Source organism: Perissodus microlepis, chromosome 22 (genome assembly GCF_051167445.1).
Source record: "Perissodus microlepis isolate ML-2025 ecotype Zambia chromosome 22, ASM5116744v1, whole genome shotgun sequence".
NCBI classification, from domain to species: domain Eukaryota; kingdom Metazoa; phylum Chordata; class Actinopteri; order Cichliformes; family Cichlidae; genus Perissodus; species Perissodus microlepis.
Window position 1 is genome coordinate 31,105,821 of NC_140481.1, and position 144,179 is coordinate 31,249,999.

The window sequence follows — 144,179 nt, forward strand, 5'->3', positions numbered from 1 at the left end:
GAGAGCCGTGTCTCTCTACAGTCAGAGGTTTTTGTATGGCGGCTCAATGAGTTTGTATCACTGTGGTGGACTTTTGGTGGAGGAACCAGACTGGATGTTGGAAGTAAGTTAAATAAACTGCTTTTATTATGAAATTTGATAAAGGTGGATCTTAAAATTAGTCTTAGAGAGCTTGAAAGATTAATTTTTAATTTTTTATGACAATTTTAATATTTGTTATTCTGCTGTTATATGATGGAAGGTGACTCAGAGCAGATGGTTTTTTTGTCTACATTTCTGTCACAGAGAAAGGAAATTTTTATCTGGAACCAATATTAAACTTCATTATCCATCGATTAGTTTCTAAACTTTCCAAATAATAACTCTTATTTGAAAAGGGGATTAGAAAATGTGTAAAATCCAAAGTGTTATTGTGTCAGATGGGCCTTTGAATCGAAAATGCTTAATGATTGATATCTAATCGTCTATGATTCAGACTTTACATGTGTAACATAGTTAAATAGAGTTGAAGTTAAATCCCGCTAAATGGGACATTGGCGCCACCTACTGTTGAAAAAGTCACCCTGCAACATTCACAAAGGGCAAGGGATTTTGGGTAATCCTCAGAATAATGGAGGATTCCTGCGAGGTAAGGAATGCGCAAATGTCGTGGGGAAGAAAAATCATATCGCAGGTTGTTAAAGTAATACAATCTGACCCGATTATTTTTGTTGTTTATACATCATTTGTTGCGGGTCAGTTCTCCAGACTTTATGTTGAACTGAGTGCACGTTTATGTGAGACTTCTTTATTGGGAGGAGAGGAAACAAAATGGGAGCATAGTTAGCTAACTCTGTTGTTGCTTTCCCGTTTAGATTTTGTGCCGATTGCCCACGACATTAAAAAGAGAGCATTCTAACCATTGCCTTTTTGTTGTGAATGCAGGTATGTGACTGTGCCACACTGTTTAGAGAATTTACATTGTTTCATGTACAGCTTTAAAATATATTTCTATATTCCTTTCATTTGGGAAATTTAACATGCAATGTTAATGGTGTTGAAGTTTTTCTATTTTGGTTGTATAAATTTACCACTATACGATCACACTGCAAGTGGAAATGTAATGCTCAGAATAATGGAGGATTCCTGCGAGATTTTGTGCCGATTGCCCACGACATTAAAAAGAGAGCATTCTAACCATTGCCTTTTTGTTGTGAATGCAGACCAGAGAAGACACTACACAGAGGTCACATTGGTGCCGTGACTCGTTCGTGACGCTGCTGAATCGGGCTGGTGTCTTCTCGTCGCAGCATCGTCGTGGAGCATCAGCTTCCTTATTGTTTAGCCTGTTGGGTAACGGAATCGAACTTTGGGGACTGTTGGACATACTTTTATATTGGCTTTGTATATTGCCATATTGTATTAAGCCCACCTTAGCTCTATTAATATCCTGCTAGATATGGATCTAAGTGACTCTGATGACACCCCAAATGTGACCCCCCTTGTTTTGGGTAGGGGTAGAGGGTTCACAACTGTTCCTTTTTCACTGGGTGACTGTCGGGTGGGGCATAGAGCAGCAGATAGTTCTTGTGAGCTTGTGGCTGAGTCGCAGTCAGTACAGTGCACTACGTCATCTGCCTCAGACCCCCCGATACCTGATGTGAGTCTAGTCGACCAAATGAGCGACATTGTGCAGCAAATTGGGCAACGCCTGGCTGATAGCATTCTGTCACACCTGACCACGCCACACACTTCGAGCCCTGCATCTGCTACATATACATGTCCTGAGGTGGCGCATGAAACAACAGATCTCCCCTCCAGCCGCTCACTAGATCTCTCTCAAGTCCAGCTGGTGGCTCCACGACAGGTTAAAGACCCACCTGTGTTTCGGGGGGAGAGTTCAGACTCATTGTCTGTTGATGAGTGGCAGGAAGCCATGCAGAATTACATAAAGAAGAGTGGCATTCTCCCAGAAAACCAAGCTGAGGAGATTTTGATGCATCTGAGAGGCAGGGCAAAAGATGTTGTGAAAATTGGTGTGAGGAATGGTGGAATTGATGTCCAGCATAATCCACAAGCTATCTACAGACTTCTGCACAAACATTTTAGTTCCACCCAGTGCTCGTCTGTGCCCCTGGCTGACTTTTATTCCACCCTGCCGAAGGACCGAGAGGATCCATATGAGTATTGGCTGAGGCTGAACAAGGCTGCTGATGTTGTTGGCAACTGTCTTAAGGAGCAGGGGAAATCTTTTGAGAACTCTGGTGTGGAGGTTGCACGCATGTTCATCAGACACTGCCCCTGCAGAGACTTGGCTCTTATTTTTAGAACCAAAACATGTGATAAATGGTCAGCTCGTGAAGTTCAGGAGGTACTGGATGAGTATCACCTGGGTAGGGGGTTCCAGTCTCTTCCACAGAAGGGTAACTGTGTCTATGTGAATAAGGCAGAGGTTAGCACAAATGCTATTCCTTGCTTGGCTGACCATGAGCAGAGGCCAGCTGTGAGTCGGGATGGCTCTGCTATTGAGAGGTTGATCAGCATGTTAGAGAAGGTGCTGCTTCAAGGCCCAGGCTATGCTCGAGCTAATGCCAAGCGACAGAGTGCCCGACTGCCGAGAATACCGGGCTTAGATGACACACCATGTTCCATCTGCAGAGATAGCTCCCACTCCACACTCACACACTGTCGGGAAAACAGATTGTGCTTCCTGTGTCACCTACCTGGTCATTCGAGACGTAACTGCCCGGAGGGCAAGTGTACTCCTTCCAGTGGTCATCAGGGAAACTGAACGATCTGCGTGGAGGGGAGGACAGCGCAGATCCAGCAAGTAAGCCTCCCATCTTGGACATGACTGATATTAATGATTATGACACTTTGTATTCCACTTACAGTGGCATTGTCCCGCCAAATAAAACACTGATTGCACAGGGCTTGCATAGGCTCTCAAACACTGATAGCTTATTCTACTCTGCAGTGACTACTAGTAGTGGACAAGTTCTTAAAGCATTAGTGGACAGTGGATCTATGGCGTGCACCATAAGTGAGACAGTTGATGAGAAACTTTCACAATCGATACCTGATATTGAGAGACGTTCAGCTGAAGACGTTGTCATTGTTGGTTGTGGGGGTCATCTCGTTACGCCTTCTGCTATGTATGATCTTACAGTATCAATATATGGCTTTAAGGTGGTGATTCCTGTTCTGGTGGTTCCAGGCCAGGCTGATGACATGATTCTGGGCAGCAATGCGATAAAGTGGCTTATTTCACAGTTAAAAATGACTGTTGGTACCCAGGATGATGCTTTTCCTCATTTGGCAACTTTGCTGTCCTATTCTAATGACTGTGATGGCAGAGCAATGCCTCCAAGTTTTGGCACTGCAAAGCTTAAGAGACGTGTCACCTTGCAGCCCTTGTCTGAACATTTAGTGTGGGCTAAGCTCCCTGCTCCTGATGCCTCAGCGGTGGGAAGTGCTGTCATTATTGAACCCACTCAGTCTCGATCCAAACCTGCACAGATCCTAGTGGGGCGAGTTGTCACTTCCTTGTTTGGGGATGGTTGGGTCCCTGTTAAAGTGGTGAATCCCTCCGACAAGCCCCTCACTCTCAGGAGAAATGCTAGGGTTGCTGATGTGTCCCCCTGTCTTTCTGTGCAGGACTTACCTGAACCTGTTCAAATTCAATCCAGTACACAATACACACAGAACTCGTCGCCCGCACCGAGATCAGAAGCGGAAATGTCTCAGCGCTTGTGTGATTTGGGCCTGCAGGACCTGGATCTCTTGTCCTGTGAAGTTTCCCCAGAATGGAGAGATAGGCTGCTGCGACTCATTGAGCAGTATGAGTCCATCTTCTCAAGGCACAAAATGGACTGCGGTGAGGCTGCTGACTTTGTCCACAGAATCCACCTGGTGGATGACAAGCCCTTCAGACTGCCATACAGACGGGTCCCACCATGCCATTACGAGAAGCTTCGCACTGCCCTAGATGAGATGGAGGAGTCAGGGATAATCCGTAAGTCCCAGAGTGAATTCTCATCCCCCCTTGTCTTAGTTGTTAAGCCAAATGGTGACCTGCGCATATGCAATGACTTTAGATGGTTAAATGCAAGAACAGTTAAAGATGCACATCCATTGCCTCATCAGTCAGACGCCCTCGCAGCACTTGGTGGGAATGTTTTTTTTTCTACAATGGATCTCACATCGGGGTTTTACAATGTCAGACTCCACGACGACGACAAAAAATACACGGCATTCTCCTCCCCATTTGGCCTTCATGAATATAACAGGATGCCTCAAGGCCTGACAAATAGTCCTGCTACTTTTATGCGAATGATGATGTCCATTTTTGGTGATGAGAACTTCACAAGTTTGTTGTGTTACCTGGATGACCTTATGGTCTATGCCCCATCTGAACAGGTGGCTCTCGAACGTCTGCAGATGGTTTTCTCACGACTTTCTGCCAACAACCTGAAGCTCGCACCTAAGAAATGCCACTTTCTTCAGCGGTCTGTGAAGTTCCTGGGACACATCATATGTGGTGAGGGTGTGAAAACAGACCCAAGTAAAGTGCAGGCTATAGATAATGTGCAGGAAGCAGACCTGATGGAGTCTGACGGGGTGACACCATGTGCAAGGAAAATCAGATCCTTCCTGGGGATGGTTCTCTACTACCATCATTTTATCGAGCGGTGCTCTGCAAAAGCTAAGCCACTGTTTGATCTTGTGGCTGAACCAGCTGCGCTACGCAAGAGAGGCAGAGGCCGTAAGCCTAAATTTAAAAGGGGCCACGTGAAGCTGTCTCCAGCTGACTGGACTGATGAGTGCAGGGAAGCATTCAAGGCCCTAAAACATGACCTTGTGCATAGTGTCACATTAGCCCATCCAGATTTTACTGCGCCCTTTCTCCTTGCAGTTGATGCTTCCTTTGACGGCCTTGGAGCCGTCCTCTCACAGTTGCCCCCTGATGGTAGCATCGCCAGACCAGTGGCATTCGCCAGTAAGACCCTGTCACACTCTCAGCTAAACTATCCAGCGCATCGTTTGGAGTTTCTTGCTCTGAAGTGGGCAGTCAGTGACAAGTTTAGCCATTGGCTGAAAGGGAGCCACTTCACAGTGTGGACGGACAATAACCCACTGACATACATCTTAACCAAGCCTAGGTTAGATGCATGTGAGCAACGATGGGTTTCAAAGCTTGCAGCATACAGTTTTGAACTGAAGTATGTCCCTGGCACCAAAAATGTTGTCGCGGATGCATTGAGTAGAGAGCCATTTGTCCAGTCGTGCATAGGCCACAGGCTAGTCACTGAACCTTATGCTGCCCTATTGAACCAAATGCACGGTCTGGTGGATGGGACTGTGCAAGATATGTTTCGGTGTGCTGCAAACTGCCAGTTGATTGTGGATCAGTCTGAGGAGGGAGCTACCACTATCCTAGCTAACCCTCAAGGTTCTCTCTCGTCACAGGATGTTTCTGCTGTGTTGGCTGCACATGACACTGGTGGTATCAGCCATGTGAGAGGTGTGGGATCTGATATCCCTCAGGTCCCAACTATTGCCCGTCCGGCCTGTACGCCGAGAAGTGAACTCGCTAACCTGCAGGAACAAGATGAGGTTTTGGGCAGAGTTTTCTTTTATGTCCGGCGTCACAAGAGGCCCACCAGGCATGAACGTGCTGGCGAGTCCCGTGGTGTAATGAAATTACTCAGACATTGGTCCAGACTCTTGATTAAAGATGGTATGTTGTATAAGGTGAAGAAAGACAGAAACATGAACGTGACGATTTACCAGTTTGTTGTCCCAGACACTCTGAAGACTGAAGTTCTCCGAGGCATCCATGATACGGCGGGTCATCAGGGCCAAGTCCGCACCCTGTCTCTTGCAAGGCAGAGATTCTTTTGGACAGGGATGGAGCGTGACATCATCAATCATGTGAAAAGCTGTTTTCGTTGTGTGGTTGGGAAAACCCCGGAGCCGAATGACCGTGCCACACTGGAGAGCATTTGTACTACTGAACCGATGGAGTTAGTCTGCATTGACTTCTGGACTGCTGAACAGACTGACAAGAAGTGCGTTGATGTTTTGGTTGTCACAGACCATTTTTCCAAATTGGCGCATGCATTCCCTTGTAAGAATCAGTCTGCCAAGCAGGTTGCTCGCCGCCTGTGGAATGACTTTTTCTGTGTGTACGGCTTTCCCAGACGTATACACTCTGATCAAGGAGCCAACTTTGAGAGTCAACTCATTAAGGAGCTCCTGGACATGGCTGGCATCCAGAAATCACACACCACTCCTTACCATCCAATGGGGAATGGTATTGTCGAGCGATACAACAGGACCTTGGGGAACATGATACGGGCTTTGCCCCCTCAATCCAAAGCCAGGTGGCCGCAAATGCTTCAGATGTTGACGTTCTGCTACAATTGCACTGAACATGAAACAACAGGTTTCGCACCTTTTTTTCTCATATTTGGGAGAATTCCTCGTCTGCCTGTTGATGTTGTTTTCCAGCATGTTCTCCCTGATGGTGCCGTTATTGACCACGGTGAATTTGTCGCCCATTTGAAGCGTGACCTGTCTGAGGCTGCCCGCATTGCCAGACAGAACAGCCGTATTGCCCAGGCTCGCCAGGCGAAGAATTATGACCGCAAGGCTAAGGGTGCGCCCCTCTCAGTCGGTGACAGAGTCTTGCTTGCTAATCGTGGTGAGAGAGGAAAGAGGAAGATCGCTGACAAATGGGAATCCACAGTTTTTGAGGTGGCATCTGTGAAACCTGACATCAATGTGTACCACATCAGAGACCCTGTGACACTCAGGGAAAAAGTTGTTCACCGAAACCTACTACTTCCTGTGAGTTTTATTCCTGCAGGAAACGAGTGCATACCAGTGTCAACCTGCCCCTCGGTTGCAGATAGTGGACAAGGTGAACCAGAACTTCCAGGTGATGTGCAGGATGGTGAGACGAAGACGGTTCGCTGGCTCATGCAGATGGACCAAGCAAGTGACGGGGACTCTGCGGTTGGTCAACCTGGTTGTTCTCTTGGTGTGGCTTTGAGCGTCCCAACCTCTGAAGCGGAATCGACTGTGGCCCCGCCTGCTGTGTGTGACCCGTTGGTTTCCCGGTTGCCCTCCCCTGCCCCCTCTATTGAATCTGTTGTGTCCCGGAGTGCCTCCTCGCAGCTTCTGGCGGGAGATGCTCAACATGTCCTTTCCCCTGATCTTGTGACTGACACACACCTGAGTACGGAGGCCCATGTAGTGCGTACACAGCCACCACCTCTTTGTACTAGATCAGGTAGACCTGTGCAACCTCCAACACGTCTCATTTGTGAGATCAATGAACAACAGGTTGATGATTCAGTGTCGACAGTTGACTCCTTGTTTTCATTTGTGCGAAATATGTTTTCAGGATAGATTACTAGCCGTTTTGCATGTGCTGTTACTCAGAACGTTTTGGGTAATACCTGCTTGGAGCAATGTTCACATCATGGGAGGTGTATACGGCATCTTTCATATCTGGGTTGGCAGGGGAATTGGCCGCTCTCTTGCTCGCCTTATTCCATATGGAAAGTTTTTTTTAACTGACTTGAACTATATTGTGCTCCCACGATCACACTGTTATGTTTTATGCATTGGAAGTTCCTGTTTTTCTGTTGTCATGCCCCAATTTCGCAGGATTTAAGGGGGGTGTGTGTAACATAGTTAAATAGAGTTGAAGTTAAATCCCGCTAAATGGGACATTGGCGCCACCTACTGTTGAAAAAGTCACCCTGCAACATTCACAAAGGGCAAGGGATTTTGGGTAATCCTCAGAATAATGGAGGATTCCTGCGAGGTAAGGAATGCGCAAATGTCGTGGGGAAGAAAAATCATATCGCAGGTTGTTAAAGTAATACAATCTGACCCGATTATTTTTGTTGTTTATACATCATTTGTTGCGGGTCAGTTCTCCAGACTTTATGTTGAACTGAGTGCACGTTTATGTGAGACTTCTTTATTGGGAGGAGAGGAAACAAAATGGGAGCATAGTTAGCTAACTCTGTTGTTGCTTTCCCGTTTAGATTTTGTGCCGATTGCCCACGACATTAAAAAGAGAGCATTCTAACCATTGCCTTTTTGTTGTGAATGCAGGTATGTGACTGTGCCACACTGTTTAGAGAATTTACATTGTTTCATGTACAGCTTTAAAATATATTTCTATATTCCTTTCATTTGGGAAATTTAACATGCAATGTTAATGGTGTTGAAGTTTTTCTATTTTGGTTGTATAAATTTACCACTATACGATCACACTGCAAGTGGAAATGTAATGCTCAGAATAATGGAGGATTCCTGCGAGATTTTGTGCCGATTGCCCACGACATTAAAAAGAGAGCATTCTAACCATTGCCTTTTTGTTGTGAATGCAGACCAGAGAAGACACTACACAGAGGTCACACATGGTTTTAAAGAAAAACTTGTTTCCACGTCTGCTTTTATTTCCAGTGTAGTTTGAAAACATTTCAGCTCAAACTGTGTGATGATTCTCTCTGTGCTGATATGCATGAGAGGTTTCTTAAAGGGAAGTGAAACAATGTGTGAGTGAGTGACTGGTGGAGCAGAAAAAACACCTGACAGAAACTTCTTAAAGGAGACAAACAACTTGTGGTTCCTGTCCTCTAATCTAATTGGTGTTTCCTAGATGACACCCGTCCCACCCTGACAGTGCTGCCCCCCTCCGTTAAGGAGCTGGAGCAGGGGAAGGCCACATTAACATGTCTGGCCAACAAGGGCTTCCCCTCAGACTGGACTCTGTCCTGGAAGGTGGATGGAAGAAGCAGCAGTGACGGGGAGGAGAGCAGGAGCCCTGGTGTGCTGCAGAATGACAGCCTGTATAGTTGGAGCAGCACCCTGAAGCTCTCTACATACCAGTGGATGAAGGTGGGCTCTGTGACCTGTGAGGCCACCCAGGGCTCCCAGACTCTGGTCTCAAAGATACTGAGCAGAGATCAGTGTTCACATTTGTGACCTGACTCACTGAGACTCTGCTGCTGCCCTCAGTCTGTTCTCTCTCTGTCTCTGTTTCACTCAGATTTCAAATCTAATGTTTTACTGCTTGTAGTATTGCTAATGATTTTTAAAAAAATAACAATAAAAAAATCTTCAAATGGTGATTTTCATGTGTTTCAATTTAACTGTTGTTCTGTCTGAAAACCATCCTGAGGTTTCAGTAAGGACGTTTCCACAGATCAGCACATCTGTCTCTGACACACATTTATGACACTCACATGTGCTGTTTCACTTTACATCAAATTCTTGTTAATTCGGTTATTTATAAAAAGTGACGAATAACAGAGAACAATGAATTGCATCCACCAGCTTCACCCAGGTATGAGTAGTTTCTTTGTTGTAGTTTCTTTCCATCATGTATGACTGTGACGGCTTCCTCTGTTGGGTTTAACGGAAACAGTAAAAGATCAGAATGAGTTTCTGTAACCTGTATTTGACTAATGATGACACACTTCCTCGCTTTCTTCAGTCAAATCAAGACTTTGGAAAAGATGAAATAAAACAGGAGATATAAACAGACTCTCACTAACTTATACAGTCACCAGTGAGTGGCTCTGAAAGGCCTGGACAGCCACTGATCAACACTGGCCTCTTAACAGCTGTGAGCAGAGAGGCAGGACACATATGCAAACACACAGAGTCAGTCAGCTGCAGCTGTTTACAGCTCAGTGCTGACAGCATCACAATATTTACATTATTTACAACTTGATATTTTGATTAGATTAACCAATGAGCTCAAGGATTAAGATGAGAGATAAAGATAAAGTGGACTAATTCATCTAATTGTATTTTCATGTGATTGACCTTTGACCTTTGAATTTGTGCATTTATTTTAAACAATGTCAAACCTGATGTCAGTGTTTGTGTTTTCATCTTTAGTACTGAAACCTTCTGTTGCCATGGTTCAGCAGTGATGCCTGTCTGTTGCCATAGTTACTGAGCTCAGAGTGGGAAATGAAAGATCAGAAGAGTTGAAACTTCTACTGAAATCCACAGCTGGCAGTCCTTCTCTGAGCAGTGGTTGGAGCTGCAGCAGGTGAAGGTCATGCTCGTGTCTGACCAACAAGGTCTTCTCCTCAGACTGGAGTCTGTCCTGGAAGATAATCGTAGCATCAATGCTAACTTCTAAAGTGTTTCTGTTTGAGTGCAGCTGTTGGTCAAGTCAGTCTCACACTGATTCCCACTGAAATGATCAGAAACTCCAGACTGTTTGTTTGATACATGAAGAGATTAATATATTAATAATAAAAAAAACTACTTCCACTGTAACCTCGTGTGGTCTAAGTCATCACTGAAGACTAAAGCTAACCCTAACTCTTCATCTTAACCCTAATACTTTATCAGAATCTGTGATTTTTAGCAGTCAGTGAACAAAAAGAATGAACACAAATGACAAACATTAAAATATAATCCTGAGACCATCAAACATCAACTCACATCTATAAATCATTTATATAAAGGTTATGAACAGAATTGGTGAAAAGGTTCAGCCTATCAGGAATGAGTCTGCAGTAATGTGAGGAAAACTCTGAACAGCCCATCAACAGGTCTGATAGCTCATACTTCCAGCTTCTTCCCCACAGGACACTCCAGGGGACGCAGTCAAATATCTGCAACTCCACTGAAACGAACTGCTGGGCAAACTTTCCATTCACCCTCGAGTGTCTTCAAAAGTGTAAAGAGCTGATCCTGTGATCCACAAACAGGACAAAGCACCTATTCTTCCTCATGAATCCAAACTTTGACTAACTTTGTGAGAACCCTGGTGTAGATGTTTCTAGAGAGACTGAAGAGTCTGACCACCTTAAAAGATCCTTTGTCTGTATTTATTTGTTTTTATATTTTATTAAAGGAGAAATATCACTGATTCTAAGAAATTCTATTAATGAAGTCAAACTTACTAATGACCAGATGTTAGTAGTTTAATTTAAACCTTGTGTGTCTGTGTGTGTGTGTGTGTGTGTCCTCAGTGAACTGTATCAGTCTCTGCAGTATCTTCCAGCTGCAGCAGTCAGTTCAGTTTCTGTTCAGTCTGACTGAGGGAGGTTTTTGTACGACTGTTTTTCACTGTGTGAACACACGCTCACTGCCAGGCCAGTGAAAACTCTGACAGTATTAAAATGCTGCATCTGCAGCCTGGACTCCACTGATGGTCAGAGTGAAGTCAGAGTTTGATCCACTGCCTGTAAAACGATCTGGAATCCCTGATTCTAGAGTGTCAGCACCATAAATGAGCAGTTTAGGAACTTCTCCATCTTTCTGTTGGTACCAGGCTAAAGCGATGGAATCAAAAACATCCTGACTGGTCCTACACTTGATGCTCACAGTTCCTCCCACAGCAGAGCTCACTGCTCCAGGCTGAGTCACTGTGATCTGTCCTCTGGACTCTGAGGATACAGAGACAAAAACATAAAGCAGCTTCATGGTTTTGTGGGCTTCATTTCAGAGGGACAGATGTTGATAGAGGAGAGGAGTTTGATTCTCTGGACTTTACCTGAGAAGCAGCAGCAGAGGAGAGTCCAGATGAGGACGCAGATCAAAGTCATGTTTTTGATGAGGAGGATTTCTGTGGCTTCTGTTGTGATGAAGGACAGCTGTCAGTCATCCAGTGTTCAACTCTCAGGACTATAAACTCTCCCAGAGCACTGGAGCATGGTGCTGCTGATGCAAAGTGCCTCTCTATGGAAATGATCTGAACGACTCCAATAGGGACATGGATCCATCTGATGATTTCTATCAGTGGATCAATCACTTCATGATAATATTGACCAAGTGTCCAATTAGACGTTTTTGTGTGGAAAATTGTTCCTTTTTGAATGTATGTTATTCAAACTTTTAAATTTTCCTACGTCATTATTGTTGCAATACCATTTTAAAGCTCTTTAAAGAAGTGATCATTTTCCACCTTATCACTTTACTAAATGATAGAGAAAACTCAAAAAAAAAAACTTTTTCAACAAATATAATATAAATATAATATGGATAAAATTAATATTGTATCATTATTTAATGGATCACTTAATCCATGATCATTAGATCATCAGGGGTCCAGCAATTATTTTTAAATTCATGATTCACCGTGTTCCTTACTTCTGATTGAACACAAGTTTAACATTTTAGCTTGTTATCCATTTGATCAAAGTTGCAGTTATAGAATCTGTGCACACTAAAAAATGCTGGGTTAAAAATAACCCAATTTGTAACCCAAAGCTGGGTCAAATATGGACCGAGCCAATGCTGGGTTGTTTCAACTTAACAGGGTTGGGTTACTGGTTTGACCCAGCACACTGGGTTAGGATAACTATCCAAAATTTGAGTTAAACTGACCACTGTTTAAAGTTGAGGTTACCAAAAATTGGGTCAAAACTCAGAACCCAGAACAAGGGTTATATTACCATTAGCATTTCGGTTAAAATTTCTACTTACTATAAAATTCAGCATATAAAAACTAGATTCAAAACTGGAGCATGGTGCTGCTGATGCAAAGTGGCCGTGATGAATTAGATATTGATTTGTTGGTGAAGTGTTATGTAAACTGCACAAACAATGAAAACTTCAGCAACAAAAAATAAACACAAGAGAACATATGACCAGTGTTGGGCAAGTTACTTTGAAAAAGTAATTAACTATAGTTACTTCTGTAAAAAAAGTAACTTAGTTAGTAACTGAGTTACAAGATTCTAAAAGTAATTAATTACTTGAAAAGTAACTATAAAAAACATGTTAAACCCTCTGGGGTCCAGGTTATATTTGGCCATTTTTGACTATTAATTTTACCTCTACATTTCACCTTTAAAAACTATTTACTTTGCCTAAATTCAGACAACCTCACTTGTCTGAATTTACAGTTATATTTTCATTTTGACATACTGTATTAGCACAACTGATCTAAACATGAACAAACAAAAAACATAAACTCTGAGTAGAGTTACATTTTCAACCACAAACTACACACTCCAAACACACAAAACGTCACAAATCTCTCACATCTCAAAACTCGCTCTCTCTCTTTTTCTGCTGTCTTTCTTTCTCTCTCTCTCTCTCTCTCTCTCTTGCCGTCACTCCTAAAACTTCCCCCTCTCCCTAAACAACCAAATGTCATGTTGCCATATCATTTTTTGATTTGTCGAAATGGTAAATTTTTCCACCAATACCAAAGGGGTGGGTTTTTTTTGGTCATAAGCAGAGAGTGTTTGCTAGCGCTGTCCTTACACTGTAAACGTGACAAAACTATTCAGGAAAAAAAACACAGCGTATATATTGTTTATCATGACTCTGGTTTTATATGGCCTCTCAACACAATTTAAAAACTGGTATATATCACCTTGTTGCTTTGTTGCTTGAAGTGGTCATGTGATTGGCTTACCATGACTACTTTATTCTTCCTCAGCCAAACAGCAGCACTCATGCAATTGTTTTGCCCCCTTAGCTCCAGGTGTTGCGCCAAAAAGTGATCGTCGGCCAGAAAGTTATTGCTGCAGCTGCTTAAAGCTGGGCTTATAGCGGGGCTGGCTATACACTGGGGCAAGAGGGAGCAATGCCCTCTTAAACAAACGTCCTGCCCACTTAAATCAAAATTTTGGAAGTTGAGACAGAAAATAATAGATTCCCCACAAACTGAATATGTACATTTACTACAGTAGCTGAAAAATCCACCGGAAAAGGCACAAATGACATGATAAGTTTCACATTACGTTTGCTCTTTCCCTCCGTGCTCTCTTTGTGCACAGGCTCACACAGCACTCGGCAGTGAACACCCACTCACCCTTCCCCCAGCTACACATCTAATCACTGTTAGTATGCAAATAACAAATGTCAGGTTTTTCAGTAGGCAGGGCAGAGCAAAATTAAGCAGCTAATCTCTGTCGTCAAAATCATAGTGGCTATACCTGACAGTGAATTATTTTAATTTTCTTCATTGTATTTGTTAGAAACACTTTTCCTTTAATTGCGGAATTTTCTTTTGAAAACTGAAGTAATGCTCAGCACGAACTTTTTTGTGACACAAAGCAAGTAAAGCATGCACCGTGAGTTTTGCCATATCTTGCCGTATCTTTCAAGCTAGACTCAAGTTCATAAAAAATGTATTGTGGTTAAGTTAAATCCAATTTATTAACCTATCTTTTTGAGATGAAGTGCAGCTGTGAAGAAGAGTCTTTTGTGTTGTGGAATTGGCTCTGTATCTTTTGTGCATGTGCACGCTTTGCTTGTCGGATGGTGCGTGAGAGGTTGGCTCTGGCTGTTCTGAGAACTGTTTTATCTCCAGACCAGAAAGGTCTGGCACCACACGTGGGCCAGCTGCAGACACACTGGTGGTCCTGTGCTGGCCCATGTGTGGATTACCTCTGGCAAACCTGATGAAACTCTGTTCAGACAGTGAATGGACTGAGTGCTTTATAGCACTTTTCTATTCTCCCGGATTATTCAAAGTGCTCTATACAACATGCCATATTCACCTAATCTCTAAACTGAGTGGTTCCTCACTACATTTATACATATTCACACTTTTGAGATGCAGACAGGAGAAGCCAGGGATCGAACCACTAATCTTGCGATCAGTAGGTGACCTGCTCTACCACCTGAGCTACAGCCACCCGCTGGCACAGATGAGTAAACCGTCAGTAGATTTTGGATAACAAACCTGTCAAATCTGCATTTTGAATGCATTGAAACGTTGGCTACTATTACAACATGGCATTTGGGTCTTCTAACTAAAATAGGAAAATAGAAACATAAATAGTGCCATCATTGCCAGACCTGGCGCACATCTGGTTGACATACACCCTCCCATAACACCAGTCAGTCAGAAGTGCCAGCTTAATGCCAGATCCGGGCCAGACATGCTTGCTATGTCGATTAAATGTATCAAATATGTTCTTTGACTTAAGATTGGTGAACACTTTAAAATGTAAACATTTGTTGATCCTGTTACAAACCCTAAATTTATGGCTCAGAGAATGAGATGAGTTTCTCGTTTGGCTCTAGGCGAAGGTGGTCGCACTTTTTCTCCTCTCCCTTATCTTCCCTGCTTAGCTTCTTATGTCCTTGTCTTGTCTGGTGTTTTTACTTTTCCCTGGAACACTCTCTCACAGTCTGTTTCTAAACCTAAAAGAGAATTATGGATTTGATCAACTGGTCTCTGAATGCTATTGACATTTTACTCCTCACCCTCCACCCGACCCTGTGGCTTGTCACGTGTTTCATAATGTTATGCTGTGGACATTTATGTGCTTTTTTGTGCAGAGGAGTTTTTTTGTTTCCTGTTCTCATGCTGTCCTCCCACAGGGGCCCAGCATGAGTAGAGGTCTCTTTTTTTTCTCTTGTACTTTCCCATTGTAGTGTATATTTCAGTGTTTTTTCTGTAACGCTACCGATCTCCGACCTGTATCCCCATGTGATGTCTGTTGTGTGTGTAAGGTCGGGGGGGGGGGTCTCATTTCACTGCAGGGCAACCTGCACGTGGCGAATAAAGCATTTATTGATTGATTGATTGATTGAGATGAGATGCCACACGGCTGCTGCCGTTCTTTTAATAAAGCTTTTAATAAAGGGAATGCAGTTCCTCCCAAAAGGACAGACAAAAGTAAAAGGAGGAAGAAAACAATGAAAAGTTCCAACAGGGCAGATTGTTAAACATCAGGTGTAGTAAAAAGGTTGAATGTGTTCTTATGTCCACATCTAATGTGAGTCGAGCTGTTTGGGTCACGTCAGTGGTCGATTAACCAGCTGCTCTTCATAATTTGTCATCCTGAAGCAGTTCTTTGCCCTGCATTTGATTCTGATAAAAATATATCAATAAAGAGATTCAGTGACATAATTAAAGTACACGGTATCATTTGCATGTAGAACTTTACCAAAAATCGGAGCAGAGAGAATACAGTCTGTATCTTACGGAAGAGGATTAGGGCCACTGGAAAAAAAAAAAAAAAAAAAAAAAGAATTCTGAGATTAAAGTTAGAATTCTGACTTTAATCTCAGAATTCTTTTTTATTCCAGTGGTCCTAATCCTCTTCCATAGTTGTGTGTATAAAGGTAGCATGTATAGCTTGTAATTTATGTAAGTTTAGCTACTTGTTTTGTTACGCTTAGTGGAGGTGTACAGTGCTATGTTCAAAATAAATAAAGACACTGTTAGAAACAAAATAATACAATACTAAAAATGTTTCTTATTGGCTACATTTATGATCCTTACCCATGTGTTTCTGTCATCTCAGCAGCAAGTATGTTTATCATCTGTCTTCTGGTTGCATCTGTCAGAGATTTGGTTTTTGCAAACTCTTGTATGATGTTTTCACCACCTGGCTTTGTTGTTAGGATTTTTTCAATCAACTTAAATAGACATAAAATATAAAGTCAGAAATTTCTAAAACCTTAAGAAAGATGATGATGATAGCGATGCACCTGTGCATTAAGGAACATGGCCAAAGCAGAAGCATTGCATGTAACCATTAATCAGAGGTGGAAAGAGTACTAAAATATTTTACTCAAGTAAAAGTACTATTACTTTGCTGAAATTTTACTCAAGTACAAGTAAAATTACCTGTCTAAAAATGTACTCAAGTAAAAGTAAAAAGTAGCTCATTTAAAATGTACTCAGAGTAAAAGTTACATAGTTACTTTTCTGTCAGCAGGAGGACAGCCGCTTCTGAGTAGTGCAAAAAAAGACAGTGGGATATAAATCTCAAAGTAGTTCTTTTTTAGTGAAAAGAAAAACTTTACAAATTAAAGTGCAGTGGCAGTTAAACTGCAAGTCTATACATGAAAATGGATAATGGTCACCAAACCAATCAACCAAACTGTCAGGTATCACAGTGTTTTCAATACAAAACCATATCAAAGGAGCTTGCAAAGAAAAGCTCCCACTAGGTTTATATCTGGGACTCTCCACCATTTGACCTTAGAACTGAAGAAGCTTCTCGGATGAGAGGTGAAACGTCTTCAAGTAAACTTAAAGAAGTCCAGACGCTTTTCTTTGCAAGCTCCTTTGACTACGATGACCTGGATGACTGAGAACCTTCACAGACACAAAACCATATCATTCTTTCACATGAGAATGTGTTCTAAACTGTCAAATAAGAGAACAAGTACTGAACTGAACGGCAGCTGCTTTAAAAATGTTTTTTAATTTTTTAAACTTGGCCCTGCCCTACTGTACCTCTAGATTAAAGTTCCTTTGTATCCATCCTAGAGTGTTACTCTCTGAACTTCCTGTTAATTTTGAGGAGCAGTTGATTTTCAAAGTTAGTAGAGTTCATCCTTGCTCACTTTGCAGTGAACAGTAGTCCAGCACAGCTAAAGAGACGCTCGAAGGCAGCTGAGGCAGGCAGGCCAGTGTTAAGTTTGAGACAAAGTTTTTTGACGTCCCTAATAAGACATCAATGCATTACATATCTACCGCTGGTAAATTATACCAATATACCTCGTGTTTGTTTTATTGGACAGTAACAGGCTAGTTAACGGGAGGTTGCAAGTGCTAATTAACAAGTAACAGAAGTCAGCTGTCTTTGACTAATCTAAGGTAAGTGAGCGCTCTGTTATTCTTTTGCCTGCAGTGTGAACATATGTGGGTTAAGTAAGAAAGTAGCCGCTTCTGTCTTTAATTTAACTATTTTTAAAAATAAATTATTATTATTAACAAACAGGAAAAACGTAGGTAAACACATTTTCTTTTGGCAATTTACCAACCCAGTAAAAAAAATGTAAGTTGCGTGGACAACAACGTGCCCGATTACAGCAAGTTGCTAGTACCAACCAACGTTATCTGTGTTCTTCACAAATGTCTTAACTTAATGTGATTAATTTGAACACAGCCTTTTTGCTACCATAACGGTACGAGTTGTATTTAACTTACCTCTACATGCTTGCGCAGGTTTGATGTGGAATTTTTAAAAGCTGCTAACTCGGTCTCTCTGGGCAAACACAGCTTACACTGCATAATAAAGCTGTTGCCTTTCTTGCACTTGAAGCCCAAATGGTCCCTTAAATACGGCCAGGGGTTCACATCCGTTTCTTCGAGTTCAGGGTCAGCAGAATTCGACGGGGCTTCTTTTTTCGCTGGATCCGTAACACCGATGTCAGACTCCATCTTTAACGTGACCTTAGCGCCAATTTGTTCTACTACCCATTGTTCCCTGCAGTATTTCCGAAGCGCAATGTTCCAGGTAGGTTCCAGGTAACCCCTTCACTATTTCTTCAAATACCTCTGCATCTACTTCTGTATCAGACTGGTCAAACATCTTCATATTTAGCTGTCTGCCTTCTGGTATGTTAAATTTTAGGCACACTGAAGTAAGGTAACAGAAAAGAAAAGAGATGTTACTATTAGAAACAGCTTAGTAGAAACAATTATCAACTTAGATAGTTGAGTAAGAATATGGTTTTATAATGAAGTTGGTGTACTGACCAAGTAAAAATTGTAATATTGTTGTATCCTGACATTCTAACCTTCTTTCATGAAAGCATCAAATGTTAGGTCAGACGGCCTAACATACTTCTGCTCCTTAACAAACAAAACATGCTGCAGCATATTCTGTTCACAAAACAAAGAGAAAAAATAATAACCAACAGTTGAACAAAGTGTTAACAATGGATGTACTTTAGATCTTTAGTTTTAATATAAAATAGAAAAATTACTTAAAAGTTAATATTACTTAGCAGCTGCAGTATGAATAAGTAACAAGGTAACATCTAACAGAGATGCTTTATGAACCAGAGTTACTGCAAATGGGCCAAGTGTGACTGACATCTACTATTGTTTAATAACTTTAGCCTACTTATCAATTATTGGTCCGCTCTTACTGCACTTTGCTTTATTTCTGTGAACAAGTCATACTTGATATACATTAACATATCATTAACATTGCTATCAGTTAATTTATACGAAATACATATTACTTGCTAGATAGTAAGCAAAATTGTGAATTAGTGTATGGCATTGGCATTTGCTTAAAACAATATAAACCAGTAGAGTTAACTTTATGGTAATGTTACCCAATTTTTCTGAAAGTTCGTTCGCTTATGGAAGCTAATTAGACATTATCATCTTACTAATAAGGAGTAATGTAGTTGTTAAAACTATTCCAATATACACGTGACAATGATATTTTCTCAGCAGCATTTAGAAGAAATAAATAGTTAGCATGTTTTAGGTTAATCTTAACTCAGTGAGAGGATAATGAACATCTGAACTGTTAGCAACTGTTAGCAACTGTTAGCAACTGTTAGCATGTAACTAACTCTTTTTGTTGCTGTTGATGGGTTCAATAAACCCCCACCCCAACTTTGCTTTGCTAAAAAAAAATTTTTTTTGTTAATAGTTTCTTTTTTTAGATAGATCAGCTTAGAAGACCTTTTTAAAAGTTTGTTCTAGTTATATAAGTGTATTTCACAGTTAATCTGGCAATAATATAAGAACAGTAGGTCATTTTGGTGAACTTGTTTGCTTCAGAGTCAGAGAACCGTGTCTGTGGAGGGAGGTTTTTGTACGACTGTTTTTCACTGTGTGAATGAATACTGACTGTTAATGTTGTGTCTGCCCTTACAGTAATAAACTGCTGCATCTTCAGCCTGGACTCCACTGATGGTCAGAGTGAAGTCTTTGTTTGATCCACTGCCTGTAAAATGACTTGAAATACCTGATACTCGCCGGTTTGACCAGTAAATGAGTAGTTTAGGAGGTTCCCCTTGTTTATGTTGATACCATTCAACAGAGTCAGAATTAATGACAGTATGACTGATTTTACAATCCATGCTCACAGATCCTCCCACAGCAGAGCTCACTGCTCCAGGCTGAGTCACTGTGATCTGTCCTCTGGACTCTGAGGAGACAGAGACAAAAACATAAAGCAGCTTCATGGTTTTGTGGGCTTCATTTCAGAGGGACAGATGTTGATAGAGGAGAGGAGTTTGATTCTCTGGACTTTACCTGTGAAGCAGCAGCAGAGGAGAGTCCAGATGAGGACGCAGATCAAAGTCATGTTTTTGATGAGGAGGATTTCTGTGGCTTCTGTTGTGATGAAGGACAGCTGTCAGTCATCCAGTGTTCAACTCTCAGGACTATAAACTCTCCCAGAGCACTGGAGCATGGTGCTGCTGATGCAAAGTGCCTCTCTATGGAAATGATCTGACTTTAGCTGTTTATCAATGGATCAAATGGTATGTTTGGAATTTATGCTGTGTACAATGACTATAAGCAGCATTATTTATTTAATTTTTGTAGTTTTCAAAAACTAAAAACAATATTGTAAAATCTATTGCATTTTATTTTACTAATTTAAATACAAATGAATATCTCGTATTGTAAACGTTTAATATTTATGGTTTCTCTTTCTCATATCAGGCAGGATGAGATCAGCTTTGCTGGAAATTTTATCTTAATCTTTACCTCTTTACAACTAGAAATGGACACTCATCCTTTTCATAACTCCGTGTATAATTTTGAGTTTTTCCTTACCTTTATTATAGATTCCTGCGTTTTAACTTGAGGGTATATTGTATTTATGATTAGGGGGGATTGTTTTACACTTTATGGTGGAAATACCTGATGGCAGTGTAAGATCTATTAAAGGTTTTTTGATACTGTACATTGTATATGTACGTTTTAATACTTTGTACACTACAGACAGTATATAGGATGTGTTGTGGTTGACTAGGTGAGTGGGTTGGTGAACTGTCTTGTTTTTATTTTTCTGTGTGGTTTGTTTTTCATTTCTATTTTTCTTGTGGCTTGTGTGCATTTTTTCTATTTTTTTTTCTATTTTTTATTTATTTGTTTATTTATTTCTTCTTTATCTACAGTCATTTGTTTCCAGGAAACATGCACAGTTTTTCTGGTCATGTTACTGAAAAATGTTACTGGTCATGTGACCATTCACAGGTCATTTAAGAAGGCACTGCTTGGTGTTTCATTGTGTGATAAAGAGCAGGTGTGCTTGAAACATCAATAGGTGTGATAAATAATGAATTTGGAGTTCTGCAGTGTGGGAATCCTGTATTCGTTTTTCTTTGTCTCATGTTTCTGGTTGTTTCGGGTTGGCTACTGGAAAATTCCACTGGGTCCATGTTCTCCTGTTCCTCTCCCAGGGCGGAGCTGTCATCACGTCACCTGGAGCTAATCATACTGTATTGCAACACACAGTCTACCACTGGGACTTCAAATTTATTTGTAAAATTTAAAGCCATTGAAGCGACGTTAAGGATAAAGATGATTTTTTTATGGGTTTTTTTTTAGTTCTTATTTGTTTTTCACTGGCAGGAGAAAGCACTCCCTGGAGAACAGAAACAACATCCAAGGCCTCCCTGAGTTTGAAGCTCAGATGTAACCAGAGGTGGCAAAAGTACAGATACTACTGTTAAAAAATACTTTAATAGAAGCTGACGTACTCATTCAACTTCTTTACTCAAGCAGAAGTAAAAAAGTACAGTCTCTGAAATGTACTCAAAGTAAGGAAATAAAATAAGCTCGTTGGAGAACATTTTTATTTTTGTGGAGAGCTAAATGAACTTTGTGCTATATTAACACAATAATAAAATAAAATCAGTAGATGGGAATGCAAACTTTAATCTATTTTTTAAAATTATAATTATACCTGAAAATATGCTTGAATCAGAAGGAAAAGAATGGAAAAATAGCTCTATTTTCTGGTTCCTATATTGTAGATGGTGATTTTTTTGGAAAACCTGTACAATCAGGGGTTAAAGTGGATTCAGCAGGTGGGGAAACTGCACACAAATAGTTTGTGTGTTGTCTTATGTTTGTTAAGCTGATAGAAACGCTGGATTTGAAATGACCTGACACATTAAAAACTCCCTTTGTGCTCGCTTGTCTTCAGTACGGTTAGCTAGATGCTGAAGTACAACAACCACAACTAAAAAAGTAAATCAATTAAAAAACACTGTCCTACTTTTAATCCCTGACTTTGGCACAAGTCATCTCTTTTTCTGTGACATCCCCTTGCGATTAATACATGAACAGGATCGCCTTTCATGTGTTACTGATTAGGCATAATTGGTTTGATGTGTGTGTGTGAAGGTAGTAGTTTTATTTGTTGTAGCTTCCATCATGTATGACTGTGACGGCTTCCTCTGTTGGCTGTAACAGAAACAGTAAAAGATCAGAATGAGTTTCTGTAACCTTTATTTGACTAATGATGACACAGTTCCCTGATTTCTTTTGTGAAAGACAGATTTTAGAAAAAAATGAAACAAAACAGGAGATATAAACAGACTCTCACTAACTTGCAGAGTCACCAGCAAGTGGCTCTGAAAGGCCTGGACAGCCACTGATCAACACTGGCCTCTTAACAGCTGTGAGCAGAGAGGCAGGACACATATGCAAACACACAGTCAGCTGCATCACAATATATATTTATATTATTTACAAAATAATATTTTGATTAGATTAACCAATGAGCTCAAGGATTAAGATGAGGGATAAAGATAAAGTGGACTAATTCATCTAATTGTATTTTTATGTGATTGACCTTTGACCTTTGAATTTGTGCATTTATTTTAAACAATGTCAAACGTGAAGTCAGTGTTTGTGTTTTTATCTTTAGTACTGAAACCTTCTGTTGCCATGGTTCAGCAGTGATGCCTTTCTGTTGCCATAGTTACTGAGCTCAGAGTGGAAATGAAAGATCAGCAGAGTTGAAACTTCTTCTACTGAAATCCACAGCTGGCAGTCCTTCTCTGAGCAGTGGTTGGAGCTACAGCAGGTGAAGGTCATGCTCGTGTCTGACCAACAAGGTCTTCTCCTCAGACTGGAGCAGTAATAAACTGCTGCATCTTCAGCCTGGACTCCACTGATGGTCAGAGTGAAGTCAGAGTTTGATCCACTGCCTGTAAAACGATCTGGAATCCCTGATTGTCGAGTGGAACACCTCCATCTTTCTGCTGGTACCAGCAGAGGCGGAGCCAGACATTTGAAACACCCGGGGCTTAGCCCGAAAGGGTAGTATGCATGTGGGATTTATTTATTTATTTATTTTTTGGGGGGGGTGTTAGAAATGACTGAAAGATTAATAGGCTCTGTTTTGAGATTTGTTCAAAAAACAATGACTTCATATAGGGAAAAATATATATCACATGTGCAGGACACCTTAAACTAGTTTTTTAATTAAGCAGCAAGGCAGAACAAAGTCGGGGCTGTATCAAGACACAGGGACTAAACCCCAATTCAACCAGACCCAGAACTGATCCGGAATTAAAACAGGACTACAACAGTTCAAAATCAGGACTACTTAGGACTAGGGATGGGTATCATTTAGGTTTTATCCGATACCGGTGCCAAACCGGTACTTTTGAAACGGTGCCGGTGCTTAAACGGTGCTCGAACCGGTGCCTAAAGAATGGAGAACACAAAATTGATCCTAAAACCTCTCATGTTCAGCTGTTTTTTTTGTAAAAAGATAACAATGTTAGCCTTTTCTGCAGCTATAGGGCATATATGGTATCACTCTTGGCTGGAAGCAGTGCTTAAACAATGGAAAAAAACACAAACTTTGTCCAAAAACCTCTCATGTTTAGCTGTTTTCCACTTTTTCTTTGGTCATTTTAGCCTTTTTGGCCAGGGTGAAGGGAGCATCTGCCAACAAACAAGAAGACAGCTGCATGTAGCTACGACTGTGTTTGCTAGTTCACCTCACATGCATTAATGTAATAACGTGGTTAGCTTACTCAACGTAAATTACACACGAACAACATTAAGCTACTCACGCAGAGAAGAACGACTGCTGCTGCATCATCATCATCATCATTTCTGCTACACTGGCAGGGCTAGGGGCCAGGACTCTCCTCTTCGGGTTCTTGGGGGATGTTGCTAACTCCGGGTCCGATAACAGGCACCACACCCGCAGTAGATGTGCTCGGTGTGAGGTCTCGCAGCAAGCTATCGACTATGGCGCATTTCTCGGCTTTTAAAAACAAACGCTAAGCGTCGCCAGGTGTTTCATCGGATTCGAGGTGTTACCTCCTTTGACAGTATCACAGTATCACCTTAAAGCACTTGTTGCAGGCTGCTGAGTTTGCATATTTTGCTGTGAAGTACAGCCAGACTTTTCACCGCTTCGCTTTGGGCGTTTTTAATCTGTAGCTCTGCTCTAAAAGAACGGACGTACCTGGACCCGCCTACTATCCTCGGAAACGTAAAATGATTGGCTAGAATTCAAAGTGTATCACAGCTCAGGAAAAAAAAGCACCGAAATAAAGCACCGAAATGTGCGCTGCTTTTCGGTCTGGTTACTACCGTTTATGTCAGAACCGGTGCCATCATGGCACCGGATACCGGTACCCATCCCTACTTAGGACTTAACCAAGACAGAACCAGAATCAGAACTAGATGATAGTAGCACTAAAAATCATCATATACCTGCACTACATTTGTTTTTTTAATTCTACCAAAGTCCACTATTTAGATTGAGAAAAGTTTATATAATTATTTAGCCTTGTTGTGCAAACAAGCCTGCATAACTTAATAAATGTAGAATTTGAAAAATAGCAAACCTAAAAAGAAACACTAGGTACAAGATACATGAGGACCTATGATACGGTGATACTTTTGGTAAACAACCATTTGACTAACATGTGTGTCTCACCTGCTCTTGTTCATCTCTGTTCTGTCCTCATTCTCCTCTCTCTCCCTCTCTGTTCCTCTCTCTCCCTCTTTGTGCTGACAATCATCAAATATACAGTTGAAACCAGATATTTATACACTCTTCAGATAAAAACACTTTTTTAATTGTAACATCAAATCAGACTAAATGTTTATTTTTTTAGATTGATAAATATAAAAACATATTTGTTAACTTTAAGAGTAAAGAGAGAAACTATCTGTATTTCTTAATTGCAAATGGCACCAAATTGTATTCAAACTTGAGCCACACTTACGGAGCTCCACAGTTCTTTTTCTGGTGTTTTGGTTGACATCTCTTGATTTTCCCATTTCAAAGAAACAGGCTCTGTGTTTTGCCTTATATGCATCCACAGCTGTGCCACTAATTTACTCACATGGACTCTACTAACCTATCAGAAGCTTCTTCAGCTCAGAATGGAATCGTCTGGAGTTTTCTTATTAATTAACAATAAACTTAGTGTATATGTGCTCCTAAATTTGATCAAAGTGATAAAAAATAGACAGCTCTCTCTCTCTTTATTCTGACATTTAACTAATTCAAAAGATATTTCAATATTTATCTAAAACAAAAGTTTACTCTAAATTGATGTTGTACAGTAAAAATGTTTTATGTTTTCTCCCTAAAGTGTATGTAAATATCTGGTTACAAATGTGAATATCCTGCTGCGTACTGAAATCCCTCTTGTTTTGCATAGAAATATACTGAACAACATACAAAGCATAATATATAAAATAACATTTACCTGAGTTTTTTCTTTGAAAGAAGCCTCTAATGTCCATTCTTATATTTCAGTACATAACTGAAACCTATTTAGTCGGGGAGGGTAAGAACTGAAAATATGAAATAAACACACGTAAGCTAAGACTCTCTAAAAAAATTGCATTTGTTCGGCTTTTCATTTCGCCATTTGTTGATTCACTTGAAGAGCAAGTAACGTAATATTGGTCAAGTGATCAGTTTGATATCAATCTTTCGTGATGCACCGTCATATTTACATTATTTGTACGGTACGAATGATTTGCTTTGGTACCTGGTCAAACTTAAGCTCTCCTTAGTATGGCTGGCTCCGTTTCTCCAACAGCGCACTCACAGGCAGCAGCTGCCCCGCCCTCTCGCTCAGCCGCTTAGTGCCTGAGCTCGGATCATACCAATATCAGGGGGGATTCACGCACAGTCGTAAATTCCCACAGTGTGCACTATGTGCTTCGAATATTGTGTGTACTTTTTGTTTTATACAGTTGTCAGCCAGGCATCTAACTATGAAAAAATTACACTCCAAAAGACCCCGGGCTTCTGACAAAACAACCCGGGCTTAAGCCCAGTAAGCCACCCCCACGCTCCGCCCCTGGGTACCAGAACATCTAGTTGTTGTTAAGAACATCCTGACTGGTCCTACACTTGGTGGTAACAGATCCTCCCACAGCAGAGCTCACTGCTCCAGGCTGAGTCACTGTGATCTGTCCTCTGACTCACACAGAGATGTATTAGTTATATTTATTTTCCTCTTTGAAATATGTTGATTTCAGCATTTTTGACAAAATTCTAAAACTGCTGATATTTGAAGATTTTTTGCAGTTAAATCACAAATTTTTACCTTGAGAAAAATATCAAATATTCTGCAGTTTTTTCTTCCAGATTATAGATTTGAAAATTTGTTATATTGCTTCTGTTTTAATTTTCTTACATATCATACAAAAACAATATGAACAGTCAGTTATTTAGTTGAGTTTGTTTGTTTCAGAGTCAGAGAGCCGTGTCTCTCTACAGTCAGAGGTTTTTGTATGACGGCTGAGTTTGTATCACTGTGGTTCACGTTTGGTGGAGGAACCAGAATGTAAAACTTACATCCAACATCCAGAGTAAAAGCTGCTTTATATATTTTTACTGTTAATTTATTTTCACTTCAGAAAAAAAAGACCCAAATATTTAAACTGACATATCTAATCTCTGTAAGCCGCCCACAGCCCTACAACATGTAACTACAACAGTTACATGTGCTGGCATTATAAATTACCAGTATACAGTGCTGAGGTCACACAAACACATTTTCTGAAATATTGTTTTTCCTTCTTCCAGCTGCTACCTGAGCCTTGTTGATGGTTCCAAGCTTTGAGCACAAAAATCAGTCCACTCCATAATGCTTTGTGTTGATCACATTGAATGTGGACAAAGCCACGGAGATGATCGTCGACTTCACGAAGACTCGCACCACCCACACACCACTCAGCATCCACGGTTCCACGGTAGAGATTGTCAACAGCACCAAGTTCCTGGGAGTTCACATCTCAGACGACCTCACCTGGACCACTAACACCACCCCATCACCAAAAAGGCCCAGCAGCACCTCCACTTCCTGAGACGCATGAAGTGGGCCAACCTCCCTCCTCCCACCCTCACCATTTTCTACAGGAGCACCATAGAGAGCGTTCTCACCAGCTGCATCCCCGTGTGGTTCGGTAACTGCAAAGTCGGCGACCTCAGTCAGCTACACCGGATCTTCAAAGCAGCTGTCAAGATCATTGGAACGTCTCTCCCTCTGCTACAGGACATCTTTCACAAACGCTGCATCAGTAAGGCCTCCTGCATCGTGCGTGACCCCTCACACCCCTCATATGGACTCTTTTCCCTCCTCCCATCCGTCAGCTGTATCGCAGCATTGGGGCCCGATCCTCCAGACTGCAGGATAGCTTTTCCCCCCAAGCCATTAGACTCCTGAACTCACTACCAGCCCCCCCACTCCCCCCACCACACACACCCACACAAACCACTAACGAACTCTATTGGACCCCACATACCACTGCCTTTGTAAATACAGATGCTGCTCTATGGACAATCCTAATCTCAGGAATCCTGCTCATGTTGATCACTTTATTTCACATTATAAACTGTAAAGCTGCTGCTGCTGCTATGCTGGTCATTCTAAACCACTTCAAAGTCACTTTAAATCTCAATTGTTAATTGTAAATTTTAGACTGCTATTAAACCCTCTACCTCAAAGTGTATATTTACTCCCCTTACTTCAGTCTCAAGTGTATATATATTTATTCTTCTTATTCTTATTCTTTCTATATTTATTGTTGTTCTTTTGCACTATATGGAGCTGGAGCCTCGTCGTCTTATCTCTCTATATACTAAACTGTATACAGCAGAGATGACAATAAAGTTTACTTTGACTTTGACTCATGGTGAGATGGTTTCATCTGAGAGTCTGAAGTGCAGGATGAACTTTAAATCTCAGAGTAAGGGTTGTATATATGTGACAAATATGTCACTGCATATGGTTTGGATGTTATGTATATGTAGTTATGGACACATATGATTTAATCATGAAAGCAGCTCATGACTTCTGATTTTTAGTCATGTTTGTTTTTGAACTTTTTATTTTCATATTATTTTAAACTTTTTATTTTCATATTATTTAAAATAGGCGCTCTATGAGAAGTATTGCATTTATTTTAAAATATGTCAGCATCAAATTAACATATTTGATGCTGTGTAGTATGAAACTGAGGTCAAATGTCATGATGAAGAGTTTTTTTAATAACAGTTCCACTTTTGCCTCCTCTGGACTTTCTATTTCTACTAATTTTTATTAGCAGAGAAATATATCTGTGTGTGTGTGTGTGTGTGTGTGTGTGTGTGTGTGTGTGTGTGTGTGTGTGTGTCCTCAGTGAACTGTATCAGTCTCTGCAGTATCTTCCAGCTGCAGCAGTCACTTCAGTTTCTGTTCAGTCTGACTGAGGGAGGTTTTTGTACGACTGTTTTTCACTGTGTGATCACATACTGACTGTTGATATAGTGCCAACTCTTACAGTAATAAACTGCTGCATCTTCAGCCTGGACTCCACTGATGGTCAGAGTGAAGTCTTTGTGTGATCCACTGCCTGTAAAACGAGCTGGAATCCCTGAATATCGATTGATAGACCAATAAACGAGCAGTTTAGGAACTCCTCCATCTTTCTGTTGGTACCAGTGCAAATAGTGGTTGTTGTTCCAAACATTAACATTCTGACTGGTCCTACACTTGATGCTCACAGATCCTCCCACAGCAGAGCTCACTGCTCCAGGCTGAGTCACTGTGATCTGTCCTCTGGACTCTGAGGACACAGAGACAAAAACATAAAGCAGCTTCATGGTTTTGTGGGCTTCATTTCAGAGGGACAGATGTTGATAGAGGAGAGGAGTTTGATTCTCTGGACTTTACCTGTGAAGCAGCAGCAGAGGAGAGTCCAGATGAGGACGCAGATCAAAGTCATGTTTTTGATGAGGAGGATTTCTGTGGCTTCTGTTGTGATGAAGGACAGCTGTCAGTCATCCAGTGTTCAACTCTCAGGACTATAAACTCTCCCAGAGCACTGGAGCATGGTGCTGCTGATGCAAAGTGCCTCTCTATGGAAATGATCTGACTGACTCCAGCAGGGATGTTGTTTGTCAATGAATCAACCACTTCATGATATTGACAAAAACAAAGGTGCTCATTTCAGTATCCAGTTAGACTTATTTAAGTGGAAATTATTTTTCTGAATGTCTCTTTCTATTTAACCTTTGTGCCCTCATCAAATTTTCCACCATGTCGACACCTTCATATACAAAAATGTACATGCAAAAAATTTTCCATAAAGTCCTCATATGGCAATATTTTTTCTCCTTTTTTTTCAAAATTAAATTGAGCCCTTTTCCAACTTAAATAATTTTCACAGTTTTAACCCTTTAAATGCCACTTTAAACAGTTTAATCTTTATTAAAAAAAACTCTCAAAAACTAAATATTTTCCATATAATAAACAGGATGGGGATGGGTCATTGGTGTTTATTAGTGTCTTGGACATGTCAAAGTTGAGCAACAAAACTGATTTGATTGCATAATTATTAAGTTATTTATGAAAAACAAAAAAGCTGAAAAAATATTGTTGTATGAGGATTTAATGCCAGATTCTGTTCTTGTACATTTTTGTCCACGAAGGTGTCGACAGGGTGCAAAATGCATCAACAGAGTACGGATGACATGTAAAACTAAAACACACCAGATTTCAAAAAACTTGACCAAAAAGAAGATTTCCTGCAAAAATCCATGTCACAAGTTATAACACAGCCAAAATGATCACAAAATTTAAAAAAGTATAAAAAATGCTTTAAAATGTGAACATCTGCTGATCCTGTTCCAGTCCTTAAATTTATGGCTCAAAGAATGAGAGGATGAGATGAGATGCCACAAGGCTGCTGCTGGTCTTTTAATAAAGCTTTTAATAAACAGGATGTAGCTCCTCCCAAAAGGACAGACGGAAGCAAAAGGAGGAAGAAAACCATGAAAAGTTCCAACAGGGCAGATTGTTAAACATCAGGTGTAGTAAAAAGGTTGAATGTGTTCTTATGTCCACATCTAATGTGAGTCGAGCTGTTTGGGTCACGTCAGCGGTCGATGAACCAGCTGCTCTTCATAATTCCTCATCCTGAAGCAGTTCTTTGTCCTGCATTTGATTCTGATCATCACATTAAAACTATATTAATAAAGAGATTCAGTGACATAATTAAAGTACATGGTATCATTTGCATGGAGAACTTTACCAAAAACAGGAGCAGAGAGAAAAGTCTGTATCTCTTGTTGTCTAACAGTGAATTACTATGATCCCATTTTAATAGCTGACAGTAATGCTAACAATAATTTAAAATAGAACATAAATACTCTCAAATCAGCTGTGTTAGTGGAAATATTTATAACTGTAAATATGTATTGCAAAATTAAATTAAAATGTAGTCATGTCAGAGACACGTTGCCTGAAGTTTTTGCTTTAAAGATGATTACATGATAATCAGAAATATTTGTATTTCTGTAGAACTTAAAGCAGGATGAATTAGTCATTAGTCTTTTGAGTTTCTAGCTTTCATAATTGAAAGATCAAATATTTAAATGATTGTTTTCAATCGTTGCTCGTATCGATATTCTCTGTTTTACAGATAATTAATTGCAGCAATAACATTTTATTTTGAGCATGAGGAACTGATGAGATTAACATTTATAAAATGTTATTATAACAAAATTTAAAAACTATTTTTAAAATTATCAAAATATTTTATCAATGTAAAATAATGTGTGTTTCTGAGCAGCTGTCAGTTCAGATGATCTTTTTTCTCAGTTCCTCTCCAGCTGTGTGAGGTTTTTGTACAGCGTTGTATCACTGTGTGAACGGCCACGTGTTACACTGCTGACAGTAATAAACTCCTGCATCTTCAGCCTGAACTCTGCTGATAGTCAGAGTGAAGTCAGTCCCAGATCCACTTCCACTGAAACGATCAGAAACTCCAGACTGACGGTTTGTAGCATAATAAATTAAGAGTTTGGGAGATTCTCCGTCCTTTTGAAGGTACCAGTTGAGGCATGAGCCAACACTTGAACTGGCTTTACATCTGACAGAGACAGTCTGTGCTGGAACAACAGACTGAGCTTCAGGAGTCTGAGTCAAGACTTTTTCTCCTGATGAACCTGAAAACATGAAAAAGTGGAGAAAAGTTATTGAGATGATGAACATCCAAACATTCGAGGATCATTTCTCTAACATGGAGAACAGATGGAAGAAGGTCAGTGCTGCTGGTTTCAGAGTTTCTCCATCATAGCAGAACATCATTGTGGTGAACCTGGCTGCATGCTGAAGTTTTCACAGAGAGTCTCACCCTGAACAAGGAGCCCCAGGGTGGCCAGCAGTAGAGTCAGTGACATCATCATTGTGCTGCTGGTGTGTGAGTGGCTCTGAAAGGCCTGGACAGCCACTGATCAACACTGGCCTCTTAACAGCTGTGAGCAGAGAGGCAGGACACATATGCAAACACACAGAGTCAGTCAGCTGCAGCTGTCCTCTGCTGAATAATTAAATCATTCATGACATCTAGTGGAGAGATAAATTTGAATTAAAAAAAAAAATCAAATGGAAAATGTGAAATAATTCAAATATGAATTGTAATACAAATAAATATAGACATGCATGGATTTAAGACGGGCCTTAAGTTTGAACAAAGACAGAGACTCAACAATGTTAAATCAAAAGCTGTAAGATGGACTGGAAGAGTTCATGGAGTCAGGGGCAATCTTTTGAGACAGACTCAGATTTCTGAACATTTTGCCTTGAACATCCTGTTTTTGCTGGTTTAAATTTCTGCAACAAAAAGGCAGTTTGCTTGTGTTTGAGATTTAGATCCTACCACATTTCTTTGCCATGTTTATGTCTCTTCAGGTTGAATCCTTTTCCCCCAATAGGGCTTTGGAGCGTGATGTCACAGGAGATGGGCCACGCCCCCTTCCGCCATGACAGTAGGCCAGACAAACGATACCATTTCAGCTATGGATCGTACGTGTTGTGTTGTCGGTTGCAACGTTAGATCACACGATCGTGAAGGCAAGAAGCTGGATAATGGGCTCTCTTTTAATCGTTTTCCATCCTGGAGGCAACATGAGGGATCCCATGTATCCGATATTACTAAACAAAGACGTCAGGCTTGGATTGCAGCGGTGAGACGAGCGGATATCGAGTTCTCTGCAATCCCCAGCTTTTTTTGGTTTGCTCGCGGCATTTTCTTTCCGGTGAGTTCTAAATTAATTCATATCACTCTTGAAAGGCTTTTAGTGTTATTTTCAATGTGCTGAGGTCATAGATAATGAGATAAAACATGCTAATGTGTGATGCTGCAGAACCACGTCATGTCGACTGAGTAGCTTATGATTTGGCATTATTGCAGGCAAACCAGCATATGAAATGGATGTAACAAATCCAGACTGGGCACCAGTAGAGCAGAGCTACAGATTAAAAATGCCCAAGGCGAAGTGGTCAAAGTCTGGCTGTACTTCACAGCAAAATATGCAAACTCAGCAGCCTGCAACAAGTGCTTTAAGCTGATACTGTGATACTGTCAAAGGAGGCAACACCTCAAATCTGATGAAACACCTGGCGACGCATAGCGTTTTTTTTAAAGCCGAGAAATGCGCCGTATTTGATATCTTGCTGCGAGACCTCACACCGTGCACATCTACTGCGGGTGTGGTGCCTGTTATCGGACCCGGAGTTAGCAACATCCCCCAAAAACCCGAAGAGGAGAGTCCTGGCCCCTAGCCCTGCCAGTGTAGCAGAAATGATGATGATGATGATGGCAGCAGCAGCCGTTCTTCTCTGCGTGAGTAGCTTAATGTTGTCCGTGTGTAATTTACGTTGAGTAGGCTAACCACGTTATTACATTAATGCATGTAAGGTGAACTAGCAAACACCGTCGTAGTTACATGCGGCTGTCTTCTTGTTTGATGGCAGATGCTCCCTTCACCCTGGCCAAAAAGGCTAAAATGACCAAAGAAAAAGTGGAAAACAGCTAAACATGAGAGGTTTTTGGACAAAGTTTGTTTTTTTTCCATTGTTTAAGCACTGCTTCCAGCCCAGAGTGATACCATATATGCCCTATAGCTGCAGAAAAGGCTAACATTGTTATCTTTTTACAAAAAAACAGCTGAACATGAGAGGTTTTTGGACCAATTTTGTGTTTTCCATTCTTTAAGCACCGGTTTGAGCACCGTTTAAGCACCGGCACCGTTTCAAAAGTACCGGTTTGGCACCGGTATCGGATAAAACCTAAACGATACCCATCCCTAGTCCCGAGTATGGCCTGGAAGTCCTGAGGTCAAAATGGGAGACGCCCCCAAGGGTGATGAGAATCGTTGAGTGCGAGAGGAACTGACCTGAAAGATAGGATCATGGCCAAGCTTGAAACCTGGACCCCCCGTAGCCGGTTACCAAGATTACGTGAAGTACCCTCAGAAGGTCTGCTAGATGATGTTAATGCAGCACTACGGACAATACCTACAACCACGATTACCGACACTAACATTAAATTACTAAATTACCGACCAACCTGTGCACTGCCTGGATTGATTACAAGAAGGCCTATGACACTAGAGGCCAACTCCAAGCCCATAGCACAAGTCGCCATCAAGTGCGGGATCTACCAAGGAGATGCTCTGTCCCCACAGCAGTGGGGACAGCAGTGCTGTTCTGCATAGGCCTGAACCCCCTCAGTGAGATCATTGACAAGACTGGCTACGGATACTGGCTACGGAACGGAGCAGTTGTCAGCCACCTCCTGTACATGGATGACATCAAGCTGTATGCCAAGAGTGAACGAGACATCGATTCACTGATCCACACCACCAGGCTATACAGCAATGACATTGGAATGTCGTTCGGACTGGAGAAGTGTAGTCGGATGGTAACGAAGAGAGGGAAGGTAGCCAGAACTGAGGGGATTGAACTACCAGAAGGCAACATTGCAGACATAGAGGACAGTTACAAGTACCTGGGGATCCCGCAGGCGAATGGGAACCATGAAGAGGCCGCTAGAAAAGCTGCAACCACCACCAGCAACATCAAAAAGAAGAAATATGAGAAGCTTGAGACGAGGGCTCAGAGAAGAGTTTGGGAAGTTGTGGAGGGTGAAGGTAACGGTGGTCCCCGTGGTAATCGGAGCACTAGGTGTGGTGACTTCCGAACTAGGCGAGTGGCTCCAGCAGATCCCGGGAACAACATCGGAGATCTCTGTCCAGAAGAGCGCAGTCCTGGGAACAGCTAAGATACTGTGCAGGACCCTCAAGCTCCCAGGCCTCTGGTACCAGGACCCGAGCTTGAAGGATAAACCGCCCGCAGGGGCGAGATGGGTGTTTAGTTTTTTTTTTTTATATATATGTATGTATGTATGTATATATCATCCATAACTCAGACTTGTAGTCATTTTAAAGCTACTGTAAATGTTTCCACTTCTGCTTCTTTTATTTCCAGTGTAGTTTGAACATATTTCAGCTCAAACTGTGTGATGATTCTCTCTGTGCTGATATGCATGAGAGGTTTCTTAAAGGGAAGTAAAACAATGTGTGAGTTAATGACTGGTGGAGCAGAAAAAACACCTGACAGAAACTTCTTAACGGAGAAAATCAAATGGTGGTTCCTGTCCTCTAAGCTGATTGGTGTTTCCTAGGTGATACCCGCCCCGCCCTGAAGGTGCTGGGTCCTTCTAGTGAGGAGCTGATGCAGGGAATGGCCACACTCACATGTCTGGCCAACAAGGGCTTCCCCTCAGACTGGAGTCTGTCCTGGAAGGTGGATGGCAGTGGCAGCATCAGCTGGGAGGAGAGCAGGAGCCCCGTGGTGCAGGAGAACGACGGCCTCTACAGCTGGAGCAGCACCCTGAGGCTCCCTGCAGACCACTGGATGAAGGTGGGCTCTGTGACCTGTGAGGCCACCCAGGGCTCCCAGACTCTGGTCTCAGAGATACTGAGGAGAGACCAGTGTTCCCAGTCCTGATGTCATTTACTGAGTCGTTGTTGCTGTTTTTCTTGTGGTACAGCTCTTTGCTTATGTGCTGTAACATCCTTTGTTTCCTTGTTACTTCTACTTCTCATATTAAAAAAACAAAACAATAAAAATTGTTCCATCTCATAAATACCAAAATCATAACAAATGCCTCTACATTCATCCCTTTGTGTGTATGATCTGTTCTAAAAAGAATAAAATTAGTAACCATGGTCTTTGAGCACTCGAGTTTAACAAATACACCTTAAAATAGAAACATTTAATAAGCCCAACCAAAATAAAAAAAAACAAGAGTTATATGATTTGAAAAGATTGACTATATTGTTATTTCCACATTTAATATACTTTTAAAGAAATAGGAGCCAAGTTGATGGTATATATTTCCTCTTCATAATTTCTAGTCTTGATACAGTTATTTCACCTGTTTTTTATTACACACACTCACACAGATGACATGACATCTTATATGTCATCTCCACTTAAGTATTTCATGAGCTGTGTGCAGGCAGGATTGGTGGACCCAATGTGCAGATACACAGAGGCAAAAACATGAACTCAAAACAGCTTTGGTATCTCCAGATTTCTGTAGATACCAGCAATGTCATCACTAACACTTGAACTGGCTTTACATCTGATAGAGACAGTCTGTCCTGGAACAACAGACTGAGCTTTAGGAGTCTGAGTCAGGATGATTTCTGCTGATGAAGCTGGAAATACAAAAAAGAACAATTAATGAGATAAATCCGTCTTTCATTTCATTTCATTTTTAATTTTGTTTCAAATGTAGTATAGTAGTAATAGTAGTAATTCAATTCCTATACACATGTATTAATAGACCTCTCTGCATTGAATCATATCTGTTATTAACCTCTGTCTCTCTTCCACAGCATGTCTTTTATCCTGTCTTCCTTCTCTCACCCCAACCAATCACAGCAGATGGCCCCGCCCCTCCCTGAGCCTGGTTCTGCCGGAGGTTTCTTCCTGTTAAAAGGGAGTTTTTCCTTCCCACTGTCGTCAAAGTGCTTGCTCATAGGGGGTCATATGATTGTTGGGTTTTTCTCTGTATCTATGAAGCGCCTTGAGGCGACTTTTGTTGTGATTTGGCGCTATATAAATAAAATTGAATTGAATTGAAATTGAAACCTTCCTCTCAAAAGTCACACTGTTTCCATGCATGAAAAGGAGCAGGAAGAAGAATAAATTCTTATGAACACCTGCCCCCTATCTATAATAGTACAAGTAGGCACTTACAACCACAATACACTCTGGAATTATTGTGTACATAGCAAAACAAAACAATATACTCAACAATGTGCAATACCACTAAATATCAAACTAAAAGGATAATTCTTTCTACAGTTACCTTCTGTTATTTTCAGCTTTTTCATATTCATTTATCATTTTATTCTTGTAGCACATTTTAAATTGAAAAACATTTGTGCAACCCTTAAGATGATCATGGAGAGAATTCCACATTCTTATATCTTTGACTGTTGGACATATTTGCCTTTGTGTGGTCCGAGCAAACTGATGCTTAAAATAAAACTTCCTTCTGCTATCCCCATTTTTTGAACACAATACAAATAATCTTTGTAACTTAAGAGCTAATGTTTTATTTTTTCCTCTAAACATAATAATTAATGTCTGTAATATCACTATAAATTCAAGTTTTAATAATTTCGATTTTATAAACAAACTATTAGTTTGTTCTCTATATTTAACGTTATGCATAATTCGAAGCGTTCTCTTCTGTAATAAGTATAGTGCTGTTAAATTAGTCACATATGTATCCCCCCATACTTCAACACAATAACTCAAATAGGGTAAAAAATATGAAAAATATAATATTCGCATTGTCTTGTAATCTAATATATATCTGACATTACCCAGGATATAAATATTTTTGGCCATATTTTTTTAATATGTTCAACATGAAATTTCCATGTTAACTTGTCATCCACTATTACACCCAGAAAACGCAATTCTGTAACTCTTTCAGTGAATACTCCATCTATGGATAATACTATCTCTTCTTCCTTTACACGGTTTCCGAATATCATAAACTTTTTTCCAAATTCGGCGATAACTTATTTACATCAAACCATTTTTTTTAGTTTTTTTCATTTCAATAACCATAATTTTAGCCAATTCTTTCAAGTTTTCTCTGGAGCACAAAAAATTTGTGTCGTCTGCAAACAAAACAAAATTTAACATTTTCGACACATCACAAATGTTGTTTATATATAAATTAAAAGGTTTTGGTCCTAAAACAGAACCTCGAGGGACCCCACATTCTATTTTCATTCTTTCAGATGAATTAACTAAACACTGCACATACTGAAACCTATTATCTAAGTAACTGCTTAACCATTTCATTACAATTCCTCTCACACCATAAGTACTTAACTTGGAAATGAAGATGGAGTGTTGCATCTTTAAAATGTACATTAATCAAATTTTATAGGTTTTGTCTTTTATATACTGCATGTTCATGTTGGTATAGTAGGGTTAGTTGGTCACTAGCCTGTTTTGTCTTGCTGTCTTTGGACTTTCCATTAGAAAGACTGTCTTTCATTTTGTCGAGATTCATTCATTCATGGATATTGTAACAGAGTTTAAAATATTGAAATCATTTCATGGTCGCTTTAAAGAACATGGAGAATATGGTAAAGCGTGTGTGTGTGTGTGTGTGTGTGTGTGTGTGTGTGTGTGTGTGTGTGTGTCCTCAGTGAACTGTATCAGTCTCTGCAGTATCTTCCAGCTGCAGCAGTCACTTCAGTTTCTGTTCAGTCTGACTGAGGGAGGTTTTTGTACGACTGTTTTTCACTGTGTGACAACCCACTGACTGTTAGGATAGTGCCAGCTTTTACAGTAATAAACTGCTGCATCTTCAGCCTGGACTCCACTGATGGTCAGAGTGAAGTCAGAGTTTGATCCACTGCCTGTAAAACGAGCTGGAATCCCTGATAATAGCTGATTGACATATTTTATTAAAGGTTTAGGAACTCCTCCATCCTTCTGTTGGTACCAAAACATATGGTTATTGCCATGAACATTCTGACTGGTCCTACACTTGATGTTCACAGTTCCTCCCACAGCAGAGCTCACTGCTCCAGGCTGAGTCACTGTATATTGTCCTCTGGACTCTGAGGATACAGAGACAAAAACATAAAGCAGCTTCATGGTTTTGTGGGCTTCATTTCAGAGGGACAGATGTTGATAGAGGAGAGGAGTTTGATTCTCTGGACTTTACCTGTGAAGCAGCAGCAGAGGAGAGTCCAGATGAGGACGCAGATCAAAGTCATGTTTTTGATGAGGAGGATTTCTGTGGCTTCTGTTGTGATGAAGGACAGCTGTCAGTCATCCAGTGTTCAACTCTCAGGACTATAAACTCTCCCAGAGCACTGGAGCATGGTGCTGCTGATGCAAAGTGCCTCTCTATGGAAATCATCTGACTGACTTCAACAGGATTACATCACAAGCAGTCATCACATTGTGAATTCACAGGTGTCATTTCGATCAGTCAACATGGTTTGAGGGACATTTGTAAAAACATCTAAATGATATGATTCACATTTATTCAGAAAAGTATATTTTAACATCCCCTGGTCTAGTTTTGTTTTGGTTGCTGTGGCTCTAAGTCAGCACAGACTTGGATCAGTCTAATAATGCTGTTTCGTAATGGATCAATCAAATTAACATTTTACTGAAATTCAAAGTAAGTTCTCTAAATTTGGTCCTGTATTGGAGCAGATAACATGTGGACGTCTTTGCCACAAGGATACTCCTTTTTTTATTTATTTTTTTCAGAGGCTCAAAAATGGATGGATGCATTGGATGGATGCTTCTGAGCTACAGTAGCCCCAGGTGGCTGTATCATAGTCAAAGTCTACCACCAAGAGATCAAGAGTCATCTTCATGAAAGGAAACTCTTGCCAGTTACAAACTGCTGGTTACACTCAAGAACTGGAAGACTGGATTAGACTTTGCCAGAAAAACACAGAAAAATCAGGAACAGTTCCAAGATGAAGTTTTATCAGCATAATTGGAAAAGAAAATGATGAAGAAGGAAAACTGATCTGAAGCATATCACATCATCTGTCAAAGATGTTGGAGCCAATGTTACTCATTGGAGCAGTTGGAAAGTCATTGGACAGCACTTCACAGTGCAAATAGATAATGACCCAAAGAACACTGACAACCCAAGACTTTCTCAGGTGAAGAAATGGTCAAGTCACCTTTTTTTTGGTCTCCTATTATTAAATAGCCACAAGGCTCAAAATGTGGGTTTAGTGTCAGGGATACAGTTCATTTAAGATTTAAGCTAGGTGTTAGAGTTCAGGATTCATTTTTAAGGTTAGGGTAAGAGGCTGGGGAAAGCATTATGTCAACTAGATGTCCTCACTAAGGTATAAAAAGCATTTATTTGTGTGTGTGTGTGTGTGTGTGTGTGTGTGTGTGTGTGTGTGTGTGTGTGTGTGTGTGTGTCCTCAGTGAACTGTATCAGTCTCTGCAGTATCTTCCAGCTGCAGCAGTCACTTCAGTTTCTGTTCAGTCTGACTGAGGGAGGTTTTTGTACGACTGTTTTTCACTGTGTGACAACCCACTGACTGTTAGGATAGTGCCAGCTTTTACAGTAATAAACTGCTGCATCTTCAGCCTGGACTCCACTGATGGTCAGAGTGAAGTCAGAGTTTGATCCACTGCCTGCAAAATGAGCTGGAATCCCTGATACTCGAGTGCTAGCATACTTAATGAGCAGTTTAGGAACTCCTCCATCTTTCTGTTTGTACCAGTGTAAATAATTGCTATAAACATCCTGACTGGTCCTACACTTGATGCTCACAGTTCCTCCCACAGCAGAGCTCACTGCTCCAGGCTGAGTCACTGTGATCTGTCCTCTGGACTCTGAGGATACAGAGACAAAAACATAAAGCAGCTTCATGGTTTTGTGGGCTTCATTTCAGAGGGACAGATGTTGATAGAGGAGAGGAGTTTGCTTCTCTGGACTTTACCTGTGAAGCAGCAGCAGAGGAGAGTCCAGATGAGGACGCAGATCAAAGTCATGTTTTTGATGAGGAGGATTTCTGTGGCTTCTGTTGTGATGAAGGACAGCTGTCAGTCATCCAGTGTTCAACTCTCAGGACTATAAACTCTCCCAGAGCACTGGAGCATGGTGCTGCTGATGCAAAGTGCCTCTCTATGGAAATGAACTGACTGAAAACAACAAGTAGTTGGATCAAATAGTCGATGCTGTTTATCAATTAATCAGTCAGTTTTTCACAATGTTCACTGTAAATTATTTCAAAAAGACTGATTATTTGGAAATGATATTTCCTTTTTCTTCTTTGAATAGTTAAGTTGTCTTTATCTTGATCAGGTCATGAATCAATTAAAAAAATAATTGGTTTGAAATGTTGTTTATATTTTGTATAAAAATACTTTTGAGTGTATGAAAATGTTTTCTTTCTTGTGTTTTAGGACACATCCACACATTGATGGATGTGTGGGATTTTTAAATTTGGGTAATTTCTGAAATCTTTTACAAAAACATGTCCATTGACTGAGAAAGGCAAGAAAATGTTTCATGATCAAACCAGAGCAGTACTTTGTGATATAACCCCAAGTGTTGCCAAATGCCAACAAAACATGCAAACAATGTCTGAAGATAAAGGCACAGACATTCGTCCATGTAAGACAAAATCTGATTTCCTCTTGTTCACTTAAAAAAGAAGAAGAAAAGAAATGTTGTACTTGTCTACTCAAACACATGAACAGAGTTTCAGAGAATCTTCACCCTGAAAGAAGTTTTAGAAACTTACCTGTCAGCAAATCAAAGAACCGCTTACATGTAAGCAACAGGACAGAAAAGCTTCCCCCAAAAAAGAACCTGCACATTTGAACATGGCATCAAAAATGAAAGACATTAAAAAAAAATCAGAGGAAAGTTACAATTTGCAAAACCTATTTTAGAGTTTTGTAAAACTCAGTACAAAAATCTTGCAGTGATTCACATTGATGCATGATGCTGACCACAGGATGCAAAAGTTAAACATGACCACAGCTCAGAATCATTCATCTCTGTTTTAATTTGATATTTTTATAACAGGACAACCTGTGAGACTGGAAAGACTTCGGTTTCATGCCCTGAACAGGTCACTTTCTGTTTTGTGATGTAGTGTCTGCAGTGTTGGGAAGGTTACTTTTAAAATTTATTCCACTACAGATTACAGATTACATGCCCCAAAATGTATTTTGTAACGTATTCTGAATACTTTGGATTACTTAATATATGATCATGCTTTTTACAACTACGTGAATGTGATTTATTACTGTTACTGAAGGCTACTCGCCGTACCAATAACAACTCGATTTTTACATCTTAATATAAATGAGTAACAGTAGGTGGACATTAGGTAAGGCTGCACTTTTTGCAGTGATCTGCAAACGCGTATATAAAACAGGTCCGCGGCTCCGAACTGTAGTAAAGGGACCTCTGGCTAATACGTCGGGTTCGTGTCGGGCTCGTAGCCAAAAACTAGCTTTACTTTGTTGTGTGGGTCAACTTTGTAAGAGACAGAGAGAGGCGTTGAAAGGCTGCTCCAGCAGAACTTATTGTTTCGGAGGAAAACACAAACACAGCGTACAGTCGAGTCTTAATAGCTTACTTACAACTGGGCTCGTCAGGCACTCTTCTTGGCTGCAGTGGTTATTATTATATTTACATGCTTCCAGCTCCCGTTTCTGCTCCGTGACAGCTCGTACTTTTCCTTTTTCTCCCTCCCTCGCTCACAGACACATAACGGGTATGACGGTCCATTCTCCCTGCAGCACGGACTACACTGCCCATGAGGCTACATTCTTTAGGGCGATGCCTGTAACACTCTGCCTGTTGCCTTCATATTAAATAATTTTTTGAATAATAATTTTAAAATATTTTTAAATATTTCTTCACGTCATAATGCTGGCAGCAAGCAGAGATGACATGGGCCGCAAGATTGAGACACAGACATTAGAGCCTCTTAATGCGTGTTTTCTTTGGGTTTCAGCCAGCGTGGAATTACCATAGAGAGGGCACAGCCTAACATATGAAACAGGAAAAGACCGACGTGTAATTGTATTCTGAATACCACCTTTTTAAACCGTAACTATAACAGAATACAGTTACTTATATTTTGTATTTTAAATACATAATGCTGGTACATGAATTCTGTTACTCCCCAACACTGAGTGTGCAATAAGTGCTCAGCAGTATTATGATTTTAACTGGTTCTGTGCATGATCTGAATGCACTGCAGGTTTGTGAGCATACATAAAACAGAGAGTTGTGTGTGTGTGTGTGTGTGTGTGTGTGTGTGTGGGGGGGGGGGGGGGGGTATAAAAGAGGAGCTGAGACGTCCCAAGGGCAGGGCTGACATGACTGTGAACTGTTATGTTCGATGTGTGTGTTGGCTCTCCTGCGCGAAGTAATAAATAGCTTGACCACAGCTCTTTCTGTGTTGCAGAATTTATTTACATTTCAAATAAAACTATTGCTTATATCTTGTTGGTCTTCAATTTTACTGCAGCTCTCAGATCAGTTCCTCTCCAGCTGTGTGAGGGTTTTATATGAACAGCAAACTTAAACACTGCTAACAGTAACAAACCACTGCATCTTAATTCTGAACTCTGAACTGATGATCAGAGTGACGTCAGTCCCAGACCAGCTACCAGTAAAATGATCAGAAACACCAGAGTGATGGAGATTAGCTTTATGAATTAGCAGTTTAGAAGCTTCTCCGGGTTTCTGAAGATACCAGTGAATATTTTTGCTAATGGATCATCTGATTTAACATCTGATAGAAACAGTTTGTCCATCTTCATCAGGATGATTATTCATGATGAAAGTAAAAACATCAGAAGTCATCATCATTTATAATTCAAAATATGTCATGCACCAAAATAACCAGGTCAGCTGTAAAAGTAATTGGGTGAATGTTTTCATTTGAGAAAACAAGCAGAAGAAAAGGAGAGCAACATAATAAACAACATCACGATGATCTATGGCAGCGGTCCCCAACCCCCGGGTCCGAGGCCCGGGGGTTGGGGACCGTTTTATCATGTTCACAAGTGACGTGATGGGATGTTCAGTTGATTGATTCTGATTCTGTCTCCAGTCCAGGTCGGCCGTAATCAACACTAGGTTTTTTTTTTAAAGTCAAAACACAATTATAGTATCACTGAAACAAGACTAGAAAAGTGAAAATTTAATTAATTTACTGGTTTGAACACAATATTTTAGTTGGAAGCTGAGAAAGCTACTGTCATAGGGATTTATTGTACTGAGTCACTGACAATGCTGTGTGCGTGTGTGTGTGTGTGTCTGTGCGTGTGTGTGTGTGTGCGTGTGTGTGTGTGTGTGTGTGTCTGTGCGTGTGTGTGTGTGTGTGTGTGTGTGTGTGTGTCCTCAGTGAACTGTATCAGTCTCTGCAGCTCAGACTCTAGAGCAGTGTAGACGTGTTCTCTAGAGTGATGAGTCTTCTGCTCTGGATAACTGTGTTTGTCATGTAATTGATTGCACTTTTAGTTTCCCCCCCTGAGGAATTGCCACCTTAACGTCATCAGGGGGTTTGCGTGCCTTCAAAACGGAAAATTAAAACAGCAAAAAGTAAAATAAAATATTGCTAATCAGATTCTAACAACTAAAAACATGACATTTACCTGAGTTGGATGGCCTATTTTAAAAATACTCAAACCCAACAATAGCACTTCTCACTACTGCCAATATTACCAAAACTAAAAAGGGTAGGCCAAGTTATTAAAAAAAACAGTTCACCATGTCTTTTCCTACAATTCTCAAATTAATTTGTAGAACACAACAGATTTCGTCTTGTTTTAAGCTTATTTGTTTTGTAAGGAACTCAACTCCGTTTGCAGCTGCACAGCTCAACTCTCCTTTCTCCTTAATTCAACAGTCTCCTGTTTCCCTTTCCAAAAACTCTTACAGATTTATCCATATCCAAGTTATTTGTTATGGATTTCTCGTGGGCCAAGATCAGCAAATTCCTCTTTCTATTATGTAACAAAAGTAAATAATCTTTACTAAAATCACTCTGATTACATCTTTGTATGAAACGAGGAAACTGTTGAGTGCAGAGTTGAAAACTGGGCGGGGCTTTGTGTTGGGTCTTACTGACACAGGTCCTCGAGTCGGCTCTGAGCAGCAGACAGGCTCACAGTGGTGCTTGTGGGATTGAGAAAGAAACACGTCTCTACCAGACTGAAACTGTAAGAAGAACAATGGCCTAGTCCCCCACTCACTGTACAAATATAGATATTTTTCAGTTGTTAATAATCTCACGAGTCACTGTTACTCCCATCAGCCACCACGTGGACAAGTTGTTTGTTTAGATGATTTATTCCAAGTTTCCCAACAGGATCGCTCAGCATCGTCCTCATGAGAGCTAATTTAAATAAAGGCAGTTACATGTAGAAACATCACAGCAAAACCCGCGGTGCACCTGTGCTTTACTTGCTTTGTGTCACTAAAAAACGAGTCTATTCTCAACATTACTTCCGCTCCACCAAGTTTCACAAAAAAGTCCTTCAATTAAAGGAAAATCAAATATATATATATTTCTAACAAATACAATAAAGAACATTAAAATAATTCACTATCAGCTACAGTCATTATAATTTTGACAACAGAAATTAGCTGGTCACATTTGCTCTGCCCTGCCTACTGAAAAACCTGACACAGGTTATTTACATACTAACAGTGATTAGATGTTTAGCTGGGGGGAGGGTGAGTGGGTGTTCTCTGCCGAGTGCTGTGTGAGCCTGCGCACAAACAGGACACAGAGTGAAAGAGCGAACGAGACGTGAAACCTATCATCTCATTTGTGCCTTTTTCAGGGAAATTTACTGTAGTAACTCTTGTCGATATTCAATTTGTGGGCAATCTATTCTTTTCTTTCTCAACTTCTAAAAGCTTGGCTTAAAGGGGTGTGGCCCCCTCTTGCCCCAGCGTACAGCCGGCCCTGCTCCTAAACCTGGTGGCAAGGCTTCCCAGGAGAGTTGAAGCTGTTATAGTTGCAAAGGGTGGGCTGACATCACCCTCTGGATTAAGAAGGGGATTTCACTCAAGGTCATATGTGTGTGAAGGCAGATGAGCAATGATCACTGACAAGCCTGACAAAACACAGACACACTTTTTCATCTCCTGTAAAATAACAAGAGTCATAATATAGTCAAGTCACCATGAAGTGAAGAGTCTGTAAAACAAAGTCTGTAATCTTATTCATTCTTACACTAAATAATTGAAACTGCAATACAGATCACTGTAAATATATATCATTTGTAAAATGATTAGAAAAGTCACACCAAGTTCAGTGAACTTTATAGGTTATCAAAAAACTTATCTGAGCATGAAGGTACCGCCTGTAGAGTTTTTAATTCCTGTACATGAATTGTTAGTCACACAAATCATGGAAAAATCATAAAATAATTTTCTTTAATCTCAGTTTCAAGTCAGTCAAAACTTGTCTACATCATTAGTCTGTCACTGTCCAGTCAGTCCCCTCACATGTATCATTGCTGATAGTGGAGCCTGTCGCGCAACATACTTATGTCTCAAAACAAAAAGAAAGAAAAAAGAGATTTTTATGATTTTGAAATGGATTGAATGGCTGCAGTGCTTTTAGACACAGGGACTTATCATCTGGTGTGATTACGTGTCCTAGATAGATGAATTTGTCCGAAACCCATTTTAATTTGGAGAAGCACGCCTTGTATTAGATATTTTATAATGTTTTTAGTTTCAGTCTTGCAGGCCTGCTTAAATTAATGCTGATTATTATATCACAACCCTGGAGGGATGACACCAGACAGGGTAGAAAGAGAAAACAAACCAAAACTAAATGGCAGGATCAACCTGGTACTGAAAAATACATCAGACAGATAAATCACAGAAAAGTTTTTGCATTCTGGTGGAACTATGTGGTGCAGGGATTGAGAAACTCAGGTGCCATGACATGCAGTGCTGCATTTACTGCTTCTGACCTTACTTTTTTTGAAATCAGACTAAGGAGTCACTACGCTCGTTCATTTCCCCCGAATCATAATTACTGGTTGTCCACAAGTGCTCTGAGATATCACACAATTCTGGAGAGTCTGGGGTCAACTGGCATGGTTCCACCTGCTGAATCCACAGACAGCTTCTTTTTAGCAGCCACACAGTTCACACAACACTCATGTTTGCCGTTAGACATTTCTTAAAGTCCCCATTGCAACGTTTTATCCCTGAATGTAAATTTCTCTCCAAGGTTTGCACTGTTGCACTAATTTTTGTTACATGCCCAATTATTTTATTTAGCTTTTTATTCCAAAATGAAAAAACATATGAAATGCTGTCATGCATTTTACAAAGTGAGTTTGTTCACATGTAATCAGGTGTGTGTGCGTGTCTAGGAGCAAATTTCACCCGTACATCAGAAACAGGAAACTCAGTCTAGACTCATTTAACCCTCTGCAACATTCTGTTCACTTCTGTTATAATCAAGTCATCTTTCCCTCATATAATGACAACCAACTTATTTACATGTCAATTGTTGACCCACTAAGTTGACAGGATAACATGGGCTGAATAATTACGCACACCCCACTTTTCAGTTATTTATTTGTAACAAATGTTTGGAATCATGTATGATTTTCGTTCCACTTCTCATGTTTACACCACTTTGTGTTGGTCTTTCATGTGGAATTCCAATAAAATTGATTCATGTTTGTGGCTGTAATGTGACAAAATGTGGAAAAGTTTGAATACTTTTGCAAGCCATTGTATGTCAAATAAAAATGACATTTAGCTTCTTTTGTGCGACAATTCACTTTAAAGTCATGACATGACAGTTAAAATAAAATAAAAAGTGAGCTTTTATAGCAGCAAATCAATTTGTATATTTTTATTTTTTATTATTATTTTTATTTTTAGGCTGTTGCATTTACTAATTGGTGGTTAAACTAAATAAATTTAAAATTTAAATTTCACGGTGCAAGTTGAATCTGTCCAGGTGTATGTTTGTGTGTGTTTGTGTGTGTGTGTGTGTGTGTGTGTGTGTGTGTGTGTGTGTGTGTGTGTCCTCAGTGAACTGTATCAGTCTCTGCAGTATCTTCCAGCTGCAGCAGTCAGTTCAGTTTCTGTTCAGTCTGACTGAGGGAGGTTTTTGTACGACTGTTTTTCACTGTGTGAACACAAGCTGACTGCCAGGCCAGTGAAAACTCTGACAGTAATAAACTGCTGCATCTTCAGCCTGGACTCCACTGATGGTCAGAGTGAAGTCAGAGTTTGATCCACTGCCTGTAAAACGATCTGGAATCCCTGATTGTCGAGTGCTAGCATAGTAAATGAGACGTTTAGGAACTCCTTCATCTTTCTGTTGGTACCAGGCTAAACGGTCGTTGCCATAAACATTCTGACTGGTCCTACACTTGATGCTCACAGTTCCTCCCACAGCAGAGCTCACTGCTCCAGGCTGAGTCACTGTATATTGTCCTCTGGACTCTGAGGATACAGAGACAAAAACATAAAGCAGCTTCATGGTTTTGTGGGCTTCATTTCAGAGGGACAGATGTTGATAGAGGAGAGGAGTTTGATTCTCTGGACTTTACCTGTGAAGCAGCAGCAGAGGAGAGTCCAGATGAGGACGCAGATCAAAGTCATGTTTTTGATGAGGAGGATTTCTGTGGCTTCTGTTGTGATGAAGGACAGCTGTCAGTCATCCAGTGTTCAACTCTCAGGACTATAAACTCTCCCAGAGCACTGGAGCATGGTGCTGCTGATGCAAAGTGCCTCTCTATGGAAATCATCTGACCAAGTTTAGAGGCACAATGTGAAAAAGTAAAGGTCTGGACTTCACCATTTGTTTTTACAACATTCTGTACCCCATGCAGATCCTGATGGGTTTGAAGAACTACTAATTGATTATATTTAAAATAAGTTCAATGTCAATGTTAAGATTTTGCTGTAGGACACCATTCAGATGGGTGTGATCCTAAATTAAATATGGTTCGAACAGCATGATACAACATGATTTCCTCCAGTACCATCCACCTCCAACATATATTACAGTTTCTCTCAGTCGCTTTGGTGCAGTTTCAAATCAGTGATGCTTTTTCCCCAATCAAATTAGCCTTTCTCATTGTTTTCTGTTGTTTCTACACTAATAAAGGGATTTGTTACTTTGTTGATCCACAACTCACAGCTCACAACTGTCATGATCGGCTGTGTCCAGGCAGGAATTGGACCCAAACGCAAACTCACTGGAAACAGGACTGAACTCAAAATGGCAGCTTTTATTGCTGAACAGAAAACTCCACAAAACCTAAACTGGGAAGAATCTAACAAAACACACACATCATGAGGAAGATCACGGCACTGTAGTAATCAATCAATCAATCAATCAATCAATCAATCAATCAATCTTTATTTATAAAGCACTTTTCATACAGAAATGTAGCACAAAGTGCTTTACATGGTTAAAAGCAGCACACCCCACCCTCCAACTCACTCCCCACACTCTCATTAACATAAACGATCATGGATACATACATACCCCCCCCCCCACACACACACGCACACTTAAAGCGTAAAATTGGGCTGGGCACACATGAGCCAGGTGAGGAAACACTATCACAGGGAGCCGTCTGCACCGGGAGCCGGTCACAGACCGCAGCCTCCAGGCTGGGCACACAGCAGGAGGGAGGCAAAGAAGCCCCCCAGCCAGGCTGAGGATGTGTCGATAATGTGAACAGAACACACATATAGTTTAATGAGTATTATTTTGCTTTTCTCCATTTCACCAGTTTTGTAAGGTTAAACAAATACAAAAAAACATCAGATTTGATTTTTGTTTCTGAAAACAGTTTTAAACTTCTCATTAGCTGTCACAGTCCGGGTGAGCTGCTGGTAAATTTCCACTAAGTCCATGTTCTCCTGTGTCTGCCCCTGGGCAGAGCCGTCATCTCCTCACATGGAGCCAATCTGCTCAAGATATTTAAGACCAGCGTTGCCGTCTCTTCACTGCTAGTTTGCCAACTTACCCTCGGTGGTAACAGGCTACCATGCTTCATGCTCCTTGCCCAAGTCTATGCACTCGGCCATACTCACTGCAGTTTCATGCTCCGTCTCCTGGGAAGGATTTCAATATCACACCTGCTGCCCTCTTGCCACTGCTTCTCACAGGATCACTTGGAGCTCAGGTCAGCCCATCTTAAATCTATTCAGCTCACCTGGACCTTCACCTACTCTCCTCAAAGTACCACCAACTCCACCTGCAACATAAGCCATACTCCTCTTTAAAATTCAGTCACACCTGGAGAAGTCTGTGAACCCACTAACCCCCTTTTCCTCTCCCTCTTGATCACCACGCCACCTTAGGCCACCACGCTACGTTTTCTTGTCATGAATCCCACGTCAAGTATAACTCTGTGTTTTTGTGCCAAATACAGATTTGTGTAAAGCAAACTCAACCGTCTCCACAGGTGGTCCAGCACTTGAGTCCAGTTTCGTACAGGCCTTTGGCCCCTTGTGACATTAGGCCTACATTTTTTGCAGTACTCTTTCCAAAGTAGGTAAGGTTTTGAGAAAAATAACAAAACAAAAAAAACCTAAAGTGTCTTTTGCATAGATGAGTCTGTGTGGTGAAAAAGGCCTTACATATTTTGAGAGCTGCATTAAGAGTGGTGAGAATGACGTTCCTGATGTAAGACTTTCACCAAAGCAACTGAGAAAAGCAGTGATGGGGAAACATTTACTGAAGTTCATTTAACTGTTCACGAATAGATGTAAGTGAAGTCGTTTGAAAACGTGTGTGTGTGAGGAACATGTCAAAAGTAAACCAAAGCAACACATGGTGATAAAACCCGAATTGAATCGTAATGTTTACCAGTTAGAAGCCTTCACAGTTAGAACAGCACAGAGCACAGTCTTCTCTACCTGGAAGGAATTTTCAAAACTTCCTAAAACACCATTATTTGTAGACAGAAGTCCAAAATAGAAATAAAAACTCATTTAAAAAAAACCCTGTATGTGTAGGCAGGGTCTTAACAATGGACATATTCCTTCGGAAATTAAAAAAAAAAAAAAATTATAGAAAAAAATGCTGGTACACTTTCCAGAACTTAATATTTTTGTGAAATTCAAAACATAACTACATGAATCTGAAGTGTTTTTGAAGTGTTTTAGGCTGAGAATTAGTTTCAGTGTTTAGAGTTGTGAAAAAATAAGTGCCAGGTTTCAAGAGATGTTTTCACATGTGGAAAGCTGTAAAATCTACATTTTGAAATCATATTCTTTAAATATTGTTGTAATGGGCTTTATTTGTTTTAATTACACTATTATAATATTATTAAATTATACAAACAGTGAATGATTTTGTTGAGTTTGTTTGTTTCAGAGTCAGAGAGCCGTGTCTCTCTACAGTCAGAGGTTTTTGTACGGCGGCTCAATGAGTTTGTATCACTGTGGTACACGTTCGGTGGAGGAACCAGACTGGATGTTGGAAGTAAGTCAGTCTTAGAGCTTTTTATTTTTAATGTAATTTTCTTTTCTTTTCTTTGATTTAATATGAAAGGCTAGGAAACTTTTTGTGTAACTGATTAATTATTTTATTCATAAATTTTGTCCTAAGAAACAAAGTCAGCTTTGGAAATGAATATTCAGACACTCAGGACAATTTCCAATGAAAATCTGGGATGTTTCATAGTATTAATTATTATTTGTGGTTCTGATGATAAAGTTGTATTTTGAGGGCTTGTAGGTTTAGTTCAGTCTGACAGAGTCAGAGAGCCGTGTCTCTCTACAGTCAGAGGTTTTTGTACGGCGGCTCAATGAGTTTGTATCACTGTGGTTGACTTTTGGTGGAGGAACCAGGCTGGATGTTGGAAGTAAGTTAATTAAACTGTGTTTGTTATTAAATATTGTATCATTTTATTTAATAATTATTTGTTAGACTGCTTAGATGAGACAAAAGTATTTTTTTTATTTAAAATAATTTTGTTTTTGATGTTTGTCCTTTTTACTGGACTAATTCAGATGAGCTCTGCGAGTTTCTCTTGTTTAATCTACATTTCTGTCACAGTAAAATATATGTAGACAAGAGTAAACTTCATCATCTTATGATTAGTTTGTAAATTCCCACCACATCAGCTGCTGTTTGGATGAGTTAAAGTTTGCTTTCTGATGTTTTTATCGTGTCAGATGTTTCAGATTTAGTTTGAAATCATGTGAGCTGTTCAAGAACATTTCAAATCTATATGAATGAGTAGCTGCTCTGTGCTTGTGTCCACTCATTTCTTCAGTCGTCCATGATTCAGACTTCTAATCATTTTAAAGCCAAACTTCTGCTGTAAATGTTTCCACATCTGCTTCTTTTATTTCCAGTGTAGTTTGAACATATTTCAGCTCAAACTGTGTGATGATTCTCTCTGTGCTGATATGCATGAGAGGTTTCTTAAAGGGAAGTGAAACAATGTGTGAGTGAATGACTGGTGGAGCAGAAAAAACACCTGACAGAAACTTCTTAACGGAGAAATTCAAATTGTGGTTCCTGTCCTCTAAGCTGATTGGTGTTTCCTAGGTGATACCCGCCCCGCCCTGAAGGTGCTGGGTCCCTCCAGTGCAGAGCTGGAGCAGGGGAAGGCCACGCTCATGTGTGTGGCCAACAAGGGCTTCCCCTCAGACTGGAGTCTGTCCTGGAAGACGAGCGACAGCAGTGGCAGCAGCAGCATCAGAGGGGAGGAGAGCAGGACTCCTGGAGTGCTGCAGAATGACGGCCTCTACAGCTGGAGCAGCACCCTGACGCTCACTGCAGACCAGTGGGGGAAGGTGGGCTCTGTGACCTGTGAGGCCACCCAGGGCTCCCAGACTCTGGTCTCAGAGATACTGAGGAGAGACCAGTGTTCCCAGTCCTGATGTCAATCACTGAGTCTTTCATGTTGATTTTCTTCTGTCTCTTTGTTTCTTTGTGTTTGCAGATTTAAAAAATAAACTCATTAAATAGTCATATTTTCATCTCATAATGACAACAATCATAGCAACAATCTCCTCTAGTTTCATCCTTTTGTGTCTGTTGTAAAGCTGATATTTCAAACTCTTAAAAGAATAAAAATGTAACGAGAAAACATGTTCTTTCACTCTGAGTTTAATAAATGCACATTAAAAAATTAAGATTTTGTAATATTTGTAAAACCAGACCAAAATAAAAATGTAAACAGACACATCGAGTGTAATGTGCAGTGAAAATGGTTAAATATATTTTTTAATCCACATATTAAATATTTCTCTATAAGATGTTGAGGTCATATCAACCATAGATTATCTGCGTGCTCTTCATAATTTCTAGTCTCAAAGCTGTTTTATGATCTACATTTTAATCTGATCTAAAACCTAATAAGTAAAATTAAAGAGCAAGATGTCATCTGTATGTTTAAACAGAAATCATTTAAATCAAGTTTAAGTGAAGATTTACTGACGTTTGATTAATAAACTATTTGGCAGTGAAACTGTGATGAAGCACCAAAGCAGAGAAGAGTCTAGAAGCTGGTGGTGGCAGAGATGAAGCAGGTGGAGACTTAGTTGAGGATCCCTAATTGTCAGGATGAGGTGGAGATCAGGAGTCTGAGATTTAAAGCACACAAAACAGAGGCTGAGTAACTCACAGAAGGCAGCGAGACAATAACTGGACTCAAATAATGAGGACAGAATTGAGCTTGACAGTGGTCATAAGACTTTGTTGTTATACCATCTCTTACCGTATATTACTAATCTCCATTTGCACTATTTGCTTATTTGCACTACTCTGCCTGGTTTACACTCATGGTCATTTATCCTTACTTGAATATTGTATATTGTATATTGCATAGCTTTCTTGTTATATGTAAAATTGTATTGTATTTATTTAAATTTTTATTTTTAATTATTTTATTTGCATTTTTTAATCTAGGGTTTGAGAGTAACGAAATTTCTATTCTCTGTATGTCCTGTACATGTGGCAGAATTGACAAATAAAGTTGCATGACTGACTCACTTAAGAACAGACTAACAGAACAAACACAGGAATGCAGGCAGATGAGAGACTACAGGTCTGCTTCAATCAACTTATATAGAAGTTAATCTCTTCTAGTCTTTACAGCAAAATGAGAGAAACTCACTTCACTAAACCTCTTTAAAAAAGACAAAGTCCACAGTCTGTCAGGATGATCACATCTTATTTTCATTGGTTTCAGATTTTGGTGGGACTTTATATTAATGTCACACTTTTAAGCATTAGTAAGATATTATTTTAAAGAGAAACCTTAAAATTATTTGTTCTGTCTACATTAATACTTTGGAAACTGACTAAATAACTTTAGGTTTTTACAACAGTAACAGTGATTCGTTTATGCTGGAAATGTCCAAATGAGGCTAAATCTTCACTGAACACATTCCCTACAAACACTGTTATAACAGCCTGCTTGATTTGTTAATCAGCAGAATATTAGAATATTATAGACACTAGTTGTGATGTGACTACAATGATTTTTTGGATTTGTGTGATGAAGGACTGCAGCTGAGCTCCACAGAAGGATCAGTTAAATATTTAACAGCTTACAAATAGAAAAGAGCTGCTCATCAGTGCAGAAACACTGACAACAGCATTTGTATTGTTAATAACAGCTTGTTATATTTTACCTTCCAGTTACGTCTTTTTATCTGAACTCTCAGTTTCTCTAAAGTCTATTTTCTCTCTCTGTAGTAGGTCGAGCCTCTTTCTGGACAGACTGTCCATTGTTATAAATGTAGAAACTAAGAATGAGTCAGACTGGTGGACTACAGAGAACAATAGTCATCTAAAAATAATGTTCACATGTTAAAAATCTGGAGCCAGTGTTGTGTCCGTATTCTGTGACTCATTAAACATTTATGTTTTTATTCGGGGACATCACTTTTTTTTTCATGTTACTAACAACGTATTCAATAAATTTATGAACGTTAAACTGTGAGTGCACACAAATGAAATTCCACAGTAAATATTAAAGTAATCGTTCCTCCCAGTCTTTTAGTTTGTTCTGCAGCTGTTGCTTCAGATCAGTTCCTCTTCAGCTGAGAAGTTTTTGTACAACAGATTTTCACTGTGTGAACGGGCGGCTGTAACCCTGCTGACCATAATAAACTCCTGCATCTTCAGCCTGAACTCCACTGATGGTCAAAGTGAAGTCAGTCCCAGATCCACTTCCACTGAAACGATCAGAAACTCCAGACTGACGGCTTGTTGCATAATAAACAAGCAGTTTAGGAGCTTCAGGGGGTTTCTGAAGATACCAGTGGAGGTAGTTACTCATACTTGAACTGGCTTTACATCTGATAGAGACAGTCTGTCCTAGAACAACAGACTGAACTTTGGGAGTCTGAGTCAGGATGACATCTCCAAATGAACCTGAAAACATGAAAATGAGAAGAAGAGTTATTGAGAAAAACCCAGTTTAAACAAAGATGATGAATATCCAAACATTAGAGGATCATTTCTCCAAAATGGAGAACAGATGGAAGAAGGTCAGTGCTGCTGGTTTCAGAGTTTCTCCATCATAGCAGAACATCATTGTGGTGAACCTGGCTGCATGCTGAAGTTTTCACAGAGAGTCTCACCCTGAACAAGGAGCCCCAGGGTGGCCAGCAGTAGAGTCAGTGACATCATCATTGTGCTGCTGGTGTGTGAGTGGCTCTGAAAGGCCTGGACAGCCACTGACACATATGCAAACACACAGAGTCAGTCAGCTGCAGCTGTCCTCTGCTGAATAATTAAATCATTCATGACATCTAGTGGAGAGAAAAATTTGAATTAAAAAAAAAATCAAATGGAAAATGTGAAATAATTCAAATATGAATTGTAATACAAATAAATATAGACATGCATGGATTTAAGACGGGCCTTAAGTTTGAACAAAGACAGAGACTCAACAATGTTAAATCAAAAGCTGTAAGATGGACTGGAAGAGTTCATGGAGTCAGGGGCAATCTTTTGAGACAGACTCAGATTTCTGAACATTTTGCCTTGAACATCCTGTTTTTGCTGGTTTAAATTTCTGCAACAAAAAGGCAGTTTGCTTGTGTTTGAGATTTAGATCCTACCACATTTCTTTGCCATGTTTATGTCTCTTCAGGTTGAATCCTTTTCCCCCTATTGCTATTTTCTATCAATGATTGCAACTTCTTCTGTTTAACAGTCATATATATAAATCATATCCTCGATTGAGTGGAGGCCTGTGTGCCAAAATAAATACTATGCTTTTCAGTTCTTCAACGGGGCTTACCACTTTTACCACGTTCGGCTGGACTCCAAACGTGATATTAAAGTGAAAAATGGGAGTGATCTGTTTACTGTTCATGTTCTGTCACAGCACATAGAAGATTCATTTCTTGCCATTTCACAGTGTGACCTGTGAGGCCACCCAGGGCTCCCACACCTCATTATTCAGCTCCACTTTTGCTTTTTGTTTGTTTCATGCTTTAAGACCATTAAATTTTCCTATTTTTAAACACTTTGTACTTTAAAAAAAAGATATCTCTCTCTCTCTCTCTCTCTCTCTCTCTCTCTATACATATATATATATGGGAACAAACATCCACGGATACATCAGTAAGATGGCCCCAACCGACCCCGTGCTCAGCAGTGAATAACTCAGGCAGCAGAAACCGAAGAAAGAAGAGGAAGAGGAGGCACCATCGTGGAAGGACAGGCCCCTGCACAGTATGTACCACCGGCAGAGAGAGGAAGTGGCTGATATCCAGAAATCCTACCAGTGGCTGGACAAAGCTGGACTGAAAGACAGCACAGAGGCACTAATCATGGCAGCACAAGAACAAGCTCTGAGCATAAGATCCGTAGAGGCTGGGGTCTATCACACCAGGCAAGACCCCAGGTGGAGGCTGTGTAAAGATGCCCCAGAGACAATCCAGCACATAACAGCAGGGTGCAAGATGCTAGCAGGCAGGGCATACATGGAACGCCATAACCAAGTGGCCGGCATAGTATACAGAAACACCTGTCCCAAGTATGGCCTGGAAGTCCTGAGGTCAAAATGGGAGACGCCACCAAGGGTGGTGAGAATCGTTGAGTGCGAGAGGAACTGACCTGAAAGATAGGATCATGGCCAAGCTTGAAACCTGGACCCCCCGTAGCCGGTTACCAAGATTACGTGAAGTACCCTCAGAAGGTCTGCTAGATGATGTTAATGCAGCACTACGGACAATACCTACAACCACGATTACCGACACTAACATTAAATTACTAAATTACCGACCAACCTGTGCACTGCCTGGATTGATTACAAGAAGGCCTATGACACTAGAGGCCAACTCCAAGCCCATAGCACAAGTCGCCATCAAGTGCGGGATCTACCAAGGAGATGCTCTGTCCCCACAGCAGTGGGGACAGCAGTGCTGTTCTGCATAGGCCTGAACCCCCTCAGTGAGATCATTGACAAGATACCGACTACGGAACGGAGCAGTTGTCAGCCACCTCCTGTACATGGATGACATCAAGCTGTATGCCAAGAGTGAACGAGACATGGATTCACTGATCCACACCACCAGGCTATACAGCAATGACATTGGAATGTCGTTCGGACTGGAGAAGTGTAGTCGGATGGTAACAAAGAGAGGGAAGGTAGCCAGAACTGAGGGGATTGAACTACCAGGAGGCAACATTGCAGACAGTACTTAACTTGGAAATGAAGATGGAGGCTTGCATCTTTAAAATGTACATTAATCAGATTTTATAGGTTATGTCTTTTATATACTGCATGTTCATGTTGGTATAGTAGGGTTAGTTGGTCACTCATGTTTTGTCTTGCTGTCTTTGGACTTTCCATTAGAAAGACTGTCTTTCATTTTGTCGAGATTCATTCATTCATGGATATTGTAACAGGGTTTAAAATATTGAAATCATTTCATGGTCGCTTTAAAGAACATGGAGAATATGGTAAAGTGTGTGTGTGTGTGTGTGTGTGTGTGTGTGTGTGTGTGTGTGTGTGTGTGTGTGTGTGTGTGTGTGTGTGTGTGTATGTGTGTGTGTGTGTGTGTGTGTCCTCAGTGAACTGTATCAGTCTCTGCAGTATCTTCCAGCTGCAGCAGTCACTTCAGTTTCTGTTCAGTCTGACTGAGGGAGGTTTTTGTACGACTGTTTTTCACTGTGTGAACACCCACTGACTGTTAGGATAGTGAAGACTCTGACAGTAATAAACTGCTGCATCTTCAGCCTGGACTCCACTGATGGTCAGAGTGAAGTCAGAGTTTGATCCACTGCCTGTAAAACGAGCTGGAATCCCTGATTGTCGACTGCTAGCAGCATAAATGAGCAGTTTAGGAACTCCTCCATCTTTCTGTTGGTACCAGGCTAAATAGTTGTTGTTATAAACATTCTGACTGGTCCGACACTTGATGCTCACAGTTCCTCCCACAGCAGAGCTCACTGCTCCAGGCTGAGTCACTGTGATCTGTCCTCTGGACTCTGAGGAGACAGAGACAAAAACATAAAGCAGCTTCATGGTTTTGTGGGCTTCATTTCAGAGGGACAGATGTTGATAGAGGAGAGGAGTTTGATTCTCTGGACTTTACCTGTGAAGCAGCAGCAGAGGAGAGTCCAGATGAGGACGCAGATCAAAGTCATGTTTTTGATGAGGAGGATTTCTGTGGCTTCTGTTGTGATGAAGGACAGCTGTCAGTCATCCAGTGTTCAACTCTCAGGACTATAAACTCTCCCAGAGCACTGGAGCATGGTGCTGCTGATGCAAAGTGCCTCTCTATGGAAATCATCTGACCAAGTTTAAAGGCACAATGTGAAAAAGTAAAGGTCTGGACTTCACTACATGTTTTTACAACATTCTGTACGCCACGTAGATCCTGATGGGTTCTGAAGAACTACTAACTGATTATATTTAAAATAAGTTCATTTAACAGTTGCTCTTTGCCAAGATGTAGAGAAGTAAGAAATTCATATTTTTTCTGAATTCCTTCGTTCATGTTTGTAGCATTAAATATTTCATGCAAAGCATTTAGTCAGTGACTTTATGATGGTGTACAGTGGTGGGTCACACTTACATTTATACAGTTACATTGAATCAAGTAACGTTTTGAGTAAATTCTACTTGCTGGTGAAGATCATGTGACAGAACTGAAAGCTTCACAGTGGGAATACAATAGACTTTGTGGAGAAAGTGTTTTCTAAACCACTTGTGCCACTGTGCTGGTATTTGGAAAGAATGTAATATCCATCCATATTATTTGTATGAATGCAGTTATACTCACTGTATGTAAAGTACTATTGAGTGAGACATGCTGTTGGACTTATTGGAAACACATTTTTAAATTAAGCATAACATTTTATTGGTTTTGTTTGCGATGTTGTTGATTATTAAAGTTTCTGATGACAATGTAAATTTTAAAATGTTGCTATAGGAGACCATTCAGATAGCTGTGATCCAAAATTAAATATGGTTCAAACAACATGATTTCCTCCAATACCATCCACCTCAAACACATATTACAGTTTCTGTCAGTTTGCTGCAGTTTCAAATCAGTGATGCTTTTCCCCAATCAAATTGGTTATGGACAAATCAAGTGTGTGATCATGTATGAGTTGTATAGTTTTAATGTTTTATTTGGGAACAGAATGGTGTGTATGTGTAAGTTTGGTGATGGAGTTTTTATTATGAATGAATGATGAATTATTATGTCTATTTTTTTGTTTAAGGACAACAGATGGAAATTAGCCTTTGGCTATAATCTGGCATGTTTACATTCATGTAATTTTTTTTTTTACATTTATGTTCATTAACATGCACTGTCCTAAATAAATAAATAAATAAATATAAATTAGCCTTTCTCATTGTTTTTATACACACGTACACACTGCTGTTGTTTCTACACTAATAAAGGGATTTGTTACTTTGTTGATCCACTTGAATCTCACAAGTCTTTGAAACAGTTTTGTCAGACAGAACTCCAGATCTGTCACTTTGCTGAATACTGTCCAACACTGCATTAGTGTTTCCACTCAAATTACTTCAAAGCAGTGAAATTGCTCTTCAATTATAATCACATATGGACACATGTTCTCAGAAGACGTTTAAGTTGAAACATTTAGAAATGCATAATCTCAGTCTTGTGTCACACGTCCATGCCATGGCACTGCTACTGTAATTACACAAAAACATATACTATATGCACTCACAGACCACTTTATTAGGTACACCTCGCTAGTACCGGGCTGGACCCCCTTTTGCCTTCTGAGCTGCCTGAATGCTTTTTAGCATAGATTCAACAAGTATAACATATAGTTGCTGTAGATTTGCCAGCTGGACACCCCTTTCAACCACATCCCAAAAATGCTGTCTTTAACTGAGATCTGGTGACTGTGGAGGCCATTGGAGCACCGTGTTTTTGTTTTTGTTCTTTCAATTTTGGTCACTCCATGTGAATTATAACCTGTTTCCTGTTCTTAGGTGACAGGCCCTGCAGTGCAGTCTTCTACTGCTGTAGCCCATCTGCTTCAAGGTCACATGTTGTGCTTGCAGAGATGCTCTTCTGCGTCTTGTTTGTATCGAGTGGTTGATTGAGTTACTGTTGCCTTCCTATAAACTCAAAACTTTCAGACCATTCTCCTCTGGCCTTTGACATCAACATTTCTCAGACCGTTCCCCATCAACCCTACAAATGGCTGTGTAAAGAAATCCCAGCAGATCAGCCTGTCTGGCATCAACAACCATGACACTTTTAATTATCTTTCTTAATGATGCTTGAATTAATCCTCAGCAGGCTGTGTCCAACATGTCTACATGTGTAAATGCTATGAGCTGCTGACATGTGATTGGCTGATATTTGGATTAACAAGCAGTTTAACAGGTGTACTTAATAACCTAATAAACACATGCAGTATGACTTCACTGGACTATACAGTAGTTGGTGCTGTGGTCTCAGATTGTATACATTTTCTTTTCCTGACACATATAGTTTAATGAGTATTATTTTGCTTTTCTCCATTTCACCAGTTTTGTAAGGTTAAAAAAATACAAAAAAAACATCAGGTAAATTTGTGGTAAATTTCCACTAAGTCCATGTTCTCCTGTGTCTGCCCCTGTGCAGAGCCGTCATCTCCTCACATGGAGCCAATCTGCTCAAGATATTTAAGACCAGCGTTGCCGTCTCTTCACTGCTACTTTGCCAACTTACCCTCGGTGGTAACAGGCTACCATGCTTCATGCTCCTTGCCCAAGTCTATGCACTCGGGCATACTCACTGCAGTTTCATGCTCCGTCTCCTGGGAAGGATTTCAATATCACACCTGCTGCCCTCTTCCCACTGCTTCTCACAGGATCCCTTGGAGCTCAGGTCAGCCCATCTTAAATCTATTCAGCTCACCTGGACCTTCACCTACTCCCCTCAAAGTACCACCAACTCCACCTGCAACATAAGCCATACTCCTCTTTAAAATTCAGTCACACCTGGAGAAGTCTGTGAACCCACTAACCCCCTTTTCCTCTCTCCCTCTTGATCACCACGCCACCTTAGGCCACCACGCTACGTTTTCTTGTCATGAATCCCACGTCAAGTATAACTCTGTGTTTTTGTGCCAAATAAAGATTTGTGTAAAGCAAACTCAACCGTCTCCACAGGTGGTCCAGCATTTGAGTCCAGTTTCGTACAGGCCTTTGGCCCCTTGTGACATTAGGCCTACATTTATTGCAGTACTCTTTCCAAAGTAGGTAAGGTTTTGAGAAAAATAACAAAACAAAAAAACCCTGTTTTGATGTCTTAAAACGACGGTGAAAGTGTTTTATGAAGTGTCTTTTGCATAGATGAGTCTGTGTGGTGAAAAAGGCCTTACATATTTTGAGAGCTGCATTAAGAGTGGTGAGAATGACGTTCCTGGTGTAAGACTTTCACCAAAGCAACTGAGAAAAGCAGTGATGGGGAAACATTTACTGAAGTTCATTTAAGTGTTCACGAATAAATGTCAGTGAAGTCGTTTGAAAACGTGTGTGTGTGAGAAACATGTCAAAAGTAAACCAAAGCAACACATGGTGATAAAACCTGAATTGAATCGCAATATTTGCCAGTTAGAAGGCTTAAACCAACAGCACTGAGCACAGTCTTCTCTAGAGAGAAGAGAAGACTGAAATTCCTAAAACACCATTATTTGTAGACAGAATTCCAAAATAGAAATAAAAACTCATTTTTTAAAAAATGTGTAGGCAGGGTCTTAACAATGAACATATTCCTTCGGAAATTAAAATAAAAAAATTCTGAAAAAAATACTGGTACACTTTCCAGAACTTAATATTTTTGTGAAATTAAAAACATAACTACATGAATCAGAAGTGTTTTTAAATTTTGTCATGGATCGCTGTGTGCAGGCAGGAGACGAGGACCCAAACGCAGGACTCAGTCAAAACAGCTTTAATGGTGAACTCTAAAATAACAAAACTAAAGATACAAAAATAAACTTAGGCAGGCATAACACAGCGTAAGATGAGGGTGAACCAACGTTAACGATACAACGAAAAGGGAAAGGCAAACACAGGGCTTCAATACACAGTGGAGTAATCAGGGAATAGGAGACATGAGGGAAGCACGGCTGGAAGATGTTAGAGCGAACGAGACAAGGGAAGCAAAACTAGACACACTGACCAAAGACACAGACCTTCAAAGTAAAACAGGAAATATACACTGACAGAACTCAGGGACACGATACTGACCGGGAACAGAAACCAAAACCAAAGAACTAGAACATCTTAACCCGAAAACATAATCAGAATAAACTAGAACATACGATCATAATAATGATAAACACAAAACGCTGGGTCAAAAGACCCAGGACCATGACAAGTGTAGGCTGAGAATTAGTTTCAGGGATTAGAGTTGTGAAAAAAGTCTCAGGTTTAAAGAGAACATGTGGAAAACTGTAAAATGTACATTCTGAAGTCATATTCTTTGAATATTGTTGTAATGGGTTTTATTTGTTTTAATTACACTATTATCATATTAATATAAGCCTTGAGGCGACTTTTGTTGTGATTTGGGGCTATATAAATAAAATTGAATTGAATTGAATGAAATTACACAAACAGTGAATGATTTTGTTGAGTTTGTTTGTTTCAGAGTCAGAGAGCCGTGTCTCTCTACAGTCAGAGGTTTTTGTACGGCGGCTCAATGAGTTTGTATCACTGTGGTGGACTTTTGGTGGAGGAACCAGACTGGATGTTGGACGTAAGTTAGCCTTAGAGCTTTTTTTCTCTTTTCTTTCATTTTTCTCTTTTCTTTAATTTAATTTCATATGAAAGGCTAGGAAACTTTTTCTGTAACTGAACAATTATTTTATACATAAATTTTGTCCTAAGAAACAAAGTCAGCTTTGGAAATTTTTATTCAGACATTCAAGACAATTTCTAATGAAAATCTGGGATGTTTGATAGTATTAATTATTATTTCTGGTTCTGATGATAAAGTTGTATTTTGAGGGCTTGTAGGTTTAGTTCAGTCTGACAGAGTCAGAGAGCCGTGTCTCTCTACAGTCAGAGGTTTTTGTACAGCGGCTCAATGAGTTTGTATCACTGTGGTTGACTTTTGGTGGAGGAACCAGGCTGGATGTTGGAAGTAAGTTAATTAAACTGTGTTTTTTATTAAATATTTTATCATTTTATTTAATAATTATTTGTTAGACTGCTTAGATGAGACAAAAGATTTTTTTTATTTAAAATAATTTAGTGTTTGATGTTTGTCCTTTTTACTGGACTAATTCAGATGAGCTCTGCGAGTTTCTCTTGTTTAATCTACATTTCTGTCACAGTAAAATATATGTAGATAAGAGTAAACTTCATCATCTTATGATTAGTTTGTAAATTCCCACCACATCAGCTGCTGTTTGGATGAGTTAAAGTTTGCTTTCTGATGTTTTTATCGTGTCAGATGTTTCAGATTTAGTTTGAAATCATGTGAGCTGTTCAATAACATTTCAAATCTATATGAATGAGTAGCTGCTCTGTGCTTGTGTCCACTCATTTCTTCAGTCGTCCATGATTTAGACTTCTAATCATTTTAAAGCCAAACTTCTGCTGTAAATGTTTCCACATCTGCTTCTTTTATTTCCAGTGTAGTTTGAACATATTTCAGCTCAAACTGTGTGATGATTCTCTCTGTGCTGATATGCATGAGAGGTTTCTTAAAGGGAAGTGAAACAATGTGTGAGTGAATGACTGGTGGAGCAGAAAAAACACCTGACAGAAACTTCTTAACGGAGAAATTCAAATTGTGGTTCCTGTCCTCTAAGCTGATTGGTGTTTCCTAGGTGATACCCGCCCCGCCCTGACAGTGCTGCCCCCCTCCAACAAGGAGCTGGACCAGGGGAAGGCCACGCTCATGTGTGTGGCCAACAAGGGCTTCCCCTCAGACTGGAGTCTGTCCTGGAAGACGAGCGACAGCAGTGGCAGCAGCAGCATCAGAGGGGAGGAGAGCAGGACTCCTGGAGTGCTGCAGAATGACGGCCTCTACAGCTGGAGCAGCACCCTGACGCTCACTGCAGACCAGTGGGGGAGGGTGGGCTCTGTGACCTGTGAGGCCACCCAGGGCTCCCAGACTCTGGTCTCAGAGATACTGAGGAGAGACCAGTGTTCCCAGTCCTGATGTCAATCACTGAGTCTTTCATGCTGTTTTTCTTCTGTCTCTCTGTTTCTTTGTGTTTGCAGATTTAAAAAATAAACTCATTAAATAGTCATATTTTCATCTCATAATGACAACAATCATAGCAACAATCTCCTCTAGTTTCATCCTTTTGTGTCTGTTGTAAAGCTGATATTTCAAACTCTTAAAAGAATAAAAATGTAACGAGGAAACATGTTCTTTGACTCTGTGAGTTTGATAAATGCACATTAAAAAATAAAGATTGTGGAACATTTATTAAACCAGACCAAAAGAAAAAACGTCAACAGAACACAGCGAGTGTAAAGTGCAGTGAAAATATTTAAACATATTTTTAAACCCACATTTTTGTATAAGCTGTTGAGGTCATGTCAACCATAGATTATCTGTGTGCTCTTCATAATTTCTACTCTCAAAGCTGCTTTATGATCTACATTTTAATCTGAAAATGTTGAAAAATTATTAGGATGGGATGCATGTATAGTTTCATTATTATCATTATTGTCAGATTATCAGCATGTGATAATGTGGATATAATACCAAAATAGTAAAATGCCTTCTTATTTTGCATTTATTTATTACAGTTTTTGAATTTTTGATTTCAGACAACCAAATTGTACGATTAAGAAGAAAGCTGTGTTTCTTTACAGTCAGAGGTTTTAGCTCAATCTCCATGATGATACAAACTCTTTTCTTTCAGGAACCAGACTGGATGTCTGGAAATAAATCAATTTTAAATTAGTATTTTAAACAATACTTTGTCCTTCTGTTTTTGTTTTAGCATGCTAAGTATGTAAAAAAAAGTCCTGTTTAGAAGCGGACATGTCACAGTGCTGGATCTGTGACCCAGTGTTTTATCTTTGTTGTTAATTTATATTCTTTGATTACTTTTATTCAGGGTTTTGGTTATCTTTTTTCTTAAGTTCTTAGTGATCCTAGTTCTCCCTCCCTCAGTGTCGATCTCAAGCCTGTGTATAAGCTCTTGTCTCCATGTTTATTGTTCCCTCTGTTGCACAGGCAGTCATGTCTCCATGTCTCAGTGTCTAGTGTCTGTCTCTGTTTTTGTTCCCCCAGTCACAGTGTCTTTTCTGCATCTACATATTTGTCATGCTTCCTGTTTTCTTTTGATAGTCCTTGTCCTGTGTTCAGTTTTCAGTCTTGCTTCCCCTTGGTCTCCTTATGTGTGATTATTTCCATCTGTGCTCTCCTCCTGTGTGTCATTCCCTTGTGTGTTTCCTCTGCCTGTTGTCGTGTTGTCCCATGTGCTGTAAGTTTCTCCATGTTTCTGTCCATCATTCCTAGTTCCATGCTCCTTATTTCCTAGTGTTTCTGTCTCTAGTCCCCCAGAGTCTAGTTCTTAGTTTCCATGTTCAAGTTTTGGTTTGTTTTTCGTAAATGTTTATTTTGTGCATTATTTCCCAACAAATAAAGCTGCCTCTTTAAATTTGTTTCCGTGTAAGAATCCTGAATCCAGGAAACTTCATCCTGCCTGCCATACAGCAAACATGACAGGACATTGAATAAAAAACATTAGTATACACAGAGCCAGCCAGATGTAGAAGTGTGATGTGTCTCATGTGATGGTGTTTTAACCTGAGTGAGCACTTAATTAAATTATTCACGATATCCATATCCATTTCATCTTTCCAGGATATCAGTGTATTTAAAGTTTTAGCGTCCGAGAGCCTGAAAGCTATAAATATAATGAAAATAAAATGAGAACATTTAAAAACTTGACTGGAAAAGTTTGAGGTCAGACATGAATACAGTTTATTCTAACTTTTACTTTTTACCACTTTGCTTCAGTTTAGTTAATTTTATATCTAAATGTTTACAAATTGCATTTAATTCCTGTTTGAATCATGATATTAAAATGGGAAAGCGAGACATTGTCCTGGTAATTTGATGTTTTTGTGTTTCTTTTTAAATTCTTAAATGGTTTTGTCCTGCCTTACCTCTGAGCTACTTTACTCAAACACTCCTGTACAGAAACATAATATTAATATATGTTGTTTAATCCTGTCATGTCTGGCAGTTTATGCAATCTGAATTATGATCTGAATGCATTGTGGTGCCAAAAACATGTTGCTTTTCCAAGACCAGCTCTATAAGTTCTCTATGGTTCCTCTTGTTTCCTCTGCCTGTTGTCGTGTTGTCCAACAATGTGTCACCAACTGCTGCACCTGTAAGAAAAAACAAAGGGAACAAAAACATACAGCACCTGGAACACAAAGATATGAAAATGCACAGATACATAAATTAACAATCTTTTTGTGGTGTGTGTCATTGTCACAAAAGGTAGACAATAATGAGGGCAGGGAGGTGCAATAATGCCCTCCTGGGTGTCAGAGGCAGACAGCGATAGATCCAGGAGATCCAGGAGATCCAGGAGCCCACAGCAGGAGAAGGAGGAAGGCCCCAGATGGGGCACCCAGAGCCAAAGGGTGAGAGTCTCAGAGAACCAGAGGCAACAGGCATCAGTCGGATGTCCTAGCACGAGCCGAGAACAGTGCCCAAGGACCACCTGGCACGACTTTGAAAAGTGGAATGAGAGGCAGAGTCTTCGGCTCAGAGAAGATCAGCTTCCAAGTTGAAGTCATGAATCACAATCACCCACAAATCTGTGTTTATTGATACCAAATACAGTTACAATGTATTCATTGTATACTCTGATTACATTGTATAAAGAGTGAAATGCATGTTTATTACTGCTTCTATTAATAGTGTTGTTATGAGTGGTTATGATGCTGTTTAAGGTAAATCTGGAGGAAATCCATCAGTCTCTGCAGCAGTCAGTTCAGCTCTTATTCAGTCTGAGGTAAAATAATATTAAAATGTGTAAACACATCTGTGCTGAGATAACTCTGAACTCTAAACTTATTTGTTTTCTATCATGTAGGAACGTCTGTGAGCAGTAATGTGGTTTTTCTGTAGCTCCTTATTTATTCATGTTGCTTTAAAATTTAAGACCTAAGATTCAAACTAATAAAATCATTTCACTTTGATAAGGACAAATCATGCTGAAGAACTGACCATAATTTATTGGAGCACAGAGTTTGACAAAAATAAAGATTTCAAAGTTATGCTCTGATAAAGCAATTAACAAAGTGGAGTCTAAGCAATGATGGGAAAGAGGAAACGAATGCTGGATTCAAAAGTTTACTATTTAAATTTCTACAGCAGCTAATTAATAAATACTTAATTTATCTACTGATGTTTTCTGTGTGTTCAAAGTATTTGGTGGTCTTTTAATTTACAGCAATACACTCAATGTTAATGCTGTGTGTGTGTGTGTGTGTGTGTGTGTGTGTGTGTGTGTGTGTCCTCAGTGAACTGTATCAGTCTCTGCAGTATCTTCCAGCTGCAGCAGTCACTTCAGTTTCTGTTCAGTCTGACTGAGGGAGGTTTTTGTACGACTGTTTTTCACTGTGTGCGCGGTTCCCAGTAGCTGCTATCAAATGCACCCATACAGTAATAAACTGCTGCATCTTCAGCTTGAATCTGACTGATGGTCAGAGTGAAATCTTTGTTTGATCCACTGCCTGTAAAACGAGCTGGAATCCCTGATTGTCGAGTGGTAGCAGTATAAATGAGCAGTTTGGGAACTCCTCCATCTTTCTGTTGGTACCAGGATAAAAGGTTGGAGCTATAAACATTCTGTCCAGTTGTACATTTTATGGTGGCAGATCCTCCCACAGCAGAGCTCACTGCTCCAGGCTGAGTCACTGGGACCTGAGGTTTAGACTCTGAGGATACAGAGACAAAAACACAAAGCAGCTTCATGGTTTTGTGGGCTTCATTTCAGAGGGACAGATGTTGATAGAGGAGAGGAGTTTGATTCTCTGGACTTTACCTGTGAAGCAGCAGCAGAGGAGAGTCCAGATGAGGACGCAGATCAAAGTCATGTTTTTGATGAGGAGGATTTCTGTGGCTTCTGTTGTGATGAAGGACAGCTGTCAGTCATCCAGTGTTCAACTCTCAGGACTATAAACTCTCCCAGAGCACTGGAGCATGGTGCTGCTGATGCAAAGTGCCTCTCTATGGAAATCATCTGACTGAGTCACACAGAGACTTGGGTCAGTCTGATGATGCTGTTTATCAATAAATCAATCACTTCATGATAATAATGAGAAATACATTGAAGGATGTTTTGTGGAGCATAATTAGGAAGGTGAATGGTGATTTGTTTAAATCTGACCTGATTTTAGGGGAGAAATGTTCCTTTAGATCTCAGGATAATTTCATTAGAAATGAATAAACATTTCTTTCTTGTTTCTTGTTGTCCAAATGCAGTAATTTCACGAAATTTCTCTGGAAATGTAGTACAAAGATATAGATCAATATGTAATTTAAATCATTAGTTAAACATGAAATATTACATGAAATAATTCACTTCATTGAAATCCAAAATATTTGCCTCATATTATATTTTAAAAAGAGCAATTTTGGAAAATTGTTGCACCATTTCTTCTTTCAGTTTTTATTTTTTTTTTAATTATTCAAACAGTGAATGATTTTGTTGAGTTTGTTTGTTTCAGAGTCAGAGAGCCGTGTCTCTCTACTGTCAGAGGTTTTTGTACGGCGGCTCAATGAGTTTGTATCACCGTGGTCGACTTTTAGTCGAGGAAGCAGACTGGATGTTAACTGTAAATACATTTGACTCATTTATGAAACCAAATTATATATTTTAATGTTTACTTTATAATCTTATATAATGCTTCATTTTATCTCATAACTATGCAATTTACTATCATAGTTTATATTCTGCCTTCAAACTAAAATCTTCTTGAACATTTTGTTTTCACTGAAACCCACATTTTTAAAACTTGTTTGATAATTTTATCTTCAAAAACAGTTCATAGATGGTACATTTTTGTTTCCTTGTTTTAACCTTTTCCCGAAGTATTTGCAAATAATTTGCCATCCATTTTATTTCATCTTTGTTGAAAATTTAAATTACTATTGTAATATCAACACTTCGCCGAGTTCTTTTGATTCCTCGGAGGCCTCCGATAGAAGACAAATTGATTCTGTTCATCTGGACATAGCGTTTTGTGGGAGAAACGTTTCGTCACTCATCCAAGTGACTTCTTCAGTCTCAGCTGACTGCAGGTTTCCCCAAATCTTATAAACAGTACATTTGCATAATGACTGAAACCAGCCCACTGAAGGAACAATGGACTGGGAGGTCAGTTCCTTAATCATAATTATGCAAATTCTCATGACCATTGATCAGCAACCACTGACCAAAACCCACTGATCAAAGACCACTAGTCAATGACCATTGATCAAAGGCCATGAGTACCATTCACAGAGAGTTGGGGAATGGCTGCAATCACAGCATTGTGAAAAGGGAAAGACCATCTCTGAATCGAGGAGGGGGCCTAAGGGTACATCTTTCGCCATCTTACAATGCTGTGATTGCTGTGAGGAACTGACCTCCCAGTCCATTGTTCCTTCAGTGGGCTGGTTTCAGTCATTAGTTATTTTACACTTTTCTAGCAGTCCTTCACAAACAGGGAACATTAAGGAATAGGTCTCCTCCCCCCCGGTCCTCACCATTAATGATCTAGTCCAGTATTTACTTGGGCGTGACTTAACCAATTAACCAATACCTACCTGTTATATGTCAGCTGATCCATTTATGAAGTTTTGATTGGTTAATTTGAATTTTTTTCTGTTTCCTGTCTTGTATTTAAGCAATTTTCTGCGATGTTTTACTATGACCCTGATGAAGGCCACAAGCCGAAACGCGTTGGTCAATTATTAATGTTGGTCATCTTCCCTTAAGTGTTGCTGGAGTTCCTGCATTGTGTATTCTCTCCATCTGTCAACTATTGCTGGCTCTTCCTCCTCCTCTTCCTCACACACTGCTGAGTTTGTCCTGGTGGATCATCAGGGGTGCAAAGCCTCACAGATGATGTGCAGCAGTGGGTCCTTCTAGGGCTGGGCGATATGACCCAAAATTCATATCTCGATATTTTTTTAGCTGGATGGTGATATACAACAAACAACAACAACAAACTTTATTTATATAGCACATTTAAAAACCAGTGGTGTACCAAAGTGCTTAACATGCAAGAGGGTAAGATGAAGTAACAGGGAAGGATGAGGGCTAAAAACCAAAACGTTCTAGCAGGTTGAATGGCATTAAAACACACGAAGGCAAAAGAATTGCATATAAAAGCATAAAAGAAGGCTAAGTGTAGAGGATAAAACAGTCAAAAAAAATTTTAAAATTTAAATAAAAGTAATTAAGAATAAGCCGAAGATAAGAATAAGCGTTAAGCTAACTATCAAGCAAGCGTTAACTGGTAGAAAAGGCGAGGCTAAATAAGTGGGTTTTTAACCGCGATTTGAAGGAATGGATGGAATCAGACTCGCGTATAGCGATGGGGAGGTTATTCCATAAATCGGGTGCAGCCAAGGCAAACGCGCGGTCACCTCTAGTCTTCAGCCGAGATCTCGGCAGTACCAAGAGTGACTGGGAAGATGATCTTAATGCTCTAGTAGGGGTGTATGATCTAAGTAACTCAATGAGGTAGCTTGGCGCTATATTGTTAATAATTCGGAAGGTAAGCAGCAGGATTTTGAACTGAATGCGGTACTTAACGGGAAGCCAATGCAGATCAGCAAGGACAGGGGTAATAGAGACATGCTGTCCACTACCAGTAAGGAGACGAGCATCTGTTTTCTGAACAATTTGGAGTCTGTGGAGGAGAGTAGAGTTAAGACCGAAGTAAAGTGAGTTGCAATAATCCAACCTAGATGTCACAAAGGCGTGGATAAGCTTTCCAAGGTCCCTATGTGGAACATAATGTCTGGCCTTGCTAATAAGACACAATTGATGGAAACAAGATTTAACAACAGAAGACACTTGTTTATCGAACTTAAAAGAGCTATCCAAGAATACACCCAGGTCACTAACAGTGTCGGTGAGGAAACTGTTAAAGGAACCGAGGGCGTCACGGAGTTGGCCACGGGGGACTCTACTGTCAAACACGATAATTTCCGTTTTCCTGTCGTTTAGAATAAGAGAGTTACCTGCGAGCCAATTTTTGACCTCACGCATGCACTCGCGAAAGCCGTACAAAGACATAGAGGGATCATCAGTTAGCTTGAAATACATCTGTATGTCGTTGGCATAACAATGATGTGCGATGTTATACTTCTCAAAGATTGCGCCTAAGGGGAGCATATACAGTGAGAAGAGCAGGGGGCCAAGGACAGATCCTTGAGGCACGCCGCAGGAGACAGGTGCAGCAGAGGAGAAATAAGGGCCAAAATTGATCGAGAAGGACCTATTAGAGAGGTATGACTTAAACCAATCTAGGGTGGCACCTCCAATGCCAACTGTGTGTTCAAGCCTCGCTAATAGGATGTTATGATCTACCATATCAAAGGCCGAGGATAGATCTAGTAGGACCAAGACTGAAGAGCGTCCGGAGTCAGCAATCAGAAGGAGATCATTGAGGACTCTGAGCAAGGCCGTTTCAGTACTATAACAGGGTTTGTAAGCAGACTGAAATTTATCATAAATGGCATTCGTATCCAAATACTCCTGTGATATACAATATATATCTCGATATTTTTTTAAAGCCATAAAGTAAGAACAAAAAGAGAGTTCTTAGTCAAAGCTGTGTCCCAGATGTCACACAGGCACTTTTATTAACATACAGCATAGATGTACATGAAAAAATTACTCAAAAATAAATTATGAGCATTTATTAAATAATAATGCTCCATAAATAAAAGAAAACAATGTTGTTTTTGTGCATAACAAAGAGCTCACAATTGTGCAGTCAAAATGTAAACTAACAGACGCTGAGCATAATAACAAAGAGACAGATTTCACAGCTGCTCTATTCCCAACTTCTACTGCATGACTGACACCCTTGAATTTGAAATCCTCTCTGTAACCACGTCTCTTACAGGTGCCATTTATGGTCCTTATATACACACAATACTGTAATATTACGTTGAAGCACAGTACGTATCACTCCGCGAGGCTCCTCGGTAGCCGTAATGCTCCGACAATCCATCAAGCGGTGTAGCTCCGTAGCTTACCAAAGTCGTACTAAAACATTTTTTAACAGCTTGCTGAGCGCCGTGTTCCACATAAAATTGGTTTGCGGTCATGAAGCACAACCAGAATTCATACATAAGGCGCGCTGTCAACTTTTGAGAAAATGAAAGGATTTTTGGCCGTGCAGTCCCTCTGGGCTGCATGGCGTTAGCGTGGTTAGCTCGTTAACACGTTGACGCCGTCCAGCCCCACGCACGGGGCGATGCGCAGTAACTCGTTAACGGAGATTTGCCGTGTCCATCTTGTCGCTGCCTGTAGGTGAAGCGATGGGGGAGGGGGGGGGGGGGGGGAGTTGTGTTCAGTGAAGGAGAGAGGCGAGGCGGAGTAACGTTGCGTAGAGACAAAAGTGGACGAAAGAGAGGCAAACTTGCGGCTCCACAAGTATAATTATAATGTAACATAGACTATATCGATATAAACGATATTGTCACATCTTATATCTTGTATAAAAATATATCGATATTTTTAAAAAACTCGATATATCGCCCAGCCCTAGGTCCTTCAATCTGTCCTCACTCTGGACACTTGCAGTTGTCACACATGGAAATCAAATGTGTGATAAGCTGCAGCATTCAAACACAAGTGTAACTTATAAACACATGTTCATACTTTTATTCCACAATCAGAGAGAAAGAAAAAGAGAGAGAGTGCAGGACAGACAGACAGGTGACAGTCTCAGGTGTTTACACTGCTACAAAACAGCACAAGAGAAGGAGGATTTAGTGTTTGTGTTATTACGAGTGCTAAACAAGAAGAGTTCCCAGATGGTCCAGTGGACACATGTGTGACTGCTGTGATTAAAGCATCTTTCTTTCAGCTTAACGAGTGAACCGTCAGCTCGTTCAAACACACATTAAAGTCCGTTTGGCTCGACACCACCGAACAGAGGCAGCAATATAACATAGCTAACATTAACAGTGCAGTGAATCCTGCTTGTGCCGTGATATTCAGGACTGCAAACCGAGCAGCATCACTGACTTTCAGCTTGTTGTGTTTGTGGATATATGACTGACTTTGATTATCCACAAAATCATCACATTCTCTGTGAGATTAAGGTCGACTATTGAACGTTGTATATTTTAAAGTACAGGCTTTAAAACCAAGTTAACGCTGGAAGTACAAATATCGCTAATGTCACATAACTTTGCCGACGGTAATATTTAATGTTCTTCGTTATTAAACATTTGCACATAAATAAGTGACATAATATTCAATACATACTTTTAACAGTTTACTCTTCGCCCGCTCCGCTTCAGCCATCCGCCGTTTTTTTTCAAAAAAATTATCCACACCCATCGCCGCGCTATGAATTCTGGAATAGGTTGGGCCACAAAGGCTACACCTGACCCATCCTTCAAATTCGGAGAAATGAAGGACAGTTTTCCGGCCGCATTTGGAGCAGCCTTTGAATTGGGACAGCCTTCATCATGTCGCTGTGACATAATCGGCCTTCAAATGCGGCCTTGAAGGATGCAGACGCTGAATTGGGACACACCCAACATGTCTTGAAGTTTTCCAGAGTCCTGATAATGACCTAATAATTTGATTCAGGTTGTTGACCCAGGGTGAGATCTAAAACCTGCAGGACACCGGCTCTAGAGACCTGGAGTTCCCTACCCCTGCTGTAACAGCATGCTGACTGAGTTGGGCTCAGTTTATGAGATTTAATGTGTCATTAAGTTTTATTGTTCCCAAAGAAATGAAAAAACAAGTCTATGCTTTTTTTCTGTTTTATATTCTAAATTGTTTAAATTTAGATTTTTGACAAAATTCTAACAAATTACTTTTCTGATTTTTTTATCTCTAATTATAGAACTAAGTAATAGTTCACAGATTACACACGAGGACATCAGAAGTCAAAGAAACGCTTTAATATTTTTATCTTTGGTACTGAAACTCGTCTGTTGCCATGGTTCAGCAGTGAAGCCTGTCTGTTACCATGGTTACCAAGCTCAGAGAGGGAAGTGGAAAAGCAGGAGAGCAGTTTCACCCAAACTCCCAGTTTCTCTAACATCTCTCTCTCTCTCTCTGCAGTGGGTCGAGTCCCCCCTCCCTGACCGTGCTGGCGCCCTCTAGTGAGGAGCTGCAGCAGGGGAAGGCTACAGTCATGTGTGTGGCCAACAAGGGCTTCCCCTCAGACTGGAGTCTGTCCTGGAAGGTGGATGGCAGTGGCAGCATCAGCTGGGAGGAGAGCAGGAGCCCCGGGGTGCTGCAGAATGACGGCCACTACAGCTGGAGCAGCACCCTGAGGCTCCCTGCAGACCAGTGGATGAAGGTGGGCTCTGTGACCTGTGAGGCCACCCAGGGCTCCCACACTCCACTCTCAGAGACTCTGATGACAGACCAGTGTTCCCAGTCCTGAGCTGACTCACTGGGACTCTGATACTGGCTTTAGTCTGCAGCTTCTCTCAGTCTGCTCCCTCTGTGTCTGTATTGCTTTGATAGTTTTCATGTTTTCATGCTTGTGGCACTGTTGATGGTTTTAATACTTCAAATAAAAACTGAGGTCTTCAAATAGTGGTTTTCATGTGTTTCCATTCAGCTGCTCTTCTGTCTGATAATCATCCTTCAGGTTCAGCAGTGATGCTTCCATACACTGAAAATCTCTGCTTCAGTAACTTTGACTGAGAGAATCACATGTGCTGTATCACATCAGATTATAAACTTTAAAAAACAATAATATAATCACCAACAGCTGCTTTCTGCTATAAATATTTTTTCATCATGTGGGACGTTGTGGTGATATTTCCTGTTGGGTGTAGCAGAGGCAGAAAAAGATGGTGACAGATTACTGTAACCTGCATGTGACCCATGATGACATCAAAGTCAGAATTAAGAAAATAACCCAAAGAAAAACTAAACTTTCTTTCTCAACATAGGAGACACTAAAAAATGTCTCTTTCAGAACATCAGTGCAGGTTAAAAAGTGTAAATGTCAGAATAATTTATGTCACAAAGATGAAGTTAAAGACTTGATGAACTAAACTTTAAATCTTCAGATCAAATCATGTGAAATATTTCTGTGACCAAGAATGTAGCTGAGCAATCTACAAACATACATATATCAGTACTGCAGTTTACTAAAATATTCTCATTTAATAACTACTTCCCAGTTTGAATATTTACAGCAGAGTTTCTTCATCACAGATCTGACTCACAGTATCAACTGTTTTGTGTTTCACATGTTCTTCTTTACTAGTTAGTCAGCATGTACATAAGTCTGATGTTTTGAGTCAAACCCATATTAACATTAGGGTAAGACATTTGTTATGACAGTTAAAGTTGTATCAGTGCCTAATAAATGATTATTATTTCTACAATTATTTTAGAAAGACTGTGAGGTGTGTGTGTGTGTGTGTGTGTGTGTGTGTGTGTGTGTGTGTGTGTGTGTGTGTGTGTGTGTGTGTGTGTGTGTGTGTGTCCTCAGTGAACTGTATCAGTCTCTGCAGTATCTTCCAGCTGCAGCAGTCACTTCAGTTTCTGTTCAGTCTGACTGAGGGAGGTTTTTGTACGACTGTTTTTCACTGTGTGAACACAGCTTGACTGTTAGGATAGTGAAAACTCTGACAGTAATAAACTGCTGCATCTTCAGCCTGGACTCCACTGATGGTCAGAGTGAAGTCAGAGTTTGATCCACTGCCTGTAAAACGATCTGGAATCCCTGATTGTCGAGTGCTAGCATAGGTAATGAGCAGTTTAGGAACTCCTCCATCTTTCTGTTGGTACCAGTGTAAACGGTTAGAGCTATAAACATTCTGACTGGTCCTACACTTGATGCTCACAGTTCCTCCCACAGCAGAGCTCACTGCTCCAGGCTGAGTCACTGTATATTGTCCTCTGGACTCTGAGGATACAGAGACAAAAACATAAAGCAGCTTCATGGTTTTGTGGGCTTCATTTCAGAGGGACAGATGTTGATAGAGGAGAGGAGTTTGATTCTCTGGACTTTACCTGTGAAGCAGCAGCAGAGGAGAGTCCAGATGAGGACGCAGATCAAAGTCATGTTTTTGATGAGGAGGATTTCTGTGGCTTCTGTTGTGATGAAGGACAGCTGTCAGTCATCCAGTGTTCAACTCTCAGGACTATAAACTCTCCCAGAGCACTGGAGCATGGTGCTGCTGATGCAAAGTGCCTCTCTATGGAAATGATCTGACTGAAAACAAGAACTTGAAATGTTTATATGTAACATACAGTTAATGCTAAAACTCACCAAATGTAACATTTTCAGTTTTTTGTAGTTCACAGCTGTCATTTCAGAAAATAAAATTAGGTGATGATATCAAAGAAAGTACATTCGCCTTCAGTTCTAATTCTTTACATGGTAGGACACACACACAAAAACGATTTTCACATTGTTAGAAAATTATTTAAATACAATCTCTGATGAACAACACCTCAACATATTAAACTATATCACCTTTTATTAAAGAAGAATTGAGGTGTAATGGAGACACATTGTGTGAAAACTACACTCATAATCAACTAAAAACCCAGAATAATTTGAAGTAATAGCTTTCTGTATGACGTTAGCATTTCTCATATCGTCAGTGGCACTGACATTTCTGATCTTTGTTTTTCTAATCACATGCCTGTGATGGCTGAACTTGCTTTTCTCAAAAATAATCGAGAGTCTTAACTGTAAAGCTGAGCTCCGACTAAATAATGCAGCTCCCCAACCAGTCAGACAGATGTATAGGAGAGCTGAGTGAAGATGGATGAAAGAGAAACAGGTGTCATATGTTGTACTAGGAGATTCTTAAACTCTCAGGAGGCTGTCATCATGAAGCATTTTCCTGATGTTGTGTAACAGACCCCATATCTTATTCAGCAGTTTTAACGCTGTTGTTAATCCTCCTTGTGCTGCTCCTCTTGTAGAGTCTTAAGGAATGTGTGAGAATTTATTGAATATTTTGTTGACAGGATTGTCTGCAGTCTGTCTTTTGACAGTTTAAAGCAGGTGTTGCCTTCATTGTTGGCCAAAGCAGTTACCCACTTGAAACCTCATCTAAACAACAATTGGGACTGGGCCATGTTCAGCACTGTGTAGTATAACCTGTTCCTTTAACAACAGTCTATGAAAGTCTAAGAACTGTTGAGAAAGAAAGGGCTGGACTGCAGGTAGGCCAGTGCACCATCTGTACACTTTTACTATGAAGCCATGCTGTTTAATAGATGCCGTATGTGGTTTCGCTTGTTTAAATCAAATGCTTTTTTTCCATTGGTGTTAATGAGTTCAATAACAAAATGTCAGATTCTGTAACATTTTGCAGTCTGATAACTCAGTCAGTGTAATGTGCAAGTGTCCATGTTTAACTCGTGTGTTTTAAAGGAGATCAGAGCTGCTATGAAATCACAACAGAAGGTCATTTTATGGAAGCAGAGAGTCTGTGCACCGTAACTTTGTTCTGTATACCTGTTAATGGATTAACTTGTTCATCACAGCACTGAGCAAATAATAATCAAGACAATACCATACTTGTATCTATACTGAATTGTGCTGTATTCAGTTGTTTTCTGGGAATGTTTAACAACTTACAAGATATTCAAATGTTTATTTATCAAGAGTATTAGTGGCACTGCATACAAACATTTTGAAATCATAAAATATAAGCTTTTGAAATATAAACTTTTCTTTTATAATGTAATGTTTTTATAATATAAGCTTTTTTCTGACATTATAAAACAAAGATTAATAAAAATAAAATGAAAGGAGTTGCTACATTTACTCTTAAAATTTTTTTTTTTATCAACAATGATATTTACACTGTATTTGACTCTTTTAAGCCAAGTTGATGAGATATTTCAGTTCTCTATATTTCAGTATTTTCAAGCTGAGTTCAAAGGTCATAGCTAAGCTTTTTTCAATACACGGCCCAGCTTTCTTTATCATCATTTTGCAAGCAAGAGGAGATTCTCTAGACTTTCTTCAACTTTTCCTTACTGCGCGAAAAATGATGGTAGTTGTTTAAGAGATAACAGCGAGTATCTGTCAGTGTGTGTGTGTGTGTGTGTGTGTGTGTGTGTCCTCAGTGAACTGTATCAGTCTCTGCAGTATCTTCCAGCTGCAGCACTACGTTCAGTTTCTGTTCAGTCTGACTGAGGGAGGTTTTTGTACGACTGTTTTTCACTGTGCGAACACATGCTGACTGTTAGGATAGTGATAACTCTGACAGTAATAAACTGCTGCATCTTCAGCCTGGACTCCACTGATGGTCAGAGTGAAGTCAGAGTTTGATCCACTGCCTGTAAAACGAGCTGGAATCCCTGATTGTCGATTGCTAGCAGCATAAATGAGCAGTTTAGGAACTCCTCCATCTTTCTGTTGGTACCAGGCTAAATAGTTGGAGCTATAAACATCCTGACTGGTCCTACACTTGATGCTCACAGATCCTCCCACAGCAGAGCTCACTGCTCCAGGCTGAGTCACTGTGATCTGTCCTCTGGACTCTGAGGATACAGAGACAAAAACATAAAGCAGCTTCATGGTTTTGTGGGCTTCATTTCAGAGGGACAGATGTTGATAGAGGAGAGGAGTTTGATTCTCTGGACTTTACCTGTGAAGCAGCAGCAGAGGAGAGTCCAGATGAGGACGCAGATCAAAGTCATGTTTTTGATGAGGAGGATTTCTGTGGCTTCTGTTGTGATGAAGGACAGCTGTCAGTCATCCAGTGTTCAACTCTCAGGACTATAAACTCTCCCAGAGCACTGGAGCATGGTGCTGCTGATGCAAAGTGCCTCTCTATGGAAATGATCTGACTGACTCCAGCAGGGATGTTGTTTGTCAGTGAATCAACCACTTCATGATATTGACAAAAACAAAGGTGCTCATTTCAGTATCCAGTTAGACTTATTTAAGTGGAAATTATTTTTCTGAATGTCTCTTTTTATTTAACCCTTCTGGCCTCATCAAATTTTCCACCATGTCGACACCTTCATATACAAAAATGTACATGCAGAAAATTTGCCATAAAGTCCTCATATGGCAATATTTTTTTCCTTTTTTTTCAAAAATAAATTGAGCCCTTTTCCAATTAAAATAATTTTTACAGTTTTAACCCTTTAAATGCCACTTTAAACAGTTTAATCTTTATTAAAAAAAACTCTCAAAAACTAAATATTTTCCATATAATAAACAGGATGGGGATGGGACATTGGTGATTATTAGTGTCTTGGACATGTCAAAGTTGAGCAACAAAACTGATTTGATTGCATAATTATTAAGTTATTTATGAAAAACAAAAAAAGCTGAAAAAATATTGTTGTATGAGGATTTAATGCCAGATTCTGTTCTTGTACATTTTTGTTCACGAAGGTGTCGACAGGGTGAAAAATGCATCAACAGAGTACGGATGACATGTAAAAGTAAAAGACACCAGATTTCAAAAAACTTGACCAAAAAGAAGATTTCCTGCAAAAATCCATGTCACAAGTTATAACACAGCCAAAATGATCACAAAATTTAAAAAAGTATAAAAAATGCTTTAAAATGTGAACATCTGCTGATCCTGTTCCAGTCCCTAAATTTATGGCTCAAAGAATGAGCGGATGAGATGAGATCCCACAAGGCTGCTGCTGGTCTTTTAATAAAGCTTTTAATAAACAGGATGTAGCTCCTCCCAAAAGGACAGACGGAAGCAAAAGGAGGAAGAAAACCATGAAAAGTTCCAACAGGGCAGATTGTTAAACATCAGGTGTAGTAAAAAGGTTGAATGTGTTCTTATGTCCACATCTAATGTGAGTCGAGCTGTTTGGGTCACGTCAGCGGTCGATGAACCAGCTGCTCTTCATAATTCCTCATCCTGAAGCTGTTCTTTGTCCTGCATTTGATTCTGATCATCACATTAAAACTATATTAATAAAGAGATTCAGTGACATAATTAAAGTACATGGTATCATTTGCATGGAGAACTTTACCAAAAACAGGAGCAGAGAGAAAAGTCTGTATCTCTTGTTGTCTAACAGTGAATTACTATGATCCCATTTTAATAGCTGACAGTAATGCTAACAATAATTTAAAATAGAACATAAATACTCTCAAATCAGCTGTGTTAATGGAAATATTTATAACTGTCAGTATGTACTGATAAATTAAATTCAAATGTAGTAATATATAATATAGAGCATGTACCTAAGCACTTCAGAGACACATTGCCTGAAGTTTTTGCTTTAAAGATGATTACATGGTAATCAGAAATATTTGTGTTTCTGTAGAACTTAAAGCAGGATGAATTAGTCATTAGTCTTTTGAGTTTCTAGCTTTCATAATTCAAAGATCAAATATTTAAATGATTGTTTTCAATCGTTGCTCGTATCGATATTCTCTGTTTTACAGATAATTAATTGCAGCAATAACATTTTATTTTGAGCATGAGGAACTGATGAGATTAACATTTATAAAATGTTATTATAACAAAATTTAAAAACTATTTTTAAAATTATCAAAATATTTTATCAATGTAAAATAATGTGTGTTTCTGAGCAGCTGTCAGTTCAGATGATCTTTTTTCTCAGTTCCTCTCCAGCTGTGTGAGGTTTTTGTACAGCGTTGTATCACTGTGTGAACGGCCACGTGTTACACTGCTGACAGTAATAAACTCCTGCATCTTCAGCCTGAACTCTGCTGATAGTCAGAGTGAAGTCAGTCCCAGATCCACTTCCACTGAAACGATCAGAAACTCCAGACTGACGGTTTGTAGCATAATAAATTAAGAGTTTGGGAGATTCTCCGTCCTTTTGAAGGTACCAGTTGAGGCATGAGCCAACACTTGAACTGGCTTTACATCTGACAGAGACAGTCTGTGCTGGAACAACAGACTGAGCTTCAGGAGTCTGAGTCAAGACTTTTTCTCCTGATGAACCTGAAAACATGAAAAAGTGGAGAAAAGTTATTGAGATGATGAACATCCAAACATTAGAGGATCATTTCTCTAACATGGAGAACAGATGGAAGAAGGTCAGTGCTGCTGGTTTCAGAGTTTCTCCATCATAGCAGAACATCATTGTGGTGAACCTGGCTGCATGCTGAAGTTTTCACAGAGAGTCTCACCCTGAACAAGGAGCCCCAGGGTGGCCAGCAGTAGAGTCAGTGACATCATCATTGTGCTGCTGGTGTGTGAGTGGCTCTGAAAGGCCTGGACAGCCACTGATCAACACTGGCCTCTTAACAGCTGTGAGCAGAGAGGCAGGACACATATGCAAACACACAGAGTCAGTCAGCTGCAGCTGTCCTCTGCTGAATAATTAAATCATTCATGACATCTAGTGGAGAGATAAATTTGAATTAAAAAAAAAAATCAAATGGAAAATGTGAAATAATTCAAATATGAATTGTAATACAAATAAATATAGACATGCATGGATTTAAGACGGGCCTTAAGTTTGAACAAAGACAGAGACTCAACAATGTTAAATCAAAAGCTGTAAGATGGACTGGAAGAGTTCATGGAGTCAGGGGCAATCTTTTGAGACAGACTCAGATTTCTGAACATTTTGCCTTGAACATCCTGTTTTTGCTGGTTTAAATTTCTGCAACAAAAAGGCAGTTTGCTTGTGTTTGAGATTTAGATCCTACCACATTTCTTTGCCATGTTTATGTCTCTTCAGGTTGAATCCTTTTCCCCCAATAGGGCTTTGGAGCGTGATGTCACAGGAGATGGGCCACGCCCCCTTCCGCCATGACAGTAGGCCAGACAAACGATACCATTTCAGCTATGGATCGTACGTGTTGTGTTGTCGGTTGCAACGTTAGATCACACGATCGTGAAGGCAAGAAGCTGGATAATGGGCTCTCTTTTAATCGTTTTCCATCCTGGAGGCAACATGAGGGATCCCATGTATCCGATATTACTAAACAAAGACGTCAGGCTTGGATTGCAGCGGTGAGACGAGCGGATATCGAGTTCTCTGCAATCCCCAGCTTTTTTTGGTTTGCTCGCGGCATTTTCTTTCCGGTGAGTTCTAAATTAATTCATATCACTCTTGAAAGGCTTTTAGTGTTATTTTCAATGTGCTGAGGTCATAGATAATGAGATAAAACATGCTAATGTGTGATGCTGCAGAACCACGTCATGTCGACTGAGTAGCTTATGATTTGGCATTATTGCAGGCAAACCAGCATATGAAATGGATGTAACAAATCCAGACTGGGCACCAGTAGAGCAGAGCTACAGATTAAAAATGCCCAAGGCGAAGTGGTCAAAGTCTGGCTGTACTTCACAGCAAAATATGCAAACTCAGCAGCCTGCAACAAGTGCTTTAAGCTGATACTGTGATACTGTCAAAGGAGGCAACACCTCAAATCTGATGAAACACCTGGCGACGCATAGCGTTTTTTTTAAAGCCGAGAAATGCGCCGTATTTGATATCTTGCTGCGAGACCTCACACCGTGCACATCTACTGCGGGTGTGGTGCCTGTTATCGGACCCGGAGTTAGCAACATCCCCCAAAAACCCGAAGAGGAGAGTCCTGGCCCCTAGCCCTGCCAGTGTAGCAGAAATGATGATGATGATGATGGCAGCAGCAGCCGTTCTTCTCTGCGTGAGTAGCTTAATGTTGTCCGTGTGTAATTTACGTTGAGTAGGCTAACCACGTTATTACATTAATGCATGTAAGGTGAACTAGCAAACACCGTCGTAGTTACATGCGGCTGTCTTCTTGTTTGATGGCAGATGCTCCCTTCACCCTGGCCAAAAAGGCTAAAATGACCAAAGAAAAAGTGGAAAACAGCTAAACATGAGAGGTTTTTGGACAAAGTTTGTTTTTTTTCCATTGTTTAAGCACTGCTTCCAGCCCAGAGTGATACCATATATGCCCTATAGCTGCAGAAAAGGCTAACATTGTTATCTTTTTACAAAAAAACAGCTGAACATGAGAGGTTTTTGGACCAATTTTGTGTTTTCCATTCTTTAAGCACCGGTTTGAGCACCGTTTAAGCACCGGCACCGTTTCAAAAGTACCGGTTTGGCACCGGTATCGGATAAAACCTAAACGATACCCATCCCTAGTGCTGACCCAGCTCTTCTTTTCCTTCTAAGGTTGATCACCATCTCAGTGGTCTTATGTGCGCATGAACTAGTTATTCAGCATCACTCTGAGACAGGATGTTTTTAATTTTAGAGATTTTGGGACCCCCCGTAGCCGGTTACCAAGATTACGTGAAGTACCCTCAGAAGGTCTGCTAGATGATGTTAATGCAGCACTACGGACAATACCTACAACCACGATTACCGACACTAACATTAAATTACTAAATTACCGACCAACCTGTGCACTGCCTGGATTGATTACAAGAAGGCCTATGACACTAGAGGCCAACTCCAAGCCCATAGCACAAGTCGCCATCAAGTGCGGGATCTACCAAGGAGATGCTCTGTCCCCACAGCAGTGGGGACAGCAGTGCTGTTCTGCATAGGCCTGAACCCCCTCAGTGAGATCATTGACAAGACTGGCTACGGATACTGGCTACGGAACGGAGCAGTTGTCAGCCACCTCCTGTACATGGATGACATCAAGCTGTATGCCAAGAGTGAACGAGACATCGATTCACTGATCCACACCACCAGGCTATACAGCAATGACATTGGAATGTCGTTCGGACTGGAGAAGTGTAGTCGGATGGTAACGAAGAGAGGGAAGGTAGCCAGAACTGAGGGGATTGAACTACCAGAAGGCAACATTGCAGACATAGAGGACAGTTACAAGTACCTGGGGATCCCGCAGGCGAATGGGAACCATGAAGAGGCCGCTAGAAAAGCTGCAACCACCACCAGCAACATCAAAAAGAAGAAATATGAGAAGCTTGAGACGAGGGCTCAGAGAAGAGTTTGGGAAGTTGTGGAGGGTGAAGGTAACGGTGGTCCCCATGGTAATCGGAGCACTAGGTGTGGTGACTTCCGAACTAGGCGAGTGGCTCCAGCAGATCCCGGGAACAACATCGGAGATCTCTGTCCAGAAGAGCGCAGTCCTGGGAACAGCTAAGATACTGTGCAGGACCCTCAAGCTCCCAGGCCTCTGGTACCAGGACCCGAGCTTGAAGGATAAACCGCCCGCAGGGGCGAGATGGGTGTTTAGTTTTTTTTTTTTATATATATGTATGTATGTATGTATATATCATCCATAACTCAGACTTGTAGTCATTTTAAAGCTACTGTAAATGTTTCCACTTCTGCTTCTTTTATTTCCAGTGTAGTTTGAACATATTTCAGCTCAAACTGTGTGATGATTCTCTCTGTGCTGATATGCATGAGAGGTTTCTTAAAGGGAAGTAAAACAATGTGTGAGTTAATGACTGGTGGAGCAGAAAAAACACCTGACAGAAACTTCTTAACGGAGAAAATCAAATGGTGGTTCCTGTCCTCTAAGCTGATTGGTGTTTCCTAGGTGATACCCGCCCCGCCCTGAAGGTGCTGGGTCCTTCTAGTGAGGAGCTGATGCAGGGAATGGCCACACTCACATGTCTGGCCAACAAGGGCTTCCCCTCAGACTGGAGTCTGTCCTGGAAGGTGGATGGCAGTGGCAGCATCAGCTGGGAGGAGAGCAGGAGCCCCGTGGTGCAGGAGAACGACGGCCTCTACAGCTGGAGCAGCACCCTGAGGCTCCCTGCAGACCACTGGATGAAGGTGGGCTCTGTGACCTGTGAGGCCACCCAGGGCTCCCAGACTCTGGTCTCAGAGATACTGAGGAGAGACCAGTGTTCCCAGTCCTGATGTCATTTACTGAGTCGTTGTTGCTGTTTTTCTTGTGGTACAGCTCTTTGCTTATGTGCTGTAACATCCTTTGTTTCCTTGTTACTTCTACTTCTCATATTAAAAAAACAAAACAATAAAAATTGTTCCATTTCATAAATACCAAAATCATAACAAATGCCTCTACATTCATCCCTTTGTGTGTATGATCTGTTCTAAAAAGAATAAAATTAGTAAACATGGTCTTTGAGTACTCGAGTTTAACAAATACACCTTAAAATAGAAACATTTAATAAGCCCAACCAAAATAAAAAACAAGAGTTATATGATTTGAAAAGATTGACTATATTGTTATTTCCACATTTAATATACTTTTAAAGAAATAGGAGCCAAGTTGATGGTATATATTTCCTCTTCATAATTTCTAGTCTTGATACAGTTATTTCACCTGTTTTTTATTACACACACTCACACAGATGACATGACATCTTATATGTCATCTCCACTTAAGTATTTCATGAGCTGTGTGCAGGCAGGATTGGTGGACCCAATGTGCAGATACACAGAGGCAAAAACATGAACTCAAAACAGCTTTGGTATCTCCAGATTTCTGTAGATACCAGCAATGTCATCACTAACACTTGAACTGGCTTTACATCTGATAGAGACAGTCTGTCCTGGAACAACAGACTGAGCTTTAGGAGTCTGAGTCAGGATGATTTCTGCTGATGAAGCTGGAAATACAAAAAAGAACAATTAATGAGATAAATCCGTCTTTCATTTCATTTCATTTTTAATTTTGTTTCAAATGTAGTATAGTAGTAATAGTAGTAATTCAATTCCTATACACATGTATTAATAGACCTCTCTGCATTGAATCATATCTGTTATTAACCCCTGTCTCTCTTCCACAGCATGTCTTTTATCCTGTCTTCCTTCTCTCACCCCAACCAATCACAGCAGATGGCCCCGCCCCTCCCTGAGCCTGGTTCTGCCGGAGGTTTCTTCCTGTTAAAAGGGAGTTTTTCTTTCCCACTGTCGCCAAAGTGCTTGCTCATAGGGGGGTCATATGATTGTTGGGTTTTTCTCTGTATCTATGAAGCGCCTTGAGGCGACTTTTGTTGTGATTTGGCGCTATATAAATAAAATTGAATTGAATTGAAATTGAAACCTTCCTCTCAAAAGTCACACTGTTTCCATGCATGAAAAGGAGCAGGAAGAAGAATAAATTCTTATGAACACCTGCCCCCTATCTATAATAGTACAAGTAGGCACTTACAACCACAATACACTCTGGAATTATTGTGTACATAGCAAAACAAAACAATATACTCAACAATGTGCAATACCACTAAATATCAAACTAAAAGGATAATTCTTTCTACAGTTACCTTCTGTTATTTTCAGCTTTTTCATATTCGTTTATCATTTTATTCTTGTAGCACATTTTAAATTGAAAAACATTTGTGCAACCCTTAAGATGATCATGGAGAGAATTCCACATTCTTATATCTTTGACTGTTGGACATATTTGCCTTTGTGTGGTCCGAGCAAACTGATGCTTAAAATAAAACTTCCTTCTGCTATCCCCATTTTTTGAACACAATACAAATAATCTTTGTAACTTAAGAGATAATGTTTTATTTTTTCCTCTAAACATAATAATTAATGTCTGTAATATCACTATAAATTCAAGTTTTAATAATTTCGATTTTATAAACAAACTATTAGTTTGTTCTCTATATTTAACGTTATGCATAATTCGAAGCGTTCTCTTCTGTAATAAGTATAGTGCTGTTAAATTAGTCACATATGTATCCCCCCATACTTCAACACAATAACTCAAATAGGGTAAAAAATATGAAAAATATAATATTCGCATTGTCTTGTAATCTAATATATATCTGACATTACCCAGGATATAAATATTTTTGGCCATATTTTTTTTAATATGTTCAACATGAAATTTCCATGTTAACTTGTCATCCACTATTACACCCAGAAAACGCAATTCTGTAACTCTTTCAGTGAATACTCCATCTATGGATAATACTATCTCTTCTTCCTTTACACGGTTTCCGAATATCATAAACTTTTTTCCAAATTCGGCGATAACTTATTTACATCAAACCATTTTTTTAGTTTTTTTCATTTCAATAACCATAATTTTAGCCAATTCTTTCAAGTTTTCTCTGGAGCACAAAAAATTTGTGTCGTCTGCAAACAAAACAAAATTTAACATTTTCGACACATCACAAATGTTGTTTATATATAAATTAAAAGGTTTTGGTCCTAAAACAGAACCTCGAGGGACCCCACATTCTATTTTCATTCTTTCAGATGAATTAACTAAACACTGCACATACTGAAACCTATTATCTAAGTAACTGCTTAACCATTTCATTACAATTCCTCTCACACCATAAGTACTTAACTTGGAAATGAAGATGGAGTGTTGCATCTTTAAAATGTACATTAATCAAATTTTATAGGTTTTGTCTTTTATATACTGCATGTTCATGTTGGTATAGTAGGGTTAGTTGGTCACTAACCTGTTTTGTCTTGCTGTCTTTGGACTTTCCATTAGAAAGACTGTCTTTCATTTTGTCGAGATTCATTCATTCATGGATATTGTAACAGAGTTTAAAATATTGAAATCATTTCATGGTCGCTTTAAAGAACATGGAGAATATGGTAAAGCGTGTGTGTGTGTGTGTGTGTGTGTGTGTGTGTGTGTGTGTGTGTGTGTGTCCTCAGTGAACTGTATCAGTCTCTGCAGTATCTTCCAGCTGCAGCAGTCACTTCAGTTTCTGTTCAGTCTGACTGAGGGAGGTTTTTGTACGACTGTTTTTCACTGTGTGACAACCCACTGACTGTTAGGATAGTGCCAGCTTTTACAGTAATAAACTGCTGCATCTTCAGCCTGGACTCCACTGATGGTCAGAGTGAAGTCAGAGTTTGATCCACTGCCTGTAAAATGAGCTGGAATCCCTGATACTCGAGTGCTAGCATACTTAATGAGCAGTTTAGGAACTCCTCCATCTTTCTGTTGGTACCAGTGTAAATAATTGCTATAAACATCCTGACTGGTCCTACACTTGATGCTCACAGTTCCTCCCACAGCAGAGCTCACTGCTCCAGGCTGAGTCACTGTGATCTGTCCTCTGGACTCTGAGGACACAGAGACAAAAACATAAAGCAGCTTCATGGTTTTGTGGGCTTCATTTCAGAGGGACAGATGTTGATAGAGGAGAGGAGTTTGATTCTCTGGACTTTACCTGTGAAGCAGCAGCAGAGGAGAGTCCAGATGAGGACGCAGATCAAAGTCATGTTGTTGATGAGGAGGATTTCTGTGGCTTCTGTTGTGATGAAGGACAGCTGTCAGTCATCCAGTGTTCAACTCTCAGGACTATAAACTCTCCCAGAGCACTGGAGCATGGTGCTGCTGATGCAAAGTGCCTCTCTATGGAAATGAACTGACTGAAAACAACAAGTAGTTGGATCAAATAGTCGATGCTGTTTATCAATTAATCAGTCAGTTTTTCACAATGTTCACTGTAAATTATTTCAAAAAGACTGATTATTTGGAAATGATATTTCCTTTTTCTTCTTTGAATAGTTAAGTTGTCTTTATCTTGATCAGGTCATGAATCAATTAAAAAAAAAATTGGTTTGAAATGTTGTTTATATTTTGTATAAAAATACTTTTGAGTGTATGAAAATGTTTTCTTTCTTGTGTTTTAGGACACATCCACACATTGATGGATGTGTGGGATTTTTAAATTTGGGTAATTTCTGAAATCTTTTACAAAAACATGTCCATTGACTGAGAAAGGCAAGAAAATGTTTCATGATCAAACCAGAGCAGTACTTTGTGATATAACCCCAAGTGTTGCCAAATGCCAACAAAACATGCAAACAATGTCTGAAGATAAAGGCACAGACACTCGTCCATGTAAGACAAAATCTGATTTCCTCTTGTTCACTTAAAAAAGAAGAAGAAAAGAAATGTTGTACTTGTCTACTCAAACACATGAACAGAGTTTCAGAGAATCTTCACCCTGAAAGAAGTTTTAGAAACTTACCTGTCAGCAAATCAAAGAACCGCTTACATGTAAGCAACAGGACAGAAAAGCTTCCCCCAAAAAAGAACCTGCACATTTGAACATGGCATCAAAAATGAAAGACATTAAAAAAAAATCAGAGGAAAGTTACAATTTGCAAAACCTATTTTAGAGTTTTGTAAAACTCAGTACAAAAATCTTGCAGTGATTCACATTGATGCATGATGCTGACCACAGGATGCAAAAGTTAAACATGACCACAGGTCAGAATCATTCATCTCTGTTTAATTTGATATTTTTATAACAGGACAACCTGTGAGACTGGAAAGACTTCGGTTTCATGCCCTGAACAGGTCACTTTCTGTTTTGTGATGTAGTGTCTGCAGTGTTGGGAAGGTTACTTTTAAAATTTATTCCACTACAGATTACAGATTACATGCCCCAAAATGTATTTTGTAACGTATTCTGAATACTTTGGATTACTTAATATATGATCATGCTTTTTACAACTACGTGAATGTGATTTATTACTGTTACTGAAGGCTACTCGCCGTACCAATAACAACTCGATTTTTACATCTTAATATAAATGAGTAACAGTAGGTGGACATTAGGTAAGGCTGCACTTTTTGCAGTGATCTGCAAACGCGTATATAAAACAGGTCCGCGGCTCCGAACTGTAGTAAAGGGACCTCTGGCTAATACGTCGGGTTCGTGTCGGGCTCGTAGCCAAAAACCAGCTTTACTTTGTTGTCTGGGTCAACTTTGTAAGAGACAGAGAGAGGCGTTGAAAGGCTGCTCCAGCAGAACTTATTGTTTCGGAGGAAAACACAAACACAGCGTACAGTCGAGTCTTAATAGCTTACTTACAACTGGGCTCGTCAGGCTCTCTTCTTGGCTGCAGTGGTTATTATTATATTTACATGCTTCCAGCTCCCGTTTCTGCTCCGTGACAGCTCGTACTTTTCCTTTTTCTCCCTCCCTCGCTCACAGACACATAACGGGTATGACGGTCCATTCTCCCTGCAGCACGGACTACACTGCCCATGAGGCTACATTCTTTAGGGCGATGCCTGTAACACTCTGCCTGTTGCCTTCATATTAAATAATTTTTTGAATAATAATTTTAAAATATTTTTAAATATTTCTTCACGTCATAATGCTGGCAGCAAGCAGAGATGACATGGGCCGCAAGATTGAGACACAGACATTAGAGCCTCTTAATGCGTGTTTTCTTTGGGTTTCAGCCAGCGTGGAATTACCATAGAGAGGGCACAGCCTAACATATGAAACAGGAAAAGACCGACGTGTAATTGTATTCTGAATACCACCTTTTTAAACCGTAACTATAACAGAATACAGTTACTTATATTTTGTATTTTAAATACATAATGCTGGTACATGAATTCTGTTACTCCCCAACACTGAGTGTGCAATAAGTGCTCAGCAGTATTATGATTTTAACTGGTTCTGTGCATGATCTGAATGCACTGCAGGTTTGTGAGCACACATAAAACAGAGAGTTGTGTGTGTGTGTGTGGGGGGGGTGGGGGGGGGGGGGAGTATAAAAGAGGAGCTGAGACGTCCCAAGGGCAGGGCTGACATGACTGTGAACTGTTATGTTCGATGTGTGTGTTGGCTCTCCTGCGCGAAGTAATAAATAGCTTGACCACAGCTCTTTCTGTGTTGCAGAATTTATTTACATTTCAAATAAAACTATTGCTTATATCTTGTTGGTCTTCAATTTTACTGCAGCTCTCAGATCAGTTCCTCTCCAGCTGTGTGAGGGTTTTATATGAACTGCAAACTTAAACACTGCTAACAGTAACAAACCACTGCATCTTAATTCTGAACTCTGAACTGATGATCAGAGTGACGTCAGTCCCAGACCAGCTACCAGTAAAATGATCAGAAACACCAGAGTGATGGAGATTAGCTTTATGAATAAACGGTTTAGAAGCTTCTCCGGGTTTCTGAAGATACCAGTGAATATTTTTGCTAATGGATCATCTGATTTAACATCTGATAGAAACAGTTTGTCCATCTTCATCAGGATGATTATTCATGATGAAAGTAAAAACATCAGAAGTCATCATCATTTATAATTCAAAATATGTCATGCACCAAAATAACCAGGTCAGCTGTAAAAGTAATTGGGTGAATGTTTTCATTTGAGAAAACAAGCAGAAGAAAAGGAGAGCAACATAATAAACAACATCACGATGATCTATGGCAGCGGTCCCCAACCCCCGGGCCTCGGACCCGGGGGTTGGGGACCGTTTTATCATGTTCACAAGTGACGTGATGGGATGTTCAGTTGATTGATTCTGATTCTGTCTCTAGTCCAGGTCGGCCGTAATCAACACTAGGTTTTTTTTTTAAAGTCAAAACACAATTATAGTATCACTGAAACAAGACTAGAAAAGTGAAAATTTAATTAATTTACTGGTTTGAACACAATATTTTAGTTGGAAGCTGAGACAGCTACTGTCATAGGGATTTATTGTACTGAGTCACTGACAATGCTGTGTGCGTGTGTGTGTGTGTGTGTGTCTGTGCGTGTGTGTGTGTGTGTGTGTGTGTGTGTGTGTCCTCAGTGAACTGTATCAGTCTCTGCAGCTCAGACTCTAGAGCAGTGTAGACGTGTTCTCTAGAGTGATGAGTCTTCTGCTCTGGATAACTGTGTTTGTCATGTAATTGATTGCACTTTTAGTTTCCCCCCCTGAGGAATTGCCACCTTAACGTCATCAGGGGGTTTGCGTGCCTTCAAAACGGAAAATTAAAACAGCAAAAAGTAAAATAAAATATTGCTAATCAGATTCTAACAACTAAAAACATGACATTTACCTGAGTTGGATGGCCTATTTTAAAAATACTCAAACCCAACAATAGCACTTCTCACTACTGCCAATATTACCAAAACTAAAAAGGGTAGGCCAAGTTATTAAAAAAAACAGTTCACCATGTCTTTTCCTACAATTCTCAAATTAATTTGTAGAACTCAACAGATTTCGTCTTGTTTTAAGCTTATTTGTTTTGTAAGGAACTCAACTCTGTTTGCAGCTGCAGCTCAACTCTCCTTTCTCCTTAATTCAACAGTCTCCTGTTTCCCTTTCCAAAAACTCTTACAGATTTATCCATATCCAAGTTATTTGTTATGGATTCCTCGTGGGCCAAGATCAGCAAATTCCTCTTTCTATTATGTAACAAAAGTAAATAATCTTTACTAAAATCGCTCTGATTACATCATTGTATGAAACAAGGAAACTGTTGAGTGCAGAGATGAAAACTGGGCGGGGCTTTGTGTTGGGTCTTACTGACACAGGTCCTCGAGTCGGCTCTGAGCAGCAGACAGGCTCACAGTGGTGCTTGTGGGATTGAGAAAGAAACACGTCTCTACCAGACTGAAACTGTAAGAAGAACAATGGCCTAGTCCCCCACTCACTGTACAAATATAGATATTTTTCAGTTGTTAATAATCTCACGAGTCACTGTTACTCCCATCAGCCACCACGTGGACAAGTTGTTTGTTTAGATCAGCGGTCCCCAACCCCTGGGCCTCGGACCGGTACCGGTCCGTGAGTCATTTGGTGCCGGGCCGCGAGAGTTGAGGCTCAGGTGTGAAATGTATGGTTTTCAGGGTTTTTAATCGGTTTTGAACGTTATTTTGTTATCGTTTTTATCGTTAACTCGGTTTTCCTGGGTCTTTTCACTTGTGTTATGAATAAATCTTCTTTTTTCGGTACCGGTACTAGTTTTATTTTGTTGTATTTATCCGCGACACCTTAAAGGCCGGTCCGTGGCGCAAAAACGGTTGGAGACCGCTGGTTTAGATGATTTATTCCAAGTTTCCCAACAGGATCGCTCAGCATCGTCCTCATGAGAGCTAATTTAAATAAAGGCAGTTACATGTAGAAACATCACAGCAAAACCCGCGGTGCACCTGTGCTTTACTTGCTTTGTGTCACTAAAAAACGAGTCTATTCTCAACATTACTTCCGCTCCACCAAGTTTCACAAAAAAGTCCTTCAATTAAAGGAAAATCAAATATATATATATTTCTAACAAATACAATGAAGAACATTAAAATAATTCACTATCAGCTACAGTCATTATAATTTTGACAACAGAAATTAGCTGGTCACATTTGCTCTGCCCTGCCTACTGAAAAACCTGACACAGGTTATTTACATACTAACAGTGATTAGATGTTTAGCTGGGGGGAGGGTGAGTGGGTGTTCTCTGCCGAGTGCTGTGTGAGCCTGCGCACAAACAGGACACAGAGTGAAAGAGCGAACGAGACGTGAAACCTATCATCTCATTTGTGCCTTTTTCAGGGAAATTTACTGTAGTAACTCTTGTCGATATTCAATTTGTGGGCAATCTATTCTTTTCTTTCTCAACTTCTAAAAGCTTGGCTTAAAGGGGTGTGGCCCCCTCTTGCCCCAGCGTACAGCCGGCCCTGCTCCTAAACCTGGTGGCAAGGCTTCCCAGGAGAGTTGAAGCTGTTATAGTTGCAAAGGGTGGGCTGACATCACCCTCTGGATTAAGAAGGGGATTTCACTCAAGGTCATATGTGTGTGAAGGCAGATGAGCAATGATCACTGACAAGCCTGACAAAACACAGACACACTTTTTCATCTCCTGTAAAATAACAAGAGTCATAATATAGTCAAGTCACCATGAAGTGAAGAGTCTGTAAAACAAAGTCTGTAATCTTATTCATTCTTACACTAAATAGATATTTATTTTTTGGCCAGGTACACAAACTCAGTCTTATCACTTAACTACTAAAGCAACTTTAGACATGAATACCAGCTTAAAGTTAGTGACTTATTAAAATGACAGTTTCTTTCAACATTTCAAACAACGCCGTCTAGTTTTAGATGTTATTAAGCTCTTGTTTGCAATAGTTAGAGAACCTGCTGCTAATGGGACAATCCAGTAATTATGTTGGAAATATTGTTTCACTATAGCTTTGTGTGTGTGTGTGTGTGTGTGTGTGTGTGTGTGTGTGTGTGTGTGTGTGTGTGTGTGTGTGTGTCCTCAGTGAACTGTATCAGTCTCTGCAGTATCTTCCAGCTGCAGCAGTCACTTCAGTTTCTGTTCAGTCTGACTGAGGGAGGTTTTTGTACGACTGTTTTTCACTGTGTGAACACATACTGACTGTTAGGATAGTGAAAACTCTGACAGTAATAAACTGCTGCATCTTCAGCCTGGACTCCACTGATGGTCAGAGTGAAGTCAGAGTTTAATCCACTGCCTGTAAAACGAGCTGGAATCCCTGAATCTCGAGTGCTAGCATAGTAAATGAGACGTTTGGGAGATTCCCCATCTTTTTGTTGGTACCAGGCTAAACAGTTGGAGCTATAAACATCCTGACTGGTCCTACACTTGATGCTCACAGTTCCTCCCACAGCAGAGCTCACTGCTCCAGGCTGAGTCACTGTGATCTGTCCTCTGGACTCTGAGGATACAGAGACAAAAACATAAAGCAGCTTCATGGTTTTGTGGGCTTCATTTCAGAGGGACAGATGTTGATAGAGGAGAGGAGTTTGATTCTCTGGACTTTACCTGTGAAGCAGCAGCAGAGGAGAGTCCAGATGAGGACGCAGATCAAAGTCATGTTTTTGATGAGGAGGATTTCTGTGGCTTCTGTTGTGATGAAGGACAGCTGTCAGTCATCCAGTGTTCAACTCTCAGGACTATAAACTCTCCCAGAGCACTGGAGCATGGTGCTGCTGATGCAAAGTGCCTCTCTATGGAAATGATCTGACTGACTCCAGCAGGGATGTTGTTTGTCAATGAATCAACCACTTCATGATATTGACAAAAACAAAGGTGCTCATTCCAGTATCCAGTTAGACTTATTTAAGTGGAAATTATTTTTCTGAATGTCTCTTTTTATTTAACCCTTCTGGCCTCATCAAATTTTCCACCATGTCGACACCTTCATATACAAAAATGTACATGCAGAAAATTTTCCATAAAGTCCTCATATGGCAATATTTTTTTCCTTTTTTTTCAAAAATAAATTGAGCCCTTTTCCAACTTAAATAATTTTCACAGTTTGAACCCTTTAAATGCCACTTTAAACAGTTTAATCTTTATTAAAAAAAACTCTCAAAAACTAAATATTTTCCATATAATAAACAGGATGGGGATGGGTCATTGGTGTTTATTAGTGTCTTGGACATGTCAAAGTTGAGCAACAAAACTGATTTGATTGCATAATTATTAAGTTATTTATGAAAAACAAAAAAAGCTGAAAAAATATTGTTGTATGAGGATTTAATGCCAGATTCTGTTCTTGTACATTTTTGTCCACAAAGGTGTCGACAGGGTGCAAAATGCATCAACAGAGTACGGATGACATGTAAAAGTAAAAGACACCAGATTTCAAAAAACTTGACCAAAAAGAAGATTTCCTGCAAAAATCCATGTCACAAGTTATAACACAGCCAAAATGATCACAAAATTTAAAAAAGTATAAAAAATGCTTTAAAATGTGAACATCTGCTGATCCTGTTCCAGTCCCTAAATTTATGGCTCAAAGAATGAGAGGATGAGATGAGATGCCACAAGGCTGCTGCTGGTCTTTTAATAAAGCTTTTAATAAACAGGATGTAGCTCCTCCCAAAAGGACAGACGGAAGCAAAAGGAGGAAGAAAACCATGAAAAGTTCCAACAGGGCAGATTGTTAAACATCAGGTGTAGTAAAAAGGTTGAATGTGTTCTTATGTCCACATCTAATGTGAGTCGAGCTGTTTGGGTCACGTCAGCGGTCGATGAACCAGCTGCTCTTCATAATTCCTCATCCTGAAGCAGTTCTTTGTCCTGCATTTGATTCTGATCATCACATTAAAACTATATTAATAAAGAGATTCAGTGACATAATTAAAGTACATGGTATCATTTGCATGGAGAACTTTACCAAAAACAGGAGCAGAGAGAAAAGTCTGTATCTCTTGTTGTCTAACAGTGAATTACTATGATCCCATTTTAATAGCTGACAGTAATGCTAACAATAATTTAAAATAGAACATAAATACTCTCAAATCAGCTGTGTTAATGGAAATATTTATAACTGTCAGTATGTACTGATAAATTAAATTCAAATGTAGTAATATATAATATAGAGCATGTACCTAAGCACTTCAGAGACACGTTGCCTGAAGTTTTTGCTTTAAAGATGATTACATGGTAATCAGAAATATTTGTGTTTCTGTAGAACTTAAAGCAGGATGAATTAGTCATTAGTCTTTTGAGTTTCTAGCTTTCATAATTCAAAGATCAAATATTTAAATGATTGTTTTCAATCGTTGCTCGTATCGATATTCTCTGTTTTACAGATAATTAATTGCAGCAATAACATTTTATTTTGAGCATGAGGAACTGATGAGATTAACATTTATAAAATGTTATTATAACAAAATTTAAAAACTATTTTTAAAATTATCAAAATATTTTATCAATGTAAAATAATGTGTGTTTCTGAGCAGCTGTCAGTTCAGATGATGTTTTTTCTCAGTTCCTCTCCAGCTGTGTGAGGTTTTTGTACAGCGTTGTATCACTGTGTGAACGGCCACGTGTTACACTGCTGACAGTAATAAACTCCTGCATCTTCAGCCTGAACTCTGCTGATAGTCAGAATGAAGTCAGTCCCAGATCCACTTCCACTGAAACGATCAGAAACTCCAGACTGACGGTTTGTAGCATAATAAATTAAGAGTTTGGGAGATTCTCCGTCCTTCTGAAGGTACCAGTGGAGGTTGTTGCTAACACTTGAACTGGCTTTACATCTGACAGAGACAGTCTGTCCTGGAACAACCGACTGAGCTTCAGGAGTCTGAGTCAGGACTTGTTCTCCTGATGAACCTGAAAACATGAAAAAAAAGATGACCAACATCCAAACATTCGAGGATCATTCCTTTAACATGGAGAACAGATGGAAGAAGGTCAGTGCTGCTGGTTTCAGAGTTTCTCCATCATAGCAGAACATCATTGTGGTGAACCTGGCTGCATGCTGAAGCAAAGACAGAGAGTCTCACCCTGAACAAGGAGCCCCAGGGTTACTTTTGTGATCTTTAACCTAAGATTCCGGCGTTTCTGGGAAAATATATTTATGTTTAAAACTCGATTTAGGATTTAATGAATCAATGTCGCTTTATTCAAGCTACTCACCTCTCTCTATCTACCTGTACTTTCAAACGTACAGATGGACTACATGAATATCTGAACTACGACCAATCAGAGAGGTCCCACCCCTGATTATCTCTGATTGGTTTAGACCACGATAAGGGCATAATGCGTGTCGGTTGTTGACCACAGGGAGAGTTTCAGAGTTGCAGAGAGTATTTATTTATTCTTTTTTTTACTTGAATAGTTGGTCGTACCGCTGCGACCTGAGATTATTTTTAATCGCACTTGCCACCAAATTGGTCGCACTCTAGAGCCCTGCATTACATTTAATTTTTCTAACTTAGCTTTGCTCCAGTGGTAATTAGAGTGAAAGGACTTGAAACTCAAAGTTTTACTCGTCTCTGTAAAACAAATTATTCATACCACCTTTACTTAACAGGAGCTTTACTGTGATAGTTTTAATACACTCTTCTATATTTAGTATGGTTTTAATATTTTCGTATTTTAAATTACGCAGTATATATGATAAAACAATAATTTGCTTGCAAAGAGTTTTAATTTCTACACAAATACTTTCATTATGTGGAAAAAAAGTATTTGAGATGGAATTGTTTTATTTGATCTGAGAACAAAAAGAAATTGTTTATTGTTAATTTATTTAGATCATATAAACAATATACAGGCACATTTAGCAAAGAAAATAAGAGAGAAAAAAATACTACAGACGGGCATCTGAGGGTGAGGGGAGCGTGCCAAGCTCCAATCGACAGCACAGAGGGAGTTCAATGATGGCATCATGATTCTGTGAGCAGCACAGAAACCAGAAGCTAGGGTGGTGATGGGGAATGACCGACGGCAATTTCCTATGAACATCACCTAATGCTGTCACTGTGCTAAGCATAGTATGACAATCTGAAGAGGGTCTTCCTTTGTGTCATTGTTGTTGTCATTTGCATCATGACCACTTCTACAAGACTGCTAAAGTGATTCAACAGGTGGGATCATAACAGCAGTAACACAACTGGATCCAATACCCTTTCCGAGAAAGGTTTTCTGCAGAGATAAAAAGGACAATAGAGGAGTCATAAGTATTCCCCCCACAGGAAGAATGCCTGAAGTGAGGCGATGAGGGTTGATAGAGGCCATAAAAAAGGGGCTCTATCATATAATCATATATGCTTAGAGGTATCAATTGTATAATGATAGAGGTCTGATCCTTAGTAGACTGCAAAGACTCTGTGTGCCTTTCAGAGTGTTCTGACATGCACATACATCCTAAGGTCATGAGTGAGGTCGTACCTTCTTTATATAGTATGGGAGGACACCTACTCTGTATCTGTTTAAGTATAAGAGCCTTTTGTTTAGGTGGACCGCTGGACTCCTGGCACCAGCTTTTAAGGAGACCTTCACAGGGCCATATCTTGATACACACACACACACAATTCCCAATAAAAGGCAGCAAGCGGAGGCCGTCGTTGGGGTCATTTTGTGGTAGACACCGACGAGGCCTCCATTGCAAGTAAATCGATTGATCGCTGACTGTCTCGTTTTCTTCATGATGAATAAGTCTCTAAACCAGCGGGGCTTGTGGAAACAGACCCAACAACACCCAGATAGAAGACTAGTATTAATAACTGACTGCACACTTATTTCCACACTGTCATCCTCGAGTAGGTTTGAGGGAACGATGTCTTGCCCCCAAGACATTTTGTAGGTTTGGTGGCTCCTTAGAGTACGAGGACCTGGATGACTGAGAACCTTCACAGATCTATTTTCGAGCTGAGCTCAAAGGTCATAGCCAAGCTTTTTTCAATACACTGCTCAGCTTTCTTTATCATAATCGTACACATCATGGTTTTGGGAGCTTCATTTCAGACAAATTAATTTTTGCAAGATGAGAGATTGTTTCTCGAGACTTTCTCCAACTTTTCCTTGCTATGCAAAAAATGATGGTATTTGTTTAAGAGATATACAGTGTGTGTGTGTGTGTGTGTGTGTGTGTGTGTGTGTGTGTGTGTGTGTGTGTGTGTGTGTGTGTGTCCTCAGTGAACTGTATCAGTCTCTGCAGTATCTTCCAGCTGCAGCAGTCACTTCAGTTTCTGTTCAGTCTGACTGAGGGAGGTTTTTGTACGACTGTTTTTCACTGTGTGCTCACCCACTGACTGTTAAGATAGTGCCAGCTTTTACAGTAATAAACTGCTGCATCTTCAGCCTGGACTCCACTGATGGTCAGAGTGAAGTCAGAGTTTGATCCACTGCCTGTAAAACGAGCTGGAATCCCTGAATATCGAGTGCTAGCACGATAAATGAGCAGTTTAGGAACTCCTCCATCTTTCTGTTGGTACCAGTGTAAGTAGTTGTTGTTATAAACATCCTGACTGGTCCTACACTTGATGCTCACAGTTGCTCCCACAGCAGAGCTCACTGCTCCAGGCTGAGTCACTGTGATCTGTCCTCTGGACTCTGAGGATACAGAGACAAAAACATAAAGCAGCTTCATGGTTTTGTGGGCTTCATTTCAGAGGGACAGATGTTGATAGAGGAGAGGAGTTTGATTCTCTGGACTTTACCTGTGAAGCAGCAGCAGAGGAGAGTCCAGATGAGGACGCAGATCAAAGTCATGTTTTTGATGAGGAGGATTTCTGTGGCTTCTGTTGTGATGAAGGACAGCTGTCAGTCATCCAGTGTTCAACTCTCAGGACTATAAACTCTCCCAGAGCACTGGAGCATGGTGCTGCTGATGCAAAGTGCCTCTCTATGGAAATCATCTGACTCTTTTGTTGTGAGTCAGTTTGCTGCATTGACTTGGAACCAGTTGTCCTCTTAGAGTGAAGGGTCACTGAAAATGTATTCAAGTTGCTCTAAGAAGTCATCACTATCCCCTAATTACATATTTATATCCTGATGCTTTTGTCTCTTCATTTTTTACAAATGTATTAGACAGAGCTCTCTGTCACATCAAATGAGGGAATATGTTTGGGAAAAATAATTTCCATCCCTTCATTCCTCGTATACCATGGAGACTCTCTCACATCAGCTGTTTTCTCTACATTTATGTCAAACTGATTTTTTTCTGTAAACAAGATTACAAAACTACATCCTCATATGATTCATTTTGAAATTTGTACCACATTAGTTGTTCTTTAGGTTCATTAACTTTGCTTTATTCAAATAAAAATTTTTATTTGTAAATATATAAACTCTCTCATATTTGTATTTAGTCAGTTATTGATTCAGATTTATTCTGATCATGATTGCAAAGTACATGAAATATATTTTATAGCAGTGAGTAGCTGTAGTACTTGTTTCCTCTAATTCCTTCAGTCTCATGAATGATCCAGACTTTAAATGATCTCAGAGAAAAATGTTTCAGTAAGTGTTCCCATATCTGTCATGCTGTATAGTCCTGCCTACATGTAGGGGGAAGAATGAAGAAGTCATCACATAAAACCACATAAAGTCCTACCAGGACAAAGACAAGGCAACTGTCTGCTGCTTTTTCTCACATGTTTCTTTGTCTGAAGTTTATATATTAACATGTGTGTACAGCAATGTGAGTGTTGTGAAGCTCTTCATGTTTCTTTAAGAAGATTTCAATCATTCTGGACTCTTGAGGATACAGAACAAGTTCATGCTTGATGACAAAAACAACACATTCTAGAGTCTCATAGTTCTGCCTCTAGTTTCCTGTGATGGGTAGAGAACATCTCTGTATGTTCACGCCTTCAGTGGAAGCAGGGTGGACATTCAGAGGACCAGCATTTAGAGCTGGGCGAGTCTCCTCAAGCCAGACTTCCTGTATTGGGGCCGACTGGTCGAATCTACATTGTAATGCAGCACGAGCGATGAGCCGTCATTGCAAGGGGACAATACAACTGAAAATAAACTGGATCATAACCTTCATATTGATCAAAATTAATGAGGTTCTTTGCACTGACTGTTTAAAGGTTCAATATTAGTGTTTAAAGGGTGTAATATGAGGCTAATCATGTGGATACTTTCAGCTGGACTGTGATCTATAAAGAAATCTTTTTATTTTTATTTTTCGGACAAATATAAAACCTTACTGTCAATATGGACAAGAAATCAAAAAATACAAATGTGTGACACTGTGTCCTGACTGGAAACTGAAAGGTTCGACTGTTTGTATTTTTGTTATCTGTATTGTTTGTATCTGTCTGTGTCCGTGTATAAGGTTTAGAAGTTTAGACAGTAAACAACATGTTCAATATTTATTAAACATACAGGAGGAAACTTTAGCTTCTTTATGATTCTGGTTGAGACTGAGATTTTCTTTTCCATAAATATAAATATTATAAAAGGACATTTTGAGCGTCGTCTTATGTTTTTGTGTTGCTGACTGTGAAGGATTCTGATGCTGATCTTTGTCTTCATGTGTGTCATTTTTAAGTGTGAGCAGCTGAGACGTGTGTGAAGTTCAGGTGAAGAACTGAACATTTTCTCATTAGGTGTCACAGCTCAGTTCATGTTGATATTTTTGGAAATGAGATCAAATGTGGGATTATGATGGGATGGAGATGGATGCTGAGAAACTGATGCAGAGAAATTTCCTCCAATCATTCATTTTAAGCATGTTTTAGTTTCACCTCAGCATGTGTGTGTGTGTGTGTGTGTGCGTGTGTGTGTGTGTGTGTGTGTGTGTGTGTCCTCAGTGAACTGTATCAGTCTCTGCAGTATCTTCCAGCTGCAGCAGTCACTTCAGTTTCTGTTCAGTCTGACTGAGGGAGGTTTTTGTACGACTGTTTTTCACTGTGTGAACACATACTGACTGTTGATGACATGAAAACTCTGACAGTAATAAACTGCTGCATCTTCAGCCTGGACTCCACTGATGGTCAGAGTAAAGTCAGAGTTTGATCCACTGCCTGTAAAACGAGCTGGAATCCCCGATTGTCGATTGCTAATATAGTAAATGAGCAGTTTAGGAACTCCTCCATTTTTTTGTTGATACCAGGCTAAATAATTGCTATAAATGTTCTGACTCATCTTACACCTGATGTTCACAGTTCCTCCCACAGCAGAGCTCACTGCTCCAGGCTGAGTCACTGTGATCTGTCCTCTGGACTCTGAGGATACAGAGACAAAAACATAAAGCAGCTTCATGGTTTTGTGGGCTTCATTTCAGCGGGACAGATGTTGATAGAGGAGAGGAGTTTGATTCTCTGGACTTTACCTGTGAAGCAGCAGCAGAGGAGAGTCCAGATGAGGACGCAGATCAAAGTCATGTTTTTGATGAGGAGGATTTCTGTGGCTTCTGTTGTGATGAAGGACAGCTGTCAGTCATCCAGTGTTCAACTCTCAGGACTATAAACTCTCCCAGAGCACTGGAGCATGGTGCTGCTGATGCAAAGTGCCTCTCTATGGAAATGATCTGACTGACTCACACAGGGACTTGGATCTATCAGCTCACATGTTATTGAATATAAGTATTTTTTGAAGAATGGTTTGGGGTTGAACTTAACTTAACCTGGACAGATTTGTGCCCAGTAAATGAAAGTCCTTTGCACCATTTAATCACATTTAAATCGTCTGTTTGGACTAGTGATGTGCGAATCATGAACGAATCGTTCAATACTCGAGAATCACTTTACTGCCTCGTGAATCATGATTCACAACCCCAACTGACTCACTGACTCATCCCTGTTGCTGTTTGCAAACTAATTTCATTAGTAGAAATATATCTAGCTTATAATTAAAATTGTGGGAAAAAAATAACAGCCAGTTATGGTTTAGGGCCCGGATGGCTTAGGGATAGAAGCTCCTCTTGAGTCTCTCTGTCCTTGCCCGGATGATGCAGAACCTTCTTCCAGATTGCAGAAGTTGGAACAGTTTGTTGCCAGGATGGGACGGGTCCTTCAGTATCTGCGCTGCTCTAGTTCGGCATCTCCTGGTGTAGGTGTCCTGAAGCGGGGGGAGAGCAATCCTGCAGCAGTGTTTTGCTGTACGGATCACTCTCTGAAGAGCTTTTTGGTCCTTAACACAGCTGTTCCCAAACCAGGATGTGATGTTCTGTGTGAGGATGCTCTCCATAGCTATTTGACACATTTGAGGAAAATACTAATAAAATAAAATAAAAATAAATAAAATAAATGTTCCCTTTAGAAATCTTACATTTTTTTGCTCTTTTTTGCTCTATAAAAATAGTTGTTTTTCTTTTTCAGTCACTCATCTTAGCAGTAGGATTTACATGAAAAGAGAAACAAATTAAGTTTGAGTGAAAATGTACATTTTTTGCACTCTCTGGGAAACTGACTCAGTGACTCAAAAACCCGATTCATTTTGGTGAGTGACTCATTCAAGCTCGATTCAGTAAAAAGAATCAAATTTACCATCACTAGTCTGGACTCTTGGGGTAACTCTTGACTCTGCATTGATTTAGTTTAAAATCTCAAATCTCTCGTTCTGTCTTGTTTCTTCACTTAAATTGCTAAGTTAAGGACCGTTATGTCATCCTCTGAACTGGAAATTGTTATTCATTTATTTCATCACTGTAATTAATTGTTCACTTCTGTAAGAATAAAGTCGCTCCAATGTCCACAGTGTTGTTCATCCAGCTGCACTGGCTCCCTGTTGAACTCAGAATCAGAATCTTGAAGTGGACTCTGTCTTCATGAGTTCTTCCTGGGCAAGCAGCAGCTTACATCATTAAACTGTTTCAGCCATACAGCCACAGCAGGTCCCTGAGGTCTTGTGATCAGGGTCTGCTTACTGTACATCGTACGAGGCTGAAAACTAAAGGAGACAGAGCTTTTACCACAGTGACCCCAGACTCTGGAACTCTCTCCCTCTGAGTCTGAGATCTGTGGATGCAGACGCAACCAAATGTCATGTTATTAGACTTGAATTTAGTAAACTTTTTTCTTTAATGCTCTGTTATTTTGTTGTGAAGCACTTTGTGATCCTTCTCTTGAAAGGTGCCACATAAATAAAATCTGACTTACTTACTTTTGTCATATGGTTGATCGATGGATCAGGTTTTTTTTTTTACAATATTGCACGTGTTAACATTTTTTATACATGGGATTAAAATGAGTAAACAATATGGAAAAATTAAAATAAAGGCTGTGTAATTTTACTAAAGAATGATTCATCAGCTGTCAGAATTACACAGGGAGTAAATGATTTGTTTTTTGTTTTTTCTTTTTGTTTTTTCTTTTTTTTCTTTTTTTTTTTCTTCCCTTTCCTCCTCTGCCTCCTTTGGCTCCTTTGCCATCAGAATTATTGTCTAAAGGCAAAGAAAGATGCCCAACGGATTTACTTTACCAAATTGACCATCCCAGCCTTGCCGTAATGGTCCATTTGATTCACCTTTTATTGTTTATTTTATTTTTACTTGCTGAATACGGGACAGACTTGACTGGGGGAAAGAAAGGGGAGAAAGAAAGAGGGAAAGAGAAACAGCTGAGAAGAGGGACAAGGGCAAAAAACAAAAACCAGCAGAATAAGCAGAGAAAAAAAAATGCATCTATCAATCACCTGGATCACCTGTTGAGAAAGAAAAAAGAAAACAAGCAGAAGAGAACAAGAGTAATAGAATAAACAACATCACAATGATATATGGGAATATGACAGTAAATACTAAATATTAAACATTATTGTGCAGCACGTAAGATCGACAGCGCACAGTGTGCTTTGAGGTAGGAGCCAAAAAGGGTGTAGTTTGTGTGTGTGAGCACCCGTGTGTACACCTGTGAGCATGGACGTGCTTGTTTTTTTAAAAGGTTCCTTCATGTAATGATCTGCTAGAGGGTGTGGGGGGGCCACAGCCCCGTCCTCCAGGGCATGAAGCAGGTATGGAGGAGATCAAAACTCCAGACATCCAGAGGCCCTCAGAACACAAGAGACCAAGGAAGACCAACAGAGGGGCAGCCGCGCCACTGTCCCAGAAAGAGCTGAGGAGAGTCCCAGATGAGGGGTCACTCAGCAGCCGCGGAGCAGAAGCCAGGGGGGGTTGCAGTGACGCGCCCGTGAGCTCCGCCGGCAGCCAGCTGTGCCTGAGTGACCGAGTCCCAGGCCGAGAGGCCGAGGGCACCCCACCCTATCTTCCCCCACCGGCAGGGGAAGTGGTGGGGGGAGATAGGCCTCCAAACCTTGGAGGGCCTGAGATGTCCCCAGAGAGGTGGCGTCTGATACCCAACCTGACATATAGACACAGACATACAAGCACACACAGATACAAACATCCATTCCCACCCTCATGCTCTCATATGCACTTACTCCACACTCAACCAACGTGGAGACAAACATAAAGAGACGCTGTACACACGATCACACTCCCCAAGCGTACTCTACGAACCGGGTCTAGGTACCCTTGCCCCTGGAGGGGGGAACTGCACCCAGACCCAGGTGGTGTAACCCTTTTCCCTGCGGTGGGGAGAGGCAGACCGCCCCGACTCCGCAGCAGCAGGGAGGCCCCACACTCCAGACCGCAGTCGGACGGCCAACTCCTCCTTCTAGCCCCCCCGCTCCAGCAGGCCGCAGAGAACGGGGGTGAGAGAAGACTCCAAACCTCCCTCCACCCGCTCATTGTAGTGTTGATGCATGTGTGTTCTAAGGTGCATTTAAAACCCAGGAGGGCATGGAGCTACCTGCCAGAGAGCAGCAGGTAAGCGCATAGTCCCTCCTGCTAGCCCTCAATGTCTACGTGTATTTAAAATTGAGAGGTGGGCAACGACGCCAGGGGTGAGGTGTACACCCTGATGGAATCCGTGTAGCGTGCCCACCCCCAAGATCCCATATGTATGTGTAATGAGAGTGTGAGTAATGTGAATGTCTAAGTTGTGGGATAAAATTGAGGCACAGGCAGCCAGAAGGGGACAGAGGGGGGGGATGCCTCCTCTGCACCCTGGTGACACACCCCTACTCCAAGGCCCTGCATGTGTGGGTGGTTGTGGTGGAGCGGGAAGAGGGAGGCAGCTGGAGATGGGGAGGGAAGGAAGGGAGGGGCAAGTGACCCCTCCCTGGGGCCAGCTCCCCCGCTGACCCCAGTAGGCACCCCCATACTCCGCGACCCGCCAGGGAAAGGGGGCCCAGGCCCATCCAGACCGGGGCCCAGTGCAGCAGCGCCGCCCGGCCCCACAGAGCCCGGGACAGCCCACCTGACCCCACCACAGAGAAAACTGCACCCACCCCACCATCCACTCATCTTCCAGACTACATAAGACAATAGACGCCCAGGCTGAGATCTTCCTCCACCTCTCCTGTATCTCCCCCTCCTGCAGAGAGAGTTCTCGAAGAGAGGAAAGCTCCTGCAAGATGTGACAACCTCCCTCACCAGTTGAATAGCCCCCCAGGTGGCTCGACGCACCGGCGGCACCCTGCGCCAGGGCCGGGCCCCCATGCACCCACCCGCCCACAACCCCGGCAACACACCAACCAGGACCAAGCCCCCGAGGCCCGGCCAGGGCCCCAGCCCAGAGACGGAGCGCCCCCAGAACCTCACGCCCATCCCGGACCCACCCAGGGGCAGCCAGGCTACCAGGTCAGTAACCCACGTCCGTCAGCACAGACCCTCCCCTAGCCCCGCTGCACGCAGCCACGAGGAAACCGTCACCCGAGAGCCAACAGAGCTCCTAATTGAATATGACCGCTACCCCGGGTTGAGCGCCCCAAGAAAGATGCCTCCGGGGAACCCCCCGACGCCCTAAGCCTGTCCCTACCCCAACACCAATCACAGCAGTGAAGGCGGGACCAAACTATGACCCCCCACCCCCACTAGGTGATGGAGCTGATCAAAGGAGCCCAGAGCAATTGATCTGATGTGGTGGCAGAGGCTGTATCAAGACTAATGTAGTCTAATAGGTAATTTCTATATTGGTTAGAATTAAGATTATTTTTATTTTTCCAGTTCATGAGGACTGTTTTCTTGGCTATGCATAGGGCAGTGAAAACCATATGGGCTATATTCTTTTCTGAAGTGACATTATCTAAGCTGCCCAACAAACACACTAAGGGGGAAGTTGGAATGTTACATTTCAGACACTTTGATAAGTCTTCACATATCTCGCGCCAAAACTTCTGAACTGGTGGACAGAACCAAAGAGCGTGGATATAATTGTCCGGTGAATTGGTTTGACAGTGTGAGCAGTTGTTGGTAGACGTAAAGCCCATCTTGAACATCCGATGACCTGTATAGTGCACTCTATGTAATATTTTGTATTGAATTAATTGAAGACTGGGATTTCTGATTAGATGAAAGGTTTTTAAGCAAGTCTGAGACCAGAAGTTTTGGTCTAAGTTAACTCATAAATCCGCTTCCGCAGTAAATGATTTGTTGAGTTTGTTTGTTTCAGAGTCAGAGAGCCGTGTCTCTCTACAGTCAGAGGTTTTTGTACAGCGCCTCAGTGAGTTTGTATCACTGTGGTGGACTTTTGGAGGAGGAACCAGACTGGAATTTGGATGTAAGTTTATACCCTTTGTTTGCTTCAATTGTTGACTGTTGGGTGAGAGAAAAACATCAAAACTTTATTTTGTTGTTTTTCCTGATATATCAAGGAGGCTGACAGAAATTTCCGTCTAAATTTATGTTTGAAATTTTTACCTTCTTCCTGTCAATAAAACAGTTCCTTCAATGATTTTTTCTCTATGTTCTTCACAGTAAGTTGTGGATAAACACAATTTTACTTGAATAAAAATTCTTCAAATAAAATTAAACAGACTAAACTTAAAGACATATTCAGATTAAAGTCAAATGTATAGTAAATATCTCTGTTTATCAAGTAAATAGTTTTAGTGATTAATTATTTGTCTAAACTCATGTAACACTTAAAATCATGTGTGAGTTGCACTTTTGTGACTTTGACACTGGTTTGTAAAATGTTGCACTTATTCCTTCTGTATGTGGTTTGGACATATTTCTGTGCTGAGAGGTTTTTTAAAGGGAAGTGAAACAATGTGTTGAGTGACTGTTGGAGCAGAAAAACATCTGACAGAAACTACCTGTTACCCATTCTCTAAGCTGATTGGTGTCTCCTAGGTGATGTCCGTCCCACCCTGACAGTGCTCGAGTAAGGAGCTGGAGCAGGGGAAAGCCACGCTCACATGTCTGGCCAACAAGGGCTTCCCCTCAGACTGGAGTCTGTCCTGGATCGTTGACGGCCGCAGATGCAGCGGCATTGATTGGGAAGTGAGCAGGAGCCCCGGGGTGTAGCAGACAGACAGGCTCTACAGCTGGAGCAGCACCCTGATGCTGCCTGCAGACCAGTGGGAGAAGGTGGGCTCTGTGACCTGTGAGGCCACAAGAAGCTCCCACACTCAGCTCTCAACTTTCCCACATTCCCAAATAGCATGCATAAATGTCCCTGGATCTGAGCTACATTTCCAGCATATATTATTGGGACTGATTCCCATTCTATAAAGTTTAGAAGGAGTGAAGTACCATGCATCTATTAATTTGTACTGAGTAAACTTACCCCTGGCCTCTCTTATATATTTATCAGAGAATGACAAAATTTTACACCAATCTTCTTTACAAATTACACGACTGAAATATCTCTGCCGCGCTCACGCACACAGGTGTACACACAGGTGCTCACACACACAAACTACACCCTTTTTGGGTCCTACCTCAAAGCACACTGTCGATCTTACGTGCTGCACAATAATGTTCAATATTTAGTATTTACTGTTATATTCCCATAGATCATCGCGATGATGTTGTTTATTATATAGCTCTCTCTTTCTTTGCTTGTTTTCTCTTTTTTCTTTCTCAACAGGTGATCCAGGTGATTGATAGATGTATTTTGTCTGTTTTGTTTGTTTTTGTTTTCTGCCCTTTATCACCGTTCCTCTTCCCCGCTGTTTTTCTTTCCCTACCTCTCTCTTTCTCCCTTTTCTTTCCCCCAGTCATGTCTGTCCCGTGTGCAGCAAGTGAAAATAACATAAAATAAATAATAAAAACAAAGGTCAATCAAATGGACCAATACGGCAAGGCTGGGATGGTCCATTTGGTAAAGTAAATCCGTTGGGCATCTTTCTTTGCCTTTAGACAGTAATTCTGATGGCAAAAGAACCAAACGGGACAGGCGGGAAAATAAAAAATAAAAAATAAAAAAAATATCTCTGCCATGTAGTCCTCAAGTTTTCACATATCTCTTTTTTTAGATTGTTAAACATAAACACATAAGCATAATATCCTCTAATTTTGGGTTTAATAATATTCCTAAATACTTCATACCTGAAGGTAAATACTTAAAATTGAATGGAGTAATGGATCTAGAGTGACATGATGCTGATAGTGGCGTGCCTTCCAATTTGTACCAATTTATCTTGTAACCTGACAACCTTGAAAATGACTCAACGCATGCGAGTAGCGCCGGTAGAGACTGGATGGGATCCGTTAATACTGCTAAGATGTCGTCAGCATATAGAAATAACTTGTGCTCCATACCCCCTGCGTGAATACCTCTGATATCCCTGTTAGCTCGAATAGCTAAGGCCAGTGGTTCCAGAAATATCATGAAGAGCAGCAGGGACAAAGAACACCTCTGCCGGGTCCTGCGAGTGAGATGGAAAAACTCTGACACCAATCCATTTGTCAAAACTGCTGCCCTTGGACTTGAATATACAGTTTTGACCCAGTTACAAAATCCAGGCCCAAACCTAAACCTTGCAAGGGTTGTCATAAGGAAGCCCCATTCTACCCGATCAAAAGCCTTCTCGACATCGAGCGAGAAGGCCGCAACCGGGGCTAGCTTGAAATAATAATAGAAGTCTTCTAATGTTATCACCTGAAGACCTATTCTTAATAAAACCAACCTGATCACCATTGATGATATCTGGTAATATTTGATCTACGTGGAAGGCCAAAACTTTTGTCAACATTTTGCAATTTTATATATAAAATGAAAAAATTACTTGTTTCTCAAGTATATTTGTAACCGTGTTATTGTACTTACATTATAATCAATCAGCTTCCTTTTGTCCACTTAAATTATGTTTACAGAACTATTTTTGCATTTACTGCAATTTCAGCATCTTGGCCAGATTACTCTTAAAAGAGACATTTTTTGAACTGCATAAATAAAGGATACATAAAAGTCACTGCCAAAAACTGAATGCAGCTTCTACCTTGTTACAGGAATGTTGTTTGTTGCTAAAGATGACTTGATATCATTCATGTGGGATACATTTGACATATGTTTCACATATTATAGACCAACAAGTTATTTATAGCAGTTTAAATACAAGCAATCAGTTTTTGGCAAATACCAGAAGTCAGTTTTTGGCAGACAGTTACTTCTAGACACAACACCGGGTCCTCAGGTGGACGCAGTCTTTGAATTTGGACACCCCCGGCCTGTTTCCGGACAGACAATAATAATAGTGACATTTAACTTTAACGAGAGGAGCAGGCATGTGTTTGGCTCCTTCACATAGTGGACATTGAGTTGTTGTGTGGGGCACCAGTAGGCCATGTCTGTTGCTGTAACAGTAGTTCATGTTTAGAATAAAAAATCCCAGCTCACTGATTTGATCGGGGCAATAGTGCCTAAAACGTTGCATTATTTTGCTGAGAGATCTTTTACTTTGTGGTAATCTTAGATGAGTAGTTTTATGGACAAAAACCACCAGGTCATCAGTGTTCCCTTAGTGCTGTTGTGGAAGTTTCCCATTAAATAAAGCCTGCAGACGAGCGGTGAGCGGTAGCTAACATTCTTTAATCCAAACACACAAACAACAGACAACCAAGCTTGTGGAGAGCCTACATGACCGCAGGGCAGACGGTCAGCAGAGTCCCTCTGAGACTAACATGGCTCTCAGTTAAATACCTTCTTCAGGAACAAAAGGCAGTACACAGCTGTTTCACACCTTAAGGTTCACACTCCCTTGTTACCTCCCAGAGTCCTCAAAGAGACAAAAGACTCTTCCTGTGGAGCTGTCTGCTTCCCCCACCTTCGTTACTAGACCCCCACCATTTGTCTTACTGTATGAGTGTGAGACATGTTAAATCCAGTGGCACCAAGGCATCATACAATAAAATAATGTGATTAATACATAAGTAAAAGAAATTCCTATACAGTGCTAATGTATAAGAGACGTTGTTAAGTCCTTAAAGTCATATTCTTTTATTGTCATGACTGTATTTGAAGCTATTTTTATTGTTGTATGATAGCTGATTTATATGGAATATGGCTGAAGTAAACTAAAGTCTAAAATACTTAGTTGTTTGTTTAATAGCAATTTAACATTATATAATTCACATATAAAACTATGAATTGTAATTTTAAATGGTTTAAAAGCATGTAGAATAGCATATGTAGGCAAGTATATTTCTCCTTTTTTTATGAAGAAGCAAAGACGAAAAGGAGAAAAAAAAGAAACGGGGCAGAGTTCGGTGGTTGAATCATTCGTCCCCACCAATGCCAAAACCAAAGCTCCGCCCTTGGTCTGATATATCCCTATCCTTTTTAGGAATAAGGGAGATTAGTGCATCATTAAATGTACTCGGTAAGGAGCTTATTTCTAGTGCCTCAAGGTCAACTTTATGCAAGACTGGAGCTAAAATATCAATATATTTCTTATAGTACTCAATCGGGAAGCCATCCGAGCCTGGCGATTTCCCATTTTTCATTGATGAGATCGCAGCTCTGACCTCTTCTTCAGTTATAGGCACATCCAGTCTTGTTTTTTGTTCATTTTGTTATCTTTTTGTTCAAATACTAAGAAATGACAGAAGAAGGTTATTTCATGGAAGAAGATACATCTATCCTGTCTCCCTTGGAATATTCCACACTGTTCTGTAGATACTGCTGCTTATGTGCTGTTCTTCTTCCACCTCTGCCTTTATCTTCAGTGAACTGTATCAGTCTCTGCAGTATCTTCCAGCTGCAGCAGTCACTTCAGTTTCTGTTCAGTCTGACTGAGGGAGGTTTTTGTACGACTGTTTTTCACTGTGTGACAACCCACTGACTGTTAGGATAGTGCCAGCTTTTACAGTAATAAACTGCTGCATCTTCAGCCTGGACTCCACTGATGGTCAGAGTGAAGTCAGAGTTTGATCCACTGCCTGCAAAATGAGCTGGAATCCCTGATACTTGAGTGCTAGCATACTTAATGAGCAGTTTAGGAACTCCTCCATCTTTCTGTTGGTACCAGTGTAAATAATTGCTATAAACATCCTGACTGGTCCTACACTTGATGCTCACAGTTCCTCCCACAGCAGAGCTCACTGCTCCAGGCTGAGTCACTGTGATCTGTCCTCTGGACTCTGAGGAGACAGAGACAAAAACATAAAGCAGCTTCATGGTTTTGTGGGCTTCATTTCAGAGGGACAGATGTTGATAGAGGAGAGGAGTTTGATTCTCTGGACTTTACCTGTGAAGCAGCAGCAGAGGAGAGTCCAGATGAGGACGCAGATCAAAGTCATGTTTTTGATGAGGAGGATTTCTGTGGCTTCTGTTGTGATGAAGGACAGCTGTCAGTCATCCAGTGTTCAACTCTCAGGACTATAAACTCTCCCAGAGCACTGGAGCATGGTGCTGCTGATGCAAAGTGCCTCTCTATGGAAATGAACTGACTGAAAACAACAAGTAGTTGGATCAAATAGTCGATGCTGTTTATCAATTAATCAGTCAGTTTTTCACAATGTTCACTGTAAATTATTTCAAAAAGACTGATTATTTGGAAATGATATTTCCTTTTTCTTCTTTGAATAGTTAAGTTGTCTTTATCTTGATCAGGTCATGAATCAATTAAAAAAATAATTGGTTTGAAATGTTGTTTATATTTTGTATAAAAATACTTTTGAGTGTATGAAAATGTTTTCTTTCTTGTGTTTTAGGACACATCCACACATTGATGGATGTGTGGGATTTTTAAATTTGGGTAATTTCTGAAATCTTTTACAAAAACATGTCCATTGACTGAGAAAGGCAAGAAAATGTTTCATGATCAAACCAGAGCAGTACTTTGTGATATAACCCCAAGTGTTGCCAAATGCCAACAAAACATGCAAACAATGTCTGAAGATAAAGGCACAGACACTCGTCCTTGTAAGACAAAATCTGATTTCCTCTTGTTCACTTAAAAAAGAAGAAGAAAAGAAATGTTGTACTTGTCTACTCAAACACATGAACAGAGTTTCAGAGAATCTTCACCCTGAAAGAAGTTTTAGAAACTTACCTGTCAGCAAATCAAAGAACCGCTTACATGTAAGCAACAGGACAGAAAAGCTTCCCCCAAAAATGAACCTGCACATTTGAACATGGCATCAAAAATGAAAGACATTAAAAAAAAATCAGAGGAAAGTTACAATTTGCAAAACCTATTTTAGAGTTTTGTAAAACTCAGTACAAAAATCTTGCAGTGATTCACATTGATGCATGATGCTGACCACAGGATGCAAAAGTTAAACACGACCACAGCTCAGAATCATTCATCTCTGTTTAATTTGATATTTTTATAACAGGACAACCTGTGAGACTGGAAAGACTTCGGTTTCATGCCCTGAACAGGTCACTTTCTGTTTTGTGATGTAGTGTCTGCAGTGTTGGGAAGGTTACTTTTAAAATTTATTCCACTACAGATTACAGATTACATGCCCCAAAATGTATTTTGTAACGTATTCTGAATACTTTGGATTACTTAATATATGATCATGCTTTTTACAACTACGTGAATGTGATTTATTACTGTTACTGAAGGCTACTCGCCGTACCAATAACAACTCGATTTTTACATCTTAATATAAATGAGTAACAGTAGGTGGACATTAGGTAAGGCTGCACTTTTTGCAGTGATCTGCAAACGCGTATATAAAACAGGTCCGCGGCTCCGAACTGTAGTAAAGGGACCTCTGGCTAATACGTCGGGTTCGTGTCGGGCTCGTAGCCAAAAACCAGCTTTACTTTGTTGTCTGGGTCAACTTTGTAAGAGACAGAGAGAGGCGTTGAAAGGCTGCTCCAGCAGAACTTATTGTTTCGGAGGAAAACACAAACACAGCGTACAGTCGAGTCTTAATAGCTTACTTACAACTGGGCTCGTCAGGCTCTCTTCTTGGCTGCAGTGGTTATTATTATATTTACATGCTTCCAGCTCCCGTTTCTGCTCGATGACAGCTCGTACTTTTCCTTTTTCTCCCTCCCTCGCTCACAGACACATAACGGGTATGACGGTCCATTCTCCCTGCAGCACGGACTACACTGCCCATGAGGCTACATTCTTTAGGGCGATGCCTGTAACACTCTGCCTGTTGCCTTCATATTAAATAATTTTTTGAATAATAATTTTAAAATATTTTTAAATATTTCTTCACGTCATAATGCTGGCAGCAAGCAGAGATGACATGGGCCGCAAGATTGAGACACAGACATTAGAGCCTCTTAATGCGTGTTTTCTTTGGGTTTCAGCCAGCGTGGAATTACCATAGAGAGGGCACAGCCTAACATATGAAACAGGAAAAGACCGACGTGTAATTGTATTCTGAATACCACCTTTTTAAACCGTAACTATAACAGAATACAGTTACTTATATTTTGTATTTTAAATACATAATGCTGGTACATGAATTCTGTTACTCCCCAACACTGAGTGTGCAATAACTGCTCAGCAGTATTATGATTTTAACTGGTTCTGTGCATGATCTGAATGCACTGCAGGTTTGTGAGCACACATAAAACAGAGAGTTGTGTGTGTGTGTGTGTGTGGGGTGGGGGGGGGGAGTATAAAAGAGGAGCTGAGACGTCCCAAGGGCAGGGCTGACATGACTGTGAACTGTTATGTTCGATGTGTGTGTTGGCTCTCCTGCGCGAAGTAATAAATAGCTTGACCACAGCTCTTTCTGTGTTGCAGAATTTATTTACATTTCCAATAAAACTATTGCTTATATCTTGTTGGTCTTCAATTTTACTGCAGCTCTCAGATCAGTTCCTCTCCAGCTGTGTGAGGGTTTTATATGAACTGCAAACTTAAACACTGCTAACAGTAACAAACCACTGCATCTTAATTCTGAACTCTGAACTGATGATCAGAGTGACGTCAGTCCCAGACCAGCTACCAGTAAAATGATCAGAAACACCAGAGTGATGGAGATTAGCTTTATGAATAAACGGTTTAGAAGCTTCTCCGGGTTTCTGAAGATACCAGTGAATATTTTTGCTAATGGATCATCTGATTTAACATCTGATAGAAACAGTTTGTCCATCTTCATCAGGATGATTATTCATGATGAAAGTAAAAACATCAGAAGTCATCATCATTTATAATTCAAAATATGTCATGCACCAAAATAACCAGGTCAGCTGTAAAAGTAATTGGGTGAATGTTTTCATTTGAGAAAACAAGCAGAAGAAAAGGAGAGCAACATAATAAACAACATCACGATGATCTATGGCAGCGGTCCCCAACCCCCGGGTCCGAGGCCCGGGGGTTGGGGACCGTTTTATCATGTTCACAAGTGACGTGATGGGATGTTCAGTTGATTGATTCTGATTCTGTCTCTAGTCCAGGTTGGCCGTAATCAACACTAGGTTTTTTTTTTAAAGTCAAAACACAATTATAGTATCACTGAAACAAGACTAGAAAAGTGAAAATTTAATTAATTTACTGGTTTGAACACAATATTTTAGTTGGAAGCTGAGAAAGCTACTGTCATAGGGATTTATTGTACTGAGTCACTGACAATGCTGTGTGCGTGTGTGTGTGTCTGTGCGTGTGTGTGTGTGTGCGTGTGTGTGTCCTCAGTGAACTGTATCAGTCTCTGCAGCTCAGACTCTAGAGCAGTGTAGACGTGTTCTCTAGAGTGATGAGTCTTCTGCTCTGGATAACTGTGTTTGTCATGTAATTGATTGCACTTTTAGTTTCCCCCCCCTGAGGAATTGCCACCTTAACGTCATCAGGGGGTTTGCGTGCCTTCAAAACGGAAAATTAAAACAGCAAAAAGTAAAATAAAATATTGCTAATCAGATTCTAACAACTAAAAACATGACATTTACCTGAGTTGGATGGCCTATTTTAAAAATACTCAAACCCAACAATAGCACTTCTCACTACTGCCAATATTACCAAAACTAAAAAGGGTAGGCCAAGTTATTAAAAAAAACAGTTCACCATGTCTTTTCCTACAATTCTCAAATTAATTTGTAGAACTCAACAGATTTCGTCTTGTTTTAAGCTTATTTGTTTTGTAAGGAACTCAACTCTGTTTGCAGCTGTACAGCTCAACTCTCCTTTCTCCTTAATTCAACAGTCTCCTGTTTCCCTTTCCAAAAACTCTTACAGATTTATCCATATCCAAGTTATTTGTTATGGATTTCTCGTGGGCCAAGATCAGCAAATTCCTCTTTCTATTATGTAACAAAAGTAAATAATCTTTACTAAAATCACTCTGATTACATCTTTGTATGAAACGAGGAAACTGTTGAGTGCAGAGTTGAAAACTGGGCGGGGCTTTGTGTTGGGTCTTACTGACACAGGTCCTCGAGTCGGCTCTGAGCAGCAGACAGGCTCACAGTGGTGCTTGTGGGATTGAGAAAGAAACACGTCTCTACCAGACTGAAACTGTAAGAAGAACAATGGCCTAGTCCCCCACTCACTGTACAAATATAGATATTTTTCAGTTGTTAATAATCTCAGGAGTCACTGTCACTCCCATCAGCCACCACGTGGACAAGTTGTTTGTTTAGATGATTTATTCCAAGTTTCCCAACAGGATCGCTCAGCATCGTCCTCATGAGAGCTAATTTAAATAAAGGCAGTTACATGTAGAAACATCACAGCAAAACCCGCGGTGCACCTGTGCTTTACTTGCTTTGTGTCACTAAAAAACGAGTCTATTCTCAACATTACTTCCGCTCCACCAAGTTTCACAAAAAAGTCCTTCAATTAAAGGAAAATCAAATATATATATATTTCTAACAAATACAATGAAGAACATTAAAATAATTCACTATCAGCTACAGTCATTATAATTTTGACAACAGAAATTAGCTGGTCACATTTGCTCTGCCCTGCCTACTGAAAAACCTGACACAGGTTATTTACATACTAACAGTGATTAGATGTTTAGCTGGGGGGAGGGTGAGTGGGTGTTCTCTGCCGAGTGCTGTGTGAGCCTGCGCACAAACAGGACACAGAGTGAAAGAGCGAACGAGACGTGAAACCTATCATCTCATTTGTGCCTTTTTCAGGGAAATTTACTGTAGTAACTCTTGTCGATATTCAATTTGTGGGCAATCTATTCTTTTCTTTCTCAACTTCTAAAAGCTTGGCTTAAAGGGGTGTGGCCCCCTCTTGCCCCAGCGTACAGCCGGCCCTGCTCCTAAACCTGGTGGCAAGGCTTCCCAGGAGAGTTGAAGCTGTTATAGTTGCAAAGGGTGGGCTGACATCACCCTCTGGATTAAGAAGGGGATTTCACTCAAGGTCATATGTGTGTGAAGGCAGATGAGCAATGATCACTGACAAGCCTGACAAAACACAGACACACTTTTTCATCTCCTGTAAAATAACAAGAGTCATAATATAGTCAAGTCACCATGAAGTGAAGAGTCTGTAAAACAAAGTCTGTAATCTTATTCATTCTTACACTAAATAATTGAAACTGCAATACAGATCACTGTAAATATATATCATTTGTAAAATGATTAGAAAAGTCACACCAAGTTCAGTGAACTTTATAGGTTATCAAAAAACTTATCTGAGCATGAAGGTACCGCCTGTAGAGTTTTTAATTCCTGTACATGAATTGTTAGTCACACAAATCATGGAAAAATCATAAAATAATTTTCTTTAATCTCAGTTTCAAGTCAGTCAAAACTTGTCTACATCATTAGTCTGTCACTGTCCAGTCAGTCCCCTCACATGTATCATTGCTGATAGTGGAGCCTGTCGCGCAACATACTTATGTCTCAAAACAAAAAGAAAGAAAAAAGAGATTTTTATGATTTTGAAATGGATTGAATGGCTGCAGTCCTTTTAGACACAGGGACTTATCATCTGATGTGATTACGTGTCCTAGATAGATGAATTTGTCCGAAACCCATTGTAATTTGGAGAAGCGCGCCTTGTATTAGATATTTTATAATGTTTTTAGTTTAAATCTTGCAGGCCTGCTTAAATTAATGCTGATTATTATATCACAACCCTGGAGGGATGACACCAGACAGGTTAGAAAGAGAAAACAAACCAAAACTAAATGGCAGGATCAACCTGGTACTGAAAAATACATCAGACAGATAAATCACAGAAAAGTTTTTGCATTCTGGTGGAACTATGTGGTGCAGGGATTGAGAAACTCAGGTGCCATGACATGCAGTGCTGCATTTACTGCTTCTGACCTTAATTTTTTTGAAATCAGACTAAGGAGTCACTACGCTCGTTCATTTCCCCCGAATCATAATTACTGGTTGTCCACAAGTGCTCTGAGATATCACACAATTCTGGAGAGTCTGGGGTCAACTGGCATGGTTCCACCTGCTGAATCCACAGACAGCTTCTTTTTAGCAGCCACACAGTTCACACAACACTCATGTTTGCCGTTAGACATTTCTTAAAGTCCCCATTGCAACGTTTTATCCCTGAATGTAAATTTCTCTCCAAGGTTTGCACTGTTGCACTAATTTTTGTTACATGCCCAATTATTTTATTTAGCTTTTTATTCCAAAATGAAAAAACATATGAAATGCTGTCATGCATTTTACAAAGTGAGTTTGTTCACATGTAATCAGGTGTGTGTGCGTGTCTAGGAGCAAATTTCACCCGTACATCAGAAACAGGAAACTCAGTCTAGACTCATTTAACCCTCTGCAACATTCTGTTCACTTCTGTTATAATCAAGTCATCTTTCCCTCATATAATGACAACCAACTTATTTACATGTCAATTGTTGATCCACTAAGTTGACAGGATAACATGGGCTGAATAATTACGCACACCCCACTTTTCAGTTATTTATTTGTAACAAATATTTGGAATCATGTATGATTTTCGTTCCACTTCTCATGTTTGCACCACTTTGTGTTGGTCTTTCATGTGGAATTCCAATAAAATTGATTCATGTTTGTGGCTGTAATGTGACAAAATGTGGAAAAGTTTGAATACTTTTGCAAGCCATTGTATGTCAAATAAAAATGACATTTAGCTTCTTTTGTGCGACAATTCACTTTAAAGTCATGACATGACAGTTAAAATAAAATAAAAAGTGAGCTTTTATAGCAGCAAATCAATTTGTATATTTTTATTTTTTATTATTATTTTTATTTTTAGGCTGTTGCATTTACTAATTGGTGGTTAAACTAAATAAATTTAAAATTTAAATTTCACGGTGCAAGTTGAATCTGTCCAGGTGTATGTGTGTGTGTTTGTGTGTGTGTGTGTGTGTGTGTGTGTGTGTGTGTGTGTGTGTGTGTGTGTGTGTGTGTGTGTGTGTGTGTGTGTCCTCAGTGAACTGTATCAGTCTCTGCAGTATCTTCCAGCTGCAGCAGTCAGTTCAGTTTCTGTTCAGTCTGACTGAGGGAGGTTTTTGTACGACTGTTTTTCACTGTGTGAACACAAGCTGACTGCCAGGCCAGTGAAAACTCTGACAGTAATAAACTGCTGCATCTTCAGCCTGGACTCCACTGATGGTCAGAGTGAAGTCAGAGTTTGATCCACTGCCTGTAAAACGATCTGGAATCCCTGATTCTAGAGTGCTAGCATAGTAAATGAGACGTTTAGGAACTCCTCCATCTTTCTGTTGGTACCAGGCTAAACGGTCGTTGCCATGAACATCCTGACTGGTCCTACACTTGATGCTCACAGTTCCTCCCACAGCAGAGCTCACTGCTCCAGGCTGAGTCACTGTATATTGTCCTCTGGTCTCTGAGGATACAGAGACAAAAACATAAAGCAGCTTCATGGTTTTGTGGGCTTCATTTCAGAGGGACAGATGTTGATAGAGGAGAGGAGTTTGATTCTCTGGACTTTACCTGTGAAGCAGCAGCAGAGGAGAGTCCAGATGAGGACGCAGATCAAAGTCATGTTTTTGATGAGGAGGATTTCTGTGGCTTCTGTTGTGATGAAGGACAGCTGTCAGTCATCCAGTGTTCAACTCTCAGGACTATAAACTCTCCCAGAGCACTGGAGCATGGTGCTGCTGATGCAAAGTGCCTCTCTATGGAAATCATCTGACCAAGTTTAGAGGCACAATGTGAAAAAGTAAAGGTCTGGACTTCACCATTTGTTTTTACAACATTCTGTACCCCATGCAGATCCTGATGGGTTTGAAGAACTACTAATTGATTATATTTAAAATAAGTTCAATGTCAATGTTAAGATTTTGCTGTAGGACACCATTCAGATGGGTGTGATCCTAAATTAAATATGGTTCGAACAGCATGATACAACATGATTTCCTCCAGTACCATCCACCTCCAACATATATTACAGTTTCTCTCAGTCGCTTTGGTGCAGTTTCAAATCAGTGATGCTTTTTCCCCAATCAAATTAGCCTTTCTCATTGTTTTTATACTCACATACACACTGCTGTTGTTTCTACACTAATAAAGGGATTTGTTACTTTGTTGATCCACAACTCACAGCTCACAACTGTCATGATCGGCTGTGTCCAGGCAGGAATTGGACCCAAACGCAAACTCACTGGAAACAGGACTGAACTCAAAATGGCAGCTTTTATTGCTGAACAGAAAACTCCACAAAACCTAAACTGGGAAGAATCTAACAAAACACACACAGCATGAGGAAGATCACGGCACTGTAGTAATCAATCAATCAATCAATCAATCAATCAATCAATCAATCAATCAATCAATCTTTATTTATAAAGCACTTTTCATACAGAAATGTAGCACAAAGTGCTTTACATGGTTAAAAGCAGCACACCCCACCCTCCAACTCACTCCCCACACTCTCATTAACATAAACGATCATGGATACATACATACCCCCCCCCACACACACACACGCACACTTAAAGCGTAAAATTGGGCTGGGTACGCATGAGCCAGGTGAGGAAACACTATCACAGGGAGCCGTCTGCACCGGGAGCCGGTCACAGACCGCAGCCTCCAGGCTGGGCACACAGCAGGAGGGAGGCAAAGAAGCCCCCCAGCCAGGCTGAGGATGTGTCGATAATGTGAACAGAACACACATATAGTTTAATGAGTATTATTTTGCTTTTCTCCATTTCACCAGTTTTGTAAGGTTAAACAAATACAAAAAAACATCAGACTTGATTTTTGTTTCTGAAAACAGTTTTAAACTTCTCATTAGCTGTCACAGTCCGGGTGAGCTGCTGGTAAATTTCCACTAAGTCCATGTTCTCCTGTGTCTGCCCCTGGGCAGAGCCGTCATCTCCTCACATGGAGCCAATCTGCTCAAGATATTTAAGACCAGCGTTGCCGTCTCTTCACTGCTAGTTTGCCAACTTACCCTCGGTGGTAACAGGCTACCATGCTTCATGCTCCTTGCCCAAGTCTATGCACTCGGCCATACTCACTGCAGTTTCATGCTCCGTCTCCTGGGAAGGATTTCAATATCACACCTGCTGCCCTCTTGCCACTGCTTCACACAGGATCCCTTGGAGCTCAGGTCAGCCCATCTTAAATCTATTCAGCTCACCTGGACCTTCACCTACTCTCCTCAAAGTACCACCAACTCCACCTGCAACATAAGCCATACTCCTCTTTAAAATTCAGTCACACCTGGAGAAGTCTGTGAACCCACTAACCCCCTTTTCCTCTCCCTCTTGATCACCACGCCACCTTAGGCCACCACGCTACGTTTTCTTGTCAGGAATCCCACGTCAAGTATAACTCTGTGTTTTTGTGCCAAATACAGATTTGTGTAAAGCAAACTCAACCGTCTCCACAGGTGGTCCAGCACTTGAGTCCAGTTTCGTACAGGCCTTTGGCCCCTTGTGACATTAGGCCTACATTTTTTGCAGTACTCTTTCCAAAGTAGGTAAGGTTTTGAGAAAAATAACAAAACAAAAAAAACCTGTTTTGATGTCTTAAAACGACGGTGAAAGTGTTTTATGAAGTGTCTTTTGCATAGATGAGTCTGTGTGGTGAAAAAGGCCTTACATATTTTGAGAGCTGCATTAAGAGTGGTGAGAATGACGTTCCTGATGTAAGACTTTCACCAAAGCAACTGAGAAAAGCAGTGATGGGGAAACATTTACTGAAGTTCATTTAACTGTTCACGAATAAATGTAAGTGAAGTTGTTTGAAAACGTGTGTGTGTGAGAAACATGTCAAAAGTAAACCAAAGCAACACATGGTGATAAAACCCGAATTGAATCGTAATGTTTACCAGTTAGAAGCCTTCACAGTTAGAACAGCACAGAGCACAGTCTTCTCTACCTGGAAGGAATTTTCAAAACTTCCTAAAACACCATTATTTGTAGACAGAAGTCCAAAATAGAAATAAAAACTCATTTAAAAAAAACCCTGTATGTGTAGGCAGGGTCTTAACAATGGACATATTCCTTCGGAAATTAAAAAAAAAAAAAAATTATAGAAAAAAATGCTGGTACACTTTCCAGAACTTAATATTTTTGTGAAATTCAAAACATAACTACATGAATCTGAAGTGTTTTTGAAGCGTTTTAGGCTGAGAATTAGTTTCAGTGTTTAGAGTTGTGAAAAAATAAGTGCCAGGTTTCAAGAGATGTTTTCACATGTGGAAAGCTGTAAAATCTACATTTTGAAATCATATTCTTTAAATATTGTTGTAATGGGCTTTATTTGTTTTAATTACACTATTATAATATTATTAAATTATGCAAACAGTGAATTATTTTGTTGAGTTTGTTTGTTTCAGAGTCAGAGAGCCGTGTCTCTCTACAGTCAGAGGTTTTTGTACGGCGGCTCAATGAGTTTGTATCACTGTGGTACACGTTCGGTGGAGGAACCAGACTGGATGTTGGAAGTAAGTTAATTAAACTGTGTTTGTTATTAAATATTGTATCATTTTATTTAATAATTATTTGTTAGACTGCTTAGATGAGACAAAAGATTTTTTTTATTTAAAATAATTTAGTGTTTGATGTTTGTCCTTTTTACTGGACTAATTCAGATGAGCTCTGCGAGTTTCTCTTGTTTAATCTACATTTCTGTCACAGTAAAATATATGTAGACAAGAGTAAACTTCATCATCTTATGATTAGTTTGTAAATTTCCACCACATCAGCTGCTGTTTGGATGAGTTAAAGTTTGCTTTCTGATGTTTTTATCGTGTCAGATGTTTCAGATTTAGTTTGAAATCATGTGAGCTGTTCAAGAACATTTCAAATCTATATGAATGAGTAGCTGCTCTGTGCTTGTGTCCACTCATTTCTTCAGTCGTCCATGATTTAGACTTCTAATCATTTTAAAGCCAAACTTCTGCTGTAAATGTTTCCACATCTGCTTCTTTTATTTCCAGTGTAGTTTGAACATATTTCAGGTCAAACTGTGTGATGATTCTCTCTGTGCTGATATGCATGAGAGGTTTCTTAAAGGGAAGTGAAACAATGTGTGAGTGAATGACTGGTGGAGCAGAAAAAACACCTGACAGAAACTTCTTAACGGAGAAATTCAAATTGTGGTTCCTGTCCTCTAAGCTGATTGGTGTTTCCTAGGTGATACCCGCCCCGCCCTGAAGGTGCTGGGTCCCTCCAGTGCAGAGCTGGAGCAGGGGAAGGCCACGCTCATGTGTGTGGCCAACAAGGGCTTCCCCTCAGACTGGAGTCTGTCCTGGAAGACGAGCGACAGCAGTGGCAGCAGCAGCATCAGAGGGGAGGAGAGCAGGACTCCTGGAGTGCTGCAGAATGACGGCCTCTACAGCTGGAGCAGCACCCTGACGCTCACTGCAGACCAGTGGGGGAAGGTGGGCTCTGTGACCTGTGAGGCCACCCAGGGCTCCCAGACTCTGGTCTCAGAGATACTGAGGAGAGACCAGTGTTCCCAGTCCTGATGTCAATCACTGAGTCTTTCATGCTGTTTTTATTCTGTCTCTTTGTTTCTTCTTCTTGGCAGATTAAAAATAAATAAACCCATCAAACAGTCATGTTTCCATCTCATAATGACAACAATCATAGCAACAATCTCCTCTAGTTTCGTCCTTCTGTGTCTGTTGTAAAGCTGATATTTCAATCTTTTAAAACAATAAAAATGCAACGAGGAAACATGTTCTTTGACTCTGTGAGTTTGATAGATGCACATTTAAAAAAGAGAGATTTTGTAACATTTATTAAACCAGACCAAAATAAAAATATCTACAGACACACCAAGTGTAATGTGCAGTCAACATGGTTAAATATATTCTTACACACACATTTAGTGTTTTCTATAAGATGTTGAGGTCCAACCATAGATTGTCTGTGTGCTCTTCATATTTTCTAGTCTCAAAGCTGTTTTTTGACCTGCATTTTATTCTGACAATATAGATAAAAAATATCCTAATAATTGAAATGAAAGAGCAGGGTGTCATCTGTATGTTTAAACAGAGTTTATTTAAATGAAGATTTACTGAAGTTTGATTAATGAATTATATGTCAGTGAAACTCTGATGAAGCAACAGAACAGAGAAGAGTCTAGAAGCTGGTGGTGGCAGAGATGAAGCAGGTGGAGACTTAGTTGAGGATAATTGTCCAGGATGAGGTGGAGATAAGGAGTCTGAGAGTTAAAGCACTCCTGTCCAGAAACAGGTGTGAACAAAGCACGTGTTCAGGATTATCAATTAATCTAGTGATGTTTTCTAAGTGCTATGTATTGTATTTGGTCGTCTCTTAATTTGTAGCAATATACTCAATGTATATGCTTGTGTGTGTGTCCTCAGTGAACTGTATCAGTCTCTGCAGTAGCTACATTTGAGTCCTTTCCTGCCTGCTCAGCCGTTTCATGACACCATTTGTTCTTTGACATAAATCATATACTGTGTCCTTCAAGTCCTTAAGACTTTAAGACAGTTGAACATCTGTGCGTGAATTTGGATCGATGTGTTAGAGTTGAAAGAGTCAAAATTTGGTAAATATAGCTTGAGAGAAACAACGACATGTGGCATATTAGACTCTGTCATTATTTATTCACCAAGGGCTAATGGACTTACAACTCTTCAGTTTAATTTGAATAATTTACTTGATAGAAATGTGAAATTTTCGACCCATAACAGAGACACCATTAGTGAGGAGCTGCAGCAGGGGAAGGCTACAGTCATGTGCAGTGTTGGTGAAGTTACTTGAAAAAAGTAATCAGTAACTAATTACTGATTACTTCCCCAAAAAAGTAATCCCGTTACTTTACTGATTACTTATTTTCAAAAGTAATTAATTACTTAGTTACTTAGTTACTTTTTAAAAACACGATTTACAACCTGAATAGGTGATAAAGCGATAGATCTTTCAGCCCAATTCTACTTTTTCTGCATAATCCATCATATAAAATGGAAAAGTCTCTTTTTTTAAACTTGTTTTATCAGTTTTAATCTTTTAATTTTATGCATCAAGTAAAAATTAAATTATATGCAACATTCTCTGACTGGAAGAAATTAGTTTAACATTTAAACCTATTTTCTGCACATTCCAGCACATAAAATAAAATATTTTTTGTGTTTACACTCAGTCTTTCAAATAGATGCAAGTAAAACACAGCAGAAAATAAATCAAATCAAATCATACTTCCACGCTTTAAACGCTGCACGCTCATACTCTCTCCCGCACTCGATATATTATCCACTGTTGATCTGCACACAGCTGTTGTCACGAATGTCGCACTCGCTTACGTCACTCTCATGAGACATTCTCGCAAAAAAAATCACGGTTTTAGTAACGCAGTAACGCAGCGTTCCTACGGGAAAGTAACGGTAATCTAATTACCGTTCTTGCGATAGTAATCCCTTACTTTACTCGTTACTTTAAAAGTAATCAGATTACAGTAACGCGTTACTGCCCATCTCTGGTCATGTGTGTGGCCAACAAGGGCTTCCCCTCAGACTGGAGGCTGTCCTGGAAGGTGGATGGCAGTGGCAGCATCAGCTGGGAGGAGAGCAGGAGCCCCGGGGCGCTGCAGAATGGCGGCCACTACAGCTGGAGCAGCACCCTGAGGCTCCCTGCAGACCAGTGTTGGGGAGTAACAGAATACATGTACCGCCGTTACATATTTAAAATATAAAATATGAGTAACTGTATTCTGTTACAGTTACCGTTTAAAAGGTGGCATTCAGAATACAGTTACTTTGTTGAAATAAAGGGTTTACACGGCGGTCTTTTCCTGTTTCATATGTTAGGCTGTGCCCTCTCTATTTTTGGTAATTCCAGGCGGGTGGAAACACAAACAAAACACACATCAAGAGGCTCTAATTTCTACGGAGCCCCGCAGGGGACATGGGAGAAAAAAAAAATTAAGACGGACTTTTGCGAGATCTCGCAAAACTAACTCGGGATCTCGCAAAACAAACTCGGGATCTCGCAAAACTTTTGCGAGATCCCGAGTTTGTTTTGCGAGAGCTCGCAAAAGTTTTGCGAGATCCTGAGTTAGTTTTGCGAGATCTCGCAAAAGTCCGTCTTAATTTTTTTTTCTCCCATGTCCCCTCCGGGGCTCTGTAAATTTCTGTGTCTCAGTCTCACGGCCCATTTCACCTCTACTTGTGGGCCGCATAATGACGTGAAGAAATATTTATAAAAAAGACGGTTACATGGTAACCATAAATATTTGTGTTTCTGTACAACTTAAAGCAGGATGAATTAGTCATTGGTCTTTTGGGTTTGAGAAAATTGATCCGAGCTTTCATAATCCAAAGATAAAATATTTAATTGATTGCTTTCAATCGTTGCTCGTATCGATATTCTCTGTTTTACAGATAATTAATTGTAGCAATAAAATTCTATTTATAGAATAAATAACTTCTTGCTTAAAAATAAAAATAATAAAAACATTCACAAAATGATGATATTAACATTTATAACATGTATTTATAAAAAAATATATAAACTATTTTATACAGATAAAATAATGTGTGTTTCTGAGCAGCTGTCAGTTCAGATGATCTTTTTTCTCAGTTCCTCTCCAGCTGTGTGAGGTTTTTGTACAGCGTTGTATCACTGTGTGAACGGGAAGCTGCTACACTGCTGACAGTAATAAACTCCTGCATCTTCAGCCTGAACTCTGCTGATAGTCAGAGTGTAGTCAGTCCCAGATCCACTTCCACTGAAACGATCAGAAACTCCAGACTGACGGTTTGTAGCATAATAAATTAAGAGTTTAGGAGATTCTCCATCCTTTTGAAGGTACCAGTTGAGGCATGTGCTAACACCTGAACTGGCTTTACATCTGACAGAGACAGTCTGTCCTGGAACAACAGACTGAGCTTCAGGAGTCTGAGTCAGGACTTTTTCTCCTGATGAACCTGAAAACATGAAAAAGTGGAGAAAAGTTATTGAGATGATGAACATCCAAACATTAGAGGATCATTTCTCTAACATGGAGAACAGATGGAAGAAGGTCAGTGCTGCTTGTTTCAGAGTTTCTCCATCATAGCAGAACATCATTGTGGTGAACCTGGCTGCATGCTGAAGCAAAGTTTTCACACAGAGTCTCACCCTGAACAAGGAGCCCCAGGGTGGCCAGCAGTAGAGTCAGTGACATCATCATTGTGCTGCTGGTGTGTGAGTGGCTCTGAAAGGCCTGGACAGCCACTGATCAACACTGGCCTCTTAACAGCTGTGAGCAGAGAGGCAGGACACATATGCAAACACACAGAGTCAGTCATCTTTCCTCATCGTGTCATCCTGTGTCAGGTGACACGTTCATCCTGCTTTTTTTCATTTGTATTTTTATTTATTCAATTTGCATTTACTAATTAAAGATATTTCAGCACACAGGAACATGTATATTTACTTAAGTATCCAAATCTCCACAATGTTTTATCAATTTGTGTTTAAAAGGTTAAAATTGACCAATTTTTCTTTTCCAATTTCTTCCATCATTTACTTTCAGAGAGTGTGTGATGACTCATGCTTTGGTAGTTATGAATATAAATAATTATTGAAACATATACATAAATGCAATAATTGTTACCTTTCTTGAAAATGTATCAGGCCTGATACTACAATCCCACACACCACTGCCAATCCATAACCTAGTAAAGACGTAGTGTCAATCTGCAGGACCAGCACCCCAATACAGCAAGTCTGGATCAGCTCTCTGTTTAAAAAGTTCTCATCTCTGATCCTATCCTCAAGTTTAACAAAACTAAATAGAAAAAGGTTATTTTGTCTGTTTTGCTCTGTTAAAGATGACTCTTTCTTTAGTTAATCGATTTTGTGAGCCAAAGATTTTCCAGCTGTTGAATATTAAAAAGCCTCCTCATGCTGTCAGTGTCATATCAATAAATATAAAAAAGCCAAGATTTTACTGAAGAATGCAGAGGAAGATGCAGATCCTTTTCATAAATGAAGACTTAAACGACATCTATTATATTTGTTCTGAGTGATCACTACTGTCATTAAACTTTTCAATCTTGAGTTGAGTGAGCTTTTCCAAGATGACAGGAGGAACTATGTGTCACGGCTGAGCAGCTGGTGTGTTTGTGGAGTGGACCCAAGTGCACCACAGAAGAAGAGAGAAGTTTAAACAAAAGGCGAGCCCTTTATTTGGCTGGAAAAAAAATCCCACAGGAATAAAAAACAAGGCAAAGCATACAGGGGGAGTAAACTAAAACTACAAACTAAACTGGGAAAAGCTAGACTATGTCAACTATGACAAAGTGATATGAATATGATTCTGAGTAGGAGCATGCAAGAAACTATGATGAGAAAACATGAACATGGCCTGAACAGAATGATGAAATACGTACTTTTAACCTGACCTGATGTGGGGGACGGAAAACAGACCTAATACCCACAGGAGGTGATCAGGGAAAGTGGAAACACTTGGGAAAGCAGCTGACTGGAATACACATAATGATGCCACAGGGAAAGTAAAACAAAACACTATGAACATGGGAATACTAGACTCTTCAAAGTAAAACAGGAAACATGGAGAGACATAGACATGATAACATATGATAGACTAACACAGAAAACAGGAAAAGACTCACAAACAAGGAGACTTAGGTGGTAACACAACTAGGCTAAACTTCAATTAAACCCTAACTAAGAATAACACCACAAGAACGTAACATATTTTAATATAACCGAAGAAATCAAAAATACTAAATAAACTCAAAACACTGGGTCACAGACTCAGCCCCTGACACTAGGGATCAGTTAATGCTTTAATGAGGATGGAAATGATGTGAAATGATGTTTTTACAATCATTAGAGCTTAATCTAAATGTCAAGAAGATTGTGGGCCGATGTGTTAGACAGAACTCTCCATCTGCACGATTTGGGAGAAAGGGCTTCATCCCTCCAGTAGAGTTCAAATTCTTTGAGAATCAGTGCCAAGGAGCACTGAAGATGTTCCTTTCAGTGGCAACTAGACACTAGAATATTTTTTAAAATGTATATATATTTCAGTTTATTGGAGGCAAATATGTCTTTATGTATTTTTCAGTATTTATGGATTTATTGCAATTAACCTACACTGTATATCATGTGAAAAATGAAAAAAATATATTTTTGAGAATCAAAAGGTCTCAGTTTATACTGACACATATTAAATCAAGTTTTAAATTCCATTTCAAGTTGATGATTTCATAATTGATTGATTTGATATCATCAGAGGAAGAAGTCCCCCAAAAATCCACTTCATCCATTTTCAAAACTCATATATTCAAAATAAAAATATATCTTCTTTAAATATGTAGCACTGCAATAATTTCATTTTTTTAGATCAGTTGGTAAAACTGAAAAGGAAGGAGTGAATTATTTAGTTGAGTTTGTTTGTTTCAGAGTCAGAGAGCCGTGTCTCTCTACAGTCAGAGGTTTTTGTACGGCGGCTCAATGACTTTGTATCACTGTGGTTCACGTTCGGTGGAGGAACCAGACTGGAATTTGGAAGTAAGTCAGACTTAGAGCTTTTTTAAATATATATTTTTTTTCCTTTAATATTCAGCATTCTAGGAAACATTTTATGTTAATGATTCATTACTTTATAATTTCATAATATTTTTGGGGGGTATGAAATAAAGTGAGCTTTGGAAATGTATATTCAAAAACTCATTACATTTTCTAATGAAAGCCTAGGATACTTCATAGTATTAATTATTATTTCTAGTTCTGATGATAAAGTTGTATTTTGAGGGCTTGTAGGTTTAGTTCAGTCTGACAGAGTCAGAGAGCCGTGTCTCTCTACAGTCAGAGGTTTTTGTACGGCGGCTCAATGAGTTTGTATCACTGTGGTGGACTTTTGGTGGAGGAACCAGACTGGAATTTGGAAGTAAGTTAAAAAATAAATTTCTGTCATTCAAGCATTCTAACAAGTAAAGAAAAAACCTAATATTTAATAATAAACACAGTTTAATTACTTTAAATAGATTCAGGGTGGATGTTTGATTCAGGCTCTCTTTGACAGGGCTAATTAAGATTAGCTCTGCAACATTAATATTTTTTTTATCTCTACTTCTGTCAAAGCTAACCAGAAATAACTTTTATTATAGACAAGAAACAAGTTCGTCATCCTGTTATTAGTTATTTATATATATATATATATAAATAACTAATAACAGGATGACGAACTTGTTGTGTGTGTATCATCCATGATTTAGATTTCTAATCATTTTAAAGCCAAACTTCTGCTGTAAATGTTTCCACATCTGCTTCTTTTATTTCCAGTGTAGTTTGAACATATTTCAGGTCAAACTGTGTGATGATTCTCTCTGTGCTGATATGCATGAGAGGTTTCTTAAAGGGAAGTGAAACAATGTGTGAGTGAATGACTGGTGGAGCAGAAAAAACACCTGACAGAAACTTCTTAACGGAGAAATTCAAATTGTGGTTCCTGTCCTCTAAGCTGATTGGTGTTTCCTAGGTGATACCCGCCCCGCCCTGAAGGTGCTGGGTCCCTCCAGTGCAGAGCTGGAGCAGGGGAAGGCCACGCTCATGTGTGTGGCCAACAAGGGCTTCCCCTCAGACTGGAGTCTGTCCTGGAAGACGAGCGACAGCAGTGGCAGCGGCAGCATCAGAGGGGAGGAGAGCAGGACTCCTGGAGTGCTGCAGAATGACGGCCTCTACAGCTGGAGCAGCACCCTGACGCTCACTGCAGACCAGTGGGGGAAGGTGGGCTCTGTGACCTGTGAGGCCACCCAGGGCTCCCAGACTCTGGTCTCAGAGATACTGAGGAGAGACCAGTGTTCCCAGTCCTGATGTCAATCACTGAGTCTTTCATGCTGTTTTTCTTCTTCTTTCTTCTTGTTTCTTTGTGTTTGCAGATTTAAAAAATAAACTCATTAAATAGTCATATTTTCATCTCATAATGACAACAATCATAGCAACAATCTCCTCTAGTTTCATCCTTTTGTGTCTGTTGTAAAGCTGATATTTCAAACTCTTAAAACAATAAAAATGTAACGAGGAAACATGTTCTTTGACTCTGTGAGTTTGATAAATGCACATTAAAAAAGAGAGATTTTGTAACATTTATTAAACCAGACCAAAATAAAAATGTCTACAGACACACCAAGTGTAATGTGCAGTCAACATGGTTAAATATATTCTTACACACACATTTAGTGTTTTCTATAAGATGTTGAGGTCCAACCATAGATTGTCTGTGTGCTCTTCATATTTTCTAGTCTCAAAGCTGTTTTTTGACCTGCATTTTATTCTGACAATATAGATAAAAAATATCCTAATAATTGAAATTAAAGAGCAGGGTGTCATCTGTATGTTTAAACAGAGTTTATTTAAATGAAGATTTACTGAAGTTTGATTAATGAATTATATGTCAGTGAAACTCTGATGAAGCAACAGAGCAGAGAAGAGTCTAGAAGCTGGTGGTGGCAGAGATGAAGCAGGTGGAGACTTAGTTGAGGATAATTGTCCAGGATGAGGTGGAGATAAGGAGTCTGAGAGTTAAAGCACTCCTGTCCAGAAACAGGTGTGAACAAAGCACGTGTTCAGGATTATCAATTAATCTAGTGATGTTTTCTAAGTGCTATGTATTGTATTTGGTCGTCTCTTAATTTGTAGCAATATACTCAATGTATATGCTTGTGTGTGTGTCCTCAGTGAACTGTATCAGTCTCTGCAGTAGCTACATTTGAGTCCTTTCCTGCCTGCTCAGCCGTTTCATGACACCATTTGTTCTTTGACATAAATCATATACTGTGTCCTTCAAGTCCTTAAGACTTTAAGACAGTTGAACATCTGTGCGTGAATTTGGATCGATGTGTTAGAGTTGAAAGAGTCAAAATTTGGTAAATATAGCTTGAGAGAAACAACGACATGTGGCATATTAGACTCTGTCATTATTTATTCACCAAGGGCTAATGGACTTACAACTCTTCAGTTTAATTTGAAACACGGCATGGAATAATTTACTTGATAGAAATGTGAAATTTTCGACCCATAACAGAGACACCATTAGTGAGGAGCTGCAGCAGGGGAAGGCTACAGTCATGTGTGTGGCCAACAAGGGCTTCCCCTCAGACTGGAGTCTGTCCTGGAAGGTGGATGGAAGAAGCAGCAGTGGAGAGGAGAGCAGGAGCCCCGGGGCGCTGCAGAATGACGGCCACTACAGCTGGAGCAGCACCCTGAGGCTCCCTGCAGACCAGTGTTGGGGAGTAACAGAATACATGTACCGCCGTTACACATTTAAAATACAAAATATGAGTAACTGTATTCTGTTACAGTTACCGTTTAAAAGGTGGCATTCAGAATACAGTTACTTTGTTGAAATAAAGGGTTTACACGGCGGTCTTTTCCTGTTTCATATGTTAGGCTGTGCCCTCTCTGTTTTTGGTAATTCCAGGCGGGTGGAAACACAAACAAAACACACATCAAGAGGCTCTAATTTCTGTGTCTCAGTCTCACGGCCCATTTCACCTCTACTTGTGGCCCGCATAATGACGTGAAGAAATATTTATAAAAAAGACGGTTACATGGTAACCATAAATATTTGTGTTTCTGTAGAACTTAAAGCAGGATGAATTAGTCATTGGTCTTTTGGGTTTGAGAAAATTGATTCGAGCTTTCATAATCCAAAGATAAAATATTTAATTGATTGCTTTCAATCGTTGCTCGTATCGATATTCTCTGTTTTACAGATAATTAATTGCAGCAATAACATGTTATTTTGAGCATGAGGAACTGATGAGATTAACATTTATAAAATGTTATTATAACAAAATTTAAAAACTATTTTTAAAATTATCAAAATATTTTATCAATGTAAAATAATGTGTGTTTCTGAGCAGCTGTCAGTTCAGATGATCTTTTTTCTCAGTTCCTCTCCAGCTGTGTGAGGTTTTTGTACAGCGTTGTATCACTGTGTGAACGGGAGGCTGTTACACTGCTGACAGTAATAAACTCCTGCATCTTCAGCCTGAACTCTGCTGATAGTCAGAGTGAAGTCAGTCCCAGATCCACTTCCACTGAAACGATCAGAAACTCCAGACTGACGGCTGGTAGCAGAATAAATTAAGAGTTTAGGAGATTCTCCGTCCTTTTGAAGGTACCAGTGGAGGCAGCTGCCGACACTTGAACTGGCTTTACATCTGACAGAGACAGTCTGTCCTGGAACAACAGACTGAGCTGTAGGAGTCTGAGTCAGGACTTGTTCTCCTGATGAACCTGAAAACATGAAAATAAGCAAAAAAGGATGATCAAGATCCAAACATTCGAGGATCATTTCTCTAACATGGAGAACAGATGGAAGAAGGTCAGTGCTGCTGGTTTCAGAGTTTCTCCATCATAGCAGAACATCATTGTGGTGAACCTGGCTGCATGCTGAAGCAAAGTTTTCACACAGAGTCTCACCCTGAACAAGGAGCCCCAGGGTGGCCAGCAGTAGAGTCAGTGACATCATCATTGTGCTGCTGGTGTGTGAGTGGCTCTGAAAGGCCTGGACAGCCACTGATCAACACTGGCCTCTTAACAGCTGTGAGCAGAGAGGCAGGACACATATGCAAACACACAGAGTCAGTCAGCTGCAGCTGTCCTCTGCTGAATAATTAAATCATTCATGACATCTAGTGGAGAGATAAATTTGAATTAAAAAAAAATCAAATGGAAAATGTGAAATAATTCAAATATGAATTGTAATACAAATAAATATAGACATGCATGGATTTAAGACGGGCCTTAAGTTTGAACAAAGACAGAGACTCAACAATGTTAAATCAAAAGCTGTAAGATGGACTGGAAGAGTTCATGGAGTCAGGGGCAATCTTTTGAGACAGACTCAGATTTCTGAACATTTTGCCTTGAACATCCTGTTTTTGCTGGTTTAAATTTCTGCAACAAAAAGGCAGTTTGCTTGTGTTTGAGATTTAGATCCTACCACATTTCTTTGCCATGTTTATGTCTCTTCAGGTTGAATCCTTTTCCCCCTATTGCTATTTTCTATCAATGATTGCAACTTCTTCTGTTTAACAGTCATATATATAAATCATATCCTCCAATGAGCGGAGGCCTGTGTGCCAAAATAAATACTATGCTTTTCAGTTCTTCAACGGGGCTTACCACTTTTACCACGTTCGGCTGGACTCCAAACGTGATATTAAAGTGAAAAATGGGAGTGATCTGTTTACTGTTCGTGTTCTGTCACAGCACATAGAAGATTCATTTCTTGCCATTTCACAGTGTGACCTGTGAGGCCACCCAGGGCTCCCACACCTCATTATTCAGCTCCACTCTTGCTTTTTGTTTGTTTCATGCTTTAAGACCATTAAATTTTCCTATTTTTAAACACTTTGTACTTTAAAAAAAGATCTCTCTCTCTCTCTCTCTCTCTCTATACATATATATATATGGCAACAAACATCCACGGATACATCAGTAAGATGGCCCCAACCGACCCCGTGCTCAGCAGTGAATACCTCAGGCAGCAGAAACCCAAGAAAGAAGAGGAAGAGGAGGCACCATCGTGGAAGGACAGGCCCCTGCACAGTATGTACCACCGGCAGAGAGAGGAAGTGGCTGATATCCAGAAATCCTACCAGTGGCTGGACAAAGCTGGACTGAAAGACAGCACAGAGGCACTAATCATGGCAGCACAAGAACAAGCTCTGAGCATAAGATCCGTAGAGGCTGGGGTCTATCACACCAGGCAAGACCCCAGGTGGAGGCTGTGTAAAGATGCCCCAGAGACAATCCAGCACATAACAGCAGGGTGCAAGATGCTAGCAGGCAGGGCATACATGGAACGCCATAACCAAGTGGCCGGCATAGTATACAGAAACACCTGTCCCAAGTATGGCCTGGAAGTCCTGAGGTCAAAATGGGAGATGCCCCCAAGGGTGGTGAGAATCGTTGAGTGCGAGAGGAACTGACCTGAAAGATAGGATCATGGCCAAGCTTGAAACCTGGACCCCCCGTAGCCGGTTACCAAGATTACGTGAAGTACCCTCAGAAGGTCTGCTAGATGATGTTAATGCAGCACTACGGACAATACCTACAACCACGATTACCGACACTAACATTAAATTACTAAATTACCGACCAACCTGTGCACTGCCTGGATTGATTACAAGAAGGCCTATGACACTAGAGGCCAACTCCAAGCCCATAGCACAAGTCGCCATCAAGTGCGGGATCTACCAAGGAGATGCTCTGTCCCCACAGCTGTTCTGCAGTGGGGACAGCAGTGCTGTTCTGCATAGGCCTGAACCCCCTCAGTGAGATCATTGACAAGACTGGCTACGGATACCGACTACGGAACGGAGCAGTTGTCAGCCACCTCCTGTACATGGATGACATCAAGCTGTATGCCAAGAGTGAACGAGACATGGATTCACTGATCCACACCACCAGGCTATACAGCAATGACATTGGAGAAGACACTGGAGAAGTGTAGTCGGATGGTAACGAAGAGAGGGAAGGTAGCCAGAACTGAGGGGATTGAACTACCAGAAGGCAACATTGCAGACAGTACTTAACTTGGAAATGAAGATGGAGTGTTGCATCTTTAAAATGTACATTAATCAGATTTTATAGGTTATGTCTTTTATATACTGCATGTTCATGTTGGTATAGTAGGGTTAGTTGGTCACTCATGTTTTGTCTTGCTGTCTTTGGACTTTCCATTAGAAAGACTGTCTTTCATTTTGTCGAGATTCATTCATTCATGGATATTGTAACAGGGTTTAAAATATTGAAATCATTTCATGGTCGCTTTAAAGAACATGGAGAATATGGTAAAGTGTGTTTCTGTTAGTGTGTGTGTGTGTGTGTCCTCAGTGAACTGTATCAGTCTCTGCAGTATCTTCCAGCTGCAGCACTACGTTCAGTTTCTGTTCAGTCTGACTGAGGGAGGTTTTTGTACGACTGTTTTTCACTGTGTGAACACCCACTGACTGTTGCTAACATGAGCACTCTGACAGTAATAAACTGCTGCATCTTCAGCCTGGACTCCACTGATGGTCAGAGTGAAGTCAGAGTTTGATCCACTGCCTGTAAAACGAGCTGGAATCCCTGATTGTCGAGTGCTACCACAGACCTGTGATAGCACTATCCCCCTGCTGAACGAGCTGAATACTTTCTTTGCTCACTTTGAAGCCCAAAACAGCACCACTGCACAGAAGACCCCACCCCCTCCTGGTGACCAGGTGATGACTCTGTCCCCGGACAGCGTGAGGAGATCCCTCAGCAGGATCAATGCACGTAAAGCTCCGGGTCCTGACAACATTCCTGGTCGTGTACTGAGAGACTGTGCAGTGGAACTCACTGATGTCTTCACAGACATCTTCAACATATCACTCATCCAGGCTGTCGTCCCCACATGTTTTAAAGCCACCACAATCATTCCGGTTCCAAAAAAGTCATCTCCCTCCTGCTTTAATGACTACCGTCCTGTTGCACTCACTCCCATCCTGATGAAGTGCTTCGAACGACTAGTCATGCAACACATCAAGACTGTCCTGCCCCCCTCCCTGGATCCCTTCCAGTTTGCGTATCGGCCCAACCGCTCAACCGATGATGCCATCTCCACTGCACTCCACTCAGCACTCACACACCTGGAAAAAAAAAGACTCATATGTTCGAATGCTGTTCATAGATTTCAGTTCAGCATTTAACACTATAATCCCCCAACAGCTCACTCAAAAACTGGTCCAGCTGGGGCTCAACATCTCACTGTGCAACTGGCTGTTGGATTTCCTCACCGGAAGACCTCAAGCAGTACGGGTCGGCAGTAATACATCCAGCACCATCATTTTAAACACGGGGGCCCCGCAGGGATGTGTGCTGAGCCCCCTCCTCTTCACTCTGCTGACCCATGACTGCACTCCATCATATAGCTCCAACCTCTTCATCAAGTTTGCGGACGACACAACGGTGGTGGGTCTCATTAGCAACAGGGATGAGACCAACTACAGAAGTGAGGTGAGACGCCTGGCCACGTGGTGTGTTGACAACAATCTCTCTCTGAATGTGGAGAAGACGAAGGAGATTGTCGTGGACTTCAGGAGAATGCACACCCAACATGCTCCTCTGACCATCGACGGAGCGTCTGTGGAGAGAGTGAGCAGCACCAAGTTCTTGGGTGTGCATATCACAGAGGATCTCTCCTGGACGCACAACACCACAGCACTGGCCAAGAAATCACAGCAGCGTCTCTTCTTTCTCCGCAAACTAAGAAGAGCAGGAGCACCAGCCCCCATCATGTACACTTTCTACAGAGGCACCATCGAGAGCATCCTGTCGAGCTGCATCACTGTGTGGTTTGGAGCCTGCAATGCGTCCTGTCATAGAACCCTCCAACGCATAGTGAGGGCTGCAGAGAGGATCATTGGTGTCTCTCTCCCTTCCCTCCAGGACATTTACAGCACCCGTCTCACTAAAAAAGCCCTTTGCATAGCGGCTGATCCCACGCACCCGATGCAAAGCTTCTTCAAGCTGCTGCCGTCAGGGAGGAGACTGCGGAGTCTCCAGGCCAGGACCAGCAGACTGAAGGACAGCTTCATCCATCAGGCTGTCAGGAAGCTTAACTCCCTTCCGATTCTGCCTCCTCTCCCCTCTTCTCCTTCATGGTCTCACTGAACTCTGTCACACACACTCACACACACACACACACTCTCTGACTTCACTCACTGGCCTGCACCAGTTACCAGTCACTTTGTGGAGCGTTGGACTGCCAGTATCTCATAAGACTTTGTTGTTATACCATCTCTTACCGTATATTACTAATCTCCATTTGCACTATTTGCTTATTTGCACTACTCTGCCTGGTTTACACTCATGGTCATTTATCCTTACTTGAATATTGTATATTGTATATTTCATAGCTTTCTTGTTATATGTAAAATTGTATTGTATTTATTTAAATTTTTATTTTTAATTATTTTATTTGCATTTTTTAATCTAGGGTTTGAGAGTAACGGAATTTCTATTCTCTGTATGTCCTGTACATGTGGCAGAATTGACAAATAAAGTTGACTTGACTTGACTTGACTTGACTTGCTAGCATAGTAAATGAGACGTTTAGGAACTCCTCCATCTTTCTGTTGATACCAGGCTAAACGGTTCCCACTATCTACACGCTGACTGGTCCTACACTTGATCCTCACAGTTCCTCCCACAGCAGAGCTCACTGGGTCACGGGGGGCGCTGGAGCCTATCCCAGCTGTCATAGGGCGAAAGGCGGGGTACACCCTGGACAGGTCGCCAGTCTGTCGCAGGGCTAACACATAGGGACAGACAACCATTCACACTCACACATTCACACCTAGTGGCAATTTGGATTATCCAATTAACCTATCCCCACAAGCACATTTTCTTTCAATCAAACTTAAATTTTTAAAACTTTTTTTTTTTTAGAATTTTTTCTTCAAAAACAGTTCATAGATGGCACATTTTTGCTTCTATGTTTTAACCTTTTGCCAAAGTATCTGCAAATAATTTGTCATCCATTTCATTTCGCCTTTGATGAAGATTTAAAATTACTATACTGCCATATGGTTACCATTTAACCATACTCTAAAACAGGGGTGGGCCATTCCAGGCCTTGAGTGCCGGTGTCCTGCGGATTTAAGATCTCACCTTGGGTCAACACACCTGAATCACATAATTAGTTCGTTACCAGGCCTCTGGAGAACTTCAGGACATGTTGAGGAGCTAATTTAGCCATTTAAATCAGCTGTGTTGGTTCAAGGACACATCTAAAACCTGCAGGGACACCGGCCCTCGAGGCCTGGAGTTGCCCACCCCTGCTCTAAAAGCATGCTGACCAAGTTGGGCTCAGTTTATGAGATTTAATTTGTAATTAAGTTATTTTTCCCAAATATAAACAACTGGAGATCAGTTTCACCCAAACTCCCAGTTTCTCTAACATCTCTCTCTCTCTCTCTGCAGTGGGTCGAGTCCCCCCTCCCTGACCGTGCTGGCGCCCTCTAGTGAGGAGCTGCAGCAGGGGAAGGCTACAGTCATGTGTGTGGCCAACAAGGGCTTCCCCTCAGACTGGAGGCTGTCCTGGAAGGTGGATGGCAGTGGCAGCATCAGCTGGGAGGAGAGCAGGAGCCCCGGGGTGCTGCAGAATGACGGCCACTACAGCTGGAGCAGCACCCTGAGGCTCCCTGCAGACCAGTGGATGAAGGTGGGCTCTGTGACCTGTGAGGCCACCCAGGGCTCCCACACTCCACTCTCAGAGACTCTGATGACAGACCAGTGTTCCCAGTCCCGAGCTGACTCACTGGGACTCTGATACTGGCTTTAGTCTGCAGCTTCTCTCAGTCTGCTCCCTCTGTGTCTGTATTGCTTTGATAGTTTTCATGTTTTCATGCTTGTGGCACTGTTGATGGTTTTAATACTTCAAATAAAAACTGAGGTCTTCAAATTGTGGTTTTCATGTGTTTCCATTCAGCTGCTCTTCTGTCTGATAATCATCCTTCAGGTTCAGCAGTGATGCTTACATACACTGAAAATTTAATTTTTACTGTATCACTACACATCAGGATGTAACCTTAAAAAAAAAACAATAACATAATCACCACCAGCTGCTTTCTGCTATAAATAGTTTCCAAGTTGTTTGTAGATGCATAATTTTCCATCATGTTGGACTTTGTGGTGATATGTCCTGTTGGGTGTAGCAGAGGCAGCAAAAGATGGTGACAGATTATTGTACCCTGCATGTGACCCACGATGAGACCCGTCCTGGTTTTCTTCAAAGTCATTAGATTAAAGTCAGAATTAAGAAAATAACTCAAAGAAAAACTAAACTTTCTTTATCAACATAGGAGACACTAAAAAATGTCTCTTTCAGAACATCAGTGCAGTTTAAAAAGTGTAAATGTCAGAATAATTTATGTCACAAAGATCAAGTTAGGTTAATGTTAAAGACTTGATGAACTAAATTTTCAGATCAAATCATGTGAAATATTTCTGTGACCAAGAATGTAGCTGAGCAATCTACATACATACATATATCAGTACTGCAGTTTACTAAAATATTCTCATTTAATAACTACTTCCCAGTTTGAATATTTACAGCAGAGTTTCTTCATCACAGATCTGACTCACAGTATCAACTGTTTTGTGTTTCACATGTTCTTCTGTGCTAGCTCGTCAGGATGGACACAAGTCTGATGTTTTGAGTCAAACCCACATAAACATTAGTGTTAGAGATTAGTTATGATAGTTTAAGTTGTATCAGGGCCTAACAAATGATTCTGAAATTATTTTAGAAGGACTGTGAGGTGTGTGTGTGTGTGTGTGTGTGTGTGTGTGTGTGTGTGTGTGTGTGTGTGTGTGTGTGTGTGTGTGTGTGTGTGTGTGTGTCCTCAGTGAACTGTATCAGTCTCTGCAGTATCTTCCAGCTGCAGCAGTCACTTCAGTTTCTGTTCAGTCTGACTGAGGGAGGTTTTTGTACGACTGTTTTTCACTGTGTGAACAGATACTGACTGTTAAGATAGTGCTGACCTACACAGTAATAAACTGCTGCATCTTCAGCCTGGACTCCACTGATGGTCAGAGTGAAGTCAGAGTTTGATCCACTGCCTGTAAAACGAGCTGGAATCCCTGAATCTCGACTGCTAGTGTAGTAAATGAGACGTTTAGTTTCTCCATCTTTCTGTTGGTACCAGGATAAATGATTGCTATTAATATTCTGACTGGTCCTACACTTGATGCTCACAGTTCCTCCCACAGCAGAGCTCACTGCTCCAGGCTGAGTCACTGTGATCTGTCCTCTGGACTCTGAGGATACAGAGACAAAAACATAAAGCAGCTTCATGGTTTTGTGGGCTTCATTTCAGAGGGACAGATGTTGATAGAGGAGAGGAGTTTGATTCTCTGGACTTTACCTGTGAAGCAGCAGCAGAGGAGAGTCCAGATGAGGACGCAGATCAAAGTCATGTTTTTGATGAGGAGGATTTCTGTGGCTTCTGTTGTGATGAAGGACAGCTGTCAGTCATCCAGTGTTCAACTCTCAGGACTATAAACTCTCCCAGAGCACTGGAGCATGGTGCTGCTGATGCAAAGTGCCTCTCTATGGAAATCATCTGACTCTTTTGTTGTGAGTCAGTTTGCTGCATTGACGTTGAACCAGTTGTCCTCTTAGAGTGAAGGGTCACTGAAAATGTATTAAAGTTGCTCTAATAAGTCATCACTATCCCCTAATTACATATTTATATCCTGATGCTTTTGTCTCTTCATTTTTTACAAATGTATTAGACAGAGCTCTCTGTCACATCAAATGAGGGAATATGTTTGGGAAAAATAATTTCCATCCCTTCATTCCTCGTATACCACGGAGACTCTCTCACATCAGCTGTTTTCTCTACATTTATGTCAAACGGATTTTTTTCTGTAAACAAGATTACAAAACTACATCCTCATATGATTCATTTTGAAATTTGTACCACATTAGTTGTTCTTTAGGTTCATTAAATTGGCTTTGTTTAAATGAAACTGTGTATTTGTAAATATTATTTAGTCAGTTATTGCTTCAGATTTATTCTGATCATGATTGAAAAGTACATGAAATATATTTTATAGCAGTGAGTAGCTGTAGTACTTGTTTCCTCTAATTCCTTCAGTCTCATGAATGATCCAGACTTTAAATGATCTCAGAGAAAAATGTTTCAGTAAGTGTTCCCATATCTGTCATGCTGTATAGTCCTGCCTACATGTAGGGGGAAGAATGAAGAAGTCATCACATAAAACCACATAAAGTCCTACCAGGACAAAGACAAGGCAACTGTCTGCTGCTTTTTCTCACATGTTTCTTTGTCTGAAGTTTATATATTAACATGTGTGTACAGCAATGTGAGTGTTGTGAAGCTCTTCATGTTTCTTTAAGAAGATTTCAATCATTCTGGACTCTTGAGGATACAGAACAAGTTCATGCCTGATGATAAAACAGAGATAATGTCAGGGACCTGGGTCTGATGACCCAGAGTCCAGAGCAGTTTTGGACTTATCTTACTTGTTATATGTATGTTTGATGTATTCTGTGGCTCTCCCTGCTTGAAGGGAACTCAGTGTGTATGGGTGTGGGTGTGTCTGGTAGGCCGGCTTGCAGGAACCGTCAGGCCTGGTGGGTGTGGCCTGCCAGGTGGCTGGCCACACCCACCCCTAAGGATGAGGTTCACACACCTATAGCTGATCAAGCCTCGTCGGGGAAGCTACTTAGGAGTGTGGTGGAGCTCTCTTTATCTCTTAATATTTTAAATTCCAAAAAAGAGGAACCTTGGTCCAGTCATGAAGAATTTTAATAATTCTGTTTCTTTAAAGACATTTTTAACATATTTAAACAATGCCTTCTCTGTGCGGTTAATGAATTGGGAAACAAAAAAATTTATATCGTTTTTTACAAGTCAACAAGTGGCAAAAAAATAACTTGAAAATCTCTTGAATTAAATAATTGTACAGAAATAATGCCTCATCGATATAAGAAAAATGACCAGTGAGGTATGGTGTAATGGTATCTGCATTCTCATTTGGGGTGTTTCTCACCTCAATTAATTTTGTTTGCACGCCACCAATCTTCCAGTCAAAGTACTGAATTATGATCTGGAATATTTTCTCGGCTCCATGGTTACTTCCGTCTGTAGAAATACCACATTACTGGATTTCATTAAGAACTTCATGAATGACTCCCAGTGAATGTAGCGCTATCACACCATTGACAATCAGTCTTCAGTCGTGATGCGGGCACTGCTGAACCTTTTAGCTGTGTTAAAGTCTGCAAATGCGTTTTTAGCAACACACTAGTGCAATCCATGGATCTGTAGCTATTGTAATGCTTCACAGTATGAAATCCCAGTGCACCTTCTGCTGCAGATACCGCAGCATCGTCGTTTTTCCCAGGTGTAACAAACAACTCAGTAAACTTACTCGATTCATTTTTGCCTCGCACAGCCTTTTTATGTTTTTCTGTATCCTTGTGAGCAACAAGACTTCCAGCACCTTTGTTAGACACATAAGGGTATGTGCCAGCTCTGCAAACGGTGCACTCCGCCTCCCATTTATTCCAAACGGGGTGATATGAGGGAAATGTCTTTTGCAGTTCTTCTGAAAAGATACACTTGCTCTTTGGCATCTTTTAAACATCATCAGGTGTGCCCGTCTGTGAGAGCAGAACAACCACTCACAAAGCAGCACCTCGGAGATGGCGTCACACATATAAGTCCTCTGTAGGCCTATAGGAAAACCTGGACAGAACGTGAAAAGTGGCCATGTCCCAGGTGTGGCCTAAAATAGGGTGATGTAATGTCCTATGATGTGGACATGAAGGAGAGGAGGAGAGAGAAGAAGAACATATATAAAAAATCCCATGCAGACAGAATAAGTAGTTCTGCCTCTAGTTTCCTGTGATGGGTAGAGAACATCTCTCTGTATGTTCACGCCTTCAGTGGAAGCAGGGTGGACATTAGGTAAGGCTGCACTTTTTGCAGCGATCTCGTATAGAAAACTATTCCGCGCGTGTATAAAACAGGTCTGTGGCTCCAAACCGTAGTAAAGGGACCTCTTGCTAATACGTCGGGCTCGTAGCCTAAAACTAGCTTTACTTTGTTGTCTGGGAGAACTTTGCTAGCGAGAGCCAGAGAGAGGCGTTGAAAGTCCACATACTGTCTGAATGTTGTTAGTGTATTGTCCAGTGTGACATGGTTGAAGTCACCCGAGATCACAATGAAGGAACTCGGGTGCTGAGTCTGTAACCGGGCTATGGCAGAGTGGATAGTGTCACATGCAGCTGTGGGGTTAGCAGAAGGAGGGACGTAAACAGCCACTGAGATGACATGAGTAAATTTCCTGGACAAATAATACGGCCTGAGTCCAACAGCACACAGTTCAATGTCCGGGCAACAAATCCTTTCTTTGATTGTTATGTGGGCAGGGTTACACCACCGCTTGTTAACAAAAACAGCAAGCCCACCTCCTTTTCGCTTACCGCTAGCGATGCTGTCCCTGTCCCCCAAACAGTATGGAAGCCTTTCACGGATGTGTTATCGTTGGGAATGTCCT

The 144,179-nt window shown here is 40.4% G+C and overlaps 1 protein-coding gene, 10 pseudogenes and 4 gene segments (V, D, J or C); 7 read left to right on the top strand and 8 right to left on the bottom strand.

Moving 5' to 3' along the window:
• Nucleotides 1–27,024: 27,024 nt before the first annotated feature.
• LOC146363525 (Ig kappa-b4 chain C region pseudogene) lies at nt 27,025–34,989 on the top strand (annotated as a pseudogene).
• Nucleotides 34,990–47,213: 12,224 nt separating this feature from the next.
• LOC146363526 (Ig kappa chain V region 3547 pseudogene) lies at nt 47,214–47,806 on the bottom strand (annotated as a pseudogene).
• A 2,638-nt stretch (nt 47,807–50,444) lies between these two features.
• On the top strand, nt 50,445–65,204 carry LOC146363527 (Ig kappa-b4 chain C region pseudogene; annotated as a pseudogene).
• Nucleotides 50,481–52,201, top strand: LOC146363528 (Ig kappa-b4 chain C region pseudogene; annotated as a pseudogene). Its single transcript, XR_014799208.1, has 3 exons — nt 50,481–50,537; nt 50,799–50,919; nt 51,612–52,201. The product of XR_014799208.1 is annotated as an Ig kappa-b4 chain C region pseudogene (transcript).
• On the bottom strand, nt 54,142–54,728 carry LOC146363529 (immunoglobulin kappa variable 4-1-like). The segment is given in 2 exon segments: nt 54,142–54,449; nt 54,659–54,728. Coding segments are annotated over 2 exon segments (360 nt in total).
• LOC146363530 (Ig kappa chain V region 2717-like) lies at nt 57,199–57,784 on the bottom strand. The segment is given in 2 exon segments: nt 57,199–57,521; nt 57,629–57,784. Coding segments are annotated over 2 exon segments (375 nt in total).
• Nucleotides 62,222–74,307, top strand: LOC146363531 (Ig kappa-b4 chain C region pseudogene; annotated as a pseudogene).
• A 3,609-nt stretch (nt 74,308–77,916) lies between these two features.
• Nucleotides 77,917–80,976, bottom strand: LOC146363532 (immunoglobulin kappa variable 3-11 pseudogene; annotated as a pseudogene).
• A 456-nt stretch (nt 80,977–81,432) lies between these two features.
• LOC146363533 (Ig kappa-b4 chain C region pseudogene) lies at nt 81,433–84,497 on the top strand (annotated as a pseudogene).
• An 8,967-nt stretch (nt 84,498–93,464) lies between these two features.
• On the bottom strand, nt 93,465–101,928 carry LOC146363534 (uncharacterized). The gene is made up of 7 exons (XM_084918985.1): nt 101,877–101,928; nt 101,686–101,769; nt 98,838–99,145; nt 96,592–96,649; nt 96,115–96,418; nt 94,454–94,490; nt 93,465–94,047 (listed from the first exon to the last, which is right to left on the bottom strand). Exons 1-7 carry the CDS (start codon nt 101,926–101,928, stop codon nt 93,685–93,687), a joined length of 1,206 nt encoding a protein of 401 aa, XP_084775111.1. The 3' UTR covers nt 93,465–93,684.
• Nucleotides 101,929–119,174: 17,246 nt separating this feature from the next.
• Nucleotides 119,175–127,352, bottom strand: LOC146363535 (uncharacterized; annotated as a pseudogene). The gene is made up of 3 exons (XR_014799209.1): nt 127,215–127,352; nt 126,674–127,021; nt 119,175–119,497 (listed from the first exon to the last, which is right to left on the bottom strand). The product of XR_014799209.1 is annotated as an uncharacterized LOC146363535 (transcript).
• LOC146363536 (Ig kappa-b4 chain C region pseudogene) lies at nt 122,483–123,662 on the top strand (annotated as a pseudogene). The gene is made up of 2 exons (XR_014799270.1): nt 122,483–122,566; nt 123,258–123,662. The product of XR_014799270.1 is annotated as an Ig kappa-b4 chain C region pseudogene (transcript).
• A 2,203-nt stretch (nt 127,353–129,555) lies between the features above and the next one.
• On the top strand, nt 129,556–131,342 carry LOC146363537 (Ig kappa-b4 chain C region-like). The segment is given in 2 exon segments: nt 129,556–129,617; nt 130,588–131,342. A coding segment is annotated over 1 exon segment (264 nt).
• Nucleotides 131,343–132,871: 1,529 nt separating this feature from the next.
• On the bottom strand, nt 132,872–133,675 carry LOC146363538 (immunoglobulin kappa variable 6D-21-like). The segment is given in 2 exon segments: nt 132,872–133,349; nt 133,536–133,675. Coding segments are annotated over 2 exon segments (360 nt in total).
• Nucleotides 133,676–140,589: 6,914 nt separating this feature from the next.
• LOC146363539 (Ig kappa chain V region K16-167 pseudogene) lies at nt 140,590–141,176 on the bottom strand (annotated as a pseudogene).
• Between the last annotated feature and the right edge of the window lie 3,003 nt (nt 141,177–144,179).

Bases quoted from the DNA above. Each gene is read 5' to 3' on its own strand.
- LOC146363534 (XM_084918985.1), bottom strand. From the start codon at position 101,928: ATGACTTTGATCTGCGTCCTCATCTGGACTCTCCTCTGCTGCTGCTTC. The intron at 99,146-101,685 runs GTCAGAACATTT...CTGTATCCTCAG, and splicing joins GAACATCAGGTGTAAGATGA to AGTCCAGAGGACAGATCACA. The intron at 94,048-94,453 runs GTTAAATAAAAA...GAAGCCCACAAA, and splicing joins AATTTGATGAGGCCAGAAGG to ACCATGAAGCTGCTTTATGT.